Source organism: Manis javanica, chromosome 6 (genome assembly GCF_040802235.1).
Source record: "Manis javanica isolate MJ-LG chromosome 6, MJ_LKY, whole genome shotgun sequence".
In the NCBI taxonomy this organism is placed as follows: domain Eukaryota; kingdom Metazoa; phylum Chordata; class Mammalia; order Pholidota; family Manidae; genus Manis; species Manis javanica.
The window spans coordinates 16,397,041-16,518,936 of record NC_133161.1 but is presented as its reverse complement, the minus strand read 5'-3'; the positions used below and the strand labels follow the sequence as shown (position 1 = coordinate 16,518,936).

Genomic DNA, 121,896 nt, shown 5'->3' with positions numbered 1-121,896 from the left:
TTTGTAAAAAAAATTCCAGTTACAACAGCATCAAAAATAATAAAATACTTGGGGAAAAAAACAGGCAAAAAATGAAAAACTACAAAATTTTGAGAAAACTCAAGCTACTAATAAATGGAAGGATAGTCTCATATTCATGGACTATTAGAGTCTTAAATGTCCGTGCTTTGCAAAACAATCTATGGATTCAATGAAATCCCTAACAAAATCCCAATGACATTTTTATAGAAACAGAAAAACAATTCTCCAATTCATTTGGAGCCACCAAAGACCCTGGAAGGCTAAAGCAATTTTGAACAAGAACAAATCTGGAGGTATCATATACACTGATTTAAAATAATACTACCAAGCTACAGTAATCAAAACCGTATGGCACTGGCATGAAAACATACAGACCGGTGGAACAGACGAGAGTGAGAAACATAACAATAGTCAATATTTGACAAGGGAGCCAAGAATAATCAACAGGGTAAAAACAGTCTCTGATAAATGATATTGGGAAAATTGGATATTCACATGCAAAAGAATGAGAACTGGACCCTTATTTCACACCATATAATACAATCAGAATAGATTAAAGACTTGAACTTTTGAACAAACAGAAGAAACAGGGTAAAAGCTTCTGACATTTGTCTTGGCAATGATTTTTTGGGATATGATGAGGCAACAAACGCACAAATAGACATGTGGATTGCACCCAACTAGAAAGGAAATCAGCAACAAGATGAAAAGGCAACCTACTGAATGGGAGAAAATATTTGCAGGCCAAATATCTGATAAAGTGTTAATATCCAAATTATGTAAGGAACTCCCATAACTCAATAGCACAAAAACCCCAACAGCTTGATTACAAAATGGGCACCCAAACAGGCATTTTCCAAAGAAGATATACAAATGGCCAGCAGGTGTATGAGAAGCTGTTCAATGTCAGTAATCATCAGGGAAATGCAAATCAACACCCCAGTGAGATATCACTTCCTGTCTGTTTGGTTGGCTATTATCAGAACACCACCATAGGACAAGTGTTGGTGTGGAGAAAAGGAAGCCTGTGTACATTGCTGGTGGGAATGTAGGTGGTGCAGCCACTGTGGAAAACAGTATGGAGGTTCCTTAAAAAATTACAACTAGAATTAACATTTGATCCAGCAATCCCATTTCTGGGGATATGTCCAAAATAATTGAAAACTAGATCTGAGAGAGAGATCTGATTCGCATTTCCATGTTCACTGTAGCATTATTCACAATAGCCAAGATATGAAAACAACTTAAGTGTCCTGTACAAATGGAAAAAGAAAACGCAGTAGACACATAACATGGAATATTACTCAGCCCTAAAAGAGAAAGAAATCCTGTGATTTGCAACAATATAGATGGACCTTGATGTCATTAATGTAAATGACATAAACCAGACAAAGGACAAATAATGCATGACCTCACTTCTGTGTGTAATCTAAAATAGTCAAACTCATACAAGTACAGAGCAGAATGGCAGTTGCCAAGGGCTAGGCAGGGGGTGTTAGTTAAAAGTTACAGAGTATGCAAAAATGTTCTGGAGATCTGTTTAAAGTTAAAAAAAAAAAATAGAGCCCCAGAGCTGCAGAGCCTCCCCGCTCATCAAACCCACATTTTGTGAGGGAGTACTTATGAGCACTGGTTTTGGGTACCCAGGAGTGAACAGCTTTTATTTTTTGCTTAATTGAAGGAGCATGTGCTCTAAAATCAGAACTAAATTTACTCTTCATGAGCTATTTACTGACTCTGAGCAAGTTATTGAACCTCTTAGCTGTCTCTCTTTTCAACAGGATTGTTGTGAAAATTGAGGTTATGTGGTAAAAGTTCTCAGCATGCTTAATTAAATGTTAATTAAAAAAATTTTAGTTATCAAATTAACATCACTTAGCTTAGGCTGGAGTACTTTTTTTTTTTTTTTAGGAGAGCAAAGCAGAGGCTTTATTTAGAGAGAAAGCGAGAGGACAGAGCTCCTGGCTCACGCCTGGAGGGGACAAGAGAGCCCCTAGGCTGGAGTACTTTTAAGCCTACTGAAATCTGACTAGCAAATCGCAAGCAATGGCAGCATAGCTAGAATTGGTGGCCTGCCAAGGGGATGTGCATGAGTATATGGAGTAGTTTTGGATGGCAGGGACATATACAAATCCATTAATACATTTTTGGATTTGTTAAACCTTAGAAAAATATCACTCCTTTAAAAAATGATTTTAGTTATCTAGTGATATCCTCAAACCAACACCCTGTGGCTGGGATTGTCTGTGCATCATTTTCCTTTGTGCGATGAGGTGCTGTGGCTGTCAAAGTCGTCAGACGTGTGACCCCTCATTCTATCCAAACCCTGTTAATAGACTAACCTTGCTACTGTAGCTTCTGAATAGAAGCTGCTAGGGGTGGCCAGACAGTGCTTTGTTTTGCTATTCTATTTATAGCTGTTTCCATATATGCCACAATGGCCAAGTGACCTGCATTTGATCTGCATTGATCAGCATTGCCTCATGAAATGTGTGACTCTGTGATACTTTGTCCTTATTTTATCGATTTAGGTTTGCAACATCAGTAGTGTCTCTGAGGCTAGCTGGCCAATGAATAGGTACATGCACTTAGGTTTAGTCCTATGGTCCCACCACAGCCAGTAATCCTTTAGCCAAGATTTACTGTACTAAAGCTTATCTCACACTTGACTGTGTAATGGTTTGACAGTTCAGAATAAATACAGTGAATGTCTACCATGTGACAGGTGCTGTTAAGGCTGTTGATAAATTCTCAGCCACTAATTGTATTTCATGAAGTAAAGGTCTTGAAGGAAAATATGCTATGGCTCATGTATGATGGTCTGGCTAGTACCTAGGAGATAGTGGACCCCCAGAGAATGATCAGTGGGCACAAAGGTGGCTGTTCCTGAGCCAGGGGAGCACCCACTGTGGAGAATCCATACTCACTGCACAGAGCAGTGGGGCTAAGAAAGCAGTACTTGGCCTCTCTGAGTGGCTCTCCGGCTGTAGGACTGGCAGGCTGCCTGCAGGGACGTAACTGTGTGACCAGAGCAACCCTTAGTGACCTGCAACTTGGCATGCACCAAGATAGGAGATTCATGACATCTCCCAAAATACCCTGCATGCTCCCCTCACCTTGCCTTGGAATTCAAGGAAAAGACTTTGGCAGGGCTCAAGTCTCAGCAGTTCACCACTCAGACTGTACTCTGGGCTGCTGTGGATAGCAGAGACACTGTCCACAACTACTGACAGGACATCCTTTAGGCAAGAAACTCCAAGAATAATTAAGGGCTATTCTCACAAGCATTCCATCTTCAGAGCCACTGTTACACCTTACCCTAACTTTTGTCCAGAGCCCCTCTCACATGTTAAAAGCTATTTATCTCATACAGGAAGCCACCCTTGATGACATCTTATTTACAGGCTTTTTACTATTTCTCTCTTTATGGTCTTGTACAATGGTCCAGACTTGACTGTGTATCAGAATCACCTGGAGGGCTTGTTAAAACATGATTTCCGGGGCCAACCTGTTTGGTTCAGCAGGCCCAGGCTGGGCATCTTCTTCAAGTTCCTAGGTTACAGGGATGTTGTTGCTAGTCCTGGGAGTAACTGATTTTTGAGAATCACCAGCCTTGGAGAAAAAACCTTAAATACAGTCCAATGAACTGCTGCTTCAAAGTCCTGTGATAGCTGGTCCCTAATTACTAAGGAATTTCCCAGGAACTCACTCTCGGCTCTTTCCAGCCTCCAGTTGTGTGCCTTCTGTTGACATATACTGGTCTGCTCTTCAGTGATTACAGGAGGGGCTCTGTTCCTTGTAAAATGTATTTAATCATTTTTAAACACTCTTATAGACAATTCAAATAAGTAACTTCATTGCTTAAAAATTTTCCCATGAACACGCTCACGTACAGCCACACATGCCACCCCACATTTATACCTGTTGGCAACATGAAAGGTCTGAGGTAGCTGTCACTGTACTTCATTCAGTATCTGCACATATTTTTTTCTATCATTCATGGACCACTTCAAAAGTAAACTACACAATAACAGTCTTAGGGTGTTGACTAAGATTACAACAGAATCAAACTAATTTTATATATAATCTTGTTCAGTTTTTTGAGGTTCAAAGTGATTTAATGTTAAATCAGAACATTTTGTCCTGAGAAGTACACCCTAAACGTGTTCATGGTCAAGTGAGTTTGGAAAACATGACCCTCCAGAATACGCAGCAATTTAAATGAGCATATCAAAGGATCAAACATGACCTTGTTCTCTTCCGCCCTGATGCTCTAGGAACACCAAGAGGAATACTGAACACTTACAACAATTAGTATCAGGAGACAGATACAAAAGCAAAACTTCCTGATGAGTAGTCCAGTTTATTTCAATTGTATCTCTCCTGTGTCTTATTTTCTTTCCACTTTTTTTCTACAAGTGGGCTACAGTGCAGATCGGACAAGGAAGGGAAGAGTCACCGAGAGAGAAAAGTGCTGCCCACACATCAGCTGTAGCACAATTCAAGTTTATTCCATTTGTTCTTGCAACACAAAACCAAAACACAGTATTATTTAGCATTCGGATGTACATGAACTAGGGTAATATGAGAAACCCAACTGTGTCAAAAGTATTACAATGTGGAAAAATGAACTCAAATCTATCAAAATGCACAAAGCACTAGTCTTCCTCCATTACTGCTTAGAAAGATATGATTGTTTCTCCATTTACAAAATAGAATCAGGACAATTTAAATTTTTAAAAATTTGCATGCAAAACACTGCAATTTCTTATGTGGGAGGGCACTCTCACCAGCTTCTATAGACAATTGAGCATATAATGTTGCATGGAAGAAAACAGCAGCTTAGTTGCAGTTTCAGGAAAAAAAATGTCAAATAGGTATACAGACTTAAAATCCATTATTTGGAAGAAAGAAATGAGTGAATAAAGGGCCTACTTGCTTGCAGCTTGCACACTGCACCCACCTGCCTCTCCTTCATGCCCCACTGGGTTTAGACTAGGTGAGCGATGCACAGAAAGGCTACTTGGTATATATACTCAGGGGCTGTATTTCAACTCTGAGTCTACAAACACCAGCCCGAAGCTGCAAGGGGGATGTTAGTATACTAATATAAACAGGCAAGCCACCTGTTTTTACCTGGTACAGTGCATACAGAGTGGCTGACTTAATACAAAACTACAGAACATGCAAGATTTTTTCTGAGATGTTAAATATTATTTCAGTGGAGAAGAAAACCTACTTAACCTTTCACTAATGCATGTAGTACCAAAAAGCAGACATGGTTTTAACTTCCTTTACTCAAAATACGAACATTAAGTGTCGTGAATTTCTCTGCCAAGTGGTTCAGAAATATAAATAACCTAGTAAAAAAAAACTGTTAACCATCTTGGTCAGTCTATTCTATGTTATTTTCTCAAGCAACTGCTTTGTAGTTGTGGGATTTACAAAATGGCAGAGGAAGAAGAGGGAAGGCGGAGTAGCCTCTCCTGCAGTCGCGAGGACTATCACACGGAGTGCGCGGGCAGCCCCGTGGTCCCTGCGGCAGGTGCCTCGAGCAGGCAGACCCGGCTCAGGGAGCGTAGGCCAGCGCGCTCTACAGAAGCCAACAACAGGACACTTTGAAAAGTAAAGGCAAAAACTGTGCAGAGGGTAAAATCCCAGCCTTTTAATAGCATTATGCCGATAGGTGAAAACAAAGATATCGGAGCCCCCTGTCTGGGTACTCAGAGACGGGAAGAGTGCCCTCCAGCTTCTGACAGCATAGTTTCAGTTCAGTAAGGTAATAAATACTGACTACTGACTTCTACTCCAACTCTACTAGGCTGCATTAAGACAGGAGAATTAGTCAAATACATGCAAGTATTTAAGTCACCATTTTGTGATTGTTTTCTTGAACGCAGGAAAACTACAGGGTTAGGCTAGTCAAAAGCAAAAAAACCCCCACAGTATAAAAAAAGAATTCATGGGACTCACATACACACACACACACTCTCATGCACACAAACCACACACCAACCAATCAGCAACTGACCAATAAGATTTGTTATCAGCTAACTGGTTTTGATTCTAGCTTAACCTTGCTGCAGAATGCTACACTGCCTTAAAAAAATCAACTGTTAATTATCCACAATCTGAATATAAGCCCTTCCCTGACAATCCTGTTTTTAAAAATTTGAGGTACATTCAATTACTGTATGATTTGGCTAAGGAAAATCCCTAGTATTTTTAGTAAGCTTATATTGATGGCAAGTCAATATAATTTTAATATTTTAAATGCAAGATAGCAAATTTTAGGGTGCATGTTCTAATTAGTTGTACTGCTAATGAAGTAAACATTTGAAAATGTGTCTAAATATTTTCTGCAGGTCGTAAGAACACCATTTTAGGGCACTATATTTTAAGAACACAGAACACATGTTGAAGATGTCACACTTTATGCAATGATGACTTAAAAAAGAAACAAATATGTGGGTGGGTTGGTGTATGTTCAGCAGAAGCCTATCAACAAGTCCCGGAAACCTGGTAATAAGAATATTTTTGAAGGGATGGATGGGGTTAAATTTGTCCAAATAGTAAATCTCCCCAGTGACAGCTTTGGTGCAGTAAGTAATCCAAGTTGGGTCTGAGAGAGGCATTCCAGAGAAAGTTCCTTGATTCTCCAAACATAACGGAGGCCAATCCATTCCAATAGCAAATGAAGAAAATCCATAGGTACTAAGATAACTGTTCTCTTTATATGATAGTAACGGGCTTATGGCTATGATTCTGCTTTTAAATCCCCTTTTACTACCAGCAGGAGTTTGAAAGTGTTTCAATGTTATATAAATGTCTGAATCTAGAGGAGAAAAAAATTATGCATACTGGAATGATTTCTCCTTTAGACTTCCAAAACTTAAGATTTTATAAATAAAACCAGTCAGTTTTATCTGAAGACATGAAATCCATGTTTAAGGGGAGAGGAAATCCCAAGTTCAGGCATCCAGCAGTTTAGAGTGTGCCTCTCCCTCACCGTAACTGAGCCGAGCCACCGAGGGAGGCCTGCTCGCCAACCACAGGCAGCGCTCCTAACCGCCGGAGACCCCCCCCAGGAGAGGGCATCTTAAGGCAGAAGGCTAGAACTAATGACGGATCTCAGCACCCGAAGTTTTTGTCAGAGCAGCCACTACTGCTCGCAGTTAGGCTACGACATGTAGAGCTGGCCTTTGTATAGTCAGACCCTCGACACAATCTAATTAATGAATTAGCTAGGGAGCTGAAGAGGTCAAATGTTACCGGTGGTATGTTTTGTCTTTGCTCTCCCTTGGGTTTAAGCTGAATATTTTATTGGAAATGGAAAAGAGGCTGACTGGATCAGGATTTCCAGTAAAAGCCTGATCATGGTTTGTTCCCTCTCCTCCAAAATATTGGTTTTTTTCCCCTGGTAATCTGATTTGTTATGAATTTCTCTCTCCCCTCACCCCTCTTAAAGTATTTAGTTGAAGAAGCTGGCAGATAGAGTGACAGACAGACAGGCAGCAGTGTGAGGCCACAGGAGAGTCATTCTTCCAGAGCTGTTAGCCCATCGCCCATCACTGAAGAAGAGCTTTGATTGCCTGGTTGTCAGTGGCTTCAAAGGCAGTTAGTCCATCTGGACCTTTCACAGTCTTATCAGCGCCCTGGAAGAGAGCAAAGAGCCTGTGTCATTAAATGAGCCCGAAGTGAAAGAAGAGAATGGAAAGAACACATTATTCAGCACAGGCTAATATTTACATCAAGAATTATAAATTCCTTGACTAATGGAGTCCATTCTGGAAAAAAGAAAACTAAACAGCAGGCAAGGTTATGGATTAAGTTGTAAAAATGCCAGATTATTTTTCAGGCACTAGAAACTGCCAGTAATGTAGGCAATGACTGGTTTTTATTTTTATTTATACTATCAAATACTTACCCAATTAATCTTTACAAAAAATGTGTAGTATAAAATGCAGAAAAATCACTTTTGCTAATTTTACTGTGACAAATTTTTTTCTTCACAACACTTTTTGGAGAGTGCATATTACATATTCTACAGTGCAGAGCTTACAAACCTTTCATTTTAGACATGTTCTTAAAATGTGTAATATTGGTCATTATTCTTATAAAAACTTAGCAGTAAATAACTAAGATATGGGCTATAAAAAGAGGTTCCCTTCTACACTCAGAGAAGTAACTCTCCAGTCTGCTTTTAACTGTTTACTTGGGGCATGCTGTTCTGGAATTTTTAACTTGCAACACGGCATTTCAGTGTTGAGAATGCGTACATACTTATGTGTCAATTCGTCTGCCCTCACTAGAATGAAGCTCTTTGGAAGCAGGAATCTTGTCTGTACTATTCACCACTATGTTCCCAGTACCTTTTAGAGAAGTGCCTACTGCATGGTAGATGAGTCTGTTTCCCAAACCAGGTCTGAACCTCTTTCCCTCCCAGAGACAGCAATATTCCACCACTTGAGGGTTCTGCTAGTTCCAGCCCCAACCAGCATAAATTGATCAAATAGCCTCTAGTGTCCTCCCCTCCCCCTTTTACCAAATCACACCATTCTTTTCCTAAGGCCTACAGAGCTGGCTAAACTTGGCATTAATGGTCCTTTAGAGACCAAATCTAGTCAGACTCACCAGTCTCTTCTCCCATTAATCTCTCTGCGCTCTAACTATGGAATTTCTCACCATTTCTTGAAACACCACATGCCATGCCTTTATACATGCTGGGTTTCATATGGAATGCCTTATTCCCATTCTCTGGCAAATTCATTCAATTATTCAACAAATATTTACTGTATGTGCAATGTGCAGACACTGTATAAGGTGCTGAGAATCAAAGAAAAACCAGACAGAGAGTCTGCCAGTCTGGCTAGTGTGGGAGATGGGCGAATGACCAGTACAACGTAGTGGGATGAGAACAGTAATAGCATTATGCATAGCCGTGAGTGGCCTGTGAACTAGCCTGGGATGTGGTAGGAGGGGGAAGGGACAAAGTCTCAGATGAAGTCATGCTTGAGCTGCATCTTGATGAGTAAGTACAAGCTCACTAGGTAAGCCAAGGAGAAGATGACATTCCAGAAAGTGTTCAATTATCACAAAGTCCTCCTCCATATGATTATAAAATTCTCTATTTCCTCACTTTCTAATAGCATTTAACTGCCCAAAGAACAAACAGAACTTAGTCAAGTGGGAGAGAAATCTGTGAGAACTTCAAATGTGTTAGGTCTTCAAGGCTGGGTAAGTGACAAAACTGCCATCATTGTATTCAAAACAAATTATTTTGTCTGCATTTTGATGGCTGTTTTTATGACTAGCACTGTAAACTGCAATTCTGTATTAACAAGAAGTTAAGTATTATAGTGAACATCTGTTGCTTTTAGTTGCCAGAGTTAATTTCCCTTCTTTTGAAAACAGCATCCTAATTTCATTTTGGGGAACCATTTGTCCCCAGTATGAGAGTCCTGAGGCTGTATGTAACTCAGGATGCCATGACGCCAAGTGTCAAAGATTTATTTGACTCAAGCAGGACGCTCACTTCTGGATTTTCAATCTTGTCTGGAAAGAACAAGGAGAGAATACAAAGTCAAGAGTTCATTTATTCTGGTGGCATCACCAATTGAGAAGTTTTTGCTCCCCAGAGGCCAGTAGGTGCCACAGCTCCAGCCTCTTCTGAGCTTGGTCCGCTAGCTTTTGGTTCTACAGACTAGTCCATCTTCAAAAATTCCTTCTTGACTTGTTAGTCAATTTATGCTTTTTGCAACCAAAAAAAATCTAGCTGATAAAATATTTACATATCACCTTTTATTCTAAGTAAGCCAATCTAATATGAACTCATCACAGAACTGAGAATATACAAAAAAACAAAACTCAGTTCTGTAAGGCAGAAACAACTCCAGCTAACATTCCGGTGTTTTTGTCTACTCTTGTTCTAAATAGGTGTATGTATGTATTTCTTTAAAAAAGAAGAAAGAGAACTGACTATGTATCAGACAACAGAAACTTTAAAATAAAATACAAAGGGGCATTTCATAGTAACAAAAGGTTCTATATTCAAATTACAAAAATGAAATTAAGAAAATTCCATTTATAATAGCATCAAGACAGTAAAACAGGAATAAATTTAACAAAGCCAAAACAGTTTTAAAAAAGATGAACGAGTTTTGTCAATGTGAATAAGAATATTTAAAGAAAGTGATTTTTTGGTAGATACTATTATTAGAGAATTTAAGTATATTCGGCCATATCCCTTCCTTTAAGAAACCATTTGAATAATTTATTCTTAGCTCTGATTATTTCTATAGCTCTAAATAATGTACTCATGCTATCTGAGTAATTAACTTTTAGATTCTGTTCCCATCTGCCAGTCCCCATACATCCCTAGGACTTTGGAAGTTTTACCTTTTGACCACCTTCACCCATTTCACCCACATTCCCACTCCTGCCTTGAGCAATAACCAGTATGTTCATTGTATTTATGAGGTAGGTTTTATTTTTCCAGATTCCATATATAAATAGCATCATTGAGAATTTTGTCTTTCTCTGACTGATTCATTAGCATTATGCCTTCAAGGTGCAGCCATGTTGAAGCAAATGGCAGGATTTCCTTCTTATGGCTGAGTAATATTCCTGTGTGTGTATGTACACACAGTTTTCTTTATTTATCCACTGATGGACATTGAGTTGTTTCCATGTCTTGGCTACTGTAAATAATGCCGCAGTGAACATGGGGATGTTTGTTTCCTCTGGATAAATACCCAGAAATGGAACTGATCAACTGTTAATTCTAGTTTAAATTTTTTGAGGAACTTCCATATTGTTTTCTATAGTAACTGTACTAATTTACATTCCCAACAGTGCACAAGGGTTCCCTTTCCTCCATATCCTCGCCAACTCATTTCTTGCCTTTTTGATGAAGCCATTCTAACAGAGAGGTGATATGTCAATGCGTTTGTTTTTTTTTTAACATCTTTTTGTTTTTTACATTACAGTCACTGTCCATCAGCATATAGTAACATGCTATAGAATCACTATTTGTCTTCTCTGTGTTACACTGCCTTTCCCGTGTCCTCACCCCCCCACTATATCATACATGCTAATTGTAATGCCCCTTTTTTTCCCTTATCCCTCCCTTCCCACCCATCATCCTAAGTCCCTTTCTCTTTGGTAACTGTTACTCCATTCTTGGGTTCTGTGAGTCTGCTGGTGTTTTGTTCCTTCAGTTTTTTTTTTTTTTTGTTCTTATACTCCACAGATGAATGAAATCATTTGATACTTGTCTTTCTCTGCCTGGTTTATTTCACTGAGCATAATACCCTCTAGCTCTATCCATGTTGTTGCAAATGGTAGGATTTGTTTTCTTCTTATGGCTGAATAATATTCCATTGTGTATATGGACCACATCTTCTTTATGCATTCATCTACTGATGGACACTAAGGTTGTTTCCATTTCTTGGCTATTGTAAATAGTGCTGCGATAAACATCAGGGTGCATATGTCTTTTTCAAACTGGACTCCTGCATTTTTAGGGTAAATTCCTAGTAGTGGAATTCCTGGGTCAAATAGTTTTTTAGGAACCTCCATACTGCTTTCCACATGGTTGAACTAGTTTACATTCCCACCAGCAGTGTAGGAGGGTTCCCCTTTCTCCACATCCTCGCCAACATTTATTGTTGTTTGTCTTTTGGATGGTGGACGTCCTAACTAGTGTGAGGTGATATCTCATTGTGGTTTTAATTTGCATTTCTCTGGCGATAGGGATGTGGGGCTCTATTCATGTGCCTGCTGGCCATCTGAATTTTTTCCTTGGAGAAGTGTTTGTTCAGCTCCTCTGCCCATTTTTTAATTGGCTTATTTGCATTTTGTTTGTTGAGGTGCGTGAGCTCTTTATATAATTTGGATGTCAACCCATAATTGGGTATGTCATTTATGAATATATTCTCCCATACTGTAGGATATCTTTTTGTTCTACTGATGGTGTCATTTGCTGTACAGAAGCTTTTTAGTTTGATATAGTCTCACTTGTTCATTTTTGCTTTTGTTTCCCTTGCCCATGGAGATATGTTCATGAAGAAGTTGTTCATGTTTATGTCCAAGAGATTTTTGCCTATGTTTTTTTCTAAGAGTTTTATGACTTCATGACTTACATTCAGGTCTTTGATCCATTTCGAGTTCACTTTTGTGTATGGGGTTAGACAATAATACAGTTTCATTCTCATACATGTAGCCGTCCAGTTTTGCCAACACCAGCTGTTGAAGAGGCTGTCATTTCCCCATTGTATGTCCATGGCTCCTTTATCATATATTAATTGACCACATATGCTTGGGTTTCTATCTGGGCTGTCTGGTCTGTTCCATTTATCTATGGCATGTTCTTGTGCCAGTACCAAATTGTCTTGTTTACTGTGGCTTTGTAGTAGAGCTTGAAGTCAGGGAGCATAATTCTCCCAGCTTTATTCTTCCTTCTCAGGATTGCTTTGGCTATTTGGGGTCTTTCGTGGTTCCATATGTATTTTAGAACTATTTATTCTAGTTCATTGAAGAATGCTGTTGGTATTTTGATAGGGATTGCACTGACCTGTAGATTGCTTTAGGCTGGATGGCCACTTTGGCAATATTAATTCTTCCTATCCATGAGCATGGGATGTGTTTCCATTTATTGGTATCTTCTTCAATTTCTCTCATGAGTGTCTTGTAGTTTTCAGAGTATAGGTCTTTCACTTCCTCGGTTAGGTTTATTCCTAGGTATTTTATTTTTTTTGATGCAACTGTGAATGGAATTGTTTTCCTGATTTCTCTGCTAGTTCATCATTAGTATATAGGAATGCAAAAGATTTCTGTGTATTGATTTTGCATCCTGCAACGTTGCTGAACTCAGTTATTCTAGTAGTTTTGGGGTGGATTCCTCAGGGTTTTTTATGTACAATATCATGTCATCTGCAAACAGTGACAGTTTAATATCTTCCTTACCTTTTCTTCCTATGTGTTGTCTGACTGCCATGGCTAGGACCTCCAGTACTGTCAAATTAAAGTGGGGAGAGTGGGCATCCTTGTCTTGTTCCCGATCTGAAAGGAAAAGCTTTCAGCTTCTCACTGTTAAGTGTAACGTTGGCTGTGGATTTGTCTTCAGTGTGGTTTTGATGTGCATTTTCGTGATAATTGGTGATGCTGAGCACCATTTCCTGTACCAGTTGGTCATCTGCATGTTATCTTTGGCAAAAATGCCTATTCAGATTTTTTCTCCATTTTTTAATCAGTTTTTTTCTACTAAATTGTGTGAGTCTATACATTTTGGATATTAACTCCTATTACATATATGATTTGCAAATATTTCTGCCTTTCTGTATGCTACATTTTCACTTTGTTGAATGTCCTTTGCTGTACAGAATCTTTTTATTTGAATTTGTCCCACTTATTTTTGTTTTGCCTTTGCTTTTGTTATCAAACCAAAAAAATCCCTGCCAAGACTGATGCTGAGGAGCTTAACCCATGTTTTCTTGTAGGAATTTTATGGCTTCAGGTATTACTTTCAAATTTTTAATTCATTTTGAGGTGATTTTTGTGTGTGGTGTAAAGAGGTCCAGTTTCGCTCTCTTGCCTGTGGCTGTCCAGTTTTCCCAGTACCATTTACTGAAGAGACTATCCTTTCCCCACTGTATATTATTGGCTCCTGTGTTGTAAATTAATCATACGATGTACAGATTTACTTCCGGGCTCTCTTCTGTGCCACTGATCTGTGTCTTTTTATGCCAGTACCATTACTGATTTGATTACTATATGTTTGTAATATGTTTTGAAACAGGAAGTTTCATGCCTCCAGCTTTGTTCTTCCATTCTCAAGAAGTAATTTCTGCCAGCTATTTGTGGTCTTTTGTGGTTCCATAAAATTTTGGGTTGTTTGTTCTATTTCAGTCAAAAATGCCATTGGAATTTCTGACAGGGATTTCATTCAATCTGTAGATTGCTTTGGGTAGTATGGACATTTTAACAATATTAATTCTTTCGATCCATGAGCAAGGAATATCTTTCCATTGCTGTTGTCTCCAACATCTTTCATCAGCATCATGTAAGTTTTCAGTGTATAGGTCTTTCACCTCCTTAGTTAAATTTATTCCTAGGTATTTTATTCTTTTTGATGCAAGTGTAAGTAGAACTGTTAATTTCTCTGATAGTTTGTTATTAGCATATAGAAACCCAACTGATTTCTGTATATTGATTTTGTACCCTGTAATTTAATTTGTTGGACTAGTTCTAATAGTTTCATGGTGGAGTCTTTAGTGTTTTCTATACATATGATCATGTCATCTACAAATAGGTAATTTTACTTTTCCCCAATGTGGATGCCTTTTCTTTTTTTTTTCCTACCCTAACTGCTCTGCCTAGGACTTCTAGTACTATATTGAATAAAAGTAGCAAGTCTGTCTTGTTCCTGATCTTAGAGAAAAGCAAAGGTTTTCACTGTTGAGTATGATGTTAGCTGTGGGCTTGTCATATCTGGCCTTTATTATGTTGAGGTATTTGTTCCCTCTATACCCAGTTTGTTGAGTCTTTATAATCACGAATGGATGTTGAATTTGGTGAAATACTTTTTCTCCATCTATGGAGATGATCATAATTTTTATCCTTCATTTTGTTAATGTGGTGTATCATGCTGATTGTTTGCAGATGTTGAATCCTTGCATCTCATGACCATGGTGTATGATCCTTTTAATGTACCACTGAATTTAGTGTACTGTTTTGTTGGGGATCTTTGCACCGGTTTACCAGGGATATTGGCCAGTAATTTTTGTAGAGTATCCTTGTCTGGTTTTGGTATCAGTGTAATGCTAGCCTTCTAAAATGAGTTTGGAAGCATTTCCTCCTCTTCTGTCTTTGTAAGAATTTGAGGATTGGTATTAATTTTTTTTTTAACTGGTAGAATTCACCAGTGAAGCCATCTGGTTCTGAATATTAATTGATTCTTACAGTTAAAAAACACAAAGCAGTGCTTAAGTAAATTACAGTAAACACTACTCACTGTGGAACCTAGCAGCTAACTGTGACTAGTTTCCTTTGTTCAATATCACAGAATGCAACCCTCCCAAATGACAGAATCAGGAGATCAACACCCACAGCAGCAGCCTGAGGCTTCCCCCGTTCTGTACATTTACAATAACAACTTTTGACCTTACTTATTAATGCTAGGCTAAACAAAGACAGCCTGAAACACCACAGATGAAATTAAGTTGTTTCTCTCTCATAAAACAGTGCTAGTGTATCAAGGTTGGTAGGATGGCTCTGTCTTATAATGTCATTTAAGGATCAAGATACCTCCTGCCATATAACTGTTCTCATCTGTCTGGCTGAAGCTGGTTCACGTCCACATATGCTTCTAGTCTGATGCACAGTGGGAAAACATACCTAGCAAGTGGCTTCATATTTTAGGTGATCATCTGGAAATGGCACACATCATTTATGCATAGCCCATGAACCCAAACTGAGACATACAGCCATATCCACTGCAAGGGAAGCTGAGAATAGCTAGGCGGCCATGTGCCCAAATAAAACTTGGGCTCTTTTCAAAAGGAAGAGTAGAAATGGACAGAGAAGACAATTTGCAGCTTAACCTATACTGTCTTGCAAATACTTTGGAAGAAGTCACTAACATCCTCTAAAGCCAAGTTCAATCAGTATTTATGGTATCTGCAGAGTGATGGCAGTCTTATTTCTAACTCATTACAGCCCTAACTCTAATAGTATTACCATCCTCAAGTCCTCCTGTCTGTCTAGCATGCCTCTTTTTGAACATGTACAAACTCCCTCCATTTCCCACTCCTCCCCCTTTACTTTCTCTGGCATTCCTCACTGTTTGCTCAATACGCCTTCGCTCATCATCTTCTCCATGGTGTGGTTTAACTTTGAGCCATCATCCTCTTCTGAGTATCTACCCTGAACTTGAATTCCATGAATATATGTGCTGCCTCTGAGACTCATCTACTTCAAGTCCCACAAATACCTCAAACTCAGCCTTTCCTAAATGAATGAGTAATCTTTCCTAGAAAAGCATTTTCAGTATTCTCTATCATGGTAAAGACCACCATCTTCAGGGATCGTGGGGATGCTATGCAGTTTTTCTGGTTTACTTCCCAAATGATCAGTCACCAAGTCTCTAGTCATACTATTCTTAACATTTCTCACCTGTTCCTGCTACTGCTGCTTTCTCAGTTCATGATTTTCACATAAAGATCCTAATGCACTACTTTCCTATCTTTTTCCATTTCTTACACCACTCCAATTTAGACTCCATACATCTGTCTGGGTGATCTTTGTAAAATGTAAATCTGATCATACCTACCTAAAACCTTTCCTGGTTTCCTCACAGAAAAGAATGAAGATAAGTAACATGATACAAAAGGCATAATCTGCTACCTATGTACCTCTAGTCACTTTCCTGCTAGATCCCTCCTCGTGTATGTTGTAGCGGCACTGAGCGGTCTTTTTTTCTTTCAACCTTACCCTAATGCATCAGTCTCTTTCTAGTCCCTGTAACTTTTCTCATACTATTCCTCCTTGGAATGGTAATATCCAACTCTTATATTCTTGGACACTAAGTTTCTAAGATTCTAAGTGTCAACTGCTTTATGAAGTTACCTTTGTGGCACCTGAGGTTGTAATGACATCCTTATTTATAGCATACTATCCTCTTACTACCTGGAACACAGCTGACCTCTTCTTTGTTCAGGAGCCTACTGTGTTACATATAAACTCTTGTCACAGCAATCGCAACACTCCAATGTGCTTGTTGTTTTACATCAGTCTCCCTCTACTAGACTAAATATGTTGATGTTAGGAAACAAGCTTATTAGTCTTTCAATTTCCAAGACCTTGCACAGGGTCATTAACAGGCAATCAATAAATGCTTATTATTTAATTATAGGGACTAGACATACATAAGGATTGGATAAAACAAAAATTATTCATTAAACACAAATTACTATAGTAGATTGACAAAGTATTGACTGCCATTGTTAATAGGTTGCTCATTAGTATACTATATAAAATATTTAACTTTTTTCAAGTCATTTCAGTGATAAAGACCCTTAGGTTCTGACACCTGATTAGAATAGGACTGGGCCCATCTGCTTATATTTATTTAGCATGATTCAAGTGCTAAGGTTTTCTGGAGGAAGTAAAGGCTGCCATGGCCAATTTAAGTGGCCCAAGTAGATAGGCCATTTGTCATTCTAGGGTGTAAAAGCTTTTAAGGCATTACAAGTAATTTCTTGAAATTCAAGTTACAGTTTTAATCAAGTATTATTTCATAGTAGGTTGTAGAATATGGGGAATGTTAAAAAAAAGTCACATTATCCTGTCTCTGTCTTTGAATAGTTTACAATATAGCTAAAGATACACAGGCATGAATCAACAGGAATGTATCTGTATCTGCTTGTCACTTTGATGTATTTCTTAATTCAGATGCCCCATTCTGCTCTGTATCACCAGTTCTTCTAGGCCAACAAAACTGGATTAGTAACATTTTAAGAATGATACTCTTAAATGTGTATTGAGGTTGTCCGGTATTATCTTGACAAGTCTTTTGTGGTGATGATGCTGATAGCTGTATGGTTCAACTGTTCATATACCAAGCAGCTTTGCTTTAATGAACATTTATAAATGCATTAATAAAATTAGCACTTGGATATATGTGTATGTATACACACACACACATAATGACTTGGACATTTCTATGTATGTTGATGGATGCTGTTTTACAACTTGAGAATAGCACCTTACCTAGTCAATTCACTTCTGGAAGGAAAGCCAGCTGTGTTCAAATATAAAATGAAGGCCTGTATTTCCTTTATCTGGTATTAAATGTCTCACAAGGACTCTTAAAATGTAAAGGAACACATTTCTCCTCTCCCTTTAGCCACTGAATTACCTCTCATTCCATTGTTACATTCTCTGTGAAGACCTTCGGGAACTTCCTGGGTAGCTGGCTCCCTCTTCTCCTGTGTGCTCCCAGCACCTGATCATACTCTGAGGCCGAGTAGCTTGGCTTATGCAGTGTCCAGTGCAACCCCCTTCTTGTTTTCCTGTGCTACAGAGGTTGAAAAGAAAGCGAATCCACAGACTCCATGCTGCAGATGGCCATCTGACACAAACCTGGCTTCTCCCTGGGAGGGCTTTCCTTTTCCAGTAAGGCCCCAAGAGAAGAAGAGTCCTTAAGTGCTTTTCCCTTCTTCCTGCCCAGAACACAAGACACCGTGCTTGGAGGTTCAGCAGTCGTCATGTGACTCTTCAGGATTAGGGAAGACTGGCGAAAGGGAGTGTAGGCTACTGCCACAGCACACCCTGTCGCTAGGCCTTGGCTTGCTCACCTTCCTTCAGACATCTTGTTATGAGCCACTTTCCTGTTTAAACCACTGAAGCAGGAGTTCCCGATACAGCTGAATTTCATCTCTTATAGCACTTACCGTAGTCTGTAATTATCTGTTAACAGACCCATCTTCCCCAAATTAGGCTGAGCTTCACAAGGGCAGCGGCCTTGTTATACTCACCTCTGTACCTTTAACACCCAGGACAAATGCCTGGCATATGGAGGAAGTTCAACAAATACTTGTGGGAAAAAACTCAAATCTGGGTCACAGTGCACACACTTAGCAACATGTATCTTAGAGACCACATATATCCAAATTAAAAGGAAAAACTACCTTTCTTCCATCTTGCATATGTTACATACAGTGTTATCACTGTTTTAGAAAGAATACTTCAAATACTTATTTTGAATCAATTCACATGCATTTTAGAAGTCTTGAGAAACTGCTTCTAAAGAATTCCATTATCTCATGATTTGAGGAATTTGCTTAAAATTCCATGGCAGTATGATAAAATGTTTAGAACCTGAGAAATCTGTTTGAATATACACTTAAATATTACCAGAGAATTACTAAAACGTTCAATTTTGGAGTCTAAACAATAACATTAAAAAATTATTCAAATACCTGTCATACATATATTGTGTAATTTACTGGTACAGGATTTCTCAGCACATTTAATACTTAATTATATTGGTATGAGGGATACAGTAAAGATAATTCCTGGATATCCCAAAGCATTTAATACAATGCTCAACACAGTTAATGTTATAATCCTTACATTTTGGTAGTGCTTTTGAGTTTTTAACATACTCATAGTATAGATAAATCATCTCATTTTATCCTCACAGCAGCCCTGTGACACAGATACTGTTATCTTTATTTTATAGATTCTTAAACTCAGAGAGATTAAGAAAATTGCCCATAGTCAGCAAGTTATAGAAACTAGAGCCTTCTGATGCCAAATCTTGTGCTCTATGCTATCTTTAGTTAAATATCATCTACGGCTTTCACCTAAAAACATTAGGAGACTTTAGAATTTATTACCTTTAGGTATTCTTGGTATTTTTGGTGCCTCTTTTAGGAAAATGAAGAACCCTGTACAGTTGTACATACAATGTGTCATCTGTTGAGCACTTTCAAGCTAAAGAACATTTTCAAAGACATCCAATTCACAAGTTAACAGATATTTAAAGAGTTTCTGTTAGGTGCCAGATACAGTTTTGATAAAATTTTACTTGGTCAAAGCCATACTCATTTGTTTACATGTTCTTTAGTGTTGCTTTGGGGCTAGAATATCAGAGTTGAGCAGTTTTAAGAGACCCTATGCCCTTCAAGGCCTATAAATTTATTATCTGATCCCTTACAGAAATTTTTTTGCCAGTTCCTCTTGTGAGGCACTGAAGATGATGACAGACTGGTTCTTTGCATTTTCACAATCTAGCGGGACAAAGGAAAGGATCATCTCTGCAAATATAATAAAAACAGGGACAGACCATTATCTTTTGTGATCCTTAGAAAAATCCTGAGATGTGAATATTATTAATCCCATGGTGTTTAGATGTCAAGTGATTTGCTGGATATTAAGTTACAGGACTAGGCCTTAAATCTCGCTTTTCTAACCTCAATACCAGGCTCCTCCGACGGCACTCCTGTGCCTCTGAACAGTGTCCTCACCATGCACTGGGTAATGACAGATCAAAGATGGCATTTGCTGAGAACTTCTTTCCTGGTGGGCTAAGTGTTGCTGCTGTCTTTCAATCTCTTTCACTTAAAAAAACTTTCTTGTAACTTCAATGAACTCTTAAAAAGGTGTAACTACTCTGCTTCACGTAACGAAAACTAACAAATGAAGACCCACACACATATATAGAATGTGTCTCATTGTTTGTATTTATTTTTATTTTATTTCTTATTTGGACATAGTGACTATAGTTCATATTTAGTTGCATGTGTATTAGCCTTGGATTTGTTCTAATGTTACCCCTGTGAAAATACGATTTTTAGTATTTCCACTGTAGTTGCATCTAGTAAGAACATAAGTTCATCTCAAGGTTTCAGAGAAAAATTCACCACAGAAATATGGGGTTGCAGTAGAGTAGAAATAAGTCTTCAAACTGCTTCTCTCTAAGGACATTCAGATATTAAGCTATTATACTACTTATGAAGTGACACCTAAGTTTTACATGAGAAAGCTTATGTACATTTGAAACAGTTATTTTCATAAAACTTAACTTTTCAGGGAACCCTCATTCTTGGAGCAAGTCTTCCTTTTTCTGAGAAATACATCAAAGTTCCCTACATTAATCCTAACTGGTCTTGGTATTTACTGATAATTTATGACAAGGTTAGTATTATAGCAAATGACTTGCACACATTACCTCATCTAACTACTTGGCACTGCTGACAGGAAGTGTAACGTAGTGGTTACAGGCACACGCTCTGGAGCCAGTGACTGGGTTCAAATTGCAAATCCCCTTCTTACCAGCTATATGAATCCTAGACAGGTGTCCTAACCGCTCTGTCCCTCAGTTTTCCCAGTGGTAAAATGTGGGATAAAAATCATACCTACTTCACAGAATTACTGTGATCAAATGAGTTAATATATGCAAAGCACTTAAACAGTACTTGTACATAAGAAATGTCATTTAATTGTGAGCTACTTTATTCTCTCATCAACTCTGTGTGATAAGCACAGCAGCCTCCCTTCTCTGCAGGGAATATGTTCCAAGACCCTCAGTGGAGGCCTGAAACCGTGGGTAGTACCGAACACTATTTATACTATGTTTTTCCTATACACACATATCTATGAAAAAGTGTAATTTATAAATTAGGCACAGTAATAGACTAACAATAACCAATAATAAAACAGAATGATTATAACAGTATACTGGAATGAAATGTGTGAATGTAGTCTCTTCCTCTTACTGTATTGTACTTACCTCTTTCTTGTGATGGTGTGAGATGATAAAATGTGATAGGATGAAGTTAGGCAAATGGTGCAGCACTGTGACGTAGCATTTAGGTTATTACTGAACTTCTGACTATATATCAGGGGGGTCATCTGCTACCTGACCGCAGTGGACCAAGGGTAACTAAAACCAAAAAAGCAAAACTGCAGATAAAGGGAGACTACTGCACTGGCCCTGTGCTGCAGAAGAGAAAGTTTAGGCTTAGATATTAAGAACCTTGCTCAAAGCCACAAAGCCATTAAGTAGAACTGAGAAGTAGACTTGGAGCTGGATGGTACCACAGCACATGGGGGCACATCACTAATAAAAACTCTAAAATAATGATGTACTCCAGACTAAAAGATCTAAGTGGGTAAAAACAATGAGCTGACAATGAGCATACTTGTGTAGTAGACCTGTGAACCACACCAAAACAGTTGGTTTCTTCACTTATTTAAGTGGTAACTTTGTAGCTGTATCAAATTCTGGCATGCCTTTTCTGATGCAGGTTCTCCTTAAAGCAATTCAGAAAAGTATGCTGAGTTCTCAGGGTTACCTTTCCTAAAAAGTTTTGAAACCAAACTTGCTTATGTTAAATGCAACAGAACTTTAGGGGTTCCAAACAACCATAAAATGTGTCCTTACTTGAGAATATGAAAAGCTACTGAGATCTTACTGGGGGTGAGGTAGTAATTCAAATAAAAAATGTTGGCTCTACCTGCAATCAAGCTTTAAACAGTACTTGTTTATGCTGAAAGGGTTGACTTTCCAACTCTTGTATATCTTACATTTGATTCTCAAGTCAAGCAGCAAAATTGGCACCACAGACACTTTGAGGATTAGAGAGGGGTATTTAGGTTTTATCATTAACTGGCTACCTGATTTTTTTTTCCAAAGTAGAACATGTAAATACATCAGATAACATGATTTTCTAAATTTTCTACTCTCTACAGCAACTCAATATAAGACATTACACATTTTGACTTCCTTTTTATAAAAGCCTCAGCCATTTATAAAACCAGGAACACTTCACATACAGAATGAAACAGCTATTAGTCATTAAAATTAGTACCACCCAATAATCAGTGGCTACATATATGTATTTTTTTGTGGTAAGGTTACAGCAGACTTTGTAAGGAGATACGTTCTTTGGCTTTTTTAAAATTCTTTCTCTGCTTCACACTTTAAGAAGTTTCTTTTGGACTTTTTCCTCTCAGATACAGCTTAGTATGCTAAACATCACTAATGACAAATGACAGCTTATAATAATATGACTATGCTGTCAGCAGTTTATTTTGTAGCCTAAGAATAAAACAGTAATTATAATGTTTTAAAACTTTCATTAAATTTTCAATTCATAAGATTTTTATTTGTTTAAAAGAATTCTTGTTCTTATAGAAGTTGTGTGATCAGTTTTTAATAGCAGTATTGTATATTCCTATATAGGAACAGAATATGAAAACACACTCGAGTGACACTGCTAATGTGTCTAAATTCTAAATTACAGCTAACTTAACATCTTTATAAAAGTGATGATAGATGATAGGGGAAATATTTAAACATTTATTTCTTTCTCCATAATACCCTATAGTGGATAACTTAGAAATTGTTTTACTTAGGATTAGGGAACGAGGATACGTCTTACAATCTTTGTTATCAATTATAAAATCATAAGGAATTACAAAAATTGTAAGAAATTTTAATAAGTATTAATAGTATAGAAATTTTGGTATATTAAATAACATTAATATTGTAGGAAATGTCTAACATGATAGTGTATTAAAACTACAGACAAACTATTATTTCTCAGTGAATTAACTATGGAAACTAGATTCAGATATCATATATGTAGCTGTGGAAAATAAAGTTTAGACTTATGACATAAGTCCACTGGCTAATAGTTTTATAGTTCAAGAGTACCAGTTCATAATTAACTCTATTCTAAATGTGTTCATGCAATACTGCTATCATTCAGGTATGTGAGATTTGGAAGACCAGTTCAAGAATGAACAATGAAAATTGCGGATCACTGTCCTAATACACTCTTGTTTGGCTACATTAACTGACAATAAAACTTTTCAACAAATAAGCACTAGAATAGTCTAATAAAAGCAAACAGAATGATAAACACTCAACTTGTGTCACTTAGAAAGGGTCATTTTACCCCTTGGACTTTTTGAAAATGATGTGCACTATAAATTCCAGAGTCTTCGTGAGTTAGAACAGGAGCTGGCGAACTGTGGCCCAGATGCTCGTCTTTGCAGACAGTGTCATGGGGCTGCAGCCAGGCCCATGCATTTCCGCATTGCCTCTGGCAGCTTTAGAGCCACAGGGTCAAAGTTATGATGGTGACATGTGCTACGAGGTCATACCTGACTCTTTAAGAAAAAGTCTGCCAACCTCTGGACTGGATTTTTTTTATACTACCTTTTAAATATCCCTTTTATTCTAGAAATTGCCTGGTTAAGATTTTTTAGGGCAAATAAAGAAAAGGGAATCTTATTTAACTGAGATCATTTCAATTCAAAATGACATGTGCTTACACAGCCTGTTTTGCTTTGATAAAAGCAAGCTGAAGTCTTTTAGGCTTGGCCTTTTTATTGATGCTGTGCTGCTCAGCTGCTACTTCTCTGGCACTGACTTCTGTCTCAGACTCTTATTTGGGCTTCTTACTCTCCTGCTGCTAAGCTTCCCAGGATGCTTCTCGAGCCTGCATTTCTATCTTCTTTCCCTTGCTCTTCTGACCAGTTTTATTAATGTTTTTATGTGCTCTGGATTGGATTTGGTGAAAGTAACAGAAGCTTTGGTCACCTCCCCTTCCATCTTGTAAGTTATTATTTAACAATTCTGTAGTTTTCACCTATTCTTTTTTAAAGAGAGTGTTTGTTTTGTGTTTTAGTTTTATTTAGACCTATTCACATACTAATTTTTTGCTTACCATCCTTCTTGCATCGTAGTCTTTCCCTTTGGGCTTAATCTGTTTCTTATCCGAATCTTCACTTGTTTATAGCTCAGGGGTGCTGACCACTTCTGGGTTTGGAGCAGCCCTGGATCAGCTGCTACCTTTTGCAACAATATTCGTGCTCAGGTCAGGGAATGTTTTATTCTTCAGCCCTAACTCGCCTGCTTTCTGTGATGCAAGGATTCATTATAATTTTATGTCTAATGAACTACTTCTTATGGTCCAAAGCAACTATTGATTCATTCATTTTAAAAAACATTTTTCTGTCTGGGGGACAAAAAGCGGATACCATGGCATGTGCTCACACCTCAGTCTTGATGCGGAAGTCCCACATGTGTTATCTCCACATATTTTTTTTCATTACTAGTTCAATTAAAACTCAGGCCAAATTAAGTTTTGCCTACAGAAATACGTATGGTTCCATTTCTCATAACCATCCCTGACTAATTCTGAAAGGCAATCTTAAATAGCAGAAAGAATATGGGCTTTGGAGTCATAATTTTGGAACAAATCTTGATTGCATTATATACTGTTTGACTTTAGATAGATACTTAACCTCTCTGAGACATGGTTTTCTTATTCATAAAATGGAGACTGGTTATACCTATGTATTTGGGTTGATAGAAATTAAAGGAGATGACAAAGTGTTTAGTACATATTCTACAGATGTTAGTTTCCTCTTTTGCTAAATGGATAATCAAGAATTAAATGTTTAAAATTCCCACTTGTGTCATAAACTTCATCCTCCATTGTAGTAAAAACAAAACAAAACAAAACAAAACAAAACAAACTTGTCTGGTAAGTGATACAGCATGTCACACAGTCTGATTTCAAATACTCCAGCAATTTTTCTTTTCTTTGTGATTTTTTTTCTATTAGTTGTGATCATACTGTTTTAAAATTTCTGTTTATTATTTTGGCTTCTATCCTAAGCTAATGATATACCAGCTGGATAATATATTAAAAATGTCAATCAATCTGGTAAATTTCTCAAACTAAGTACCTTTAAAACAAATTCATAATAATCCATAAGGATTCTAACTTTTGATAAAGGCAGAATAAACCATATTTCACAATATACACACTGTAATGTAAAGAATGTGCACTGGAATAGCCTTATTTTAGTAACAAAGGCTTTTTGAAAGAGCAGTTTCCAAAAAATATTTAGCTAACAAAACTACAGGGTATCCATTAAAGAAGCTTATGCAACAAAAAACTCAAGCAATTAATTTTGTAAAAGCTGAACTAAATTTTACTGTGCTGCTTTCATAAAGGTTAAAAAAAACCTTTTCATTTAAAATAACAGCTCTCAATTGATTTGCCATCACTACAGCCATCTCTGTTACTTACCAATAAAAATCAAGGCTCAGATACAAATAAAAATTACATTACAGGCACAATTAAAAGAAAAAATAAGTCAGTTAAAAGCCAGACAATTCAACTTAAAACCAGCATTTTAGCAATGAAGCACATGTTATAGAGACTCCTCTAGGGTAACACAGAGCCTAATGTACATGTAAATCCAGCTAGAAGATTGATTCTTTGACAATGGAATCTTAAAACCAGAAGGTCTCAATGACCTTGGACCATGACTATAAGGAACACAGAACAATGGTTGGGGTGCTCTCTAGCATAAGGATAATTTTTTGTTTTGTCTGTCCTATGAGGAAAGAGGCCTCTCAGAAAGAAATACAGTTCTGCTCTAGCATCTAGGATCAGGCAAAAACAGAGAGCATGCTTAGGGGCATCTCATTTAGTAAATTACCAGAGCCCTAAGCTTAAAAAGGATGCCATGAAGTTATTATTAAGTTATTATTTTCAGAGAACAAAATGCTTGGCTGGGTAGAAAAGGTCATGGAAAGGAAGAAAGAAAGGGATGGAAGGAATCATTCATTTCTCTTTGTTTCGGACTTAATGCCAATTGTATCTCAACTAAAAAATAAATTCGTACTATTGTATTAATTTAAGGTGCACACTACAATGACTTGATGAATGTATATACTGAAAAATAATTACCACAATAAGATTAGTTAACATCAGTCACCTCAGAGTTACAATTTCTTTTCTTGTGATGAGAACCTTAAAGATTTAGTCTCTTAGCAACTTTCAAATACAAACAGTATTGTTAACTATTTATTTTACTATATACTTATCAGACTGGTGAGGCCAAGGGAATGAAGTCAACAATGAGGAAGAAAACAGACAGACAGGCAAAAAGAAATCAGATCCTAGTCTGTTGGCTTAAGCCCAGGGACAAGCTGTGCCTCAACTGTAGAGTTACAATCAACAAGATCTCTTTACTATTTAAGCCTATTTGAGCTGGGTTTAGTACTTGCAATACTAATAAAATACTGGAATTATATAAATCTTTCACAAACTGTAAATCAACACTTGCAGCCTGCAACAATCCATTTTTAATATGGTAGGCAAAAATATTCCCCCAGGGATAAAATTACCTAGTGGTTTTTCCAAGAAGTACTTTTTAATCTCTTCATGAGTGTGGAGGAAGAATGGACAGTAAGGAGAAAGAGTGATTGGAAACTGTGAGCACATTCTACCACTGAATCTGGATCCAGTGCAGTGGCAAAGAATAGTATTTCCATTTAGTTTGGCTTTTGGAGAACTTCATCATTTATATCAGAATTGTGGACAGTATCTCAAAATTATTATTAATATATACCACTTCCTACCCCCAGCCTCCCCAAACTCACAGAACAGGCACACATTTAAAGAATTTCAGTAACTGTGTTTAACATGAAACTTTGTATATTTAACACAAAGCTTTGGCTTAAAAAAACTGTTTTAGAGTCTCAATTAACTACTTTTGGAACAGCATCTTTTAAAAGCTCTCAGTTAAGAGAGAAATGGGCTACCCTCCTCCCCAATAATCTCCAACTTCTTACGGAGGCTGACTCTGGGAAGCATAAAATCCTCTTCAGTTTTAGTTATAATAAAACCAATTATTTATTGAGCACCTGTGTGTTAAACATTTTTCTACAAAGCCTTATATACATTTAATTTTTATTTCTTTCTTGCTTATTCTAGCAGAGTTTATTTAAAAATCTCAAGCAAAATGTTACAAACAACACTTTCCAGAGTATGGCCATGAAGTGAAAACCTTGGGATTAATATCGGTGTCTTACTTTATGAAGATTTCTTGTCCTTCAACATTTGCAGGTTCCATTTAATACAGCTAGAATGGTTACAACTGACTGCTTAATTGCTGAGGCTGGATTCTGAACTCCATCTAAGAGCTTTTAATGGCAAAGACAAAACACTGAAAAACTCCAATTTACCAGTGTCTTAAATACATCAAGACACTAGATGATTTGGAAAGACCCTACAGCAAACTACCTCTACTAATCTTGCTCAGTATGTACTACAGAAAATGAAGCTTACAAATTTCAAACCAGGGGCAGCTACTCAAAGTGTGGTCCATGAACCTGGTACCGGTCTACAGACTGTCCCTAGTCCAGGACACTTTACATCACTTAGTACAATGCTTAGTTCAGCAAACTTGTTTTTCTAGAGCAAGATATTTTTGATGAAGGAGACTGCTGATTTATATTATATCCTAGCCTAAGCTCCCTATCCTTCAAAAACTGGTAACAGTTTGTGGACCAGCTATTTTAAGTAACATTGTTCTAGACCTCAATTTTGGATATTGCCTCTAGTTTTCTGTTCTTGATGCCACACAAAATTAATAACCAAATACTTAAACAGTCACATAGTAATAGAAAAATAAAAATTGCTTTTGCAATAGACCTCACCTTTGACAGAAGCAATTTCACACAGGAAACATGACCTTCATAGACAGCAGACAGAAGAGGGGTAATATGGTGTTTATCTGGAGCCTATGAAAATAATAAATAGACATAAACTACTCTATCTGTTTTTCATTTCTACCTTCTTTCTAGATATAACCAGGGAACTCTTACGAATATTTCAAACTCTGTGTTTACCTCTTTGCCTTGCTATGCAAAATCACTTCACGGGTACAAGTTTCCAGCCTCTTAGCTGCCAGAGGTCCAAGCCATAAGCAGTTTCTCCTTGGGCATCAGCATAGTGAAGTAGAGGGAGTAGGGCTTTGATCCCAGCTCAAAGCATTTACTGTGTAACTAGTTATTTAACCTCTCTGAGCTTCAACTCCCCACTACTGCAGAAATGTCAGTGAGGTTCAGGAAGATGGGGTAGAACATTGTCAATTAAAGTGAAATACGGTTACAACTGGGCCAGGTGACATGGTGTCCCCTGAAACATACAGTTTACCTCACTTGTGTTCATGGTTAAACATTTTTCCAAAGCTCTGAAATGCAGGACCTTTAAAAGGCAAAAGCCAAGAGATGACTGCTCTTGTTGGACCTCTTGCTTACTGACCTTTTTCCCAAAAATCTTGCTTAGATTTATTATGTGACTGCAGAGTCCTATCCTCTATTACATGATAGCCATTTCCTACCTCCAGACAGAACTCTCACGTTGCTTTAGAAAAAAGGAAACATCCTAACTCACAGTTTTATCAGTTTGCTTTGCTTATTAAAAAAAAAAAATCCCAACTACATATTTCTAAATTACAGGAAATCTGGTATAACTTCAGACTGTATTATTTAAAAATTAGACTTCCACAAGTAATTATTTTACAATCTACAGGAAACAATTACCCAAAGCATACAACAGGAATTTCTACTAGAGTAACAACGTTCTTTACATACGTTAATATCTGCTCCTTTCAGCAGCAGAAATTCCAGGATTTCAAGCTGCCCACAATCTGCTGCATAATGAAGAGGCTTCCTTCCACCTTCTAGTGTTCGGTTAACATCTTCTCCCTAGAAGCCAAATGAAAACAATATTTGTATGGATGGTAGATTGAAGAAGAGAAATGAGATACCTGATATTTTTACTTTCTTAAAACCCTAAGAGTTTCATGACACAATTATAATTCTTGCCAAGTAACCAAGAACTTGAAATTAAATTCTCAGTGATAGCACAGTTTGATAGTAATATAAATCATGATTAGTCAAGCTGGAAATGATGCGCAATAATGGTAAATGTAATAAGATATATTCCTGTGCTCTATTTCTAAGGAGTTCAATCAGCATAATGTCAAAATGTGGCTACATGCTGGAAAACCTAGAAGAAATGGACAACTTCCTAGAAAAAATACAACCTTCCAACACTGACCAAGGAAGACACACAAAATCTAAACAACCCAAGTACCAGCAAAGAAATTGAAGCGGTCATCAAAAAACTACCCAGAAACAAAACCCCTGGGCCAGATGGATTTACCTAGGAATTTTATCAGACATACAAAGAAGACATAATACCCATACTCCTTAAAGTTTTCCAAAAAATAGAAGAGGAGGGAATACTCCCAAACTCATTCTATGAAGCCAACATCATCCTAATACCAAAACCAGGCAAAGACCCCACCAAAAAAGAAAATTACAGACCAATATCCCTAAGAGATACAAAAATACTCAACAAAATATTAGCAAACCGAATTCAAAAATACATTAAAAGGATCATACACCACGACCAAGTGGGATTCATCCCAGGGATGCAAGGATGGTACAGCATTCGAAAATCCATCAACATCATCCACCAGATAAACAAAAAGAAGGACAAAAACCACATGATCATGTCCATAGATGCTGAAAAAGCATTCGACAAAATTCAACATCCATTCATAATAAAAACTCTCAACAAAATGGGCATAGAGGGCAAGTACCTCAACATAATAAAGGCCATATATGATAAACCAACAGCCAACATAATACTGAACAGCGAGAAGCTGAAAGCTTTTCCTCTGAGATCGGGAACTAGACAGGGATGCCCACTCTCCCCACTGTTATTCAACATAGTACTGGAGGTCCTAGCCATGGCAAGTAGTCAAAACAAAGAAATACAAGGAATCCAGATTGGTAAAGAAGAAGTTAAACTGTCACTATTTGCAGATGACATGATATTGTACATAAACAACCCTAAAGACTCCACTTCAAAACTACTAGAACTGATATACTGGAATACAGCAAAGTTAAAGGATACAAAATTAACACACTGAAATCTGTGGCTTTCCTATACACTAACAATGAACTAATAGAGAAATCAGGAAAACAATTCCATTCACAATTGCATAAAAAGGAATAAAATACCTAGGATTAAACCTAACCAAGGAAGTGAAAGACCTATACCCTGAAAACTATAAGACACTCTTAAGAGAAATTAAAGAGGACACTAACAAATGGAAACTCATCCCATGTTCTAATGTCGTCAAAATGGCCATCCTGCCCAAAGCAATATACAGATTTGATGCAATCTCTATCAAATTACCAAAGGCATTCTTCAATGAACTGGAACAAATAGTTCAAAAATTCATATGAAAACACCAAAGACCTTGAATAGCCAAAGCAATCCTGAGAAGAAAGAATAAAGTGGGGGGTGGGGGATCTCACTCCTCAACTTCAAGCTCTACTACAAAGCCACAGTAATCAAGACAATTTGGTACTGGCACAAGAACAGAACCACAGACCACTGGAACTAGAGACTCCAAACATTAACCCAAACATATATGGCGAATTAATATACGATAAAGGAGCCATGGACATACGATGGAGAAATGACAGTCTCTTCAACAGATGGTGCTGGCAAAACTGGACAGCTACATGTAAGAGAATGAAACTGGATCACTGTCTAACCCCATACACAAAAGTAAATTTGAAATGGATCAAAGACCTGATTGTAAGTCATGAAACCATAAAACTCTTAGAAAAAACATAGGCAAAAATCTCTTGGACATAAACATGAGCGACTTCTTCATGAACATGTCTCCCCGGGCAAGGGAAACAAAAGCAAAAATGAACAAATGGGACTATATCAAGCTGAAAAGCTTCTGTACAGCAAAGAACACCATCAATAGAACAAAAAGGTACCCTACAGTATGGGAAAATATATTCATAAATGACAGATCCGATAAAGGGTTGACAACCAAAATATATAAAGAGCTCACGCACCTCAACAAACAAAAAGCAAATAATCCAATTAAAAAATGGGCAGAGGAGCTGAACAGATGGTTCTCCAAAGAAGAAATTCAGATGGCCAACAGACACATGTAAAGATGTTCCACGTCGCTTGTCATCAGAGAAATGCAAATTAAAACCACAATGAGGTATCACCTCACACCAGTAAGGATGGCCACCATCCAAAAGACAAACAGCAACAAATGTTGACAAGGTTGTGGAGAAAGGGGAACCCTCCTACACTGCTGGTGGAAATGTAAATTAGTTCAACCATTGTGGACAGCAGTATGGAGGTTCCTCAAAAAGCTCAAAATAGAAATCCATTTGACCCAGGAATTCCACTTCTAGGAATTTACCCTAAGAATGCAGCAGCCCAGTTTGAAAAAGACAGATGCACCCCTATGTTTATCACAGCATTATTTACAATAGCCAAGAAATGGAAGCAATCTAAGTGTCCATCAGTAGATGAATGGATAAAGAAGATGTGGTACATATACACAATGAAATATTATTCAGCCATAAGAAGAAAACAAATCCTACCATTTGCAACAACATGGATGGAGCTAGAGGATATGCTCAGTGAAATAAGCCAGGTGGAGAAAGACAAGTACCAAATGATTTCACTTGTATGTAGAGTATAAGAACAAAGAAAAAAACTGAAGGAACGAAACAGCAGCAGAATCACAGAACCCAAGAATGGACTAACAGTTACCAAAGGGAAAGGGACTGGGAGGATGGGTGGGGAGGGATAAGGGTGGGGAAAAAGAAAGGGGGCATTACAATTAGCATGTATAATGGGGGTCGGGGGGCATGGGGAGGGCTGTGCAACACAGAGAAGACAAGTAGTGATTTTACAGCATCTTACTATGCTGATGGACAGTGACTGTGTGTCGGGGGACTTGGTGAAGGGGGAAGCCTAGTAAACATAATGTTGTTCATGTAACTGTAGATTAATGATAACAAAATAAAAACAAAGAAACAAACAGATAAATAAATAAATGTGGATACATAAGGCTGAGATCAAATACTTTTATGTAGATCATATGACATGTATTTTAATTCTTTATCACTACTTTGATGGAGGCAGGCATCATTATTTAGCCATTAAGAATTCATTTCATTCAATTCATTCAAAATTTACTGAAGTTCTATTACATGGCAGGCACTGCACACAGAGGGAGAATGGTGAGCAAACTCAGACATGGCCTCTCATTGCATGAAGTTTACCATCTAGTGTGGAGAGGCAGATATATTAATCAGATAATCACATGATTAAACATAATTTCAAAATATAACTGCTATGAATCAAGGGAACTCAATGCTATACAAATACTTATCAGAAGAAGATGCCTTAATCTTGGTGAGGGATGGGAGACAGGTAGTACCAGAAAATGAGTTAGTTTTCATGGATAATTAACGGTGATTCTACCAATAACAAATACAATTGCCCTCTCTACTGACCAGCTACTTACAGGTTTGGCATTGTGCAACATACATTATTTCTAATCTTTAAACCATCCTAAGAGAAGAAAATCTCTAGTATATGAAAAGTCTGAAGCTAAAAGAGGTTAACTAACTTTTTAATGTGGCTTAGTAACAGAGGAGAGATCTACACCCATTCTCTTTCTATATACCACATCACCTCCAATTCAGTAGTCACCCCTTCTTTCTTAAAGTTCACAGTCTAGAGAATAGCAATTTTTTTTTGCAGCTTCTAGGTTATTAGCTTGGGTCAACTAATCAAGCCATATCCTGAAGCGAGATATTCAGAGCCCTATCATTTTACAGCCATGAAAAGCTGTTTTTTCAAACATACTATATATATAGATGGCCATAAAAGGAAAAGGTGTATAACATGCTTAAGATCACTGGAAACTGGGTTAGAGCTCCACCTGTACTATTTGAATGTAGAAAGTAACCAGTCTAAGGTCTCACAACTTAGTTTTCTTATTTGTAAAAAGGGAATAGACATACCTATACTTTGCAGGGTTTTAGTATAGCATTAAGATAATCCATGTAAAGTATCTAATATTTTATTCTGTGTCAGGTACTATGTTTAATAAAGATGGTTATTTCTGTGGACTCCTCATGTTGGTTTATACTGTTTCTAAAAGACCACCCAAAACTGGGGTAAGGCAGGTTTCTGCATAATGGTTGAAATATGAAGATATCATACAATGAAATATACTTTGTATTCAGAAACAAAACTAAATAGTAAGGACAAGTTGGTGTGCCACCTTAGCCTTTATTCACAACTGCAAATATGTGAGGCTTTGAGGTGAAGATAGAGACTGCTTAATTTCCAGATAAAACTATTTTTCCTTTCATTATTAGTATTTCCTTTCCATTTTTAATATTAACTAGTAAGATAAACTGTAAAGGTCTTTTCAGCACAACAAAGCAAAGAATTACCTGTAATAATTGATGAGATGGCTCTGTCAAAAAGACATTTTCCCAGATCAGAACTGACAGTCTCCATGCCTACCTATTACAACTATGAAAGGAGTTGTTGTGAGTTTAAACCTTCTCCTTTATTTCTGCAGTCACTGCCTTTCACAATTCTTATTTTAGCAGACAAAAAAATGACAGTACTAGAGAAAGGCTTTGTGTGACTGACAGGAAAGAACGCATCCTCTTCTGCAGTCTTAGCACAAGCTGTACCTGCAGAGAGATTTATGGTACTAAATGCCTGTACTGGAAAAGTACAAACACCTCAAATTAATGATATTCATACTTCCATGTTAAGAAACTAGGGGAAAAAGGTATATGGAAATCTCTGTACCTTCTGCTCAATTATGCTGTGAACCTAAAAATGCTCTGAAAAAAAAAAAGTCTATTTATATTTAAAAAAAACAAATTAAATCCAAAATACACAAGAGGCCAAAAATAAAAATCACAGCAGAAACCAATGAAATGGAAAACAAAAATAATAATCAAAAGCTGATTCCTTGAAATCAATACAATTGATAAATCTCTAGCCCAATTTCAGAATGATCAGGAAAAAAAAAGTGAAAACATTAAGTGCTAATATCAGACTTTTCAGATTACCTTCCCACAAAGAAACTCCAGGCCCCAGATGGCTACTTTGGTAAATTTTACCAAATATTTAAGAAAGAAGAAAAGAAAAGGATTCTATCCACTTTTCCAGAAAATAGAAAGCATTTCAATTCATTCTACTGATCTGAAAACAAGACAAAGATGTTACACAAAGAACACCAGAGGCTAATATCCCTCATGAGCACAAATTCTAAACAAAATTTTAGCAAACTGACTCCAATGTGTAATATACCATGACCAAGTGGGGTTTACCCCAAGAGTATAAAGTCACTTAGATATTTGAAGAGTCAGTCAACATAATTAACCATTTTGAAAAACTAAAAAAGAAAAACCTTGTGATCATTACAGTAGATGAAAAAACATCTGACAAAATCCAACATCTATTCCAAGATTAAAAACTCAGCATACTAGGAAAAGAAGGAAACTTCCTTGGCTTAATAAGGGGCTTCTAAAAATCAAGAACAAGACGTCTCCATTCTAACCACCTCTACTCAACATGGTACAGGAGGTCTAACCAACGCAAGGAAAAAAGCATCCATTTTGAAAAGGAATAAGTAAAACTCTCTTTATTTGCACATGACTTTGTCTATGTAGAAAATTCTATGCAGTCTACACTAAACAACTAGAATGTTGCAACAATTCGCAATGCTGTGGGACAAAAGAACAATACATAAAATCAATTGCATTTGTATATATTAGCAATGAATAACTGCAAATCAAAATTAAAAATATTATTTACAATAGTATCCTAAGATGTGAAATACCTTTACACTGAAAACTACTAAGCATTGTTGAGAGAAATCAGAGGACTTAAATAAAAGCAGAGACACACCATGTTCATGGGTTGGAAGGTTCAATATTACAAAAATGTCAGTTCTCTCTGAATTAATGTATTATTCAATGCAATGACAGTCCAAACCCTAGGTTTTTTTTAGAAAGTAACAAACTGACTCTAAATTTCATATGGAAATGCAAGCCATCTAGATTAGCCAAAACAACCTTGAAAAAGAACAAATAAGAGGGCTAACACTATCTCATTTCAAGAATTATTAAAAACTGCAGTAATCAAGAAAGGGTGGTATTGGCATAAATTTATAAAATACAAAAACTAATTCAGAGTGATAGGACACAAATCACTGGTTGCCTGGGGAGAGGCATCAGAAGGGAAGGACTACAGAGGGACACTTGAAGGTAATGGTTATGTTCATTATCTTGATTGTGGAGATGGCTTCACAGGTGTATACAAGTCAAGACTTACCAAACTGCAAATTTTAAATATCTGCAGTTTATTGATTTTCAATTATACCTCAACAACACAAATTTCCCTGAAATCAAATTTCTGTGGCTCTATTCTTACAAAATGAGATGCTAACAAATCATTATTTGAAGGATGGAGTTAGGGGTCATTAACAGTACCTTCTGGGAAGACTTAAAGAACAAAAGCTATTTGAGGGTCAAGTTCTTTCACTGTTAGTGGTGAAGGAAAAGCTCTTGACTCCTATACCCCACAACTCAATTGACCACACGAAGAAGTAGGTTTAATGTGGAATAACAGTGGACCGATGGGACCCCTACCTGTGCATGCTTCAGAGATCAAAGCAACTGTATGGATTGCTGAAAGAGCCTAATTGGTATCTCTACTTCTAGCTCTGTTTTGCTGGTCCTATTCTTTACTCTGCAACTATAGGGATTCTGCTAAACACAAAATGTGATTAGATCATTCCCTTTTAAAAAGTACTCTGATGACTGTCCTTTGTTCCTAGAGAATAAAGTCCAACAATTTAACATGGTTTAAGAAGATCTGGAGTCATCTGTTCAATGACTACCTTTCCAGCTTCATTCTCACAGCATTCCTGCCTCTTGTCCTTTGTTTAGTTAAATCCTAATCCTTCAGAACCAAGTTTTCATAAAACTTCCCCTGGGAAGTCACCTCTAACCACCTCAACTCTGAGTAGTGAGAGCCTCAGAGGTGTACCCAAAGCATCTCGTATTTCCATGTCCTAACACTTAATCACATTCTACTCAAATTACCTGTTACCTCTATCTTCTATGAACTTACTGGTCAGGTACCAGGTCTCTGTTATTTCCTTTTGCAACTCCAATGCCTAGTATAGTTTCTAACACATAGAAAACACTGATACTAGGTTTTTTTATTTTTATTTATTTTTTATTGAAGTACAGTTGATTTACAATCTTATATTGGTTTCACGTCTATAACACAGTGCTTCAACAGTTACCAATATTAAATCTTCACCCCCACTAGTACAGTTCCTATCTGTCAACAGATGTTACAGAATCATTGACTATATTCTCCATGCTGCACTACCAAACCTGTAACCAACTTATCTTATGATTGAGAATTTTTGTGCCCCTTTATCCCCCTCAATCTCCTCACCCACACACCTCACCCCCTCTTCCATGGTAACTACTAGTCACTTCTCAGTGTCTGAGTCAAACGCTGTTTTGTTTATTGTTTTGCTTTGTACTTATATTCCACAAGTGAAATCATGTTATTTGTCTTTACCTGACTTCACTGAGCACAATGCCATCTAGATCCATCCATGTTATTGCATGCAAATGGCAGGATTTCTTTTTCTTATGGCTAATTATTATTCCATTGTATATATGTACCGCATCTTATTTATCCTTTCATCTACTGATGGACACTTAGGTTGCTTCCATGTCTTGGCTGTTATATAAGTAATGCAGCAGTAAACATAGGGATGCATGTATCTTTTTGAATAAAGGCTTTTGTTTTCTGTGGGTAAATTACTAGAAGTGGAATCAGTGGGTCAAATGGTATCTCTATTTTTAGTTTTCTGGGGAGCATTCATACTGCTTTCCACAGTGACTGCACCAATCCACATTCCCTCCAACAGTGTCAGAGAGGTCCTATTTGTCCACAACCTCACCAACACTTGTTACTGTCTTTTGGGTTAGTAGCCATTCTGACTGGTGTGAGGTGACATATCACTGTGGTTCTGATTTTCATTTCCCTGATGATTAGTGATGTGAAGCACATTTTCCTGTGTCTGTTGGCCACCTGTATTTCTTTTTGGAGAAATGTTTGTTCAGTTGCTCTGCCCATTTTTTAATTGGGTTATTTGTTTTTTGGTGTTCAGGCATATGAGCTCTTACTAGGCTCTCTATTCTGTTCCATTGATCTATGGGTCTGTTTCTTGTGCCAGTACCAATTTTCTTTTTTTGATTACTGTGGCTTTGTAGTAGAGCTTGAAGTCAGGGAGCATAATACCCCCAGCTTTGTTCTTTCTCAGGATTGCTTTGGCTATTCAGGGTCTTTTGTGGTTCCACATGAATTTTAGAACTATTTGTTCTAGTTCATTGGAAAATGCTGTTGATATTTTGACAGGACTGCACTGAATCTGTAAATTGCTTCGGGCAGGATGGCCATTTTGACAATATTAATTCTTTGTATCCGTGAGCACAGGATAGATTTCCACTTATTTGTATTTTTTAATTTCTCTCATGAGTGCCTTATAGTTTTCAGAGTATAGGTCTTTCACTTCCTTGGTTAGGTTTATTCTCAGGTATTTTATTCTTTTTGATGCAACTGTAAATGGATTTGTTTTCCTTATTTTTCTTTCTGCTGTTTGTTGTTAGTATATGAACCCAACAGATTTCAGTGTATTAATTTTGTAACTTGCAACTTTGCTGATTACAGTTATTAGTTCTAATAGTTCTCTGGTGGAGTCTTTAGGGTTTTCTATGTATAATATTATCTGCAAATAGAGATAGTTCTTCCTTACCAATTTGGATGCCTTTTATATCTGTCTTGTCTGATTGCCATGGCTAGGATCTCCAGTACAAATAGAAGCTTTTTCAGTACAAATAGAAGAAATGGTGAAGCTGCTCAAGCAATGTACTTCAGTCATAACATGACATCTTCCACTTCAAGCAAACACTGCTAATGCTTTAGTTATCTAGCAATAGCAGCAGTAACTTGAGGTCAGTGGTGTTTACTGATGAAGGGGGTCTGAATGGCAATCTCACCAGTCTGTGGACAGGTGGTAACTTCAGTAGTGCTGGTCAAACAAGGAAGGAGGATGGTCTATGTAGTTCCTCTCTACCCATCCTCTAGGCATTAGTGACATCACCAGAGAGGAAGTTAGACACCTACTCTGCAATCTTGAGTCTAATTTCATGAAACACTACCAGCTATAGAGTAAAAACCTAATGCTAATTTTGTCTCCCAGATTCTGGGGTTAGAGGAAAGAGATGCACATCTCAACAGGTCCCTTAGCATTATATGGCAATCTTACTAGGTTTTTCTCTCTCTCTTGCTCTTCCACTTCCACAGAGACTATTTTAAATCTCTTCCACTTTTCATGGGCCTTAGACTTCTCTAATACCCTCCTTCCCCTTAATTTTCAGCAGCTACTGTTAATATTACTGGAGTCCTCAGCAGTTGACTTAAATAAATAGTTTTTTACCCAATTTCTACACCTTCAACAATCTAAAAAACATAAATCAAGTAAATCCATGTTCCTGAAGAATATCACTGATCATTTCACTTCTTTGCTCAAAAAATTTCAACAGCTCCCTTTATTGAATAGACAATCATCATGGCACTCAAGTCATCTTCAACACCAACTTACCATTTTGTCCTTACTCTCAGACATACACTGCTTCCACCAACAGTGCTTTCCCACTTCTGAGAAACTTCATGCTATTGTCTTTGGCATAGTTATCCCACTTTCATTCATGTCTTCATCTACTGAAATTCCACTTACCCTTCAAGATCTATTTTCTCTACAGAACTTTACCTGATACTGTTTCCCCATGATACTCTTGATATGCAATTCCCTCCTTTTAATCCTAATAGTTATTTTTATGTATCTTACAATTACCTTTCTTCAATCAAGTATTTTTTATTTATGTACTTCGATGAAAACTCCAATGAAGAAAGGAAAATGAAGTACTTATTTAGAAATATTACCTACAATGTCTATGGGTGACTTGTGCTTAACAGTCCAATATAATGAATTGGTGTAGTCATTTATACCATCTTTGTCACACTGTGTAACCTGTTGTTTACCATAACAAGTGCCACTTCACCAAGAGGTATTTTAACATTATTAGTGTCTGAAAGTCATAGAATCTCAGTGTTGGAAAGTACTCTGAATGTCATTTAATTCAACCATCCATTCTGTATTTGAATACCTGTTTGTGTATGGCCAGCCTACAACCAAACCTAATGAAAGGCATCTCAAGACTACCGATTAGCCCATTCCTACTTTAAAAGCTGGAAAATTCACTGCTCAGTGGTTCTGGTTCTGTCCCTTGAGGGCACATGGCAAAAGCAGTCTCTGTTTTCATGTTACATTATTAGTTTTGTTTAGCAGCCACATCACATTGTAACTAAAATGCAGTCTTTTCTATGTGACTTGCTGTTATCCTGAATTTCAACTGCTGATTTTCTTGAGTATACATGTAGGGCCATTACATTAATTGCTGTTACATTTCATCTTAAATGGCAATCTTATTTTTCCAGGCTGCCTGTTCTTTCTACACTCTGATTAAAGGGAATCAGTCCTCAGCCTCCCCCTCCTTCCAGTTCCACCTCACCTGTCTTCATTATGGTCACCAAAGATATTTATTAAAATATTAAATAAGACAAGACTGAAGAATGAGCTCACCAGTGTTCAGGAAACTTCCTTCAGTTTGCTACATAAAGAGATAAGCATAGGATAGGAATGTAGTGACCACAATGTTGCTCATATGAAACCTGAGCATAAGACTGTATATCAATGATACCTAAAAAAAAAAAAAAAAAAAGATAAGCAGTGTATCTCAGTACTACCATTCAGACAGTCTTGAGTCTAGTTCATTACACTCGTCCAGCTATCCTTTCCCATCATGGAAATCACTGAGACCTTCACACCTCAATGTAATGTTGTGGCCTCCTTTATCTAACAGTCTTGGAACTGCAAAAAGGGAACTGAAGGGCCACACTGGACCGGGAGATGACCTCAAGGTGGAAATGACGCGCAGAGGATGGAAAGCATAATGAGAGAAGAGCCTGAGTACCTCATGGCCACGGAGCCACACCAGCCCTGGACCACTACTTCTGATTTCTTTTACAAGAGAGATCAATAAACCCCTCTCTTACTTAGCCATTTATTCCCTTTGGGAAACAGTTCTAAGATAAAAGGTTTCATCTCCCGCACTGCCTCTTTTTAGTTGCAAAACTGTCTTTCATCAAGAGGAAAAAAAGTGATTTCACTATTCTTCTACCCATGAAAGATTAACTACCCTGTGTGGAGACAGGAGTCAGAGAGACCTAAGGCACATTCCCACCTGAAGTTAGAATATTTTATGTAGTATATTAGAAGTAGGCAGTAGAGAATATAAAAGATACATATCAGACCAACAAAGCCACAGAAACTAGAATTCTTCTGGTACATAAGCAGGTAAGTGTGGTCAGGAGTAATCGTCACATCAATCTGTTTGTACAAACTGGATCTGGATAGCCGTCCCCCTCTAAAACACAAGTAGTAGTAGTAGGAAAAAACAAGATGGGGGTGCATGAAAACTAATCAAAGTAAGTATCATACTGAAAATTTAACAAAGCACTTAAAGAGTGACCAAGATGGAATCCAAAAGACACGGTTTCAGTGAAAAAGGTATCTTAAGAAGGAAACGAAAACATGCAAACAAACTGAGATACAGGCTGTTAGGAAAAGGAAGTAAGTTGAGAAAGCGAAATATAGCAGGGGAATTAAAACTGCAAAAGTAAAATTACAAAAGGTACCAAAATCAGAGGAGCTGGGTAACACTACTCAAATGAACAATTAAAGAACTGAGAACAAGCTTAAATTCTCCCAGAATACTGAGGTGATAAAGAAATAAAAATGATTAAAAATGACTAGTATAATGAGTGTAGAGTTTAAATCTACAAATAATACATAATCAGAACAAAGGGAATCAAAATAGTTATAAAAGTAATCTCTTTTTGAGCTCAGGAATGACCAGAGGTGGCAGATTGTAAAATCTCAATGTATTACAGACAAAATTCAATAGACCCCCATTAACACACCTTTGCAATTTCTTTTTCACAAGGATAAAAAATGCAGCATGAATTATAATTACCAAAATAAGGAAACAACCTAAATGTCCATTAATAGATTAATGGATAAAAAAGATGTGGCACATACATATATAATGGAAATATTTACTCAGCCATAAAAAAGAATGAAATCTTGCCATTTGCAACAACATGGGTGGGCCTACAAGGTATTACACTAAATGAAATAAGTCAAAGAAAGACAAATAACATATGATTTCACTTGTATTTGTGATCTAGTACAAAGCAAACAAACAAAATTGAAACAGACTCATAAACATAGAAAACAGAGTGGTGGTTACATGGGGGGTGGGAATGGGTACATAGTGAAGGGAAAAAAATTAGTGAGAATGTTTTATATCTTTATCTAGGCTATGAGTGTTAGAAAAAATAAAATAAAAACACAATAACACTCAATGAAATGAAATTAGCCTTGTGTCTTATTTTTGACCTGTCTACAACCCTGAATTCCAGAGGACAAGAGAGAGAAACTATCTGTAGTAATGATACCTGGAGAAGGCTTCGGGATCAGGTATAATCCTCTAAGGAGAGTTACTGATAGCAATACTAAAGGAGATGTATCAGGCGTCCTTTAAGTATGTTGGAGGTAGACAGACAACTGAGAATCTCTGATCTGCAGTTTGGAGAAAATAAATCATGACTCATGTATATGAAAGGCAGTCTTGAGTATCAGCAAGACAGAAAATATACCATCAATGCTCCCTTGAGAGTGGGAGAAGGAAGTGAGGAGTATCTCCACAATTCTAGTGCAGTAGTTCTACATTTTAGCCTCAGGATCCCAAAGAGTTTTTTGTTTATATGGGTTATATCCATGGGTATTCATCAAATTAGAGTAGGAAACCTTTTAAATATCAATTTAGAAGAAAACGAAACACTAAAATTTAACGTAAATGAGATTTTAAAAATGGAAAACAGCTATGTTTTCCCCCCAAAATTGAGAAAGGTAGCAGTGGATTACATTTTTTTCAAGTCTTTTTAATGTTTTAATAGAAGACAGATGAATTATCATATTTGCTTCCACATTAGATTTGTTTTGGCCGAAATATGTGAAGAAAATTTGGCGTCCCACATGTGTGTAGTTGAACAAGTAAATAATTTTAACAGCCTTTTCAGTTCATTATGGATATTCTTGACACTACACTAAAACTCAACAACTGGTAGTCTGTTAAAGATTATTTACAGTGTGGAATCTGAAACCGTATCAAGGAACTTCAGACTCTGTTCATTAAAACTGAGTCTACTTACACTTTGAATGGATCTTTTATTTGTGCATGATTTTCTAATACTGTGCATTCATTGGTCATTTTGAAAGTACTGTTTAGTGAGTTTTGTAGATCTTTTAAATGTTGACAGATTTCTTTATACCATATCCAAACAATCATGTTCTTTGTTAATACCCCCAAACTCATGAGAAAAGTCTTTAAATATTAAGAAACTGTAAAGCTCAAGATGACAGATATAAATGTTTCAAAACTTGGCTTTTCTCTTAAAACTCAAATTTTACCATTGGCAATAAAAACCAGCTGTCTTTCCTAAACAGAGGCTCACTAAATTCACTTGCAAGAAAATATCTAACAAATGTCCAAGTCTGAATAACCAAATTTATAATGTCAGTTGTTTTATCAAATAAATATTCCATAAAGTTTCCATTAAAAGGGTAGTATTCCACATTTTCATGTGAAACCTTCATAAGAGTATATATCATACCTTAATTAAAATAAGTAAAAAAAAAAAGTGGTATTCCATAAAAAGAAAAAGGGTAGCTAGTTCAGGTTGCAACTCCAACAACTAAAGAGACCTTTTCATGAGTTCCGAGAGGTCAAAACTATTTTCATAATAATATTAAGGCCATTTGCTCTTTTACGGATGGCAGAGAAGTAAAGGTGAGTAAAATTGCGGCACGAATCAAGGCAGTGACATCATGCTGCGTAACTACCAGTCACTGTGAACTTCACCCTAACATGTGCACAGTTAAAAGGTATCCCAGTTTCACTTCAGAATGCCCTGATGAGCACTAAAAATTCACTTTTATTATATCTTGATTATGGAGTACACCTCTCAGACCTCTTGAAAAGGTTTCTGGGTCCCCCAGAGAGATCTACAGTACTGTGAGAACTTTGCTCCAGTGAAACAAAAGAGATGAACTCAAAATTGGAATACAAGTATGTGGAGTTTGGTATTAAAGAATTAATGATGAAAAGTAAAGTTAGCCTTTACTGCAGCAAATACACTTAAGGCTAGATACAGATGTCAAAAACAGTTCTTGAGAGAGAAGACAGAATTTAATAAGTACATGCAATCACATACATTTATATAAAACAAAGTAGGTAAGGACATAAAAACCTACTAGATTTTGTTAGACATAGGGTCTTACTAAGTGACACATTCTTAACTAAATGCTGTACATGGGGGGCTTCAAATAAATGATGGCATATCTTCCATTAAATACTATGTAGAATCACTTAAAATGAAAATAGCTTATATACCCTGAATGCTTACTCTGCACCAAGCACTGTGACAAGTACCTTTCAGCATTTACTCAAGTATCACAAAAGAGTGTAGGAAGCTAGTGCTACTATTCCCACACAAGGAAGCTGATGCACAAAGAAGGCAACTTGTCAGAGCTCTGCACTGTGCGACTGGGGAGGTGACCATGCTACTGAGTGAATCAAGCAGGTATGATCCCATTTACTTCAACACTGAGAAGAAAAATAAGCTTATATATAATCATAAAATTTCAGAGGATATATACAACAGATTTATTAATGGTCATCATTAGAGAACAGGATTGAGATATTCTCACATTCTGAATTTCAGTAATACTGTATTTTATTTTTTAAAAAATGAGCCTCCATTACTTTTATAATCAATTAAAGCAAAGATACTTTGTTTTGAAAAACTAAAGTCTACTGCTTAGCAAAATTTAGACTTAAAATTTTGTTCTGATGAAATTTAAGTTCTAGTAGACCTAAAAAAGATGAATACTTTTCAAGTCAGAAGAAAAAGAAGCCAAGAAAATAAATTCCTATGGCTAAAATTAGGGAGAAGTAAATTTAAAGTCTAAAAAGCGGAAAACTTAATCAGTTATGTCAATAAATGAATAGGTTTAACGATCAAATTTAAAGATGAATGACTCTTGGATTGTGTTAAACAACAAAAAGAAAAGGAAATAAAAATCTTAGAAGCTGCTATTGAAAGACACACATAAAAATGCAATACAAGAAAATGTGAAAAATACAAAAGAACGGGCAAAAATATATTGGGCACATATATCTAAAGTAGTAATAATAATATGAATATATGAAAGCAGAATTCAAGGCAAGTAAAAGGGAAAAGGACATTCATTTGGCATTTTAAAAACATATACGTTAATCATGAAATCTTCATCTGAAGAATATCAAGAAAACAACTGACAAAAACATTGTAATGATCAGCTGTCGTAATAATCCGTCCTTATCTTTGTCAGGTAAAGGTATCATAGGCATGATCAATAATTAGTGAAATTGAAGTAATATACATCAAACTTTGGACTCTATGGAAACTACTTTCTACTTCCAGTGATTATTAACAAAACTTGATTATAACAGACCAAAGAAAATATTAATACATTCCAAGGTTCAAAACCTTACAGAACCCGTTCTCTAATCTCAACGGAATAAAATTAAAAAATGAATACCAAATGTTTTAGCACAAACCCAAAACAGAACAAAAAAACCAAGGGAACAAACAACAAAAATAACACAAATACACACACACACACACACACACACACACACACACAACCAAACCAATACTCAATGTCTATATTAGTAATGAAGGAAAGAGAATCTCAATACTTTAAGTACAGATAACTTTGAAAATAGAGGTAAAAGTATTAAATTATTATATTTAAGAGTATTAATATGGATAGAAACCACAAGTGACTCTGAAAAACTATATGAACTTTTTGTGTGGTGGGTAAATCAATATGAAATTACAAGGCTTTTTAAAGCCCACCAATTCCTTTACTTTAGACTGAAAACATTTATAATTTTGCCTAGGTCTGAGAATAACAACAAAACTTTAAGATTACTAATTCTGATAACTTTTCATATTAGCTGAAAAGCAATGATAATTTTTACAAATTTAAAAATCCATAAAAATAATCTGTAAGGAACATCATCCAGTCTGTTGCTTCCAAATAAAATTATCCTTAAAACATCTGAATTCAAATTAAAAGATATATATTTTTTCTAGTTTTGTGTGGTTTTATAAAAATCAGTATTAGTAAGAGTTCATTTAACAGAGTTCTCAATGTTTGAGAAAAAACCCAATAGTTATAATGTAATACATGTATATGTATCCACAAACATATATATACATCTATATAGATTCCATTAATATTTTTTTAGAATTATTCCCAAGCCTGACACTGCCCAAAATATATACTTACTTATAAAAAATGAGTATTCAGAACAGAAACAAGGAAATAATTAACAACATAAAGCACTTTCAGGACTAACTGTAGAAACTCTCCAAGCTTATTTTTGAACTACGTCTTAATGTTTTGGGTCAAAGTCTAGGAGCAGACATAGTTCCTGAATTCATCTCTGATTTTAAACAAAACTGGCAAACTAATTAATACCTGGCTTCTGTGGTATTATTGTGTAATTATTTGCTTCCTTCTGAATAACAAACTATGTAAAAAATACTGCGCAACATTCTGTGTCAAAGGTAAAGGAAGTCTTGGAATGGTTAAAGTTAAATTATTTAATTATGAACTTTGAAATGACAAACCACTGTCTTACACGATAACTCAAAAGCACCCTGGCATCTTTTTTATTTATCTCTTGTCCTTTGTATTACACCTCAGAAGTAGTTCAAAGCATATAAGAATACAGAACACCCCTAATGCACTGGGTGACAAGAGTTAAATCCTATGGTGATGTTACATTTGTCTTGCCACTGCCCACCCTGATTCAGACCCCTTTTCTGCCACTGTGGTAATGCCAAGATGGAGGCAAACTGGTTCACCTGGATTCTGTTAACACCCTTTTTCCTGTTCTGACTTTGGACACTCTTCTTTCCCTGCCATTTAGACTCCAGATTTGCCAGACTTTTGCCTTCACCTGATACTCCTTAATCTGATCTTGATTTTGCCTCCTGGATAGAGACTTATGCAAACTTGCTTGTATATAAACACCTCTTACCCTGGTATACATAGCTCTTGACCTTTTATAAGATGCTGAAGCTTTAAAGAGTTCTCCATTCATTAGTCATCTGGTCAGCCATTCATTCAACAAATATTTATGAGCTCTCACTATGAGCTAGACGTTATTCTAAGTGGCAGTAATACAGACATGAACAAAAACAATCACCAGGTCAAGTAACAAGCATGAACTGGACTATGGTCATTGTTCTAAAAGTTTCTCCTTTGACAATAGGTTTATGTTAAGTCATACAGCCATAAATTGAAACTCCATTCCTCTTCTACTCCCTAAATCTTTTAAAAAATAGTCATGTTCATGTAAAGAAACGATAGTACTTTCTGGAATCTAACAGATCTAGAGACAAATCCTGGCTATGTCATTTACTAGCCTGTATCATCTGGGTGAGTAACTTCAATTTCTTCAAGTCTCTTTCACCCCACCTGCAAAAATAACTTTCACAGTGTTTTTTTTAAACCAAATTTTTATGACAATTTAATGAGAAAATATAGACAAAGCATTCAGCAAATAACCTAACATTAATTAAATGGAAGCCATTTGAGTATTATTAATTACTACATTTACTTCATAACAGGGCAAGTAGGTCTCTGCTTTGCTTTTACCTGTATTCTAGAGGTATTATTTTTCTAATCACTTATATTACTCTTCAAAGAGGAAATTTTCTTCTGGTGGGCTGCTATTACTACTTCATGACAACTACAGCTTCTAGATGTTTAAGGCAAACAGGGGACAACAGAAGAAAAAAATTCATTTAAAGGGACATGAGGTGTTATCTCTAACATCCACAATCCAAACACACAGGTCAGGAAGAGTCTAGTGTACTTGGTATTTCTATTTTTCTACATGCCTCACCCTTCCTTTCACTAAAATTTTCCCCAGCCTTTTTCAATCCTTGCCTTCCCTACTCTCCTAAATGGTTTTAATATGGGATAAAAACATATTTACAAATATGTGGTGTATTTTTAACAGTTCCAGATTTCCTGTCCTCTTAGTGGCAAAAATCTTCTTATAAGCATCTTAAAAGTATGGTTTGGTGGGGATATTTACTAGATTCAGTACTTCTTACTGACCTTCATCACACAACATTAGGTTCATTTGAATAATAAGTATTCAGATGGCATAGCATTCTTTATAACATTTCTAAATGAAATGGTCATCGAGTCTTGAAAAGAACTTGTTTTAGGCTTTTATTCAGGTGAGAAGTAACAATCCATTTCCTTTGATCTCCGAGATATGTACACATTGCTGCAACTGAGTTCTAAAGTGTAAGTACATACGGTACTGTCATAAGAAACCAATGTCCTCAAAAGCTTAACAAACAGTAGACTAAATTAGCATATGTGTGACCATCTGTAGTATAGCATACTAAGTTAATATGAGACACCTGACAGCAGAATGCAGCAAACTTACTAAATTTAATGAATTCTATATAGTTGAGTCAATGTCCCCAATAATTCAGTTACAGCTAAATACTACGTTTCCCCATTCAGAATTCAGAATTTCTTAACATGTGGTATTGAATATTTTTCTAATGACAGATCTTTTTGAGAATCAGATGAATGCTATGGTCTCTCCTTCCTGCAACTGTCCCTCTGTCCTCTTCTCTCCCCTGCCCCTCAAGGTTAGAAGTCCTTGGTTTAGAATAATATTTCGCCAAAAAGGATAATTTATTATTGCACTGGTGACAAAAGTGGATAAAGCAGTACCTCGTTACAAATTACAACATAGCAATGGATTTAAATGTATAATCAACCACCAAAGCAAACAAAAAGGTGATAATATTTTATTTGGAACTTCACAATACAGAGAAAAACAGATGGCACAATAGAAAAGTAGAGGGTGTGAGAAGTATGAAAACGTCCTCTTAGTTTACATGTTTCCCACAAAGTTTACAGGAAAGGTATGACATACCAAATGCATAGAACTTTCAGTTTTATAAATATGAACTAATTTCAAAATAATGAATATGAATAATACCATAACAATAATAATTTAATGAGCATGTGTTAAATGAATATATGATAATGCATCCTCAATTTTGAACATGTTCTGAAGAACAGTTTCTTATTACTAGTTAAAATCCATACTATGCTGATTCTGACCAAAGCAGTCACTTTATAAAATCTAACAGATTTGACAGTTTAGACATGTTCCTAATTGAGGATCATTACTTCCATGTGTAGTAATTTTGACACACTTTAATAGGAGTGATGGCTGAGAATCTGCCCCCAACACACACACAAAATGAATAGTAAGCAGCAAATGAAACATATATACTGCAAAATAAAACAAAGTTTATTATTAACTGTATTATTAACACAGTCACACAAATACACATTTCTTTCTCTGGGTTTCTTAACCTAGAACCATTCAAGATTCTTAATATACATTCAAATTCATTCAAATTATAGGTTAATTTTCATTAATTTATTTACCAGTAACACACAGGACTAATGGAATTGAAAGAAATAAGATATGAGCTAGAAAAAAGCTTAAGTGCAAACATAATGCATAACTCTTTATTAGTATTTTTAGCCTGTAAGTGTTACGCATGTACCTTTTTCTTACTAACAAAAAAGAGTTTTTAAATGAAGCCAATGGTGGTAAAGTTCCAAATCTTGTGGGATATTCCCTATTTATACACCTACATAGACCTTTTTTAACTTAGCGTTTTTTCTTTCAAAATGATTACTTTAGTCGTTTAAACTGATTTTAAAAGTTGACTTACTTATTAAAAATACACTTTATTTTTCTTCTCTGAGAGGTTTAAAAGCAGTGCACTTAAGACTTTTTAAATTAAAAATACAAATATTAAAATTTTTATTAGTGGTATAAAATTTATATTTTTAACTTAACAAAAAAATGTATTTACATAAAGACTACCAAAATTAGGAAAATCCACTGAAAACATTGTAGTAATACCTCAATTTGAAAAAAGATTAATATGATCAAAAGTAGCTTTATTTCCAAGAAACTAATTCATTGCTCTACAGTTGGAATTTACTCCTAAAATCTTATGTAGCCTGGGAGATATCTCGGGTCCTGATCTAGTTAGTGGCTTACATTCCTAAAGGCTGTATCTGTGAATAAATCCACGATAGGAAGTGAGAGGGAGAAAGGAAGGAAAGGAGGGGCAAGAGAGGACAGAGAAGGGACAGAGAAGTGCAATCTCTAAGATTTCAGGCGTGATCTCTGTAGAAATAAATCTGTTGAGTGAGAAGAAGCATATCTGTTTTTTTAAGGTTGTTAATTCTGTCGCCATCATATATGAATGACAACTAGAACATATTATTCCCTATCTTTTATTCCTAACAGAACTGTTTGCTTCACTGATTTCCATTAGTATCACAGAAAATAATCTAAACATAGGATGATTTTACCCCTTGAAATGAGTAATTTTGCCCATAAACTTAGACTAAAAGAAAAAAACTCAGTTAATTATTTTAGCTAGGATGTGTCTTGCTTCTCATTTGTTTATTTTTGCTTATTTGTGTTTTCATTTATTATTTTTGAATAGAAGTTCCAATCTTGAGTCTTCTCAGTTCTGAAAACTTGTATTTCTGTTTCTCAGTTCAAACTTGTATGTTCTTCCCTATTTTTGCTGGTTCAATCTCAATGTTTTATCTACTATAATACTTAATCTTCAGTTTTTTCCATCTATGTATTTCATTTGTAGTTCTAAAGAATTCCAATACAAATGATGGCAAAACCATACTCTTTTGGAATGTATCAGATCGAACCCTGTTCCATCACTTGTTAGCTGTAGAATTTCAGACAAGTTAGTTAATTTCCATTTCCCTAACTATAAAGTGGAGATAAAACCTACAGGGTAGATGTGAGCATTAACTTATATGCATATCTGCATGTATATTAACTTATTATGTGGGATCATACCTAGCATGGAGTAAATACTCAAGAGAAGTCATTCTGTTTTCATTATCTTCTGTTTTGAATTCTATGTTCTGTAATATTGATTCTCCTGTATTTTCCAACCAAAGATGACTTTTTCCTGGCTTTGAAAGCAGGTTATTCTTTTTAAACAGGTGTGTTCTCTTAATGCATTTATACAGTTGCTTTCTAAGTTTTATTCTTATGTCATGCATTAAATAAGGAAATAATTTATTCACAACCCATACAACTATCTTGTTTGTCCTCTATATACCCTTTTAATCGAACCTACTAAAGAAAACACATCCTCAGAAGAATCATTCATTATCGTATTCCCATGCCTATTGAATACAGTGGCTGGTGCTAGAGGTGCTCAAATGATATTTGCTGAATGAATTATGAATGAACCAGTGAAAACCATGCTCACTATAACTAGCCTTCCTCTTTCACTTCTGGAGTTGGAAATCAAGCCAGGTAGGTTATAGGAGTGGCACTAGGGCTGGACAGAGAATTCTAGAACGCTTTTGGTTTAGGATTATCTTTGATAGCCAACAAGATTTTGGAGAATTTCCTTTCAGTTTGAGGATCTAAATTAAATTAGTTCCTATTTCCATGTTTTTAAGAAATGATTCCTCATTTTCAGAATAATTCTGGGCCTCTTGCCCAAGGTTCAAATTTACTGTAGAGACTTTATGCTTTTTCTTTTAGAGAACTTCATTCAACCTCTCTCTCTTCCTCTTCTCTACCTGTGACTTCCCATGCCTTGCTTTTCTTACCATTCAATACCAAGTAGTGGTGTGCCTGTTGCGGATTCTCCTGCCCAGGTGGTTCTCAGGACAGATTTCAAAAAGTTTAAATTTGGCTTACTTTTCCTCTTATGTAAAAAGTCAGACATGTAGGAACCCAGATGTTGTACTGCTGCCACTGTACCCTTTACTGGGCTTAAGTCGTTTTATCAGCTCTAGATAAAAGCACCCAATTAGCCATGCTTAGTTTATGGTCCCACTTCCTAAGTATGAGCAGGAGAAATTAATTTATTTTCCTTGAGGCTCAAGTTATATTTGCATAAGTGTATATAATGTGTGCATATTAATTATTGTATGGGCCTCTGGAACTTTAAAGTAGCAAGACTCTGCCCCTTTATTTTCTTAGGTCACCTTTTGTTTTCTTTCGCTGCTTTCAGTAATCACAGCTCCTCTCCACCCTTGTAATGTTTGTGGATTAAAAAATATATATATATCAAGCTTCCCAGCTTATCACAGCTATTTATATAGTAAAGATACAGTTGCAAAAATATTGTTTTCAGATTTCTCACTACAAGAGGGCCTTTGATATAGTACCATAAAGTAACTCTTAATTATCAATTCAGCTGTGATTTGATTACCTAAACACAACTTCATGTTTCCAATACTTTGATACATAATATTCCCACAATGCACCATATCCTCCTATCCTAAGATACTTCATGAAGAATTAAAAGCTAAAGCATTATGTTCTTCGGATCACATGATACCAGCATTCCAGGAATAAAAGGCTAAGTGTTTATGAAGACATACGAGTTAAATATGAGGTAGGATAAAAAAAAGCTCACATTTTCCGAGATGATAGAAAAAAAGAAAAAGTCTTAAAGGAACCCTACTGCAAAGATTCTAAAGAGAATATAAGAGAAAAAGTGGCTGTATCCCAAACTTAAACATTTTATGAAGCTACAATCATTAAAAGTTTAGTATGGATATAAAAAGAGCAAGAAATCCAAACACATATAGGAATTCTGTTTATGATAAAGATACTAGTTCAGTCAGTAGTTAAAGAAGAATTATGCAAGAAATGGTATGGAAACTGTTAAAAAATACCAAGTATATAAACTGTAGTCCTATTTCATGGCTTACTTCAAAATAAGTAACAGGAGGACCAAATGCCTAAAATGCAAAAAAATGAAAAAAAACAGTACTTCTAGAAGAAAGACCAAATTTATTTATAATCTTACAAAGAAATAGGTCTCTGTAAATAGGACACAAAATCCAAGTCACAAAAGGGAGAAAATGTGATATATTTAACCATGTAAAAGGTAAAAACTGTTATAGACCAATAAGAAAAGAGATCAAGTAAAAGAGACAAACTGGGAAAAATATCTGCAAAATGTGACAAAAAAAACTAATTTCCTTAATTTATAAAGGGGCTCCTATGAAACAATACAAAACAGAGCAACTATGCAGTAGAAAAATGAACAAAAGATAAAAACAAATTTGGAGAGAAAACAAATGCAAACTAATGTTTGATTTCTACATTAATGAAATGCAAATTGAAACCTATCATTCTTCACCTATTCAAATGGCAAAAAGTAAAAAGTGTGATGATGCCCAGTGCTATATTGTGAAGGAATGATCAACCGATGTGTGCCTAGGTTGGTGAAAAGTTGTTGATATATATACAAAGGTAATCATGACAACACTGTTTAATTACAAAAATATGCTGGAAAAAAATGTTTCTCACTGACCACTAGTTAACTAAATTAAGGTATATATACTGTAAAATGGAATACTACATATCATTTTAAAAAAGGGGGGATGAATGAATTTCAAGATGTAACCTGAAATATATTTTAAGGAATTTTTAAAAAGCAAAGTGCACAAGTGTGTATAGAATTTCTTTTAAGTGGGGAAATGGGTAAATGTATTTCCAATGTTCTTCTGAAATTAACTGTATGACCCTGTTGAGCACAGCTCACTTACTTCACAGGGACTGTGGAGGGGAGTCAGAGCTGTTGCATTTTCTATCTGCACCTGAATTAATTTCACTTTTCTAAAAGGAATTACCTAGGTGGTACAATTATGGACCAATTTTTGTCTTTTTAAAGTACTTTTCTGTCTTAAAAATACCTAAAATTTGTATTTTAAGGAAAGAAACCACCTTGATAGGGGGAATGGACAATAGGGCACTTTTTTACTTTTTTCTATTCATGACAGCCTTTTCTTCTAAATAATATATTAGTTTTTATAAATTACATCATTATGTCATTTAAATCAGCTTTATTTAATTCATTACATTTAATTGCCTGCCCTATTGTAAGGATGTTTAAACCCTCAAAGCCTATGGACATGTGAGTGAACACCTGCCTTCCAATATAAAAAAGATCTGCCTTTATTTTATATTAAAAAAAAGACCCTTCAAGACTAATAAGAAAGTATCTATACTAAACTTTATCTATTGAGGGCACCTATATCTTATACAAGCTGATTTATTCTTTTTCTCACTGGGTCACCAGGCCTGCTATAGAAAGGGGTATACAGTGACAAATTTTTATGATAAGAAACTGATAATTTTAAAAAGGAAGAGAGAAATAAAGAAATGTCATAAGCCTACTAACTGCAAGATGCCTGAATCAAGACCTTCTTTAAACTACCTATTTTATTAGGAAAATAAAAAGTGATCCCAGAAAGTCCTGCAGTTTCTGAAGATTTGAGTTGATACTTTTCTCAGGTTCAAGAGATCCTATCCTCTCACATGTTGCTTTTCAAACTTATCAAGAGGGTCAAAGGCAGATGCAATTAGAATAGGACTGGAGAGGGAAACGAAACCACAGAGAAAGGGAAGTTAGAGACCCAATGTATAGTATTTCACAGCAAGTGAAATAGAAGCACATGTAAACAAGAGTATATATATCAGGCCTGCAGGAGACTGTCAGGGACTACTTATCATGACTCACAAGCATTCATCTATAAGAGAGATGGAACCTCAAAATCTGCCACAAAACTCACCTCTAAGTGGTTTCAGTGGATAATTACCACTCTGCTGGATTATCTTTAACATTTACATACACAGTAATATAGTACCCCTGTTACTGAGAAACGAAGGTCAATGGTACGATGAGGTATAACAGTAAGGAGCTTTGGAGTCTGAGTTTAAATTCTCTGTTTTTCACTACTCAGTGTTACAGCCTTGGGCAAATTATTTTTGTCTCAGTCTCTTCATCTCTAATGTCTCTAAAATTGGATCAACAGTATTAAGTATGCTCATGGTTTGATGTAGTAAGTAAATGAAATCACACCTGTACATGGAATCAAAATGCTCAAATATAAATATTTTAAGAACATACTTAGTGAAAAAAAAGGCTTATTTGTTTAATTTAAACCATTCTGAACAGAACTTTCAATACTTTAACCTTTGTTTCTCCTTAAGGCAAACAGACAATTTAACTTTTTCTTTATTATATAGATCATAATCACACATACAAATTGTAAGATCATGTGACTATAAGTATAAAAAAATCATAAGCTTTCAAACTGTCTTTATAGACACACCTTGAGCAAAGACAGCCCCAGATGAGATTTAAGGTTTATAGATGTCTCCATGCTAATTATTTCCAAATAGTTGAAAAAAAAATTTAAATTGTAACTGTTTTTCTATGTTTTTATTCACAGGCAGAGATAACTTGTTGTGCCTGCCTCTAGCAAGCCCTTTTCTCATTTTCCTAATGTTCTGATAGTAAGCTACTGTAAGCTAAGAAACCAGATAACCATTTCAAGGCAGACTGATATGGTGAAAAGAATATGGGCTGTAGATTTGGTCAGCTCTGAGTTTAAATCCAGTTGTGCTACTTACTTTGTAACCTTGTTAAATTGTCTAACTTCTCTAAGCTTCAATTTCCTCATCCTTACAACAGGAGCACTATTACCCATATTGAAACGCTGTGCTAAGAAGCAAACGAAAACTTAGGTAAAATCTTGCAGGGTGTTTTCCAGTAGCTAGCAATATAAGTCATCCTGACAATGGTAATTACTATTATATAAGGATGCTGAAACTGTAGCTAAGTTAAGAATAAAAAGGATTTCTTACTTGAAACATATGTTTTTAATGTGTAAAATTCCTTGGCACTATACTGGAGATACAAAAATGGAAAAGAATAGTTTCTATCCTCCAGAGGCAAGGAGCCTAATTAAAGACAGACATGCAAATAAAATCACAGCAATATGATAAGTGAAACAGTAAAAGCAGCAGCACTCCATTTGAAGTCAAAATGTTTTTTGGAAGAAATGATATTTATGCTAAGAGGATTAATAGGAACTCACCATGTTGGGGGTTAGGGGCTGAGGTGAGCAGACCAGGTCCAGGAGGATGAAAGGGCCCATGCGAAGATAGATAAGAAACAGCATGGCAGGCTCTGGAGCAGAGCGCTGGCAGAGAAGTGTTTAGAAAGGCAGGCATGGTCCAGGTCATACGGGCTAGCAGGCCAAACCCAAACCAAAAGAAGTTGCCTTTTTAAAAACAAGTAAAGGGGAAATCACAGAATTTTTAAGGGCAGTGAAGGAGATTAGTTGAAAAAGTAACATGCTCAGATTCACATTACAGAGAGATCCCCTCAGTTAAGCAGAGCAAGTTGACCAGGAAAGAGGGGAATACTATAGTCAAAGAAAATAGAGTTCAGGCAGGAGAGGAGCAGCAACTAATGGATAGTAGCAGTAAGAATGTAGAGAAAGGACTGAATGAGAGTCTAAGAAGCCAGTCTCCTTAAGAGTCAGAAATGCAGGGAAATACCCCAGTTTCTAATTTGGGCAAATGGGTGGATCAAAATGTTATTAGTCAAAATGGAGACAACAGAAATAGAGACAATCGGAGAAGAAAATGTGGACTGAATTTGGAATTGATCTGAACAGAGATATCCATTAGTCAGGAAAGGCCTGATTAATTCCAATGGGAGAAATTTACATAAAGGCAGAAATGGAAGATGAAAGCAGAAATGGAGGATGAAAGCAGAAATGTCACCAGAGGAAGGATATAGATTGGAAATGCAGCTACATGTATCTACTACTGCTACTCACAAATATCTTCATTTCAGGCCTTCACTTGTTTTCTAATTGGACAAACTGAATTTTATCTAAGTAAAATATTACTCATAATTTGCATACTACTTTAAAAGTATGAAAGCTTTTCATATAGGTCTGCTAATATAGATACTTAAGTTTCCTGAGCATCACATCCAATTTCTTTACCATCATGCCAAGCCTAGCAAAGTGCTTGGAACCTAAAAGGTGCCCAATAAAAATGGGTGAATTAACTAAATTCGGTCTTTAGTTCAGTCAAGAAGCCAACTGTTTCAGATACTGTTTTAATGTTAAAGATGAACCTTCAAAATACAGAGTAATCTGAATTTTTCTTTTTATGCTGCTTTTTTCAAATTTAGAAACATACAATTTTCAGTGGTGGGAACTGTGAACTGATTTTTCAGAGTTCAAGACCTCATCCAAAACTAACAATTTATGCCTATCCAAGCATCAGGTTTCTGTACAGAAGTTGGAAGCAGGTAGAAAAGTGCGCCTACTGATATTTTTACAATACTAACTTAAGAAAGAGAAGATACTAAAATGTTTCACCTACAGGCCATTCTTACATATTAATAATGTGGAAGATCTTCACAGGAGAACTGGGGAGAGTATTTTAAAGACTCTCACCCCTTAGAACGAAAACTAGATTAAGTCCAAATGTTTATGTACTTTCTTTGTATACGCTCATATGAATGCATACTACAAAAACTCAGAAAATAACAAGTGTTAATAAACTGGTGGATCAAAAATGGTGAGTCAACGAACAAGCAGGGAAGACGGTTGCTAAGAAGAAACTATAGATTTGGGTGTGTGAATAGGAATAATAAGGAAGCTCAATCAGTAAAAACGAGTGCTAGTTTTATTTTGTTTCTGTTATTTTTCATCAATAACAAAGCAAAAGATATTTTAAGAGACTCAAGGTACTTAATAAAAATTAAGAAAGGAAAAAGCTCAGTGGTCTGTTCACAGGGTTACATTACAGTCAAACTTTTTTGGATAAACCAGTTAATACTTCCTTTTACTTTTCTGTGAATGTCCTCTCTCTCATGCACATCCTTTTTGTTAACAAGATTAAGAGTATAGTAGTAATAGAGAAGTATCAAAACCAAACTGAACATAATAAACTAGTTGTAAAACTAACTGAAAATAAATTAATACATTGTTGTGAGTACATTTTTTTAACATCAATTTTGTGTGTGTGTGATTGAGAACTCTGTGTATAATTTATCTGCCTGGATGTGGACTTCGAGAATGTCCTACTAGAAATCTTGGTATTACATGCTTTCACAATTTTATACTGTGAGAGACTGCAATGGAGCATTTAAAGAATCTAAGTTTTGGAGTCAGTTTTGTTCTGGCTTCACCGTCTGTTATTTCTGTAGTTTTTAATTTTTTCTGCAGTACTCTTGGCAATCTTATCTGTAAAATGGGACTAATAAAAGGACTTACTTCACAAGACTCATAAGGTTGATATAAAACATATTGGGAAGACACTGAATAGATTGTTATTTTTGTAGCTGTGAGCTCAGTATTTAACTAACTTTCCGTATTTCGAGTATATCAAATAACCTAGTTTCCATTCTATTACAACAGAAAAACAAAAGCCCACTCACTTCCAGGGTACTGCAGTGTCCTACAACTGGAAAGTATACTATAAATTGAAGTGTTCCAAGTAATTTCTTCCCTTTAATCTTACAGTGAAGCATCCCTTAAGTCAGATTTCAGAATGCTACCAGCTGAGAAGGCAGTGTACAGTGTCTGAAAATCCACTAAAAATAAGAACTAAGCAGATAATCTACGTGCAAAAAGTTGAAAATTGTAATGGTATTAAACAGGGTAAAAACTCAGCAGCTTGCCTTGCACAATACAAATTTGAAGAAACTGCTTCTGCTTACTTGCTTCCTAACAGATCTCTGAAGCAAAAACACAGCACCATGCCAGTGGTCATAGCCTTTAAAGAACTAAAATCTAGATCTGGTTCTCACACTTCTAGAAGGTGAGCAAGATGCCCTCCATGGTTATGATATAAAGTTATGCTCTTCAGAAGCAAGATGTCCTGCATGGTTATGTCATCAAGTTACACTTTGGAATATTTCTTTTTAGATTATCATCATATTAAAATCACATGAAAGTTCTCTCAGAATTTTAAAAGGCAGTGTCAGGGTCCAAAAGCAGGTTAGTGGAGTTTTAAGTTTACCATTCTATCACAATGTGGGCTCATTTTTATATTTCAGGCTTAGGTTTGAAATTAGCTTTCTTCATCATGATTTTCCCCAAACAGACTGTAACTAAACTGCATTTGTTGTTGTTTATCACATATATAATAAGCATTTCAGATGGAATCAAGGAGGAAAATGTAGTAACTAAAGTTAACACACTCGTTTGAAAACCACTCAGTATATTATGCACTCCCGGATGCTAACTGACAACTGTACCACTTGAAGCAAATATGTTATTTGTTGTGGGGAGAGGAAAAAGGCCACACTCAAAGTTAAGACTTCACAGCGAAGTGATACCAAGTTTCAGAATTGTAACTATTGCTACTTTCGGCACTCCTTTTCACGGTCAGTGAATAGATTTATAGCAGGCCCAAAGTTAAAGAAAACGTTCCTCTGATTCCAATCACTTAGACTAATCCATTCAGTAATAGGCAGGTCCAAGACGGAGAATTATCTCATTCAAATAAAGATTTAAGTAATTTTGGCGTAGAAGAGAGCCAAACTCAAATGCTTTGTGCTCACGAGGGACTCTAAAAGAGCCGGTTACCACCCCTTCCCTCCCCCAAGGGATCAGGAGGCAGAGCCTGACTGTCACCACCCAGCAGTTACCTGACACAGAAGGCCACCGCGGTGTCCAGCCCCCTCCTCAGTCCTGACGCTCCGACTCCCCGCTCTCCTGGTGCCCCCTCCATCCACGATGTTTCTCTCCCCCCACCCCCTCCGCTCAGCTCCTATCAGTTTCCTCAGCCTCAGCTCCATCCCACCTCCGTGCTCTCGCCTACTCCACCGTCGCCACTTACCTTGGCCACGTAGTCTTTCACCTCATCCAAGTCTCCGTTTTTCAGGGCCCACATGAACTCCTTGTCGCACATCACTGCAGCGGACGGGCCGGCTGGCCGGGAAGACGAGGCGGCGGCAGCTGCAAGCGGATACCGCGGGGCGAGAGCGAGACAGGGCCGCACGGAGCCGGAGAAAGAAGAGCAGACGGGTAGGCTGCCAGGCGGGCGAGGCAGTTGGCCGCGGCGACCGTTGGGGCGGGAGAAAGAAAGTTCTTTTGCGGCCGCCGGGCCCAGCAGAGCAGGTTCCGCCTGGCCGAGGAGCAGCAGAATAGCTTACACTTCCGGTTCACTCCCAACTAGGACCCTCCCCCAACTTCCTCTTCCTCTTCCCCTGGGCGGAGCGCCGCGGCCGGGGCCCCGCCCCGAACGGCCAGCGGCCGTGAGCCCCGCGTGTGCAGGCGCAGTGGCTAGGCTGCCTGGCGAAAGGCTAGCGGGTGGAGTAGGCTCGACGGGGCGGCGGGAGAAACGCACCGAAGGGTTGGCACGGGCCCAGCGTGAGTGGAGGCGAGTTGGCTTAGAGATGGGATCACGTTTCCGCACACCACCAGTGAAAAAGCCTTTTTTTTTTTTTTTTAAACAACCTTGTGCGGCATCTTGCTCACCTTCTACAAGTGTCCAATAGGAATATTTGAATTCTTTCCCTTCTCTTTTCTTCCTTCTCTCCTCTCTTCCTTTCTCCCTTCCTCCTTCTCTTCCTCTACTATCAAGCATCCTTTGGCCTCCCTACTGCGTGCCAGACTCTGCTAGGCTCAGAGGATATAGTAAAAAAGATGGGAAAAAAAATAGTTTCTGGCCTCAGGGAATTCTTTAATAGTTAACAAAATCAATGCGAATTTAGTGTGTCAATACCGTGTGTAATACTCTGTGGAGGGAAAAGCTAGCGTGTGGTGGGGGAAAATTTTACTTCCCTCCCTGACCAGCAAATGGTGTCCAGAATTAGGAATTCAGTTGCCATAGGGCATAGCAAATCTAACTGGTACAATTTGTGTTTTAAAATTTTGTGTCCGTTTGTTTTTAATGGTTTGAAGCTTCAGAAACGTTCTAGTGAAACCGGTTCTACTCTAACTAGAGTTTGGCTGTAATACACCTTGCGGCACCACCACCAGGTGATTTGTGCTTTGGCCATAATGATCTAGACATGCATGCATGAACATAGATCCCATAAAAATTCTTATTGGAACTATTATGCATATAAAATCTATTATTATTGATGCCGGAGTTCTTGTTCGGGAGCCAAAGAATGAGCTTCCCAAACACTTAAGGTAGGAGAGCAAGTCAGAGGCTTTTATTTAGAAAGAGAAAAGACCGAGCTCCTGGCTCTAGCCAGGAGGGGACAAGAGAGTCTCCAGGTGGTGCCTTGTCTAGGGGTTTTATAGGCAGTTGAGAGACAAAGGGCTAGGAATGTATACCTGCTAAGTGGTCCCAAAATGTTTATCTTTGAAGAAACGCCAAGTTTCTTATTAGTCTTCCTGGTTATTTACAAGAATTTTGCTGCTCTGATTTCCTCCCAGGATAGCAGCTTCCTGGTCTGGGAGCATATCACTCAAGACTGCCTGCTTTGCTCCCAAGGTGGGCTGAGTCTGTTTGTTAAGAAACTTACTTTTCAACTAATCCGGTTTTAAGATGCAATCTAATTTTCAAGATGGCATCCGGCCTGTTTTTACTAGTTGTTTTGGGCTTGCTTGCTATGTTGCCCAGGTTGCAAATCATTTGTTTAGGGCTGGAGAAAGAAAAGCAGCACCTGGATAGAGTCAGAAAAATGAGCTGGCCCCCACCCCCCAGCAGGCTAAAGCAAATCCCACAATGGATTATCTTGCTTTGTGTTTTTCCAGAGGCCCTCACCCTACTCTGTCTAAGCCCTTGGTCCCTGTCTCATGACCCACTAAACAAATAAACCAAGCTACTTTAGTATGCTTGCCATATAGTACAGGGGTTCAGAACTCAGCCTCCATAACCGGATTGCTTAGTTTTGAGTACAGGACCCAACTCCTAATTTTGTGTCACCTTATTTAAGTTACTCAACCCTCTGTTCAGTTTTCCATGTATGTTAAATGGGTATGACAATAATGTTCAATAAATGTAATTTTCTCTTATGATTAGCAAATAAAGGTTTCCAATCACAAGAAAAATCTCCCAAGTATTTAACAGTTAACTTGATCGTTCCTCTGTTAGGTTTACTTTCTGACCATTAGAAATACAAATACACATACTTAACAATGATGCATTTCCGGAAACAAATCTCCAGGAAGAATTTGTTAAGAAAATCCTGGATTCCTTATCTTTTCTCTAACTCCCTCTCCCACCTGTGTAATATTTTGAGTTACATCATGCTGACAGCTCTTGATTTATATCTCTGCTGCAGACTTCTATGTGATCCATTCTTAGATTTAACTTTTTACCCATTTGAATGCCTCAAGCTTAGCATGTCCAAAATGGGATTTGTCCCTCTAGATTCTAAAGGTAGATGTCCCCTAGACCTCCCCTTCTCTGTTAACGACACCACTTATCACCCTGTCAGAAACAAGGAGACAAAGATTCTCTCCTTGACCAGATTTTAATCAGGCTCCTCTTCTCAACGAGGCTCAACCTTGGTCTGTATAGATTTGAACAAATGCTAACATAGTTCCTAAGAGCTCAAGACCACATCCTAAAATGATCCCAGTCCCATTTGAAGTGCCTACTTGAGAAAACTCAAAGGCTGCCCAAACATTTTTTACTGTTTGTTCCAGCCCATACCTGAGGATAAGGCCTCTGTCTCCCAACCTCTGTAGGAGATTCTACTCTGTAGAATCCTAATTTAGACAGCTGCCAACTAACAGACACAGCTGGCCTAGTTGCACTGACACTGACTAACCTTTTGGATTTTCTATTTCCCTAATTCTATGGGCACTCCTCCCCTGGCCCTCTCCCTCCTTCACTCTCCCTTTAAAACACCCATTCATCTATGTACAAATTGAAGTTGAGTTCAGTTCATGTTGGACTCTTTTTCCCTGTAACAATAATTTTTCAAAAGTTCAGAAATAACAAAAATAAAATCAATGAATCGCCCAAGTAGTTATTAGTAAAAATTTACTGTGCATGTACCAAAAAGACAGTTTGCATACCAAGAACACATAAACCAAGACATGGAATGAGGCTCAAGGGCATATTGTTATAAAGCAGCTTCTATAGTGAGAAAGCTGTAAATGTTTATCCTTCAGTTATTGGTTACAATATCAGATTCTTGAATGATAGGGCATTTCTTAAATGATAGGTCAGTGGTTACCTCATAGCAACCTTGGGAAACAGTCGTAAGTTTTGCTTAAGATTTTCAGAGGCGTAAGCAAAAAATGACCCAGATCAAGTTAGTTTTGTGAAATAAGCTAAGTTAAACTTTGTTTATACAACTAAACTGGTTTTGTCTGCTCAGTGTATTTTCAAGGCTGGTCTCTATTTGTTTTTTATTTTAACAAGTTATTATGGATAAAACCTTGTCCTTATCAGTTTAACTAGTAGTGTTCGGCTTTGTTTATGTTTGACAATGGGAGTCATAAATAACTCCTACCCTTCCTAATCTTTCTCTCTTATTCAATCCACCGTAAAACCTTCAAAATATATATTAAATTGTTTGCTTCTTGCCATCTTCACTAGTGACTAACCCCTGCCCTCACCACGAGCCTTATCAGCCCCGTCATCTCTGTCTGCCCTGCTATAGTAGCCTCTCAGCTAGCTGGTCTGCCCATTTTCACTCTTACCCTTTACCAAGTAATTCTCTACATAGCCAGAGTTACCATTTAAAAACATAAATCAAATGTGCATGTCTTCCCTTTTCAGCAGCTTCCTATTGCATTTAGGATAAAATCCCAGTTACTTGCTATGGCCTTCCAGACCCTCTGTGATCTGATGGTCCCCCCTATCTCATGACACCCACTCCCAAACCCATTGCTTCTTTGATTCTATAGATCTGGTCTTTTGTCAGTTTCAGGAAAAACCAAGCTCATTCCACTGGAGAGCTATTATGCTTATTGCTTACTGTCTAGAATGTTCTTTTAATTCCAGCTCATTGCTTTTGATTTTTGAGGTCTCAGTGCAAATGTTACCACTTCTGAGAGGACTCCCAGACCACCCACTTTAAATAGGTCCCTCAATTCTACCAAACAGCCCAGTTTTCCCTCTTCACCTCACTTATCACAGATATTTTCACTATTTTTTTGTTTACCTGTTTGGTGGGTATTCATGGTGTTCAACAAACATTTCCTTTTGTCTTCTATTCTGGGCACAAGAGAGAAACCAGAATACTCTTCTGGTTTCCTTGTGGCTGAGTAATGTCAGGTAACTAACTTTGGCCTATTATTTATGAGCAGAAGTAATATGAGTCACTTTCAGGCTTGTCAATGCAAGACCTTTCAGAGCTCTTTATTTCCTCTGCTACAGCAACCAGGAACATTCAAGACAGTGGCTACAGTCAGCCTGGGTTCCTGAGGGACTACAGTGAGCAGAGCTCCCCTGCCATCCCATAGTGTATATGTAGTAAAATATACTTAAGCTTTTGTTGTTTCAAGCCACTGAAATTTTGGTGTTTATTACTGCAGCAACACTGAGCCAACCTTGACTGATACAGAAATTATTGTCAGAAGGGAGCTGTTACTAGAACAAAAACCTTAAATAGATGGCATTGACTGAGGGGTTAGGGAGTACACAATAAAGGAAGTATTATTAGAGGCCACAAAGATGGTGATTCATATTCACAGGGGTGAAACTTTTGGCAAAACGATCTCCTGTGATAACATAGTGATGCATGGAAGGCAGGTAATATGCCTAGTAAACTTGTAGCCCAATAGAAGAGGCTGGAAAATGGAAGCTGTTGGCTTGTGTTAGTAACTAACTTTTTGTGTGTGGGGGCATGCTTTTATTTTTTTCTAGCTTTACTGAGATATAATTGACATATATCATTGTGTAAGTTTAAGGTGTACAACATGATTTGATACATGTATATATTGTGAAACAATTGCTTCAATAAGGATAGTCAACACACCCATCACCTCATAGTTACCTTTCTTTTTGTGATGAGAACTCTTAAGATTTACTCTCTCAGTAACTTTCAAGTATACAATACAGTATGGCTAAATATAGTCACCATGCTCTGCATTAGATCCCCAGAACTCATTCATCTATAAAAAGAATTTTGTAACTTTGACCACTTTCACCCATTTCCTGTGCTTCCCTGGTGGCTCTGTTGCTATGCCTATTTCTGTTAGGTTTTTCAGATTCCACATATAAGTGAAATCATACAGTAGTTGTCTTTGATGTATTTCAGTTACCATAGTATCTTTAGGTTTCACTCATGTTGTTGCAAGTGGCAGGATTTCCTTCTTTTTATGGATGAATAATATTCCATTGTGTATTTTTATCACATTTTATTTTTCTGTCAATAGGCACCTAGTCTTGGCTATTATAAATAATGCTGCAGTGAACATGGGGTGCACATATCTCTTCAATATCTTGTTTTAATTTCCTTTGGTTATATACCCAGAAGTAGAATTGCTGGATCATATGGTAGCTCTATTTTTTTTTTTTAAGGAACCTCTATACTGGTTGCACCAATTTATATTCCCATTAACAGTACACAGAGTTCCCTTTTTTCTACATCCTTGCCATCACTTGTTATCTCTTTCCTTTTTCATAACAGTTATTCTATCAGCTATGAGGTGACATCTCAATCTCATTGTGGTTTTGACTTTTATGTCCTTGATGATTAGTGATGTTGAGGATCTTTCCATATATTTGTTGGGCAGTTTTATGTTTTTTTTTGGAAAAATATCTATGCAGGTCCTTTGTTCATATTTAAATTGTATTACTTGGGTATATACTATTGAGTTATATGAGTTCCATGTATATTTTGGTTATTAACTCCTTATCAGATATATGATTTGCAAATATTTTCTCCCATTCTGTAGGTCGCCTTTTCATTTTGTTGATTTTTTTTTTCCTGTGCAGAGCTTTTTAGTTTGATGTTTATTTTTGCTTTTGTTGCCTGTGCTTTTGGTGTCATATCCAAAAAAATCATTGCCAAGAAGAATGTCAAGGAGCATTATTATTGTGTTTTCTTCTAGGTATTTATGGTTCAAGTCTTATATTTGTCTGTAATCCATTTCAAGTGAATTTTTGTAAGTGGTGGAAGGTAATGGTCCAACTTCATTCTGTTGCATGTGTCTGTCAACTTTTCCCAACAGCATTTCTTGAAGAGACTATCTTTTCCCCATTGAGTATTCTTGGCTCCCTTTTCTAATGTTAGTTGACTTTATATGCATGCTTTATTTCTGGGTGCTTTATTCTGTTTCATTGATCTTTGTATTTGTCTTTATGCCAATACCATACTGTTTTGATTAGCACAGCTTTGTAATATGTTCTGAAATCATGATGCATGATTCCTCCAGCTTTGTCCTTACTCAGGATTGCCTTGGCTATGTCTTGTAATTTCATACAAATTTTAGGATTTTTTTGCTCTAGCTTCAGAAAAAATGCTGCTGGAATTTTGGTAGGGGTTACATTAAATCTGTAGGTTGCTTTGAGTAGTATGGACATTTTAACAATATTAGTTCTTCTAACCAGTGAATATGGGATATCATTCCATTCGTGTTTTCTTTAATTTCTTTCACCAATGTCTTATCATTTTTATGTACAGTTCTTTCCCTTCCTTGGTTAAATTTATTCCTAAGTATTTTATTGTTATCAATGCTACTGTGAATGGAATTGTTTTATTTCTTTTTCAGATAGTTTATGGTTTAGTGTATAGAAACGTGACTGATTTTTTCATGTTGATTTTGTATCCTTCAACTTTACAGAGCTCATTGATGAGTTCTAAGAATTTTTGATAGAGTTGTTACGGTTTTCTACAAGTAAGAGCGTGCAATCTGCAACAGAGACAATTTGACTTCTTCCTTTTCAGTTTGGATGTCTGTTACTTCTTTTTCTTGTCAGATTGTTCTGGCTAGGACCTCCAGTACTGTGTTGAATAGAAGTGGTTAAACTGGGGACCCTTGCCTTGTTCCTGATCCTTTCACCCTTGACTGTGATGTTAGCAGTAGGCTTTGTTATACAGCCTTTATTATGTTGAGGTACATTCCTTCAATACCAAATTTTTGAGAATTTTATTGTGAAAGGATATTGAATTTTCTTAAATGTTTCATCTGTGTCTATTGAAGTGATTGATTTTTATCTTTCAATCTATTAATAGGATGTTTCACATTTGTTGATTTGTATATATTGAATGATCCTTGTATCCCAGGGATAAATACCACTTGATCATGGTGTATGATCCTTCTAATGCTGTTAAATCAGTTTGCTAATATTTTGTTGAGAATTTTTGCATCTACATGCATCAGGGATATTGTCCTATAGTTTTCTTTTCTTATGGTGTCCTTATATAGCTTTGGTGTCTGGAAAAGCTGGCTTTGTTAAATGAGTTATGGAGTATTCCCTCCTCTTCAATTTTATGGGAGAGTTTGAGAAGGATTGATATAATAATTCTTCTTAAGTGTTTGGTAGAATTTACCACTGAAACTGTCTGGTTCTAGAATTTTTTTCTTTGGAGAGGGGGCAGATTTTTGATTACTGATTCACTTTCCTTACTTCCTTACTCATTGTTGGTCTGTTTAGAATTTCTATTCATGATTCAGTCTTGGTAGGTTGTGCGTTTCTAGGAATTTATCCATTTCTTCTAGGTTATCCTAGAACAACCTAGTTGTTTAATTTTTTTAGTAGTCTCTTTGATCCTTATATATACCTGGTATCTGTTGTATGTTTCCTCTTTCATTCCTATTTTATTTATTTGGGTCCTCTCTTTTTCTTGGCTGATCAAGCTAAGACTTGTCAACATTGTTTATCTTTTGAAAGAACTGACACTTATTTTGTTAACCTTTTCTATTGTTTTCATTTTCTCTCTTAATTTACTTCTGTTCTAATTAGTATTATTTCTTTTCTCTGATAACTTTTAACTTTGGGTTTCATTTGTTCTTCTTTTCTAGTTCCTTGAGATATAATGTTAGGTTGTTTATTTAAGCCTTTTCTTTTTTCTGGATGTATGCATTAATAGCTATCAGCTTTCCTATTAGAACTACTTTTGCTGTATCCCGTAAGTTTTGGTATGGTTTGTTTCCATTTCATTTGTCTCAAGATATTTTAAAATTTCCCTCTTGATTTCTTCTTTGATAAATTGGTTCTTTAGGATTGTGTTGTTTAATTTCCATATATTTGTGAATTTTCCAGCTGTCCTCCTGTTTCTAGTTTCATACTTCTGTGGTCTGAAAAGGTACTTTATATAATTTATATTTTCTTGAATTTCTTCAGGTTTATTTTGTTACTTAACATATCATCTAGCCTAAAAAATGTTCCTTATACATTTAAGAATGCATATTCTGCTGCTGTTGGGTAGAATGTACTCTATGTCTGCTAGGTCCATTTGGGTGTTGGTAACTATTGATTACGTAAATGCTATAGGAAAAAATGAATCAGAAAGTAATTGTTCAGCTTGCAATTAGAAATGAAAGAGATTATGAAATTCAGAAATGTGGAGACTTTCAGAATTGGAAGATAAAAATAATTCTCATCCTTAACTAATATAAGTAACAAAGGCTGATTAGAACTCAGCCTTGTGTCAAGAATCAAATCAAGGACATGACTGTAAAACTCATGATTAAAACCTCTGAGTGGATTAAAGTGGTGGCCAACAAAGCCTGATGCACTCAAGGTGCCCAGAAGAGAGAAATAAAAGAAAATGCTATGGCTTGGTACAGGGTCTGTGACTATGGCACATGATGCTGAAATTTGTAGCAAATATAGATGACTACATTTTTTAAGGTGATGCCAAAATATTTACCAGTGAGTGCTGAAGGAAGCTGACTGAATGAGACTTAAAATGACCCTTTGGCCTCAGCCTTCTGTGGGCAGGAAGTAGTCGGAGAAGGCCGCTTGAAATCTCAAGAGGAAATATTCTCCAACACTTACCTGACTTAAGAACACGGTGATGGCAACAGAATCAGAGTTTGGCTGGCTTAGCTGAGAGGAGATCAGCCATTTTAGGAAGATGGTGAATTAACTTGATCAGAGACTTTAAGTTCACAGAGGAGGAGATCCTGACTTACTGTAGATGCTTGTTTGTGACCAAAACTTACTCAACTGAGATGTTTAAATTTGTTCTTTTTTTCTGAATTGTGTATAACTTTTTATATTTAATTATTAGAGGGTAATTTACTGTTATTTCCTTGGTTATGGAAACAAACATATTAGACAAGATACAATCAGTTTGAAGTATGTGATTTTTCATTTTATTTATCTTTATTCATACCTATATGGATTCCTGTGCCCACTACTCACCTTTGAATTTTAGGGCACATTCCTAGGTTGAAACTAATAGTCTCTGAATGGTTAACTTTGTAATACTGAACCTATAGTAGAAAGGGCAAATGTCACATTGCCACAAGTGACAATTGCTGAACTGGACCCTCAGGAAATTATACCAGAACGGATGGGTTAAGAGACAGAGATTTAGTTTGTATAGTCTGCTACATTGTGTTGAGTTCATGACATAACTGAAGACCTCTTAAAGGAAGAGCTGAAATCTCAGTGGAGATTTTATAACATTCTGAGATTATTACACAATGATCTGCCTTCAAGAGAAGGCATTGGTAAATTGCCAGGGCTGATTATGGTAACAATATGTAGACAGCATGAAGTCTAATCTTATGCATCCAAAACAACTTCCAAAAAACACACTTGTATCTGGAAGGAAATGAATTTTTGATTCAATATGTGTACATCAAAATGTCTGCATTTATAGCATTCCTGACTATAATAATTCTGAAATGTCTTACTTTGTATATACCTACTGAAGAATACATACAGCAGTGAAGGACTCATGTATTATAAAACTGAAAGGTTACTAGGAAATATAGATGAATAGACACTAATGTGTGTAACTGGGTTACCTATCATTCACTTGGTTGTGAATAGACATTCATTCCACAGTCTCTAAAATTATTATTTCATACTGCTAACTATGGGTAGTAACTCAGGGGAGCAGTATGAGGATGGGAGATGAGTGTGATTTTGTAACTTGATTCTCAAAAAGCTCTGTACTTCATCAATAGTCAATTCATTAATATCTGCTAATCCTTATAATCAGAGGACTGTGATCGTCCTTTATGCACTTGTTTTTTTTTACAGCTTTCCTTATGTGGTTTGTTTTCCCATCCAATGCTGGAGGATAGAGGCAATGAGGAAACCAGTTTTTGGGGAAAGCTTCCTTCAAATGCTTAGATGCTGCACTGACTCTGTGAATAATGATCTCAATTTTGCAAGACCCTCCAAGGTAGATGGAAAGAGTTTGATTATTTCTGCTAAGGGTAGGGGAATTTACTAAGGGAAAGAGAAGATGTAATTCAAACTTTGATAAGCTGTGTTTTCATAAAACATAAACTATTCAAGTCATCAATAAAAAGCCTTGTAAGTGTTAAGACTAACAAAAGTATTATGTTTCAATATGTATTAGATATTCATGTTCATTATTCATGGCTTAGGAGTATACTTCTGTTTTAAAGACTGTATAAGACTGTTTATTGTTTGTACTTTCTTTGATTTATTTGATGCCGTATTTTTTTCAACCTCAAATCATAAGATTGTACTTATGAGAAAACATGATATTTTATAATGATTTATTTTACTTTCTATCCCCAGGCACCATAAAGTAATTTTTTTTTCTGCTAAGTTTGGGAGAGGTTTAATTACAATATAACCCCTTCTCTACTCTTCAAAACATGTGACTGCACATTCACTGTCTGTATGGGTAGGAGCAAGTGCAATAAAAATGCCTGTTACAGGTACACTGCTTTTGTTGCTAAAAGTAAATGCTTAACTACTATGCTACCAGACATGCTTATCAGGGAGGCCTACACATATTAACCACAGGGGAGCAGGGTATAGAAAGGAATTGGGGAGAAAAAGAATAATACTGGTAAAAATAAACATTCTACTATTTCATAGATTTTTTAAATGTTTTTGCGTTATTTCATCTGATCAAAAATTAGTTCTATGGAACCATTTTGTAGCTGTGGAAATGAAGTGAGGAGGGCTTATATGACTTTCCAAGACCACCTAGGCTGTACGTAGGTGCCCTCAGGGCTTTAGGACATGTTGTTAAGGAAAATCTGAGGGCAGACAAACAGAGTGTAAGAACAGGAGTTGAGTTTGTTAAAGTCCCAGGTTCAAATACATATCATTGAGTAAAAGTGTTTCAGGAAAGTCTCAAAACCAAGGAGTATTTACCAAGGTACATTCATTCAAAGGATTTTCAGTGGGAGATCAGGGTGTGGCTTCCTCTTCTGCAGTTCAGGCTTAGGGGTGGGACAACAACTTAGAAAGTATCTTGTTTCTGTAAAGATTTGAGGGCCAGAAGGGATGTCTCTATGCCAGGAAGGGGAGAGCGCTGTGGAGTGAGGAAGGCAAACTGGAAATGCCTATGAAAGACACTGTGTTCACAGGAGTTCTCAACCTCAGCATTATTGGCATCCTGGGCGGGACAATGTTGTGTTGTAGGAGGCTGGCTTGTGCATTACAAGGTGTTTAGTAACATCCCTGGCCTCTGTGGACTAGGTGCTGTGAGTAAAATTGTAACATTTCCAGAGTATCTTGGCCTGGCTTTAGTGTATTTGCATATCCTCAGGGGTGGAGAGAAGTTCATCTCCATGTCAGTGGGTAATTACCTGGGCAACCGAGGGCGTGTCTGAACCTGAGAGTTTAAGGGGAGGGGCTAGCTTGTTTGCTGGTCCCGAGCAGGGGAGAGAGACGGTGCTGGACTGCAGTTTGTAAGCAATAAATGGATTTTAAACTTTATTTCTCCCTGTGACTGATTGCAGTTTTTAGAGGTATTTTGCCCCAGTATTTCCTCTCCCCAGACTTACAGATGCCAAGTAGCATTGCCCACCCTATCCCCAATGTGACAACCAGAATATCTCCAGACATTGCCAAATGCCCCTTTGGGGCAAAGTCACCCTTGCCTGAGATCAACTCTTTATGGTGAATCAAGCTGAATTAAGTAACCAAAATTGAAACTTCAAGTTTACCAACCTGCAGTTGGATTGTATTTCAACATTTATTTTCCTCACACTGTTGTATTTTTAAAACAAGGCAACTAAATGGGCAAACAAAAGGGGACAAGTAATGGTCTCCAGGTAAAAGACTACAGACAAATTCCAGATTCTTGAGATGATGGCAGTAGAATATTACCTGGAGCAGAAATTTTCTGAGTCTTCCTCTTTTACATCAATGTAAAATAGTATAATCCTTTTGGAGGACCATCTGCCTTGACCTTGGGCTCGGGGGTTCTTCCTCTAGCATGTGGGGAGGGACCTGTACTTCACATCAAGCTCACTGGTGCTGGATCACAAGGGCCCAGAGCCATCTGTTCTGACGTTTTTGATGAGAGAAACTCTTGTGACTGTCTCTTAGAAAAATAAAATTAAAATACCACAAGCAATAATATGTTGAACTTCTTCCAAGGAGGTCATGAATAGAGACAACTTAATTTTCAAAAGGCAAGAGGCTTATATTATCACAGAGTCTGAGTGCTGAAAGGGCACAAGGCCTCGTGGAGAAATATAATATTCAATTAGTGATTTCTGGTGAAGGACCATCGGTGACAAAAAAATAACACAAATAAATCAGTCAAACAACTATATTTTGACCAATCTTTCATTTTAGCTTCAAGACTACCATTTCAACCTAGAAAGAAATATAATGAGGGATGTGAATCCTGAGAGAACTTCTCTGCAGGAACTTACTGAATTTTTAATATGTTTATTAAAAATCATGCTCATCATAGAGAAGTCACTAGTGACCACTTTTGGTGGACTTTTGCCTTTAAAAATTATTTTGGCTGTCCAGCATTAGAACGCTCATCTTATGTTTTGGAAAATTCCCCTTCTAATGAATCTTGGGAGGAGGCAGGCCTGTCGGCAACCATAGAAGAGGAAAATGCCAAATCATTGCTATTTCGACATCTCTCTGAGATGTAGCCTCCATCAGCCAGATGGTGCCAGTAGAGAACCCAGAGCCTGTAATGTGGGCATGATGAGACTTGGGTGATAGAGTGGTGATGGCTGAAGGAAGACCGAGTACCTTAGGGCAGTTCGCTATATGCAGCATCTGGGACTTGGACCAGTTGTGTAAACCCTGATACTTGAGGTTCAGAGGTGACAATGGCAGTAGTGGGGCCAGGGGCACACCGGACAGTTTCTACCTCTTCATTTTGAGTGTTGTTATTGACTGTGTGGCCCCATGCCCATTCTTTAGTTCTTACAGTGATTCTGGGAGCCACTCCTATGTTTTTAATAAATCCCATTTTCTGCTTAAGTCAGCTGGAGTTGGTTTTTACTGCCTGCAACTAAAATCCCTGAGCGACATAACACTGACTTATAAAAACCATATTAATAGCAATAGAAGGAGAAAATTTGTTTTCAACACAAAATTCAGTAGTAGTGACAGAATTTTAACAAAAAATTGTTAATACTTCTTGAATGCTTATTCACTGCCTAGCACTGTTTTAAGTTCAAATTTATTAGCTCTTTAAATCCTGACAACATTCCTTAGAAAATTGAGGTGCAGACAAGTTTTGTCCATTACTGAGAAAATGGAGAGCTGGGCTTTCAATCTGAGCAATTTGATGCCAGGTCCCATGTTCTTAACAATTTTCATGCAAAGACTTGCTGCTTTGCTAAGAAGCTTTCTTTTCTATTGTGCTTTTAATTTTTCATGTTTCTTCAGGGAAAGATCCTCTATTTTTTTTACTTGTTAATTTCTGTTTTTTTTAAACAAAGGGTGAAGAGTTTATTAATGAATACTTAAAAATAATTTACACATTTAATTTCATAGAATCAAAACCTCAAAATTAAGATCCCTTAAAGGGTACCTCTTACTTGATAATTTCTAATGCAGGAAGTTTTACCTTCCACTGCAAAGAATGAAAGTGATACAATTGGCATGACTACCCAGTGAGACTAGGGTCTTGTTCATTCATGCATTCATCCATTCAGAGAGCATCTTGTAACCACCTGTGGCTGGCAGACCCTAACATGGCCCCTAATGATCTCTGCCCCCAGGCATCCCTCCACATGATTAATCCTCTCACCTCAAGTATAGGTAGGCCTAGTGACTTGTTCTGACCAACAGAATGCAGCAAAGGGATGAGGTGTCTCACGAATGATTAGTTCACATAAAATTGCAACTTTGGTCTTGCTAGGAAAATCTGTTTCCTTCCAGGCTCGCACGCTTTGATAATGTGAGCTGGCATGGAATAAGCTGCCACACTGGAGAGGCCTACATAGCCAGTAACTGAAGGCAGCTTTCGGCCAACAGAATGAACAGACCCTCATTCTAACAGCCCTTAGAGAACTGACCTCTGCCTACGACCACACAGTCTTGAAAGTAGATCCTTCATGATTCAAACTTTCAGATGAGATACCAGCCCTGGTCAATACATTGATTACAGACCAGCAGAACATTCATCCAACCCATGCCTAGGATTCCTGACTCAAAGAAACTGTGATTATAATAAATGTGTTCTTTTAAGCTCTCAAGTGTGATCATTTGTTACAGAGCCACAGAAAGCCGTTGCAAAACCTTTTGTATTTCTATCACTTTTTCTAGGTAGACCAGATTCCTGCCCTCTTGAAAGTTATGAAAGAAATGAATATGGTAACTGAGAAAAATAAAATACGGTGATGTTACAGAGCTGTTCTGTGCAATAGGGTAGCCCCTATCTGCACCTGAGACTGTTGATAGTAAAATAAATTAAAATTAAATAAAATAAAAAATTCAGTTCATTTGCTGTAGTAGCCACCTTTGAAGTGCTTACTAGTCACATGTGGCTTGGCTCATGGCTACTGTATTGAACTGCACTGACTATAGAACTTCTCTCATGTTTCTATCGTAGGATGTTCTACTGGGCGGTACTGGTGCAGGGAAGGACTGGGAGAATGAGGGCCTTCTTTAAATGAGAATCTAGGGAAGTCTTCTCTCAGAGAAAAGGATCTGATGCATGAGCTGAAGCACAAGAGGAGCCAGATTTGCAAAGATCAGGGCCAGGGCATGAGGCATAGGCAACAAAGTGCATGAAGCCCTCCAGGTGGAAATGACTGTGGTATGTTTGAGGAGCTTAGTAACACAGGAGGAGAGGAGTAGTAGGTGAGCTAAGGAGACAGGTGACATAGGGTCTCATGGTCCAGGGTCAGTGCCTTGGATTATATTCTAAGTTTAGTGGGGAGCCCTGGAGGTTATAAGCAGAGGATTAACATTATGTGATTTATGTGCATGTTCTCAACAGATCACTTTGGCTGGTTGTGGAGAACTGATTGTTGAGGGGAAAAATAGATCATTTAGGAGACTAGCAGGGTATCACAGGTAGCCCAGGTGATTACAGATTGACCTGGGGAGGGGGATGGCTATTGCGGTAGGGAAGTAGACAGCTAGGGATCAATTTCAGAAGTGCTGCAGACAGAACTTGGTGGGTTGGATGGCTCAGGGCACTAGAAAGGGAGGAGTTGAGAATTTTATCTGCAATTTTGATTTGAATAAAAAGTTGAATGGTGGTAGGGGCAGGAAAGACTGGGGAAGAACAGGTTTGGAGGGCAAAAAAGAATGGCTCTCTTCTGGTCATATGAAATCTGAGATGCCCATTGGACAGCCAAGTATTGAGGTAAAGAGGATATGCATCTGGAGCTCTGTGAAGTCAGACCTGGACAAACTGGATTCATTGGTATGTAACTGCCACAGAAAGCCAAGGGACTGAATGAGATTGTGAAGGAAAGCATGGAAATTGGGCCGAGCCCCCAGGGCATGGCAACCATTGAAGAGAAGGAACAGAAGAACATCATGCATATCACACTATCCATCGCTCCCTTTCCCCTCTTTATTCTGTGCAGAACTGGATTAGTAGTAACCAGATTAATTCCTAAAAAGGAGATAAACTAGATTTTCATGTAACAGTATCTATCTGTTATTTAAGAAACCAAACGGGACTAGAAGTGATTGTCAGAGGGAGAGGGATTAAATGACCAGAAAGATCCCTTGGTTACCATGGAGGCCTAGAAGTTTGCCTCTCCAGTCTCATCTTTTCCTCCGCTGGCTGTCTCCCTCTGGCTGTCCAGGCTCTAGCGACTGTGGTCTTTTAGCCTCAAACTTGTTAATCATTCAGAGCTCAGGACCTTTGCACATGCTTCTTCTTCTGTCTGCTTTTTCCCTCCCTTTCTTGACCATTCTACCTGTAGTAAGTCCCTCTTATTTTTCTTTCTCAACAATTTTTTTGTTTCCTATATAGTACTTATTACAACTTACATTATTTTGTTTTTTACCAATTTATGTCTTTTTCATCCCTTATCCTTAGTGCTTGGAGACAAGTACTTACTGAATAAATATCCTCCGTGCCTGGGGATAGATATTTGTTGTATGAATGAATTTATAGAGTGTTAGACACTACAAGTTGTTTAAGAGGTCATATCTTATTTAAGCCTCTCAAGTCTATGGTGCAGATATTTTTATTCTCATTTCACAGATGAAATTACATAGGCTGAGAAAGGTTCGAATACTTTGGTAAAACTCACACAATCACAAGTAGTAGAGGCAGTATTGGAAGACAGATCCAGGTATTTTAAAGTAAGCTGGAGCAGCAGAAGCTGGAGCAATATGTTAACAATAAGACTCAACTGCCATCCAAGTGGCAGAATCCAGGACGGCTGATTTAAATAGTCGGGGTCTGGGCGGCTGTGATGGTAGAAGATGAAATGTGGGCCGTACTGTTCAATAGAGCTGGTCAAAAGCACAATGGGAAGAGTGGGAACAAGGCCTGTTCTTGGAAACAGGGCACAAGGGTATCAGCCAAGAAGTCAATACTAGTTTGCTGACGGTGGTGACCAAGCAGACTCCTTCCTGTCCCCTGGGAAAAATAGAGGGACTGCAGACATGAAGGAATCTGGTAGGATAGGCCCATGATTTTTAGGGCATACAATCATCTCTCCTGCTTTTATATCATGTTTCTTACTATACATTTGTGACATTATCTGATTTGTGTTTGTGTCTCTGTAGATTCCATGAGGGCTGTTTGTTGTCTGCTTTGCTCAGCTTTGTATTGTAATGCCTAATGTAACAGTGTTAGCAGACACCAAGGAATATTCAATGAATGAATAATGACAAAAAATGATAGTTCACACCAACAGAAAACACACTGGGCATGTGCTATGTATGCACCAGGCACTATTTAGGTACTTTACACATGTTAACTCAGTTTCTTCTTGTAGCAACTCTATGGAATGGGTGGAGTTATTTTCCACATTTTATAGATGAAGAAACCAAGACACAGAGAGGTTAAGTTAGTCACCCAAGGTCTCACAGCTAATGTGTGGCAGAGTTGGGAATAAAACATTGTTCTAGAAACAATCCTTTTACCACTTGCGACATCACCTCTATATGGATGGCCTCACTCACAAATGATAGTTCTAAGGACCACTGGATGTCTCGACTTTTAGATGGTGCATTGCAAGATTATTTTTAAAGCCAGATTTTCCTTTTGAGGATGGAGATTGCTGATTCCAGTCTTTCTAGTGTTGCATAAAAGTTTCATGAAGAGAAGAGTTTGGCTACAGATAACTGGATGGATGCACAAAGAAACAGCTGGAATCAGCTAGAATAGGATTGGGACTGTTAGGAGGGGCACACCACAACAGCAGCAGCCTTTGGGAGAGGCAATTCTAGGAATGTAGTTCAGGACTGGTATGAAGTCAGAGGAAATGGGTGTTGGGCACCCAAACATGTGGGTCAGACAGTTGGACTGGTGAGGGCCTGGCAAGTATAAACTGAACAGCATTTCCTAAACCCCATTTTTTTTTTCTAGACATGAAGATAAGAAGATATGGGATGAAACAAATTCAGTTGTAAGTTACCATTAAGATGAATGCATATGTATTCTTTTTCTTGGTCATAAAAAAGAAAACCTTGAATTAGAATCCACATTTCAAATGTTATCATAACAGAGTACATCTAACTGTATAGGAATATTATAAAATGTGATTGATAATCTTCAGTAATAGACTGTTGTGGTCTTTATTATGGTTTATGGAATAATGACAGCATTTAAGGTCTAATGCTTCCAAAAATTCATTTTCCTTTTTCCATGATTATGCTTCCATTTCCTCATCTATTGCTGAGACTGAGTTTTACCTGACTAAAGGCCATTTGAAATAATACAGTTTAGTCCTCCACATTACTCTGAAACCTAAATTGAAAACAAATATTTCTTAAAAAGCAATTACATATTTCCATGCTTACTACTCATTCCACATTTATTATAAAAGTTGAGTGTTTTCTGTTAGAGAAGTTAATCTGAAATCATTCTTGGCTAAATTCATTGTTCTCTGTACTTGTCAGAATAAATTCTATATAAGAAAATGGTAGGGACATGAGAGTTTGAGCAGTTTTATTGTACATTTGGAAAACTATGAAAACAGCCACTTGAAAATCCCTTTGCCCTATTGACATCTTGTTGTTTAGTCATAATAAAGGTGGAAATATTAAAATATTCCAGCTGGCCACATCTTATGAATAAAGTGGAAAATCCTATCAATAAACACAAAGCAAAATAATAATTATGTTTACATAGGATTTTGAGAAATGTTTTTCACATGTATTATTCTTATTTAAACTTATAACAACTCTAGGAAGTTGATAACATCATTATTTACATTTTAGGGTTAAGAGAATAGATTCCAAGGAATAACCTATCCCCAAACAGTAGCTGGTGAAGTTGGAATGAGAGCCCAGTTTTCTGACTTGCGACTCCATACAATTTTCATTGCATGAAGCTGCCTTCATGTAGAACTAACGGGGGGGAAAAAGCTAATGGATCAGAAGAAAAGCAAATGGATTTGGGTCTCAACATTGGGCTTCAGGTGATTTTAGGATTTTCAAAAGTATGTGTTTATGGACTGGGTATAGATATTTGGTTTGGTGTTTAAGAAAACTGTCAAAAGTGAAATAAGCCCTTCCCAGTCAAGGTAATTTTTCAAATAATTTTTCATTCACCTTTAGTTACATGACAGATATAAATGCAGCCTCCTTATAGAAAAATAAACCACTGCAGATGAGGTAACCCTCCCCTTCTTATTCCTGGTTGCCCTCACCTCGAGTTTCTCGTTACTCATCTGTTGTGCAGCCTTCCAGATCTTTCCCCATGTGTTCATGTTGTCAACATTCATAAATAGGAACCTGTGAAAGTGACAGGGCATGCCTTAAAGTGTGTGCACTGGTTTAAATAAAAGACATCAAATGGAGGCCTTGAGGTAGGGGGCTAAAGCTGTAGGCTTTGCAGCCCGGCTCCTGGGTTTGAATCCCAGCTCTGTTCCTTACCTGCTCTGTGAGCTGCTGTGGTCTCCCAGCGTTCCGCTGCTCACCGCGATCATCGAATGTATACATCTGCGTGATCTTTTTATGTTGTGTTACACAGTTCCAACTCCTTCCTTCTACCTTCACCCTACTATTTTGTGGAATGATTACACTGGAGTTTATGTATCTACTCCCCTCTTGATGGGCAGCTAGGTCATTTGTTTTCTCCGATATCAAAGAGTTCTCAACCTTAGCACTATGCCAGCTTGAGGTGCATAATTCTTTGAAGTGGGGGGCTGAACTATGCACTGTAGGGTACTCAGCAGCACCCCTGCCCTCTACCCACCAACTGCCAGTGACACCCTCCTCCCAAGTTGTGACAGCCCAAAATGTCTCCAGACACTCATATGTGGTGCTGAGATGTGCTGCTGGGAGCAACCTTCTTACAAGCCTGTCTGTACATGCAGGCATGGTTGTCATTATTGTATTCCCATTCCACAGATAGGGAAGTAGGCCCAGAGAAGTCTGATAATTTGCTTGAGGCCACACAACAAATACACTGCAGAACCAGGATTTGGGCTTATGCTTCCTCCCATTTTTCAAATACCCACCAAGTGCCAGGCACAGTTCTAGGCTGAGCTGGGTGTTGAGTGGGTGACAGAAGAGACTCAAGTCTCTGCCCTCATAGATCTGGTATTCTTGTGGGAGCAACACATGGTAAGCTAGTCATCCAATGGATACTTAACACATCAGGTGGTAGTTGGTGGTAAGTGTAAGGAGATAAAGGAGTCTGAGAACAGTGTCACCTGACATTCAATGACATTTTACAGTAATAACTGATGTGGAGAAATGGTTTCAATATGTCAGTTACTGTTCTAAAGAGTTTCACATGATTAACTCACTGAATTTTCACCGAAAAACTCTATGAGATACCATTAAGTGTTATTCTCCTATTGCAGGTGGGGAACCAAGGAAAAGAGGGCTGAAGTCCTTGGCTATGAAGTGCCCAGCCCAGGTAATTTTTACTCTTTCCAGGTGAAAGATACAGAGCCATAATCCAGATCCTTTCTTCCTTAATGAGAAGCATTCTCTGTGAAGTGTGGGACCCCTGGTAGTTGTATCTCTAGATATTCATGATGATGTGTTATCTCCACGAGAGCAAGGAACCTCTAGGTGTTTAAGGATCCTCTGGGACCCAGTTAACCCTAAGGCCAGGCCCTGGGACTTTGGAGTGGAGAGTGTTCTGGGTTGATTTGTATTGCTATAATATGAATGAAATGTCTTTATTTTTTTTTCTAAATAATCAACAAGCTATCTCTTTGAGGGGTAGGAGATAGTTAACAATCTGTCACTGCTCAGATAACATCTTTTCAGGGGTGCTACCTAAGTGGTGTTCACTTAGGTAAGACTGGTTCACTTTCTAAGATTCATTTTTACTGCAAGATGCTATGATTTTATAATTTTTAAGAAGTAATCCTGAAAAAAGACGCCCTGAGAACTCATGGTGGGACATGCACAAGTCCTGTCTCCTCTCTGGGCTCTAGATCTCTAATCTGCAAAATGAGATGGTTGGCCATTAGATCAATAATGGACATCCCTTGGCCCTTGGGCTGCATCCAGCCTAAAAAATTAAGAATGATTAGAAGCTGCCACCATGTTTTACCTCTTGAATATGTTCAGATGTCAGGGTTTTAGTGGTTCATAAAACAATACCAATCTCATTCACATTTTAAAATTTCATTAATGTGGATAATCTAAGTTGTAAGAATGGTTTTCTTCCATAATATGTGATGATGCCATTTTCATTTGGAAGGAAAACAAAATGCAATCTGAAAAATCTTGACTTTTCTTGAACTGGTCCTTGTACAAAATCATTTGGCTACCATTGCCCTAGATAATGTTTTTGGTCTCCATTTCATATTGTAGTAATTGTTTCTAACTCCCTCATTACTTTTAGAATAACAGATTCGAAGACTAGAAATTTGAAGTTGTTCACATAGGAAACTTCCACCTCTAGATTAGTCATTTTCTCTCAGAATCCAGCACTGGCTGAATCTCAGGAGAGGCTCTCAAAGTAAGAGAGGAATTTTCTTTTCTAGTTGCAGGAGGGAATACATCTCCCAGAGCATTGAGGAGAACAGAATAAAATTTAATGTGTACTCAAAGTCTTTTCCAAAGTACATACTTTCTTAGGAACCAGAATCACCCCCTTCTAGAATGGATGTCCTGCTAATAACAGTTTTTACTTAGGAAACAATGATTATTTCTAGCAGAGGTACTAAAAATTAGGCATCAGATTCTAAGTTCCAAGAAAACAAAGTCTTCCCTACTATATCCGTGGAAAGTAAGAAAATTTGACAGTTAGGAACTAAATGATATTTTGGTGAATGAGCAAATGAATGAGCAACTAAGTGGCTAATTTTTTGGGGGTAACTTTTCTCATCTGTGCTTCTAATGGTGAGAGAGCCCCCTGCTGGAAGAATGGATATTATACTCACAATCGATAGCTCTGCAGAGCATACTGAAAATGCTTCAGTTAATCACTCTCGTTTCTAGACCTGGTCACAGAGAAAGCGTAGTACTTTGTTGAACAGAATGTTGTAGAAAGCTCTGTGAAGATTCACTGGGTAGAACAGGACTCCATTTGCACTAACTGTATGTATTTCATTTTATTTTTTATTAAGGTATTATTGATATATACTCTTACGAAGGTTTCACATGAAAAAGCAATGTGGTTGCTACATTAATATCAAGTCTCCACCCATACCCCAATGCAGTGACTGTCCATCAGTGTAGTAAGATGCTGCAGATTCACTATTGGCCTTCTCTGTCCCTGTGACCCCCACACCATGTGTACTAAACATAATACCCCTGGATCTCCTTCTCCCTCCCCACCAGCCCTCCCACACCCCTCCCTTTTGGTATCCCCTAGTCCCTTCTTGGAGTCTGTGAGTCTGCTGCTATTTTGTTCCCTCAGTTTTGCTTCGTTGTTACATTCCACAAATGAGGGAAATCATTTGGCACTTGTCTTTCTCTAACTGGATATATTTTAGATCACAGAATGGACTTCAAAACTGAACCTCATATACCAAAATTTCTGGTATGACATTAGAAACCTGTAACCTGTAATATGAGTAATATGAGCAGCAGTAAGCATCACTGTCAAATGAAATTTATAAATTAGTCTGATATATACACACATATATATTCACGTTGCACAAAATTATATGTATATATGTAGATATAACGTCTTAATGCTGCATAATAATTACACAAGTGATGAACAATTCACGAAAATTACTTGGTTTTACTCTTTATGGAATTAAGACATGTTACAATTTTTCTTCTCTTTAATCATTCAGAATGAAAACCATGAACACTTTTGGTACATGCAGTTGAACACAACCACACTCCCAGACTGGAACTAATCTTTCGATTCTTACAGTGTACCCTCCCTGTGCGCCTGTCTGCTTCCTGTGTTTTATTCTATGTCCTCACTGCCACTCAGGGGTCTGTAGTTGACATCGGAGTATTTTTTCAGCAGCTCTGCTGGGTACCCTGGATGCGGGAGGGCTAAAAGAGAGACTGGGCTGAGGACGTGGGAATGACCTTTCCAGACAGCAAAAGCACTGTTGCTATGCTTCAGGAAGAGGCGAGGATGGGGTGGGAGAGATTCAGACAGCAGCTTCTATCATGAGGTGGGTGAGCTCATGAGATGGTGGACTGGATCCTGCTGGCCTGGAGAATCGGGTCTGAATGAGGCGGGGGTGCCTTTCCCCAGGGACTGGGGGAGGTAGTGCAGGGTTGCAGAGTATCTGGAAGCAGGGGGCAGCCAACCAGGAGAGCTCCAGGTCCCCTCACCCATTAGGGACACTTATTCTTTCACCAAAAAAACACAGGAGGAGAGAGAACATTTTCTCCAGGAAGGTTTTGCTTGTTTCTAGTTAATTTAATATCTAGGTATTTAAAAAAAAACCAAACAGCTGCTGTTGGTACAGCTGACATATCTATATCTACAGATATACAGATGACCTTTATAATATATAATATATATTTAAAATATTATACACAGAAAGATTAAACTAGAAGTGGGCAGCATCTTCCTGAAGAAAGCCCACATGCTCGCCCTCCCTCTGTGTGTGTACAGAGGTCTATGTTTTATTCATCTGTATGTATGTATGTAGATATATGCATTATGGTGTGTGTATATATATATATATATATATATATATATATATATATATATATATACATATATATATAAATATCTCCAGGCACACATGTATCCTCTCTGGGCAACATTTAATCTATTTCTGGGTGAGCCATTGTTGTTTTTCTGTCTGGTACTAGAGCCTCTGTCTTTTTCCCTTCCCTAATTGCCTTACATCTTAATTTCCTTCATGAAACTCACTGGACACACAGAATAAAATCCTGAGAAACACACTTGGGCATTTCTTGACATCCCATACTCTTGAAGAAGGCGTGGTGCCTGCAGATGGAGGGCGTGAGCAGGGAGGGGAGCTGGTGGTGGGTCAGCCAGGGCAGGAGAGCATGGTCATCAGAATGATGCTGTCATATGCAGTCATGACTAAAACCCAAGCACAAGTGTTAAGAATCCCATGAACTGTGACATTAAATTACATTTTAATTTTAATTCAAATTCCCTTTAAATTCCACTCTGGGAACCTCTTGCTTTTCTCTCTCTAACGAAACCACATTTCCAGAATAACTGAACTGCTGCAGCTTCTCAAATGATTCTTTTAAGACACCTTATGGGAATATTTTTGAATAAACACCAAGAAGTATAGTTCTGTTATTCAGCTCTTACCTCAGGTGTCTGAACAGTTCCCATGAGCTTTTTACTGGTCTGTTTAGTCTAAATAAAAATAAAAAAACCCTAGGCATCAATTATACAAACCCTTTCCTAAGAGAGTGTAAAAATGCTCGATTTAAAATACATTTACAGATATGTAAATATTAACATATTTGGTAATATTTGGATAATTTAATAGAACTATCAGCATGTTAAAGTAGTATTTGACCTATTATATATTTTAATAAAGCTATGTATTAATATTATAGTTGGCTGCTGCAAAAAGCCAGTTACTGCATTTATTTCAAGTAACAAACAACTGTGGGATTAAATATTCTCTTCTCCTGGAACTTTGCCTTAATTTAATTCCCTGGAAGCATGAATGCATAGGTAGGAGGCAGGGTGAACGCAGCATGCCAAGCGAGGATCAATAGCGAGATTTGCCATCTTAAGATTGTTGCTATAAGCCAGTTTATTAAGCCATAGAATTAAAATTATATTGAGAAACTCAATAGCAAATGATTTTATGACTTATGCTTGCTGGAAAACAGATGCTCGAGTGGTTTATGGAAAAACAAGTGAGAGGAAAACCCAATTTAACTTGACTAGAGATACAGTCATTATGGCTTAGTTCTCAAGTGGTCACATGTCTGTCAAGAGCTCCCTAAAGGCAGAGGGAGCCGAGGAAATGGGACCAGGAGTGTAGATCTGATAAACAAACTCCAGTGAAGGAGAGAAAACTGAGCGTGTCCAGAGTCTTTATGTTTCCCCTTTACACTGCTCGGTTTGGCTCTGGTGTCTGATAAAACTTTCACCGCTCTTAAGTTTCTTAGGCAAATTCAGCGTTTGTGTTATGGGCTGGGACTGGGACTACTTGATTAAGGATGGGGAATCTTAGTATGTCTGTTCCCTTCGCATACTCCAGGTGTCTCTTGATCAGCTCAGAATTTTCCTAAATAGTTTGGGACTAAGAAAAGTTTTGTATCAACTTGTTCTCTCATCAGCCTCTATGAGAAGCAGGTGAACATGTGTGACTCAGTACAGCTCAGACTGCAGAGAGCAAGTCAGCCCAAAGTACACTCTCTAACATGGGGGGTAAGTAACATCTTCCTCATTAAGGCTCCCTCATACCCCATTGTTCAGGAAGCTGCTCAGGGAACAGCCACTGGAGGACAACAGACACTTATTTGTACCCAGGTGCAGCCTCTTAGGCAGTTCTCAGCATGGGGAAAACAAAAATGTGCTTGTCAAAGTCTTGGGATTATTGACTGGGTTTGAGCAGAGCCCGGAACTCACAAACATAACAATATCTGCCAACTCCAAGTATTGATTTAAATTATTTTCTTAAATATAGATTAAATATGAATAAATATAGAACCAGATAGAACACTTTATGCTTATAGCTCTTGTATAACTACAGTCCAAATCAAATTCACAAACTAATTATATTCAACCTATGAAACCCAGAGAATCCAAATCTATGACATTTATTTACTACTAATTACTTAAAAACAAGACCACCTTTCATTATTTGGGTATGGTCCTTGTTCAGGGTGAATCTCTGTGGCCACCCCCTGTCACTCAAGGTGGGCCCTTTGATGACCATGATCTGTCTGTCAATAGGGCTCAGAAATAATTCTGCAGTGCCAGCCGGAATGAACAGGGAAGACACTTTACTGGGGGAAACTTACAAGGCAAGACTCAGCCAGAAGAAAAACATAGGGCTGTCCGTGCAGGGAGACGGGTTGGAGCTAGCAAGCTTTGCTGGACATACTGTGGATGTACATTGTGAGTGAAGGTTCTTGCATCTGTTATTTTACCTTGTTATAGCATAAATTTAACAAAGTGGCCGTGTTAGAAGTGAGACACACAGACTACTCAAACTCTTCAAATTCTGGGGTTTTATGCCAGTATAAAAGAGTTGTCTGGGAAACCCAGCTGCCTGGGGACATTGGGGACCCACGTCTGGGTGGGCAGACCCTCCTGTTAGCAGAGCACAGCTACCAAACTGGGTAATGGTGCAGTTCCAACTGGCCCATAATCCAGGTGACCCAGAGTGAGTTCTTAGGACCATTTTCAGGTAATTCTGCTTGTTGTGTCATAGTGCTAGATGCTATGATATAGCTTCATCTGAATTTGGTATGTTTTAATCTTCATAAGCCAGGTAAGTGTGGAATCAATTCTCCCACCATCTTGTTCCATTTGAACTATTGTAAAACTTTTATTTCCTATAGTACATGATGACATCATTTAGTCTTCACTGGGGAAAAGCTTTATGTATTTGCTTAGACAGTGTTTACCTTGTGGCAAATCCAAACACAAATGCAGGCCTTAAAAATGTGCAGTAGATAAGGTGATATTCTATATCATTCTGAAAATGCTTACTTTCCTGTCCTGAGACTCATAACTGAAAACAGTCTTGTAGAAAGTATTCAGACACCTGTGAATTGGGGAACTGCTGGGAAGAACACGGGTGCTTGGGCTAGGTAACCTTGGACTTGAATCCTATCCCCACCAGTTCAGTATGTGACCTTGGAAAAGTCATCAAACCTCTCTGGGCATCAATGTGTGTGTTTGTAAAGTGGGGATGACACTCATTCCTTCACCAGACATTAGCTAGGCTGCTACTCTTCTAAGTGCTGGGCATCTGGTTGTGAGTAAGTTACATGCCCTGCCTTCATAGTGCTCACACTGTAGTCAGGGTGGGGAATGGAGAGAGAGAAAATACACACGACACAATTTCACACAGTGATAAGTGGTATGAAGGGGACAGAACAATGGGATAGTAAGTGGGGGTAAAGGCAGAGTCGATACGTTAGCCAGGGTGACCAGGGGGAAACTCTCAGAGGGTAGGTGGCATTTGAGCTGAGACCCAAATGGTGAGAAGAAGCCAGATCCATGATGAGCCAGGAGATGTGGGAGTGAGCTTGGCATATGGGAGGGGCTGTCGGAAGGCTAGCGTGACTGGAGTCAGAGAAGAAGGACATGAGATGATGAGGTCTACTTTGCAGGGTTGTCGAAGGATTTACATGGGCTGAGTATATAAGGTACCTGGCACAGAGTATCCATGCACCAGATGGTAGGCATTGTTTGAAACAATTGATAGACTATGAATTTATATTCTATAGGTTAAAGAGTTAATCTGTTCTAAAATGGAGAGTTTTGTCGATCTCACTTAGGTTCATTCCCTTTAGAAATTAAGAGATAAGCTGGCAACATGACTATTGCAGTTGTTTGCTTTGTTTACAGTCATATTTTGTAAAGTTTTTCCCAGTGATGTTTATGGTATGCTTTCTTACTGATCCCAGGAAATACATTTTTTCATATGATCACAGAATCTTTACTTATTTGTTAAAGCTGCCATTACTTTGGAGGTCATCCTGCGCAACTCATCTTTCTGGTAAGCAAGATGCAGCCCAAACAGATGATGTGGTTTGAGATCACAGAGTTAGTGGCAGAGCTTGTACAAGATCCCAGGTTCCAGGGGAGTTTTTTATTCCCTTCGTCCACTTTCCCTCCATAATTGTACCTCAGCTTTTTGTAGCAGTGTTACTTAGGTATAGTTAGGGTTGTACACAAGTTAGTGATGCTACCAACAATTCAAAGCCTTTCAGGCAGGTTACATCATAGATGATGAGGGCTATGATATGGACTGACTATTTATGTCCCCTGCAAATTCATATGTTGGAGCCCCCATGCCATGGTATTTAGAGGTGGGGCCTTTGGGAGATAATTAGGTGTAGGTAGTTCATGATGGTGGGATCCTCATGATGGACTTAATGCTCTTTTACAAAGAGACCAAAAAGCTTGCATGCTCGCTCTCTCTACCGCGTGAGGACACAGCAAGAAGGTGGCTATCTGTAAGCCAAGAAGAGAACCTGACTGTGCCCGCCCCTGATCTTGGACTTCCTGACATCTATTGTTTCAACCACCCAGTCTGGTATTTTGTTACAGAAGCCCAAGCCGATTAAGACAGGCCTTTAGATTGTGACATTTAGGATATGTTATATTGTTGGTTATTTACTAGGGTGAGAGAGAATAAAGTCATAGACTGATTACTCCAGGAAAGCCAACTGATTGGGGGAATTTTCTTGGCCAAGTGTGCTCAGGTTTTCTCACCACCAAAGTGTGGTGTCAATTTCAAAGTTACATATGCTTTAAAAAGAAATCTGCTCAAAAACTAGTCATTATTGGTTTTATGACGTGAAGACAAAAGCTGAAGATCTAAAAGAAAACTATAACCTTATAATATGATGCTGGGGGAATTTGCAAGGTCTTCTAATGATTTGGCCTGTCTTGATGAAATACATCAATGTTGGAAAATAGTTGTTGAACTAGACGGCTTTGATATATGCTAAAATGTAGGACTATTTTGTGCTTGTAATTGAAAATTGAATCTTTGCTTGTAATTTTGTTAGTGATCTATGAGTCAGAGGAGAACACAATTCTCTTCTAAAGCTATATTAAAGATATAGTGCTGACACTGGGGGAAAAAGGCTGTTGGTAAATAAATATAATACAGCACAAAGAATTGATGGATATGGTAATAATTGTACTCCATTACTTTTATAAAGTCCTCTGGCCTACTGATGCTTAAGAAAATATACTAATAAAGAGCCCCTTGAAAGGGACAAATTAGTTGAGACACTGTTTTTCAAAATTTAGACTCAACTGGTCCCTAAAGAAGATGCCCAAGTGCTTAGGATTGATAATCTAACAGATGAAAAATAAAGTCAATTTCAGTACATGCATCCATTGGCAATTGCATGTACTGTTTTATATTCTATTATATTTGTGAATTCGTTTGCAGAATATTCTTGGTAATTCTTCAATATTGGGATAATGGGAAGTACATATGCCTATGGAGTTGAAGACCCTTCCTACTACCTATTAATTTTTCTAAGATTCAATTTTTAAAATTTTCAAAATAGGAGGAATAATAATATTTACATCTCAGCATTGTTGTAAGAGTGAAAAGAGATAACACATATGAAATGCAGCTGAAAGACACACTAAACTGATATTATATACCCATCAAGTGGTTTCACTTCAAATTGGAAGAGTCAACATTCAAAAAGAAAGAGGTTTGCCACCAATAATAAATGAAGAAATTGGTGGCTGATAAGCAATGGAAATGTGAATGGGAAGAAAAGAATCCAGTGACTAAGCTAGAAGGAAGCTGGCTTAAGAGGTCTCATCATCCAGAGACAGGGTAGAGAAAGCTTGATCGGCACAGAAATGAGTTGACTTCTGGGAGCCAGTGTGGAAGGAGAGCTGAAGGCTCTGGACAAGGATGTGAGAAGCAGTGGAGTCTTCTTTTCTCCTGGTTAATAAGTGAGGGCAGATGAAAACACAGCAGGGCAGGGGAGAAGACCTGGGTAGCCAAGATGGTTCAGATCAGCAGAAGGAGGTGTTCTCTGCCAGGAGGGTTGGCTACCGGTGGGTGGGGGGCATAATTCCATCTACATTCCCACTCTCCCTGCTCTCCATGCCAGGTACACACGTTCTTACTAAAAGGCTACCTTGCTCTTCGAATAAAGGCTTAATGCAAGTCTCCATTCCATCCAGATTGCTTGTAAGCCCTTCTGATTGATATGCTGGAATTGTCATTCTTCTCTGCCCTGTTTTAGGTGAAGAAAAACACACAGTGCCTAGCACATAGTAGGTACTTACTAAATAGACAAAGAATGAGTACATAACAGAATGTAAATAAGAGAAATACAAAAATAAGAAAGAGGTCTGGCATTGGAGAAGTAACATTTATTGACTGCCATTTTTGCATTACTTTACTTATAATAAAACATCTGATCCTTCAAACTACCCTGGTTGTAGATAAGATTGTCCCATTTAGTAAATGTGGGATCTGAGACTTGGAGAACTTACCCAATTTGTTTCTGGTCTTGCACCTGGTAAGTGATACGGGATTTGGACCAGATTTGACAAATGCCAAAATTTACAATCCTCCCACTACTGAGGGAGGATTGAACAGTAAGTAGGGATGATGACATAAGGAGGGGCAGATATAAATTTTGCTTCAAAGATGCCCCAAGGGAAACTTAGAAGCCAGTTGTGATTCTGGGGAAGGAGAGAATGGAGTTTGTTGTTTGTTATTGAATAAGCTGGTGTGCGTTTGAACTGATTTCAATGTTTCCAGTGAATTAGTGATATGAATGAACATACTTAGCAGGACCTGAGACCTGGTGGGAACTCAGTAAATGTTTGCAGCACAAATAAAATGAAAAAAATAAATGAATGAAAGAAATGGATAAATGAACCAAAAGGTGCCTGATTTTAACCTAGAAGTCACACAGATGAGCATGACTCTTAGCAGGAAAATGGAAATAAGGTCAGTGAGGAGGAAACCATGAAGATGGTGAATTAGAAATCTGAGCCTGAGAGTAATAGAAGGAAATGAGAAATAAGGTAAACACATATAAAACCCACATGTAAAGTTTCTTGTGTCTTCTATTTAGTTCTCTAAACAATAATAATAGCTTTTGTTTTCAGTTCATTAAATAATCTATAAAGAAAAACATCTAACCACAGCCTTTGGAAAGCTGATGAAGTTTTTCAGAGTGGGTTTCCCAGTATTAGAAAAGGTCGTCTTATGACCCTTCTGGTGCCCTGAAGGAGCTACCACGCTTGGATTCAAATGTTCCTTGGGCTATAATTATAATATTAATTGTGAACTTTATTTATGTACTTTGATCCAACAGGCAAGAAGTTTGCTATTGGCTGTGGCTGGAACAAGGCCCTCTCACCAGACCCGGGCAGGCTAGGATGAGCAAGCATCACTGTTGCCTACCAAATAAAGGACATAGGCTCTCAGAAGTGATAACGAATGTTCCCAAGAAAAGCTGCAATGCCTTGGGTTGTTCCCTAATACTTTCGAGATGACACCACCCCTTGGACCCATTCCCAGAGGCAGAATCCTGACGCAGAAGGATCAGGGGCCTAAGGTAACAGGCCACTCCCATGACCGGCCTCCTTTCCTGTGGAAGTGATGGTGGGCGTGGCACCGTCGCGCGGTGGCTCAGGCAGCGCTTTGCTTGGCCTCCTGGACGAGGGGCAGAGAGGTGAAGAGCTGAGCCCGTGATGGAACCCGGAATGCAAGTTATTTCTCTATTATAATAATAATAAAAAAATACATATATATATATTATTATTATTATAAATAGTTCCATGGATTGTAGAATGAGAAAAAGCAAGTACATGTGAATAGTGATTTATCCAACTTGGTACCAGAAGTGATACTGACATATATTTATATATCGACATATGATATGTATATTGACATATACATACCTAGTAGCCTTTCCACATTTCTTGGAAAAACAACAATCATTCAGTTAATAGAATAATAGCAAGATGGATTAATTAATCTTATAATTTATTATATTAATCTTATCTTAATGACTTTTGCTGACTACCACACAATTAATTAGGAAGCATTTTGATACACTAACAAAACGCAGGGGATCTGGGGTCAAACAGGCTGGCCTCAAATCCTGGATTGGTTATTTACTAGCTGGGTGGTCTTGGGGAAATTACTTAACCTTACAACCTCAGTTTCCTGACTTATAAAATGGGTATAAGAGCTGTAGCTTGCTAGATTATTATGTGAATTATGTGAATTAAACCATGTGAAGTATTTCATTTAAAAAGGTCTATCACATTAAGGCTCAATGAGAGAAAACTATAATTTGCTTAATTGCAAATTAAGCATTTTCCACATTTTGACATTTCTTTTCTTTGCTGCTCAGTCACTCATATATCCTCTGATTATATGGCACTGTTAAATATTCAAAAACCTTTCAAACAGATAACCTAATAGGAAGAATTAATATGTTCGTTTGTGGTTCCTGCTAAAGGTAAAAATATATGCTATCTCATCTATGAAAAGTTCTGTTTGAATCTTTTATTCATAGTTTAACTCTACACACTCTAATAAAGCTGATATTTCAAGTCTAGTCTATTTTTCCCATAAGTGATGATGACAATAATTTCTATTTTGCTTCTTACAAGAAATAAAAAACAACATTAAGGATAATATAGCAATAAGAGCCAATCTAGCCAAAACAATTACATGTTTTAAAAAAATTAAGCAAATAAATTCCTTGCTAAAGAAATCATTATATTATCTACTGCAGCTCTAGCTGAAAAATTTGGCTTATTTAATTACTTTTGTCAGATAGTGTCATTAAAACATTTTTTTATTATTTTTATTGAAGTATGATCGATATATAATATGACATTGGTTTCAAGTATACAACATAGTCATTTGACAGTAATCTACATTACTAAATGCTCACTCCATTTAGTGTAGTGACTATCTGTCAACATGGAATGATGTTATAGAACTAGTGACTGTATTGTCTATGCCCTATTTTCATCCCCGTGACTAATTTATATTGTGGTTGAGATTTTGTGCCTCTTTATCCCCTTCACCTATTTCACTGACCCACCCCAACCCCTCCCCTATGTCCACATTTTGACATTTCTGAAATGGGATGTTGTCTACAATTCTTTCCATAGAAACTGTCCAGGTGCTAACCAGAGAACCTGACCATGTGCATGTGCCAACTTTGCAAGACTCAGAGGTAAGTGTTCCCCTCAGTTGAGTTTGTGCCATTGGTAGTACCGCAGGTGTGTACCATTTAAATTTAATTTAGAAGTGTAATTGCAAAAATATTTTAAATAAGTTCACGCCATAGTGCAGCATGGAAACAAAAAGTTATTGCTTATGCAGAAGATTGCCTATCACACATCAGGCAATGCAGTTAAAGACGACAGAGAAGGTCAAGGTTTACAGAATACACCATAGAATTTTCAAAGCTAGGTGAAAGGTGAGTATAACCAATTTTGTGAAGGCCTGTCACTCAAGCTCAGCACATCAGATAAAAGCTTTTAGCTGACTTTCAAGAAAAGCCATTTAAATTCCAGTGGTATGTAATTCAATTAAAAAATCCTATAAGCATGATCAAAGCAGAAATGTAGACAAAAGTTCATTCTTTGATATGCTTTTAAATTGTATTAGCAATCCAAAATTTGTGACATCTGTCAAGACAATGAGCATGGGTAATGGAAATTAGAGTATCTTTATAATCCAAAAGTGACTCAGAATTATTTTTATGCTTTGTAAAAGAAGCTTAGAGCCAAATTTTGATTGTCATATTGATACTGGAGAATAGAGTGGTATGTGACGCTATGAATAAATATGAACTTTTATAGGCTTAAATACATATATATATATTGCTTTTTCTGGAAGAGTTGTCAGTATGTTTGTGCTTTTTACAGTGGATGATGTCTTAGAATGAAGGGAATATTATACTATACTCAAGATGACCAGAAGTTTCATGTTGGATATAGCAACATCTTTTTGGTGCGTGTGTGCCCAGTTTATAGCACCTTCCCAACAACCATTTTTAACAATGTAACACCATTCATCTGGCCTCAGTTGATGAGACCAAGCATGCACCCCTAGTTCAAGTTGGGTCCCTTCCCCAGGAATCTGAAATCAGGACATAGAGGAGTCTCTGAACTTGGGAGGGATGACAGCAAGCCGTACACATGGAGTATCAGAGATGGCGCTCTGCCAAGAAAAAATAACAGAGCAGGGTACCCGGAGAAACAGCAGTGAGGGATGCAGAGAGAGGAACCCGCTGCTTGATGACTTTCCCTGTCTCAGTTCCAGTCCTTCCCTATGCCTGGCCAACTCCAGGCCTGGGTCCCTTGGGTTACCCCTGTATTGTTAAAATAGGTTCTCTACATTTTTGCTGAAGTTAGCTCAGGTTGTTTTCTACTATCTTTAACCAAAGGAGCCCTAGCGGACCCATTTTTCTGGTCACAGACTAAGCCAAGAGCACTGCATTGCTCTGTCTTGGGATTCCATAGCTGGCTGCAACCAACAGCCTCAGCAGAGCTCCAGATACCCTCCATTTTGCCTACCATACCATAAAATATGTTAGCAGTTTCTACATTGATGTAAAAGGTTGGAAAGCCCTGGTTTAAGGCGTGTGTTACGTCAAATCAGCATTAGAGACAATGACAAATACATGTGCCTGAGGCAAATGGACTTCTAGCCAAGGCTCCTTAGAGCATAATACTTAGGGCTAGAAGAAAGGGTATTTTTCTCTTTTACTGCTTCTCACTTCCCTACTTTTCACCCTCTTCCACAGTTACCCCTTCTTATACTCGCTTGCTTGCTTCCTTCCTCAATTAGTTCTCCAAGTGACTGTTTTTTTCAGGGGACTCTGAAGGGCCCTTTTCCATTTCCAACTTGACTTCATAGATGAATCTCAGCCATTTCTAGGGATTCAAATACCATCATAACACTGGAAGACCAGCTGTATGCCTCTAGCCCTGATCTGAACTCCAAACTTGGAGATCCAACTGCCTTCTTGACATTTCTACCTGAGCGTAATGCAGATGTGGCAAAAGTTTCAAGTTCCAGATGAATTCTTGACACCTCCTACAAATCGTGTGAATCCCAATGGCCTTGCCATCCTCTAGGTTACTCCAACAGGAATCCAAGAGCAGTATTTGATCCCTTCTCCTCTCTGCCATATTTAGTGTATCAGAAAATTCTGCTAATTCTTTCTTAAATAGGCCTCAGTCTTTCTTCTCTCCAACTCCATTGCAACTTATTCTGGCTCTGCATCTTCTAGTGTCCCATACTAACTCACTGTTCACAAATTATTAAAGGCGATACCCTTAAAATTGAAAGTATATCAGGTCACCCACACATATACTTAAAACCCTTCCGTGACTTGCCCTTGCAGCTACAACAGCCTGAACTCCAAACCACAGCCTCCAGGGCTTCCATGATCCTGTCTTTTCTTCTCCAACCTTGTCTTTCTCCCCTTCAATATGGATGGAATTCACCATACTTTTTTTTTTTCCTTTCTCAAAAATGCCATGGTCTTTCCTACTTCTTAGTCTTTGCATGTGCTGTTTTCTCACTCTATGTATGGTCACAGTTCTTTTATCTTAGAGTTTCAGCTTAAGTGACATTTCTTTAGAAAGGTCTTCCTTGACTATCTAATATAAGCTCCTTTTGTTATTCTAAACTTAAGCCTTCTTGTTTGTTTCCATAATAGCATTAAACATAATATACAACTATTAACTATTTTAATTATTTGCCTTTTTTCCTTTTATCTTTTTCTTTTCTAGCTCTGAAGCTCCCTGATATCATCAGGGTCAATGTCTATCTTACTTGCTTTTCTACCTATAGCACCTATTACAGTGCTTGGCTTGATTTACTTTATCAATGAATATAAGAGAAATTATTTTATATAAAGGCAGTAGATCAATCTTTTCCTTTCTATAGGTAAGATAATCTCTGATCATTTAAATGACATGGAAAGCAGTGGTTAAATTTTAGTTAAGGAAAGAGTTGGGTAGTTTATAAATAGTGAAGCTAACAGATAGAAGAATATTTGTAAGTGTAGTATTTTTGGAGCCTCTGAAACCTGAGATGGTTGAAATTAGACTTACGGAGCTGGCCCTATGAGACAAAGATGGAACTGCTGAAATGTTACCCTTATATTATTTTTTGGCTGCTGTTGGCATATTTCATTAAAAAATAAATATATTTTCCTTGAAATTTTTTGCAGAACTAACAAAAAATCTCTGCTCCATGGCTTTTGCAATTGCTAAACTTCTGTTTATCTTTCTCCCAATGAATATGGACAGGAGGTAGAAGCTTATTAATTGCTATGACATTTCTAATGTATTTCAAGCCCAGGTATTGAAGTGAGCATGTGTCAGGTTTTAATCATTGGCACTTGTTTGTTTCATTGAGCCTATTGCTATTTTGTGCCTCTGGGTATAAGGCAGTCCACTTCCTTCTCCATTCTCAGTGTTTTTTTTTTTTTTTTGTCATTGATTTTTTGGTCTGATGAAGTATGATATACCTTGAAGGTGCAAAGAGTTCTTAACTTTATTTTGAACCACTGGTTCCTTTGCACATCTAATCAAACCTGTGTAATCATTAGATAGAAAAATGCACCTACATGGATGCACATAGGTTTTAGGTGTGCATTTATGAGCTCATGGACTGGCTGAAGCCCATTCATGAACCCTGTGTACAAACCACTGTTTTGCAATGCCATCACACAGACTGTAGGAAATTTATTTAGTTTTCACTAATAAATTTGACAAATCAAGGGTTTTGATGGCAAAGACCCGATGAAGGCCATAGCATGCGGGTTTAATTCTTCTTACCTCTCACCTTCAAATGAAAAGTTAAGAGTCTTCCTTCACCCTGAGATTAATCCTCTAGTCTTGAGTGTTACATTAGATAACACTTATCATTACTGGAGTACTATTTGAGTGCCAAGAACTGTGAAGAGCATTTCAAAGTATTTCACTTTTACAATACACGTGAGATAGATAAAACCATTCTTATTTACAGAGGGGTAAACAAAATAGCAGAGCTAAATTCCACAGCCAGAAGATGTAGTGTGCCGCACGTTTTCTTTGGGTGACATGAGAGAACAAATAACACAGACAACACAGACAGACACACAATGGCAGCTGACTGTCTGTGTTGTCTGTGTTTTTTGTTCTCTCATGTCACCCAAAGAAAACGTGCGGCACACTACAGAAGAGAATGGGATTAGGCAAGCAGACAGAGTGCTTCTGCTCTGGGTAGTTCATGTGCCTATTCATTCAATGAATATTTCCTAAAAGTATGCAGTGGAATTTGCACTTTGCTGGAATATTTGGCTATCGCTAAAAATATCAGACATAGTTCATATCTTCAAAAAACTCATGGGGCCATTAGGAAGATAAGGCAAACTGTTTAGGAATCTAGGCACTGGGCTCCTTGCTCTGGATGACACCAAAACCAAAAAGTTTTAAAATTCAAAGCACCTATGATCTGCTTACAGGATATTGCAAATAGGCACATGGCATTGATACAAAGGCAAGTAAGTGTTGGAAGAGTGAAAGAATGAACCCAATGTGACAGACTTGATGGGAAAGTGGGCAAGGTAGCAGATTAATCCTCAAAGCTCACTTCCTGTCAAGTCCCCTGGGGCTCTATGGGGCCCTAGGCTAGTGGGAGACAGAAAGCCTGTGTCTATAGGCTTGTAGTACCACCCAAATCCAATAACTTGTGAGAGCCTTGAATATAAGGCATAATCCTTATTTATTTTTTTAAAACATTTCTCTAGGGCTTAGCACAGTATTTGCCAAAGAGGAGGTGTTCAGTAAATGGCACTTACATGGAGTTGGAAACAAAACATAAATAGCAAGAACTTCACCTCCCCCAAAACAGCACCATCACCACTACCTTGATAGAAACATAAACACCTATTTACAGATGCTCCTGTGCTCAGTGCTAACCAAGGAATTACCTTGGTGCTTGACCATGAAGACTTGGCTGCCTAATAGAGCGCACAGGGGTGGGTGTAGGAAATGCTTTGTACGTATCATGGACCTCTTTACCTTGTGAAGAAATAATCCAACTCATCAGAGGAAACAGTGTAAAGTGGAGAGTCTTTAATTAGTAATTTCTATTTATATGGTTCTGTTTCGTTTGGTGCTTTTTCCTATTTAGTACATGATACTTTGGCTGATAATCATCCAAAAAATGTTGATTTGCTTACTAACTGTTCTAAATGACCAACTTCTCCACACACAGCCCATCTTTTATTTTAACATGGAGATGTAACACCTTTATAAATACAGCTGCTTTTATTTGTTCTTTGACACAGTTTCTAGTAATTCTTTTCTCATTATTGGCAATGCTTACATAATCACATACTAACACCAACACCTACAGGAGTGAATCACAGTTCATCTTGCAGATTTCTAGCATGCCTCCAGAGAAAAATGCCTTAGGATGCAAACATTAAGTTTTTAAGTTATCTTCCAAAAGTACCACAGTTGGGCCACATGGTTTAGAGGTAAAAATTAAAAATGAATCCGTTTCTACTTTCTGCCTTTATTTAAGTAATGAGACAGGTTAAGAAGGATTGGGAAATGCTATTAGCAAGCAGACAAGTCATTTATTCATAACACAGTTGAAGCAGAAAGCTTCCATGAGTGGCAGGATTCGTGAGTACTTTAGCAAGTAAGCTCTCTCCGCTCCCAACTTTGATTAGCAAGAAGAACGCAGCCCAGCAGGTCGGCTTAGATTCTAGATGGGGTTTCAAAGCAACCACTTTGCTACTTCGATGCTTCCATTCGCCATTGTTTGTAGTTGTGCTGTCTGGCGTTCTCCCCTTGACAGCCGTTCTCAGCATTCAGTAAGAGCTGAGCAAATGTTTTTGCAGCAGCGGGGGCTGTGCTGTGGTTTGTGACTTCGTCTTTCTTTTTGTGGCTCCTCCTCCTTTGCTGGTCTTTGCGCCTCTGTCTCTGTTCCTACTTTCCTCTTTTTGTACCTGTGTTTGTGCGTCTGTACTTCGTCCCTGTCTCCCGTCTCTTTCTTCTCAGGTGTCTCTTTCTTCATATATTTATGGCATGTTACCCTATACCAAGCACTGGGTTAGGGGTTGGGGAGTATAAAGATTATAAAAAGACAGCCCAGGCTTCCCAGAGTTCTCAGTCTAACAGGGTAGGGGTTGAGAGGAGGGGATGGCAAGGAAAAAGTAACGATAGCAATTAATAGAGGTATAAATGAGAAGTTTAGTAGCACAAAGTATTTAACTGTATCTGAAAAGCTCAGGGTGGAGTGAAATTTGAACTGTTTTAAGCATAAGCAGGTTTTCCAGGTGAACAGTGGTAGGGCCAGAAGAGAGGCTATTCCAGAGAGGATGGCCTGTGCAAAGGTGTGGAGGTGAGAAAATATCAAACACTGTGAAAATAGCAAGCAAAGAGCCTATATTTAGTCTGCTCAGAACCAGAAGTGGATGGTGGCTCACAACAGTGGTGCCTATAGCTCATTACTAAGCCTCACCTACACCCCCACCGAAGTAATGCACAGCTGTGCATTTTTTTTTTCTGTCAGTAACCACTGTGAAATATATATACTGTAGGCATGCTGGGAATCTGTCCTCTCCCTCAGTCTGAGTCAATGGCATTGGACTGAGGGGTACACTGTTTCTCTGCCCAGAGGTGTTTATGCTCTTCCTAAACTGAAAGTAGAAGCCAAAATTGGAGATTTGTGGGCAGACACAACACAATTTCACTTTCCTTCCTATGGAATTTTGAACTTGTTAAGAGCAACAGAGAGCATCAGATAAATGGAATTCCAAATATCCCTTTTATTAGTGATAAATGTTAATCTGTGGCTGAGGCCTATGGCCTTACCCATACCCCAGAGCTAGGGAGGTTCACCTACCCCATTACAGGCAGGCCTTGAAAACCATGGGCTTCCTTGCAACCCCAAGGAGATGGAGGATCAGACCAGAGTTCTCTGCAGGCAGGCAGAGGAATGGGAAAAGAGGCTGAAGTACTCACTAGTCATGTAAATAATTCCACCCACCATGGAATAAACTAAGTCTGTGGGGTGAGGTCATGGGGACTGCACTGACGATGTTCCGTGGAAACCTGAAGCCAGGTTTCAGAAGATTGCCCCTGCACACTCCACATCTAACATCTGTCATCCCTCTTCCTCTTCATAAGAAGTTGATATTTGGGCCAGAAGTATGTGTGAAAGGCAGTCTCATGACCGCTGCCCTTTGATCGCCTAGCCTGAGCTGTGCGCGGCAAGCAGAGGTATCATTTGTAAACAGTGTTTGTAGTTGCAGTGTTCCCTATAGTAAAAGCGTAATGAGCTGATTTCCCAGGAACCTCCTAGATCTGTGACTCTAGATTATTATCCTCTATCAAAATTAGTGGATTTGAGAAACACCAACAAAATGGTTCAAAAAGTGTGAGACCCAGCGCAAGACTGGACGTATGTGACAGAGTCACATTTTGAGTAGGTGATACATTTGGAAGGAAGGTTCTCAGGTTTTTACTGCGTCTTCAAGGGTCTGCTCAGTACATTTTGTTCTGCTAACATTTTACTGTACTCTCTTAAGTGAACAGCTCCCCTCTCCCACTCTTAAGGACTCTTTGCTTTCCCTCTGATCTAGATTTTGTGGGGGTGCAGTGTTCTTTCAAGATTAAGACAGTTACTCTACTCTAGCTTTGAGATGCCTGTGTTTTAGTGTCCTTGGTTTTTTTAAGCAGTTGAAACAGTCCTTACAATTTAATTAGTAAGGAACTGTAATCTGTCAGTACACCATGCCTTTAACATTTGCAGAAGCATGCCTGTAGGGGAGAGGTGCTGTACATCTTCCAAAGACATGCTACTGAGGGCCAGAAAATGAATTGAGACCTAACATTACTTTTTGGAATGGTGGCCTTGTCTTCCTGTGTCACTGATGTTGCTGCTGGATCTGCCCACAGTCTCTGCTTTTACATCCTTGCTCCTGCCCAGAGTAGACATTTGTGGCCTGAATCCAATTTTCCCTAATTCCACTTTTCCTCAAAGTCGGTAAACTTAAAAAAATTTTTTTTATTAAGGTATTGTTGATATACACTCTTATGAAGGTTTCACATGAAAAAACAATGTGGTTGCTACATTTACCCATATTATCAAGTCCCCACCCATACCCCAATGCAGCCACTGTCCATCAGTGTAGTAAGATGCCACAGATCCACTATATGCCTTTTCTGTGCTACACTGTCTTCCCTGTGACCCCCCCATACTATGTGTACTAAACGTAATGCCCCTCAATCTCCTTCTCCCTCCCTCCCTCCCCACCCACCTTCCCACACCCCTCCCCTTTGGTAACCACTAGTTCCTACTTGGAGTCTCTGAGTCTGCTGCTATTTTGTTCCTTCAGTTTTGCTTCATTGTTATACTCCACAAATGAGGAAAATCATTTGGCACTTGTCTTTCTCCACCTGGATTATTTCACTGACCATAATATCCTCCAGCTCCATCCAGGTTGTTGCAAATGATAGGATTTGTTTCTTTCTTATGGCTGAATAGTATTCCATTGTGCATATGTACCACATCTTCTTAAGCCATTCATCTACTGATGGACACTTAGGTTGCTTCCATATCTCTTGGCTATTGTAAAAAGTGTTGCGATAAACATAGGGATGCATATGTCTTTTTGAATCACAAGTTGTACTCCTTGGGTAAATTCCAAGGAGTGGAATTCCCGGGTCAAATGGTATTTCTATTTTTAGTGTTTTGAGGAACCTCCATATTGCTTTCCACAATGGTTGAACTAGCTTACATTCCCACTAGCAGTGTAGGAGGGTTGCCCTTTCTCCGCATCCTCGCCAGCATTTGTTGTTCTTAGTCTTTTTGATGCTGGCTATCCTTACTGGTGTGAGGTGATATCGTATTGTGGTTTTAATTTGCATTTCCCTGATGATTAGTGATGTGGAGCATCTTTTCATGTGTCTGTTGGCCATCTGTATCTCTTCTTTGGAGAACTGTCTCTTCATATTATTTACCCATTTTTTAATCGGATTATTTGCTTTTTGGGTGTTGAGGCATGTAAGTTCTTTATATATTTTGGATGTTAATCCCTTGTCAGATATGTCATTTACAAATATATTCTCCCATACTGTAGGATGTCTTTTTATTCTGTTGATGGTGTCCTTTGCCGTACAGAAACTTTTTAGTTTGATGTAGTCCCATGAGTTCACTTTTGCTTTTGTTTCCCTTGCTTGAGGAGGTGTGTTCAGGAAGAAGTTGCTCATGCTTATAAGCAGGAGATTTTTGCCTGTGTTGTCTTCTAAGACTTTTATGGTTTCATGACTTACATTCAGGTCTTCAATCCATTTCAAGTTTACTTTTGTGTATGGGGTTAAGCAATAATCCAGTTTCATTCTCTTGCATGTAGCTGTCCAGTTTTGCCAACACCAGCTGTTGAAGAGGCTGTCATTTCCCCATTGTATGTCCATGGCTCCTTTATCATATAATAATTAACCATATATGATTGGGTTTATATCAGGGCTCTCTAGTCTGTTCCACTGGTCTGTGGGTCTGTTCTAGTGCTAGTACCAAATTGTCTTGATTACTGTGGCTTTGTAGTAGAGCTTCAAGTTGGGGAGCATAATCCACCCCACCCCCCACTTTATTCTTCCTTCTCAGGATTGCTTTGGGGTCTTTTGTGGTTCCATATGAATTTTAGAATGATTTTCTCTAGTTCATTGAAGAATGTTGTTGGTATTTTGATAGGAATTGCATTGAATCTGTAAATTGCTTTAGGCAGGATAGCCATTTTTGGCCTATTCATGAGTACGGGATGTGTTTCCATTTATTGGTATCTGGTTTAATTTCTCTCATGAGTGTCTTGTAGTTTCCAGAGTATAGGTCTTTCACTTCCTTGCTTAGGTTTATTCCTAGGTATTTCATTCTTTTTGATGCAACTGTGAATGGAATTGTTTTCCTCATTTCTCTCTCTGATAGTTCACTGTTAGTGTATAGGAATGCCACAGATTTCTGCTTATTAATTTTATATCCTGCAACTTTGCTGAATTCAGATATTAGATCTAGTAGTTTTGGAGTGGATTCTTTAGGGTTTTTTAATGTGCAATATCATGTCATCTGAAAACAGGGACAGTTTAACTTTCTTCCTTGCTAATCTGGATGCCTTTTATTTCTTTGTGTTGTCTGATTGCTGTGGCTAGGACTTCAGTACTACGTTGAGTAGAAGTGGGGAGAGTGGACATCCTTGTCTTGTTCCCGATTTTAAAGAAAAAGCTTTCAGCTTTTCTCTGTTAAGTATAGTGTTGGCTGTGGGTTTGTCATATATGGCCTTTATTTTGTTGAGGTACTTGCCCTCTATACCCATTTTGTTGAGAGTTTTTATCATGAATGGATGTTGAATTTCGTCAAATGGTTTGTCAGCATCTATGGAGATGATCATGTAGTTTTTGTCCTTTTTCTTCATGTGGTGAATGATGTTGTTGGTTTTTTGAATGTTGTACCATCCTTGCATCCCTGGGATGAATCCCACTTGATCATGATGGATGATCTTTTTGATGTATTTTTGAATTTGATTTGCTAATATTTTGTTGACTATCTTTGCATCTATGTTCATGAGGGATATTGGTCTGTAATTTTCTTTTTTTGTGGTGTCTTTGCCTGGTTTTGGTATTAGAGTGATGTTGGCCTTGTAGAATGAGTTTGGGAGTATTCCCTCCTCTTCTACTTTTTGGAAACCTTTAAGGAGGATGGGTATTAGGTCTTCACTAAATGTTTGATAAAATTCAGCAGTGAAGCCATCTGGTCCAGGAGTTTTGTTCTTAGGTAGGTTTTTGATTACCAATTCAATTTCATTGCTGCTAATTGGTCTGTTCAGATTTTCTGTTTCTTTGTGGGTCAGCCTTGGAAGGTTGTATTTTTCTAGAAAGTTGTCCATTTCTTCTAGGTTATCCAGTTTGTTAGCATATAATTTTTCATAGTATTCTCTAATAATTCTTTATATTTCTGTGGTGTCTGTAGTGATTTTTTCCTTTCTCATTTCTGATTCTGTTTATGTGAGTGGATTCTCTTTTTTTCTTGATAAGTCTGACTGGGGGTTTATCTATTTTGTTTATTTTCTTGAAGAACCAGCTCTTCCTTTCATTGATTCTTTCTATTGTTTTATTCTCCTTGATTTTATTTATTTCTGCTCTAATCTTTATTATGTCCTTCCTTCTACTGACATTGGGCCTCATTTGTTCTTCTTTTTCTAGTTTCATTAATTGTGAGTTTAGACTGCTCATATGGGATTGTTCTTCTTTCCTGAGGTAGGCCTGTATTGCAATATATTTTCCTCTTAGCATGGCCTTCACTGTGTCTCACAGATTTTTTGCGGTGTTGAATTATTGTTGTCATTTGTCTCCATATATTGCTTGATCTCTGTTTTTATTTGGTCATTAATACATTGGTTATTCAGGAGCATGTTGTGAAGCCTCCATGTGTTTGTGGTATTTTTCATTTTCTTTGCATAATTTATTTCTTGTGTCATACTTTTGTGGTCTGAGAAACTGGTTGGTACAATTTCAATATTTTTGAATTTACTGAGGCTCTTTTTGTGGCCTAGTATATGATCTATTCTTGAAAATGTTCCATGTGCACTTGAGAAGAATGTGTATAGTGCTGCTTTTGGGTGTTGAATTCTGTAGATGTCTGTTAGGTCCATGTGTTCTAATGTGTTTTTCAGTGTCTCTGTCTCCTTACTTATTTTCTGTCTGGTTGATCTGTCCTTCAGAGTGAGTGGAGTGTTGAAGTCTCCTAGAATGAATGCATTGCATTCTATTTTCCCTTTTAATTTTGTTAGTATTTGTTTCACATATGTAGGCGCTCCTGTGTTGGGTGCATAGATGTTTATAATGGTTATGTCTTCTTGTTGGATTGACCCTTTTATCATTATGTAATGTCCTTCTTTGTCTCTTGTTACTTTCTTTGTTTTGAAGTCTATTTTGTCTGATGCAAGTACTGCAACTCCTGCTTTTTTATCCCTGTTAGTTGCATGAAATATCCTTTCCATCCCTTCACTTTTAGTCTGTGTATGTCTTTGGGTTTAAAGTGAGTCTCTTGTAGGTACCATATAGATGGGTCCTGTTTTTTTATCCATTCAGTGACTCTATGTCTTTTGATTGGTGCATTCATTCCATTTACACTTAGGGTGATTATCTATAGGTATGTACTCATTGCCATTGCAGGCTTTAGATTTGTGGTTACCAAAGGTTCAAGGTTAACTTTCTTACTATCTAAGGATCTAACTTAACTCACTTTATATGCTATTACAAACACAATATAGTGGTTCTTTTCTTTTTCTCCTTGTTTTTCTTCCTCCTCCGTTCTTTATATATTAGGTATCATATTCTGTACTCTTTGTCTATCCCTTGATTGACTTGGGGTATAGTTAATTTAATTTTCTTTACTACTTTCTTTACTATGGTTTTATTACCTCTGGTGACAGCTGTTAAACCTAAGGAACACTTCCATCTATAGCAGTCCCTCCAAAATAGACTGTAGAGATGGTTTGTGGGAGGTAAATTCTCTCAGCTTTTGCTTATCTGAAAATTTTTAATCCCTCTTTCAAATTCAAATGATAATCTTGATGGATAAAGTATTCTTGTTTCAAGGCCCTTCTGCTTCATTGCATTAAATACATCATGCCACTCCCTTCTGGCCTGTAAGGTTTCTGCTGAGAAGTCTGTTGATAGTCTGATGGATTTTCTTTGTTTGTGATCCTATTTCTCTCTCTGGCTGCTTTTAATAGTCTGTCCTTATCCTTGATCTTTGCCATTTTAATTACTATATGTCTTAGTGTTGTCTTCCTTGGGTCCCTTATGTTGGGAGATCTGTGAACCTCCATGGCCTGAGAGGCTATCTCCTCCCCCAGATTGGGGAAGTTTTCAGCAATTACCTCCTCAAAGACACTTTCTATCCCTTTGTCTCTCTCTTCTTCTTCTGGTACCTGTATAATGCGAATATTGTTCTGTTTGGATTAGTCATATAGTTCTCTCAATATTCTTTCATTCTTAGAGATCCTTTTCCTCTCTGTACCTCAGCTTCTTTGTATTCCTCTTTTCTAGTTTCTATTTCATTTATTGTTTCTTTCACCATATCTAATCTGCTTTTTATATTCTCCATTATGCTCTTCAACGATTGGATCTCTGACCAGAATTCATTCCTGAGTTCTTGAATATCTTTCCGTACCTCCATGAGCATGTTAATTATTTTTATTATGAACTGCCTTTCAGGAGGTTTCATGAGGTCAATGTCATTTAAATGTTTCTCAGGAGTTGTATTAATAATTTTACTTTGAACCAGGTTCCTTTGATGTTTCATATTTGTATATGGTGCCATCTAGTGTCCAGAAACTCTACTCTCTGGAGCTGCTCTGTCCCTGAAGCAATGTTGGGGTTCACAGGGGAGTGGTATTGATGCCTGGGAGGAGGAAAGAGCTGTTTCCTGCTTCCCAGCTGCTATGCCTGTTTCCACTGTCTGAACCAGTGGGCCAAGCACACAGGTATAAGCCTCTATGCTTTGCATTTGTAGTTGCTGTAGACAGATCTTCCCTCTGGCTGGCCTAAAGCCAGGGTAGGGTTTGCCAGTTTGTGAGCCAGGTGGGGCTGGCTGGGAGAAAGGTGCAGTAGGCTGTATATCACGGAGGGGGTCCTTGGAGCTGTGTAGCCAGCCAGAGAGCTGGTGTACGTGAAGGTCATGAAAGCTCCCAACCTGCTGGCAGAGTGCACCCGGACAATTTTGTCTACCTGTCCCTTCTCCTGAGCAATAAGCTCTGTGCAATCCTTGCCCCTTTAGCAGCCCTCTTGCTAAGGGCTTCCATGTTAGGAAGTATCTCAGACTGCCTGCCTTTCTTTTGTCCCAGAGCAGCTGGATATGGATCCCTGATTTCCACAAGTGGCTGGAATCTCAGTCTCTCCAGGAATACTGCCTGTCTTAGTTTTCCAATCCCCTAATCATGAGAGTACCATGCAAGCACCATGAAATGTAGGTTTGTGCTCCCAGAGCAGTTCCCCAGAGGTCGGTATTCAGCAGTTCAAGGCCTCCACTCCCTCCCTGCCCCATTTCTCTTCCTCCTGCTGGTGATCTGGGGTAGAGGAAGGGCTTGGGTCCTGCTGAGCCACAGCTTTGGTACATTACCCTGTTCCGTGAGGTCTGCTCTTTTCCCCAGGTGTATGCAGTCTGGCACAGTCCTCTTTCCTCTTGCTCTTTCAGGATTAGTTGTATTAATTTTATTTTGTATTATATGAAGTTTTAGGAGGAGGCCTCTGTCTCACCTCTCACACGCCATCTTTAATCCTCTCCAAAGTCTGTAAACTTCTAATGCCAGTGAACATACCAATCTTTTGAGCCTGGGAGGTGGTGCTCTTTCAAACTGCAGACTCCCTGGTTACACCTCAGATTCTGATGTGTGAGGTCTGTCATGTGGCCAAGGAATCTCATTTTGAATGAGTGCCCAAGAGATTCTGGGGAAGGTGGTCTACAGGCCTTATTTTGAAAAGTCTGTCAAGTATGACACTCTGCCCTCCTCACCCCAGTATGTGGCCTTCATTCCTCCTTCAGTTTCTGTTCTCATTACTCTCATTTAGCTGCTGAAAACCTTGAGGGACTGGGCTTCTAGAGCATGAGATAAGATGCACTGCCTAAGTACGTTGTTAGCGTGTGTTTTCCCTATGACTAGAAGTTTATGTATCCAGACCAGCAGAGGGTTACTCTCAGTGCTTCATGATAGGGGTCCAGCCCTTCAAGAGCTTGGAGTTTTATAGAGTCTTATTTTTCTCCCCCAAGATTTTTGCCACTAAGTTGGTTGGCTTCTGTGGTTGTATAGGCCATGATGTGATTTTTTTGTTTTGATGAGTATTTGGAAACATAGTCTACAGACCTGCATCTGTTTAGGGATATTTGTCCAGGGAAATCAAGCCTCAGACAATGCTGCAGTGACCTCCAGTTCATGGTAATCAACAATCAGGCATCTTGCTTCAAGGGACCCTATTTACTTCAATGGGGTATTCATCATAGGACTTCTGAATTTCCAGAACCATTTATAATTTTACGTCCTTTCTTTCTCATGTTTGCTTGCTTTTTATTTATTTTGAGCTCTTCTCGACTACTTAATTCTTCTAGAATATGCTTTTATGTAATATTAATTTTCATTGTTTTTAATATTCTTAGCTTACCATTTTATCATTGTCTTTTTTGTTTCATGTATCTATTTAATCATGCATGCTTCATTTTATGCCATTCTTTCTGGCTCACTTTTTAAGCTTTACATTTATCTATTTAATTTGATTATGGCATAGCTATGACTTTTTCTAAATAGTGAAATTGAATTTTGGGAGACTCCTTTGCATTGTTGTTGAGTGTGGGAAAATGACTTTCAAATGAGACAGATTTCTTATACCAGTTTTTATGACTTGCTCCGTCATCATCTCAGCTCCCTATTTAGCTCTGTTTAGGCGGGTGTTGGCATGATGCTGGCATGCCAGCAATTTTCGGTATGGACTGGACCACAGGGTGGTGAGACCAGAAGGCCAACAACTTTAAATTCTGGAAGTTGCCATTTTTATTAAAAAAAAATTTGTGTGTCTTGGTAAAAGGCAAACTGTATGTAGTATTAACAATTATTATTATTTTTATTGTTTATGGGGGTGAGGAATGTTGATTCATTTCCTAGTTGCCCTTGGAAAAAGCTGTATGGCGAGCTTCATTGTGTCACCCTTGTGTTGTAGACTGACATGACCTGGATTTATTTTTAAGATTGCTTCTCTTAGAATAGTTTGGGATCCTGTCCAAGGACCTGGGAAAGGAATCTGTTCCTGTGGTACCCAAAATGTTGACACCAATTCTCTCACTTGCAGGGATGCTGGCCATGTTTAGTAAAAGGATCCTGTTGTCAAGCAAAAGACCCTTGAACAATAACAAGAGTCTAAATAGTAGGAAGATGAGAACAGTCAAAAATTCCATGAAGTCTCTGTGGAAGCACCCCTGCAGCTCAGGGTGCCTAGGAACCACCACTTAGCCAGCAGCCTGGGTGGGGACCTCAGCAGCTACATCAGCATCTGTGGTACCAGCTTGTGCTCTTTCATATTTAGAAAATTTGGTCATCCATGAAATACTTCTTAACCTACTTTTGCCCATTTCCTGGTCTGGCGAAATTTCTAAACTGACTTTATTTTCCATATTTGAAATAAAATAGGAAGCTGGTTTTTAAAGACAAATACTTATTTACTCACTTTGGATGAATTATGCCTTTACGTTTGTATGGGCATTTCTAGCTGAGAATTTCGGGACACAGGTGTCTTGTTTTCTCACTAAGATTAGAAATGATAGCCTCACTTGTAAAATCTGCCAGTCTGACTCTTATAACAATAACTCCCTCTCAATGAGTCGATTTTGGAGGGGGGAGGTGGTCTACCCAGCATCTTTGTTTCCTTCTTTAGGCAAAAGTACCCTGTATTGGAGTTCTCCAAAGGAACAGAATCAGTAGGATTTTTCCATCTCTAACTCTGTCTCAGACTCTATGATCTCCATATCTATCTCTAACCTGAAAGAGATTTTAAGGCATTGGCTCATGTAATTGTTGAAGGCTGCCAAGTTCAAAATCTGCAAGGCAGGCCAGAGATGGAGGGCAATAGACAATTTCTTGCAAACATTATATAAGCATTTGAAAACCTGAATTCATCTATCTTGATCCATGGATTTATCTTTCTTAAGTTGTGTTAGCTAATACATCCCTCTTCTGGCTAAAGCTGGTTTAATTTGAGTTTCTGTCACCTGCAACTGAAATAGTTCTGATTAATAGACCATATGCTGGGCGCTGTTCTCAGTGCTTCCCGCAGCCACTTTAAACAATGTTAACTGTTTCCTTTCATACTTATCTTCACAGTCCCAAACCATATGCCTTTATTTGATCGGCTATTTCCTGATGGACTGGTTTTAATCTGTAGTGATTGGTTTCCTGTTACGGTGATGGCAGATTCCTTCCTCCGTCTCCATTTCTGCCTCCTCCCACCTACTCCCTCTATAGTTATATATTATAATGTTTAATTAAATCAGTGGTTAGGAGTTATATTATTATGACTTCAAAAAGATTGTAGTTGAAATAAATACTATTGTTTAATTGTGTCTTTTCTCTGTATGTGTAAGACATTTATCATAATTAATGATTGTGCTGCTTCTGCAGTTTTTAGTTTTCTTAGATCAGCTGCTTAATTTTTTTTCTAAATGCTTCAACATATCTGTCAACCCCCAGAAAAAATTTTGCAGGCATTCAAAGTCATCATATCTACCTCTTGTTCCTCCTCCCTACAGACATCATCTTGCCTCCCTACACTGTTGCCCAGGCACTCCCCTAGACATGTGTAGGAAAACCTATTTTTTTGAATTCCAAAGCTTCCTCTCTTGATTTTTCTCTCAGTTTATTACAGCATTTTTAGCCTGGTAGTTTCCTTTGAAAGGGCTAATGGGAAGTTATATTTTTAAGTCCCTACATAACCATATATGTTATTATTACATGTTTTATACAAGCATACCCCATTTATTTGGCAAGGATTATAGCTTGAAAATAATTTTCTTGCAGTGTTTTACAGGCGGGTCTCTCTGGAACCCAGTGTTGCTTTTGGGAAGTCAGATACTTTTCTGATGAAAGCGATTATGATTTACTCTTAATACCTGGAGTTGCATAACTCCATGATTATGTGATATGCAGTTTAAAAAAAAATGTATTGCAGTGAGTGTTTGGCAAGCCTTTTCAATCTGGATACTTGTGCCCTTCATTTTGCAAGCTTTCTTTTAATATTATTTTTATTACAATTTTCCCTGTTTAGTTCTCTGTTCTTTTTCTAGAATTCCAACAGTCAGATCCTGGACCTTTTGGATCAATCCTTCAATCTTTAAATGTTTTCTCTGTTTTCCTAATTCTTTACTTTTGGTTCTCCTTTTTGGGAACTTTCTTTCATCATGTGTTACATTCCTTTTATTAAGTATTTTATCCCAGTTATATTTTAAATTTCTAAGATCTTCTGCTTGTTTTAAAAATACCATCTCTTCTTAGTATATAGATGCATGATCTATGCTCTTGTGATATATTAATTGAAATGCTTTTTTTGTTTTGTTTTGACTGTACCTACATGTCTCTATTGCATGTTGAAGGTGTTGTTTTCAAACCCTTATAGTCCTGAGTTGTCTATTCATGCATAAGAGTGAAGCTACAGATTGAAAACTGATTGGAAGGTAGGGGTGTGTGTGTATGTGTGTGTTTTGGCGGGAGGGTCTTGTGGATAGTGGGCTTTACTGTTAAGAGAACACTTGACCTTTCATCAAGAGATCCCAGAGGTCAACAGGCTAATTGCTTTTTTTGGGGGGGTGGTTTAGTTTTTTAATGTGAGGTGCTTCTGTCTCCTGACTGGATGTGCTGAAGGTGTTGGAGGAAGCAGTATGTTCTGTCTGCCATGTTCTGGGTGGTGGGAAGGAGGCTGACGTTCTCAGTGTTCAGTCTGGCGTCTCACTGGTAGCCTCCTCTGTCCTTGGATCCACTCCTTGGGCCACCCAGCACCATCAGATTTGCAGTCCCTGAGTTACAGGGGAAAACATCTTCTTGTCTCTCCTGTCCGCAGGGCTCAGCATCTGACTCCTCTTACTTGGATAAGTCAGCTAGCTCTCCTCCTCTCAGTTTCATCCTCAAACTATCTGTTGGAATCTTTCATCAGCTGTTGTCCCCTCCTCTGTTCCCTTTATCCTTGGATTATCATTTTTTCATTATTTTACTGTCAGTTGGTAGGACTAGGAATATAGAGAAGAAAAACCAAAATCACCATTTGATATCACACATGTGATCCATCTGCCAGTTTAAACCAGAATTCCCTGCGATACTCTTTGTGTCCACACTCTGAAGAAATGGAAACCAGAAATATTAAATGGGGCACCATGGGGGTGGTTTATGCAAGAAAGTTTGTGATGACCCCCAATCAGCAGACTTACACTCAAAGAGGGGTTTTATCATCCAAAGATAAATGAATAGTTATGCACGTATGTTTTAAGTCAAAATAAAATGTCTAAGAAATGTATATATCTTTGAACTGACTTTTCTGAATAATCATCAAGTTCTGGCCTGTATTATTAGAAATAAGAGGGCTTTTCTTGATTTCCCCTTGATTAGATTGATGGCAGTGACCATATCTACCTTTTTTTAATCCTCAATCTCTAGAGCAGTGTCTGGTGAACCAGAATATGTATAGGGTATTTACTCTAGAGAGTGTCTGGTAACAGATACTTTATAATATTTGTTGAATGAGTGAATAACATTACATTTTCACAACTATTGTTCACAGTAGTTTTATTAAACCCATATTATAAATGGGGAAACTGAGGCTTAAAGAGATTAGGAATCTTTAATCTAAATGACTGAGTAGTAGGAAAAATTGAATACAGATTGGGTATTATATAATATAATAGAATTTTTATTATTTTCTTTGGTGTGATAATGGTATTGCAGTTATATTGAAGAGTGTCTTTACTCTTGGAGATGTATGCTGTATTTTGGGATGAAGTATTATAATGTTTGCAATGTTCCTTTTAAATGGTTCTGTCAGTGTGTGGGTGTGTTTGTGTGTGTACAGAGAGAAAGAGCTAAAATATGGCAAAATGTTCAGAATCATTGAATCTACAGAGGGTATATAAGGATCCATTGTCCTCTTTTAAATTTTTGAAGTTTGACATGTTTCACCATAAAGAATTTGGAAAAAGCAATGCAGAATTACAAAATACAGTAGAGGATCAGACTCAAGTTCATCCAACTCCAAAATATCAAAAAGCAACCTAAAGACAGCTGCTCCAGAAACTGTCCAGTGTGCTCTGAAGGTCAGCCAATCCAGAGGGGGCAACGGGGATCACTCAGCAAATTATCCTGACGGTCTTTCCACACTGATACTTTCTGCAAAGTCAGGACAAAAGTTAGGACGAAACCTTTACATAGACAAAGGGAAGATGTATGGAAAAAAGTCTGAAACTCCTGTTGAAGGAGGTGTGATTGAAGGGACTGGGAATCCTTACCATGCAGCATGAGAACATTTACTCTTTCTTCCCCAACAAATCATTAATACGAGGTGTAAAAAAAAAAGAACAAAGAAGAATGATCTGGTGATGAACTCTGCTGAAAAGTGACATCTCACCAGTTCACCATCTGTATCTCTTTCCTCTTTCCACTGGGCTTCCTAGAACTACATGCACAATTTTCAGAAAATAGAACAAGAGAGAGAGCTTTATCCAATCCTTTAACCTACAAGTATGTGCTGAATGTCCATCTCTGGTCAGCATGCAGCTAGGTGGAATATAGTTAGAGAGTTAGAGAAGACATTTAGGGTGTGATCCTTGTTTCTCAGGTTACTTAAAATCTGACGACAAATTTTCAAGATTGACCTCTCCTTGAATCCTGTTAGGGGAGATTAGCCTTTTTTCCTTTTTTCTTTCCTCATAGTCAGCTGAAGCAGCCAATAATCACACATGTTTCTGGAAGTGGAAGCACAGCGAGTAGTAAGTAGAATAAATGGAGAAAGTACTTGAACTCAACTTCCATGAGATGTTGGCTCCCTTTCCCAGCAGCAGGGGTTGCAATGTCTCACACCCCTGGGCTTCAGATGCTTTCCCTGCGCTTGCTCTATGTGGCTGGAATTAAAAAACTCCCATTGCTTGGCTTCCAGGCAGTTTGTTTGCCCCTGTTTATAAGGTCACTCGCATACTTACCCAATAACTAGACACTGAGGTGGGGACCCTGTGCTAGAGCCCAGCAGGTATCTCCTGTTGTGCGGGGCCTGGGTTCACCTCTGAGCAGGATGCTGAGGGGGACCGGTGACTTCCGCTGCTGGCTTCCTGTGTGTTCTGATACTTGCTGGCCTTGTTGCTTTTCCCTCAGACCCTTGCCTGGTAAATGATATGTCTTCCCTTGGATAATTGTCTGTCTTTCCTGAGCTGCAGTGTATCATCTGTAAAATGATGGGTTGGAACTAGGATGGTGCCCAAGGATTTCTGCAGCTTTAAAGACATGTCTGTCCTGTGATTTAGTGATCCACATCATGTTCACATACTATGTTTTAAACAATAGGATCATATTAGTGATCTCTACCATTGAACAAAGCAAAACTAAAACTAAATGAAACACCTTCTAGCTGAGTAAATGAGGGCTGCAACCCATTTTGAACTCCACATATACTGTAATTCTCAATCTAATTTTAAAAATTGAAGGACACATTTTTAGTACTAGAAAAAATGGCACTCACTCTATTGAGAATAGCATTTTCAGCTGCAGATTCCACATAAAATGTCTTTAAAAATCACAGCATAATGTATGTGATGATATGGACATTTTCTCTCTTTTCTTTTTTTCTTATCCTGTTTATACCTTATTTCTTTTATGTACTTGCTTATTAATTCACTGGCTGCCAAAGAGATTACAAGTATTCTAATTATTTTCCACAATTAGGAATAATACAAAGATCAGCTTTTATATTTTGGAAGGTGAAGCTATCCGTATCTGAATTAATAGAACTCATATCTGCTCATATCTGAATTAATAGAACTTTAACTCTTGTAAGAGATGGTAGATATGGATGCAATTATGATGCATGTCTTTAGCAAATTTGTGGAATTTTGTTAGTTGGAACAATAAACTGAAGAGGGTGACTGAAGCCAGAATTTAATTTGGTCCAAATCAACTTACTCTGCAAATATAAAGAATCAAAATCCTTTAAAAAAGCAAAGGATTAAAAAACTATTTAGGGAGAGTTTTACATAGATTCTTTGCAATGTACTGGATAAACTTGAAGAGAACAGAGAATGCATGTGACTTTTTAATTGTTAAATTTGCTGTGGGCCAGGAAGTAAGGTAACATTTATTGAGTGTCTGCTCGGTACCACACCCCATACTGGTTATGTTTTTGATGCTTATAATAACCTTGAAATTTGTGTTACTTTACCTTTTTCATAGATGAGAAAACTGAGGGTCAGAGAAGATTATCATCTATGTGAAGAAAAATGGTTTCATCATTGTTTTGAATAACAAGGGAGAAATCTGTATAGTATGTTCATAAAAGGATGGTAAATTCCTTTTAGGGAAATTATTTATTTAGTTATGAAATAAAGGCAAAGAAACTCAACTTGCTCATATCTGTGCCTTTATCCCCAATAAAAATAGCTAATGACCCTGGTGGATATTATGAGATTTAGGTAGTGGATCCATTTTAGAAGCAGTAAGAATTCAGTCTTGTAGTATCTGAACAGGGGCAGAATTGAGGGCTTGACATAGGTTAAGATACAAGCAAAGTACTAACTAAAACTTTCTATTGGAAATCGGTAGGATTATAAGAAATTCAAGATGTTCCAAGTTTGGCTGAGGTTATGAACAGTTGGGGAAGCGGGTAGAAATTCAGAGATGGAAGCAGAGCCTCGATACATTACAGGAGCCCCAGAGCAGTTGTCTAGAGGCCTGAACTGAAATCAGCTCCGGCAGTTACTTGATTGAGTGATCTGCGGTAATTTGTTTAATCTTTTCTCTATTTCCTCACTTATAAAATAATTGTAGAAATTGCCATCTTAATTCCACTATTTGATGGTTATGAGAGGTAAATAAGATGTGACCATGGAGCTGCAGTGTCAGCATAAATATAAGCTGCGTTTGTCTGAGGCTATCCTGAGGACTGGTAAGGACAAATCTACTAGTGATTTTCTTTTTATATGTGTGGCCATCCAGTGCTCTGGGAAATGGCTTTAAGAGTAAGAAAGCTGAAAGACACAAGTTTGGTAGAAAAGTAAGGTAAGGTCATAAGGTAAGGTGCTATGATTCAGAACAGAATATAACCCTGTCTATCCTGGAGATGGATGGGGTGAGGGTAGTTTTCAGTAAATAAGCCTGAACTAAACCGCAGTTTCTCTTCACTAGCTGGGAAATACTGAAACCACAAGGAAGGTCTCAGCAGGCTGGTGACAGCAGTTTCAGCAGTGATGGGAAATAACCCATGGTGTCATCCAGAGCATTTTAACAGCACTCTCAACATATGCGGACTGACTGCTGCATCACAGAAGAGTGGGATCCTGGACAGGTGGCCACCCCACTGGACTTCACTAGTGGTGGCCTTGGTGGCTCTGGTAGGAGCAGCCAGTGGAGATTTTAGCAGTGAATATAGTTGTGAAAGGAGAAATGATGTTCCTGTGTGACTGCAAAGATTTGTTCATGTAGCACGTGGGAACACCTGGGGCAAATTTGGAGGTGGGCTGGGGACTTCGGTTGGACAGTTGTCTCAGAGAAACTGAAAGCAGAGCCCCTGAAAATGTTTACCACTTAATGACTTCTATTGTAATACTATTTTTATTCCAGCAGGAATGGCCCAGGAAACTTGAGTATATTTATTAGGTAACTATACAAATGTAAAGATCACAAGGGAGGCATTTTACAAATTCACTTGTGCTTCTGTCTGCTAGGTGGACCTCAGAATGTGTACAAGCTAGGGAACCAAAGCCATCAAGCTTTTATTTCACAGTTCAAAGTGAAGTTGCATTGAGTACTCTTGGATCTCAGATTTGTATCTTTAAGTTTTGCTAGGTTTTTGTTTGAATGTGTCCAATTTTAACGCTTTGAAATCAAAATTTAAAAATGCTAAAGTTGTGTACTGTGTCATCAAACTGAATAGAATTGCATAAACTTTTAATAATTTAAAATCAAATTGCTGTGCATTCATTCAATTTGCTGAAAATACACAATGAATCAAGCAAAGTGCCAGGAAGTCATTACTGAGTGTTTAATGAGCATCTTGTTCTTGTCACTGGGATAGTGGAGACAAGGAAGACAATGTCACTGCTCTGATGAAGCTTACTTTCAATGAAGGACAGCCAGTCAGTAAAGAAACAAATAAGAAAAATACCATGGAGTACTAAGTTCCATGCAGAAAACTTACAAAGGGAACTATGAAAGGGAGCAAGTAGGAGACTAGATTGGGACATCAGAGGAGGTCACATTTGCTATTTGAATGCTGAGAACATAAGGGCAAAGGCCCTAAGGTTGAGATGAGCCTGAACTATCATACAGGCAAAAAGAAGAAGCCTTGAGTTGAGGCTGCATAGCATGAGGTTGGAAGGAAAGGCAGGGGTCACATTTTGCAGAACTTTGGAGGTCAGGTTAAAGGGTTTGGGCTTTATTGTAGGTGTGATCTGTGGCCGGTGTGCAGAGAGGCATTTGAGGTAGCAGGCATGGAAGCAGGATGCCCTGATAGTGACCCGAATGAGAGATGATGAAGGGTGGGCCACTGATGAGAGCAATGAGGATGGAGGGAGCAGGAGGATCCAGGAGCCAACCGAGGAGGCAGAGTTGATTGTCAGAGTCTGTGGGGGGCTTTAGGAAAGGCAGAACTCAAGGATGACTCCTTGAAGATTAGAATGTGCACCAACATAGACATGATCCCTAGCTTTGTGGAGGTCGGGGAGGCAGTTTAATTAAATAACCCCATAAATACAATGGAAAAGTGTAACAGCGACAATTGTCAAGAGATGTTCAGTGCTGTGAGAGGGTTGGAGGCATGATGTGACGGGGCGAGGAAGGTCAGGGAAGGCTTGTTTTAGACTAAAGTCTGAATCTGAAGTGATGCTGAAAGGCACATCTCCTTTCCTCCCAGTCTCTGCTTTATCTGGGAGAGGCTATTGAACAAAGAGTCAAACTTGAGCCCAGAGGGACTTTACTCCCATACCCTCCTCCCCTTATTCCCACTGCCTACAAAGAGAGAAAAAGATGTTTTAGGGATGTGCAAAAACAAAAGGGAAAAACCGTAAGAGAGAGTTCCCAGAAGCTGCCTGTTGCCCAGGTCTGGGGTGCCGAGGTGGGGTGCAGCCTCTTCTTTCACACAGTACGAGGCCTACTGAGAAGAGCAACAACCTCTTCCCTTCCCAGGAGTCCATCAGCCAAAAGGTTGCATTTCTGTTTCTTTCCCTCTTTCTGTCATTCTTATCTTCTGAGTGGTTCTTCACTCACTTTTGAGGAAAGTTTGCAATGATTAACTGCATAGGTTTTGAGAAGGCATCAGAATCCTGAATTTGATGTCTGGCTCTATCACTAACTGCACCTTGGGTAACTTTCCTAAATAGGAGTCATAGTAGTAACTACCTCACAGAGCTGTGGGACAGAGTGAGCGGCTAGTGAGTGTTTACTAGGCCCCGAGCATAGTGTATGCCTCATGGTCAGTGATTAGGATAACGTACAAACTATAACCACAAACTGGGGGCTTAACACCCAGTTATTATCTGTGGTTCTGCAGGCCAGAAGTCTGAAACAGGCTTCCCCAGGGTGAGATCAAGGTGTCAGCAGGGCCACATTCTTTCTGGGGGTTCCACTTCCTTGCCTTTCCAGCTCCTAGAGGCTGCCTGCATTCCTTGGCCCCTTTCATCTTTACAGCCAGCAACTGCACCACTTTGGCCTCCAACCTAGAAGAATTGGGAAGGTGAGCAGTATTCCTGGTGCAAAGCAGTCTTAACCCATAGTTGCATGTAGGGATCTCCGTGGCCTGTCTGAGGGGAAAGAAGAGGAAGGGAAACAATGGCAAATTGGATTAATGTCAGATTTTAGCAGATCTGAAGCACTTGGAAAGTCTCAATGAGGCAAGACAGACCTTCTAAAGAGGTTAAACAGGTTGATGGTGTGTTCTGAGTGTTTTGACAAGTCTTGAGTGTTCTGAGTGTTTTGAGAGGGTTAATCTGCCTAATGGGAAGGACTGAGTGGACATGGGGGAGTCCAGTTAGAAGGTGTCGCTCTCGTGGTGGTGTGAGGTCAGGAGGTCAGTCGCTGGGGCAGGCAGTGGAAATGGAAAGAAGGTGCTGACCCTTCAGAATTGAAGGTGCCTGGATGCAGGAGACGAAGAGCAGGAAGGGTTAAGAGAGCACTGGCCCGAATGACAGGTGTTCACATGATGGGCAGGATCAGAATATTTGGTGTTTGGCAGTGACAGAGTGAGTGTTACCTGGAAAGATTTCATGGTTATTCGCATCATGTCAGCAAACCTGTTTTTATACACTGATATTTGTTAAGTTTGCAATAGAAAAGAAACTTGGCTGCTAATGGCATGAGTCAGTTCTCTTTCGAATGAGACAAAATTCTAATACTTTAATACTTATTGAAGCACTGTGAGGTCGTCCCACTGTCATCTGTGGTGTCAGTGTTCACTCAGGGCAGGAGAGGGTGTTCTCTCCTTCCATGAAGTGCCTGGATGAAAAGAAATTCATCACAATCGGAGGAAGACTGCAGTTGTAGTCCTTCTCTTGTCTTGAAAGGGAGAGAGGTATGGAAGTGCGGTGTTTTAAACTGTCTGAACCCCTGAGGTCAACGAGCCAGGGCTGAGAGGGTGGGCTGGGGAATGACTCGTGGAGTACTTCTGTGCCTGTGACATCAAGAGCTGACCCTGGGAATGGGTCAAGGATGCCGATGAACGCTGTCAGATCATTCCAGAGGGACACAGAAGGAGCCTGGCAGGAAAAGGGAGATAAAATGCTGGACAGGTCCCCAGGCCTGTCTGGGGTGGGGGAGTCAGAATTCTTGAGAATTCCCTGGGGGCATTTTAGTATTTGAGTACTTCTACCAAACCACCAGCTGGCCTCTGAGCATCACTTGCTTTAGATGGGAATACAAACCCTTCTCCTCCTCCCATGATGACTCGTGTGGTGAGTAGCATAGAAGAACCATGGCTAGAACTAGAGAACCTCCTGCTATATTTTTCTGCTTCTCCCCAAAGTCACAGGGATGGTGCTTGTGTGGCACAGGGAGCTGCATCTGCTTACTTGAAGCACAGGGTCAACACTATCGTGTGGAGCCTGTGACTGCCCTGCCGGGACACTGGTACTGAAACGCCCTGTGATAGGCTGACGCTGACTTCAGATTTGGCTTAGCTGGGACCCAGAGTTCCCTTAGGCCTGGGATTCCCCCTTTGCTCGGCCTTTAAAAGAATTACCCCCTCTGAACACGGACTCCAGGAGGAAGACAAGACAAAACCTCAGCTCTGCCTTGGCGAGTGTCCCTCCAGAGGGGCCCAGAGAGAGTTTTGCTGTGGCTGGCAAGGAGCTGAATTGTTCTGTTCATGCACACTGGAGAATTACACTCAGAATAGTTTGTCTTGGCCCTTGCCCTGAGCCCTGAGGGCCGGATTGCATTTCTTGGAGGAAGTTTTTGAGTCTTGCTCAAGCTGGTTGTGGTTACTCTAACACATGGGGTATCCTACGTCCTCTCAGTAACCTCCTGAAAGGCTGAGTCTCATGTCTTCACTCTTTTATCCTAATTATACGCAGAGTTTAACTGAACATCAGAAGGATACAGCAGTTTAATAAGAACCAAGTACAACGACAACAGCATGAGAATTACTTCAGTCTTACGGCTTTATGGAGCGTCTGTGGGCTTTATAATACATAGTACTCTATGTATTACGTCTGGCACAGGTCAGGTCCTCCCTCTTTGGTCTGGCTCTCCCTACAGGAGATTTCAAACCAGCAATGAGCTGTACCACTACATTTGCTATATAACAAACCACCCCCAACTTAGTGGCCTAAAACACCAATGTTATTTAGCTCGCAATCCTGAGGGTCAGCATTTTAGACTGGGCACAGGTGGGATGGTTCTTTTGCAGGCTTGAGCTGGGTTCATTTATGCAAATGTGGGCAACAGCCAGTCAGCAGGGTGGTTACATTTCTGGGGGCCAACTCTTTGCCAGGGTGAGTGGGGTGATTGAGTGGGCTGACTTCGGATTTGGCTTAGCTGGGACCCAGAGTTCCCTTAGGCCTGGGATTCCCCCTTTGCTCGGCCTTTAAAAGAATTACCCCCTCTGAACACAGACTCCGGGAGGAAGACTAAGACAAAACCTCTTAGTCTCTGGGCTTTATGGAGCAGACCAAATTTTGTTCAGCAGCCAGAAATGCTGCTTGAAACTTACCAAATCCAAGCACTATTTTCCTTCTGAGGTCATTTGTACTTTTTTCTTCCTTTATTAGAATGGTTCTTATAAAGCAGAGTTTTATAAAGATTTTTTTAATAAGGAAATTTAGAAAGATAATTATTACCGAAATGAAGATGAATAATTATGACCCATAGTCAGCTTAGAGAAATGGTTTGGCTTCACAAGGAGGCAGTAATTATTGCCACCCTTCTTGGGTAAGCCATCCTTCAGGATTGCAGTTAATTGGTCTTTGGTGGAAGAGGCAGCTTAGCTTAAAAGGGTTCCCTGGATTGATTATAGTTGCATCTCTAGACAGAATCTTGAGGAATGTGTCTGTGTGAATACTTGTATTCAGAAGTATGGACAGCCATTTCAGGGATTAGTGTGACTATGTCAACGGTGATATCAAAAAAATTAACACACCTGAATGATTTAGTATAACAAATATATTTTTGGATTTTCCAACTTTGGTAAAAGATAAAGGCTACACTTTATTTCCTAAATGTAGGAAGTGATACTTAGAGATTACCTGTGTCCTCGAGGACTCGCCTGTCTTTGAATTATCTTGCAAGCTACCCATCATGGGGAGATCCTACCACCTTGGTGGTCCCCACACACCTTACGGAAGCCCCTCAGAGGTATATAAGGCATATTTGCTGTGGTAGATTGCAAAAATGATTACAAATTCTGACACTACCCATATCTACACCCTTGCAATATCACTTGGTAGCTCCTCCCATTAAAGAGTAGAGGGTTCTCAATTTCTTATGTCTGGGCCAGGCTATGAAACTTGCTTTGGCCAAAGGAACGATAGCAAAATGGATACAGAGACTTGCAAAAACACCTGTGTATTCAGCCTCATCATCTTGCTGCTCTTGGGGACTTGAGCTGCTGTGTGAAGCCTGGGGTAGCCTTCTAGGTGGTAGGAGACATATGGCTCAATCACCCCACTCACCCTGGCAAAGAGTTGGGCCCCAGAAATGTAACCACTCTGCTGACTGGCTGTTGCCCACATTTGCATAAGTGAACCCAGCTCAAGCCTGCAGAAGAACCATCCCACCTGTGCCCAGTCTAAAATGCTGACCCTCAGGATTGCGAGCTAAATAACATTGGTGTTTTAGGCCACTAAGTTGGGGGTGGTTTGTTATATAGCAAATGTAGTGGTACAGCTCATTGCTGGTTTGAAATCTCCTGTAGGGAGAGCCAGACCAAAGAGGGAGGACCTGACCCGTGCCAGACATAATACATAGAGTACTACTTCATTTAAACCCATGAATTAGGTAGTAAGATTTTCCATTTATAAATATGTAAACTGAGACCGAGGGAGATTATTAACTTGCCTAACTTCATAAGTGGTAAAAGCAGCATTCCAAACCAGGTCTACTTTGCCCTAATTTGCTTTTGCCAAGAAACAGACCTTAAATTAAGGATTCAAGTAGTTTATGAAGGAGGAGTGGGAAATGAAATAGGAAAGAAGACAGGTGATGAAGGGAACTCACCTAGTAAGTTACTACGGTGGGCAACTGGCCCCTTTTCCTACTGTGTAGTACATGCCTCAGAGCTATCCACCAAGTGTGAAAGAGCTGCAGTGTTTACACACCAACTCCTGTAGTCATTGGTTAAAGGTAGCTGCAGAGTGGTGGTGTGGTGGGCATATGTGTGGCCTTAATGGTCCAGCATGGCCTGGACATGGGGGTCTGGTTTTGTAGTCATAAAGCAGTGGGATACAGATTCTGGTAGTTGGAATTGCTGATGTGTACTGAAGTTCTGGGCTCAAATGGATGTGGACTGGTCACTGAGAGGGTCTGTGACAGGCTCCCAAGATCATGCTCTGTTTGTTCTGGCTATTTGTTACTGTTTCTTCATT

At 38.1% G+C, this 121,896-nt stretch overlaps 1 protein-coding gene across 1 annotated transcript; it reads right to left on the bottom strand.

Annotated features, from left to right (window-relative positions):
* Nucleotides 1-4,511: 4,511 nt before the first annotated feature.
* MTPN (myotrophin) lies at nucleotides 4,512-59,734 on the bottom strand. Its single transcript, XM_017679337.3, has 4 exons — nucleotides 59,399-59,734; nucleotides 28,997-29,110; nucleotides 28,058-28,141; nucleotides 4,512-7,676 (listed from the first exon to the last, which is right to left on the bottom strand). The coding sequence occupies exons 1-4, from the start codon at nucleotides 59,468-59,470 to the stop codon at nucleotides 7,590-7,592; spliced, it is 357 nt and encodes a 118-aa protein (XP_017534826.1). The 5' UTR covers nucleotides 59,471-59,734; the 3' UTR covers nucleotides 4,512-7,589.
* Between the last annotated feature and the right edge of the window lie 62,162 nt (nucleotides 59,735-121,896).

Bases quoted from the DNA above. Each gene is read 5' to 3' on its own strand.
- MTPN (XM_017679337.3), bottom strand. From the start codon at position 59,470: ATGTGCGACAAGGAGTTCATGTGGGCCCTGAAAAACGGAGACTTGGAT. The intron at 29,111-59,398 runs GTAAGTGGCGAC...TTTGGCTTCTAG, and splicing joins TGAAAGACTACGTGGCCAAG to GGAGAAGATGTTAACCGAAC. The intron at 7,677-28,057 runs GTGAGGTCTATT...GCTCTCTTCCAG, and splicing joins TGAAATTGCTTCTGTCAAAG to GGCGCTGATAAGACTGTGAA.